Source organism: Rhamphochromis sp. 'chilingali' (assembly GCF_963969265.1).
Source record: "Rhamphochromis sp. 'chilingali' genome assembly, chromosome: 2".
NCBI classification, from domain to species: Eukaryota; Metazoa; Chordata; class Actinopteri; order Cichliformes; family Cichlidae; genus Rhamphochromis; species Rhamphochromis sp. 'chilingali'.
Window position 1 is genome coordinate 37,349,388 of NC_137930.1, and position 144,179 is coordinate 37,493,566.

Below are 144,179 nucleotides of genomic sequence, written 5' to 3' on the forward strand. Positions count from 1 at the left end.
GTGTATCAGTATAAGCGTGTGCCAGAAACACACCACAGAATTTATAGTCTTAGCTTATTTGCAAAGGCCCGTGGCCTTTAAAATACATGAAACTCAACCACAAACACAGAGGTAGTACAACACACAGTCTGCACAATACAGCTCACAACTGAACAACAGCAAAGTTGGCAAGTCACAAGAAAACCATTGAATAGAGAGCAGCAGATCATCCATAATTGCATTGCTCAGAGTTTCAGGTGTAAATGATCTCAGTCAAAATCCAGACAAACAGCGGTTTGCCGAAATGGGGATTTACATAGAGCCCTTTATACTCCTCACTGGTTGCTCATCATGTTTCTGAGTACAGTCATCTTAAGGGTAACTAAGCACCTGAGGAGCCTGATCATGTGATAATTTGCATACCCTGCATCCTATTTAAAGCATTAAATTTTGGCTCCTGAGCTTAGCTGTGCAGTATGATTCTCAATGGCATAGATGAAGTTGCTTGAAACATTCCTTAGAGATTTTGCTCCATATTAACATCATAGCAACCACTAATGCAAATCTCCCATTTCACACCATCCCGAGGGTGCTCAGTGGACTGCGATGGTTACTGTGGAGACCACTTGAGTACAATGAGTAAATGGTCTGGTTCTTATATAGCGCTTTTCTACTCTTCTGAGCACTCAAAGCACTTTACACAACTTGTGCATTCACCCAAGCACATTTTTCCTAGGTGCTTTCTAACTGACATTCACACACATTCATACTCCGATGAATGCATCGGAGAGCAATGTCGGGTTAGTATCTTGCCCAAGGATATTTGGCATGCAGACTAGGGGAAGCCAGGAATCGAACCACCAACCTTCCAATCAGTAGATGACCTGCTCTACCACCTGAGCTACAGCCACCCTGTCAGTTTGCTGTCATGTTCAAAAAAAATAGTTACAAATGATCTGACCTTTATGACATAGTGTAATCCTGGTTGAAGCAGCCATCAGACAGTACACAGTACTTTATGACCACAGTGCACTGTGGTCTGTAACAATACTCAGGCAGGCTGTGGTGCTTAAATGATGCTCAGTTGGTATGAAGAGGCCCAAAGTGTTCCCCACCACCATTACAGGGTGACCGTGGCTCAGGGGGTTGGGAATCGCATCTGTAACTGGAAGGTCGCCGGTTCGATCCCTGGGCTCTCTGTCCTGGTCATTGTGTCCTTGGGCAAGACACTTTACCCTACTTGCCTACTGGTGTTGGCCAGAGGGGCCGATGGCGCGATATGGCAGCCTCGCTTCTGTCAGTCTGCCCCAGGGCAGCTGTGGCTACAACTGTAGCTTGCCTCCACCAGTGTGTGAATGAATAGTGGTATTGTAAAGCGCTTTGGGTGCCTAGAAAAGCGCTATATAAATCCAATCCATTATTATTATTATCAACAAGCTGAACTGTTGATACAAGTTGTTTACACCAAATTGTGACTCTCTTCTGCTGCTGTAGCCACCTGCTTCAAGGTTCAGTGTGATGTGCATTTAGAGATGCTCTTCTGCATACCTTGGTTATAACAAGTGGTTATTTGAGCTACTGTTGTATTCCTATGAGGTCAAAGCCGTCCGTAAAACCTATTCTGAGATTGATATGTGAGGAAAATCCCAGTAGATCAGCAGTTTCTGTAATATTCAGACCAGCTGGTCTGGCAGCAACAACTATTCCATGTTCAGAGTCACTTAAATCACCTTTTTTGCCTATTCTGATGCTCAATTTGAACTGCAACATGCCTAAATGCAGCTCTGTGGCTGATGTTAGAGTCCTAATCTATGCTTTTTTTACACATGACCTTTGAATTTCTTTATTTCCAGATAAAGAGTGGGGTAATGACAGATTAAAAATCAAGATAAAGGCTAATCGATCAGGAAATAAGTGACTAATCATCCAAGATTTAATTTGAAGAAGTTTAACATAAGTTTTAATATAAGAATGAGCGTTATCAAAAAATAAACGAAAAAGAGGCTATGGTTAGAACTGGAGGATCAATTGCTGGAGTAAAATAAAAAGTATATGTAAAAGGACATGGGTACAGTGTCCATTTATCCAACATCAAATGCAATAAATCACAATAAGAAGGCACACCGCGTTGTAAGCACGTGGATGATTTTATTTACAATATTTTCTTGTGCAGCTGCCTTGTCCCATTACAGCACACTGCTCTCCTGTTAGACCCCAGCATCCTACTGAAGCAGGGAAGGCGTGACCAGGTAATGGAGAACAGCTGTGTGGGTCAGCCTGCTCTAACACCACACCCTGAACTAGCTGCTCCACCCCTTCCCCTAGAGCTGAGCTACAAACCACACCCCACCACAGTGGGTCCATATAGTAGAATAAACAACCATGACAAATATACCAGTTAAGGTTAATTTACCCATAAGTTCCATTCCAAACAGTTCAACAGGCTCAGTTGCCTATCTGGGGGAAGAGGACAGTGTTGCATTACTATTAATGTATTTGAAAACTGTTCCAAGTGTTTAAGTGTTTGATTTCCTTCTATTGGAATAGATCTTTTTTCCTCAATTCACCTCAATCCACTAATGTTGACACTGAGCTCTCAGCTTATCTCTTGATTGCAAACCTTTCCCTGCTGACTGTCTGGTCAGAATAGCAGATTTGTTTAAACTCAAGAAGATCCCACAAAGTTTCTGGAGAACCCCTAGCCACTTATCTAAGAGTTAGTGCAACGTGACTGTATCACCAAATGTCTGGAAATCTAATTGTACTTTACAAAGCTTCACTTGTCCTCACTTTTACATTTTAGAGATGCCTTTTTGAATGAGAGTGGTTGCTGATCAATGGGCATGAGAATTTGCATAATTATGATGAATAAACTGACTTCTCAGCCCATTGTTCCTTCAGTGGGCTGGTTTCAGTCATTATGCAAATCTCCAAAAGTTGATTCTGTTCATCTGGACGTAGCGTTTTGTGGGAGAAACGTTTCGTCACTCATCCAAGTGACTTCTTCGGTCTCAGCTGACTGCAGGTTTCCCCAATCTTATAAACAGTACATTTGCATAATGACTGAAACCAGCCCACTGAAGGAACAAAGGGCTTGACAGCTAAAGCAATGCTAAGATTTACACGGAAACGATCAGCGGACATCGTTAAAGTACTATTGGTCTACATTCTTCTTCTATGGTAGCAGCCTGGGCAGAGTAACAGCCAACTTTAAACTGCGCCATCTGTTGGCACAAATTACAATACAAAACATTATTGCGACAACACGTTTTTTGGGGAAAATAACAGAGATTGAAACTTTATTGATAATTTGTCCAAGTTGAAAAATGCCCTCCTCCAAAAATATCGTGTGACAACCTCATTGCCTTACAGAATTATGACGTCACACACATGTAGAATCTTACCACCATTCTGATCCTTTGATCCTTTGATCCAAAAACCTATAAATAGCGGTGAAGAGCAACGACTTTTAGTCCGTTTCTCGCAGCATTGATGTGTGCAGCATTGAACCGTTCGCCAGAAAAGCCTTTTGAAATATTTGGATCCTTTGCAATTCTAACTGTATCCAGACCCAACATGTCTCAAACAAATCCAAAGGGACAAGAAGTTGACCCCTACACTCTTCCCTGGGATGAGCCACTAGACTCTTCCCTTTCCTCTCTTCCTTGGTGTGACCAAGTGGAACTAGAGGAAAAGCGTTTGGAAGAAATGGAGGATGAAGCGCTCAGAAACACAGAGAAGATGAAGTTCTTGATGGAGGAAAATGAGCAAAAGAGCGCTCAACTAAAAAAGTTGTCATGCCAGCTTCAAGAAAAGGAAGCTATTATTGAGGAGAAACAACAAGATCTCCATGACATGGACAAAAAGAACCAGGAGCTCCAAGGAAAGCTTGATGAAGCCCTGCAACAAAATAAAAAACTTGTCCAAGAGAAGAAACAAGACGCCACGAAGAAGAGAGGGCTGCACAGCAATCTCCAAGAAATGGAGCTAATGTACAGTGTATACAAAAAAAAGCTTGATCACACACTGCAAGAAAATGAAAAGCTTCTGCAAGAGAAAAGGCAACAGGAGTTAAAAGAGAGAGAAATGCATTCCAAGCTTCAGAGTATCAAGCAACACAATGAAAGCTTGCAAGGAAAGCTTCATGAAGCTCTGCAACAAAATAGAAAACTCCTCCAAGAGAAGAAAGAAGATGGCATGAAGAAGAGAGGGCTGCACTCCAATCTCCGAGACATGGAGCTAATGTACAGTGTTGACAAAAAAAGGCTTGATCGCACAGAGCAAGCAAATGAGAAGCTCCTCGAAGAGAAAAGGGAACAAGAAATCAAACAAAAAGAAATGGATTCCAATCTGCAGAGCATCAAGCAACAAAATGAAAGCTTGCAAGGAAAGCTTGATGAAGCTCTGCGACAAAATAAAGAAATCCTTCAAGAGAAAGAGCAGCTGGACAGAAAGCAGGGAGACATGGAGTGCCAACTCCAGCTCATGGAGGGAAACGACAGGATGCTGCAGGTAAAGTTGGATGAGACACTGCACAAATATCAAGACCTGCTTCAAGAGAGAGAACAGCTGGTCAGTAAGCAGCGAGAAGAAAAACTTCTTCTCCGGGAGTTTGAGAAGAAAAACCTAAACCTGCAAGAACTTTACAACAAAATGAAGTTCAAAGCATCTGAGCTGGAAGGAGAAAATGAAAAACTACAAAAACAGGAGGCAACATCTAAAGTGCTGAAAGAAAGGTTGGAAGAAAAACAAGCCGAAAAAGAAGAAGTGGTGAAAAAATGCAACAAGCTGCAGAAGCAAAACACTGAAAAAATCGAGGAGCTGGTCCTCATCCTCGAGAAAAAGCAGAAAAAGAAAAAACGCTTCTTCTGGAGGAAGAACACTCCTTCTTTCACTACTGCCAATGTCACCTCTTCTTCCCCCACCTCTATTCCAGCTTAATTCCCCCCCCCCCCTTAACTACTAACACCTCTCCCATCTCCCCCATCTCCCTCCCCTCTCTTCACAGTCACCCCCCAACCAGTCCCGACAGTTGACTGCCCCCTCTAGAGCCTGGTTCTGTCATAGGTTTCTTCCTTTAAAGGGAGTTTTTCCTATCCACTGTCGCCTCGTGCTTGCTCAGAGGGGATTGTTGGGGTTTTCTCTCCTCTCTCCCTTTACATCCCACCCACCCCCACCTTTTCTTTTTTCTTAATAATTGAACAATAAAAACAATTGGCCGCTAATTAAATGTGTCAAATCAATGTCTTTATTCAAGAATACAAGAAATGGGTAATAGCTGCATGTGTGTTTGTGTGTGTGCATAATATGCATACTTTACGTGTTGGATCCAAATCCCACAAGGAATTAAATAAAACAAGAAGACAAACAAAAACAAATATTTCTCTCCCTTCCCAGGTCAGGAATCAGGATGAGGAAGAAATGAGGTCAGATCAGTGCAGGTTTTTGCACTACTGACATAAAGTTTCTGCTGATTAAAAAAAAAGTATGTCGATATTTCTGAAATACATTTGCAAACAAATAACTTTGACAACTTGTGTTTTTTCATAAAAGAAAAATCAGAGAGCAGAGCTGGTAAAACAGCTTAGCTCCGCAGGTTACAGGAGATCAGATGCCAAATACTTTTCATGACAGTCTTCGTTATTGCATAAATCTCCCCTTTTATCATTGATCAGTAAATCACTGCATATACATTCATCTAACCGTTATAATTTCATGAGGAAAGATTCTCAGATGACTGAATGGCGGTTTTAGTAAATGTTGAACTTTATTGTGATTTCTATTTTTAGAATCAATAGCACACATTTTGATTTAGTTTTGCAAGCTGCTGATTTCACACAGATCCACTGCCCAAACGTGCCTTTGAGTTTTTCATCATTTAACAAGAATAGGCTCAGGCAATCATTGTGTAATTAGGCTTTGGGAAGGTCTGGGGACAGGTATGATGGTGGTGGTTTTAAAGCACTGTGGCACAACCGCTTGACTCAGGGAGATGTTAAAGATGCCTGCTAGGACATCAGTCAGCTGGTCAGCACGGGCTCTGAGCACGCGTCCAGGTATATTGTCTGGTCCAGCAGCTTTGTGTGGGTTGACTTTAGTGAGAGTCCTTCTCACACTGGCCGTGGACAGGGACAGCACTTGGTTGTCTGGCAAGGGGGTGGCCCTCTATAGTCCGTCTTGCGTCCCATTTAAACAAGTGCGTGTTCACACTGCCCCTGGATGTCCTGGCCTCTGAGGTTAAGGTGTACGGCTCCTGGTTGTCAACTGACCAATTTATCATGGCAAAGCCTGTGGTGGACAAAAGATAAGAGGCTGATGATAAAAATGATGCATGCACGCCTTATGACCTACAGCATGTGCAGTTAACACAGCTAAATGGCTGTGAAATTGTAAAATTACTTTTGAAATAAAGCTATTCAAAGTCAATTAACTGTGACTATAATAATAGCAATGTTAGCCAGCAAACAACGTTAGCACTAATTAAAATAAGCTGCTAGGTGATGTTACTGTTTCAAGTTCTCTCATTGTTTGACATGTAGGGCAGATATTTTGGTGACACTGAGATTAGCCAGACACTAAACAGCAGTGTAATATCAACGCTAGATTAGATGTTTTCTAATCCGATAAAATGACATTATTCCTGTTTATAGAAGATGTTTGTCGTCTGTTTGTTTGACTGACAGGAACAGGAAATAGTGGTTGGAAATTACTGTTGGTGTTACATGAGGGTAAAGAAGGGCTTTAAGCACCTGGGTAAAAACTGGACCCATGATGAAACACTACAACAAGTACAACATATTCTCCAGTTTTAATATGTGACCATACTGTGCAGACTGCTGATGAGTTACACGGTTACATTTCATTAATCATTGTTAAACTAAAGTGGTAAGCAGTTACTTTATCCTTTCACTTAAAATTTCCAGGAAAAACACGACCTTGGCTACTTTTGTGCTTACATTTGATCTATGCTGGGTCACTACTTTTGCACTATAATGCTGCTGCTGACACCTTGGTTCACACTGACAATTAGAAAAAAGCTGATAGGAAAAGAAGGATGGAAAATGCCTGGAATTTAGTTACACTTGCAAATACTGCTTCCTCCAAACTGCAAGCATCAATAAAATGTTACAGTATTGTTTTCTATATCTGTGCATATATCCTTATTGGTAGTTTTCTCGAAATAGAAGATCTTCATTTAAAAAAAAAAAAATCTCTGATAACATTGCTGAAGCTAGCGCCCACCCCTACTGCACGTACTGCAAATATAAAACTGATATATACTTACATCATGAAGCAGTTGATGTCTGGTTTCTGACAAATACAGTAAAGAGGTGCGTTCTCCCCCTCCATACCAGTGTTCTCAGGCACTGGTACATGGTCAGTGTCAGACACTTCACTGTCCTACAACATACCACATAGGACCACATTAGAAATGACATGTATGTAGACATGCTAATTATACCTGGCTAAATGGATGCAGTAACAAAATGTTACTTAACTACTCTAGTTATTAGTTTCCAGATGTGTGCAGTTGCTCCAGTCTTACTGACAGTATACTGTTTCAAACACCAGTGCCAACATTTTATTTTTTAAATCTTAGTATGATTCTGCACCAAGACTTGTGGCCTGTTGCTCAGTAACTTATTGTCTGACTACATTAACTACAGTTCATAAACATCATTCATTTTCTCCTACTTATTTTATTCAGGTTGTATTCCAGCTGTCATAGGGCAAAAGTACACCCTGGACAGGTCGCCAGTCTGTTGGAGGGTTATTAGAGAGACTCAGACAACCACTCACACCAACAGCCAACTAACCTAACCCCGCGCATGTCTTTGGAGTTCAACACCAGACTGGCCGAATCACAGATAAGCAGGGTGTCTGTGCTGCAGAGCACAGCTGTGTCAGAGACTCTCGACATCAATGTAGCGTTAAGGATGCGGAGCGATGGGTGCACTAACGTAATGAAATTATGAGAGTGATCGTCATTGTCTCTATGCTGTTGCGCTCTTATTCGTATTACTGAAACCATATATCTATTCTAGCTCACCCTAAAACTGTGGAGAAAATTGATCTGTTAATAAACGTGGTCAATTATTTGGGAATGTTCTGGCAAGAACGTCGCATTCTTCCGGTGGGGAAACTAATCATAATAATAATAATAATAATAATAATAATAATAATAATAATGACAACAATAATAAATATAATCACCGGTAAAGTCAGTTAGCGAACACTACTGGCATGTAATGCCAATGACGACCATTTCACAAACTGTCGAAAATGCTCAAAATGTTGTCGGCACCAAAAGTGAAGGGCTGACAGTTGTGTTTATATACGAACCGTAAGCGCTAATGTTGGTTATCATCAGCTAAAGCGAGGAAGTTTGACACTTGCAGAGGCAGTGAACACAGAGAGAGCTTAAAAACGCATTGTGGGGTTTTTTAGTCTTTGCTTCGTTGCTTTGGGATTTTTTTTTATTTTTTTTTTTGCATTAAGACGTTGCCCACAAAATTACAGATATAACGGTGATTTAGCTGCTCGTTGGATAAACCCATGGACCTTAGAAAAGATCAACACTACTCGGATGTAAGCACCCGTGTATAACACAATAGGCAAAATTACGCTTGCTAACCTTTCCACATCACAGGCTTCACATTAAATAAACATTTTTTCAAATACTCACCATGATCTGAGACCGTTTAAATATTTTGTTACTCTGAAAATATGGCAGTATGAAGCTAAACCTTTAGCTTGACGGCTAAAGCAATGCTAAGATTTCCACGGAAACGATCAGCGGACATCGTTAAAGTACTATTGGTCTACATTCTTCTTCTATGGTAGCAGCCTGGGCAGAGTAACAGCCAACTTTAAACTGCGCCATCTGTTGGCACAAATTACAATAGAAAACATTATTGCGACAACACGTTTTTGGGGAAAATAACAGAGATTGAAACTTTATTGATAATTTGTCCAAGTTGAAAAATGCCCTCCTCCAAAAATATCGTGTGACAACCTCATTGCCTTACAGAATTATGACGTCACACACATGTAGAATCTTACCACCATTCTGATCCTTTGATCCTTTGATCCAAAAACCTATAAATAGCGGTGAAGAGCAACGACTTTTAGTCCGTTTCTCGCAGCATTGATGTGTGCAGCATTGAACCGTTCGCCAAAAAAGCCTTTTGAAATATTTGGATCCTTTGCAATTCTAACTGTATCCAGACCCAAGATGTCTCAAACAAATCCAAAGGGACAAGAAGTTGACCCCTACACTCTTCCCTGGGATGAGCCACTAGACTCTTCCCTTTCCTCTCTTCCTTGGTGTGACCAAGTGGAACTAGAGGAAAAGCGTTTGGAAGAAATGGAGGATGAAGCGCTCAGAAACACAGAGAAGATGAAGTTCTTGATGGAGGAAAATGAGCAAAAGAGCGCTCAACTAAAAAAGTTGTCATGCCAGCTTCAAGAAAAGGAAGCTATTATTGAGGAGAAACAACAAGATCTCCATGACATGGACAAAAAGAACCAGGAGCTCCAAGGAAAGCTTGATGAAGCCCTGCAACAAAATAAAAAACTTGTCCAAGAGAAGAAACAAGACGCCACGAAGAAGAGAGGGCTGCACAGCAATCTCCAAGAAATGGAGCTAATGTACAGTGTATACAAAAAAAAGCTTGATCACACACTGCAAGAAAATGAAAAGCTTCTGCAAGAGAAAAGGCAACAGGAGTTAAAAGAGAGAGAAATGCATTCCAAGCTTCAGAGTATCAAGCAACACAATGAAAGCTTGCAAGGAAAGCTTCATGAAGCTCTGCAACAAAATAGAAAACTCCTCCAAGAGAAGAAAGAAGATGGCATGAAGAAGAGAGGGCTGCACTCCAATCTCCGAGACATGGAGCTAATGTACAGTGTTGACAAAAAAAGGCTTGATCGCACAGAGCAAGCAAATGAGAAGCTCCTCAAAGAGAAAAGGGAACAAGAAATCAAACAAAAAGAAATGGATTCCAATCTGCAGAGCATCAAGCAACAAAATGAAAGCTTGCAAGGAAAGCTTGATGAAGCTCTGCGACAAAATAAAGAAATCCTTCAAGAGAAAGAGCAGCTGGACAGAAAGCAGGGAGACATGGAGTGCCAACTCCAGCTCATGGAGGGAAACGACAGGATGCTGCAGGTAAAGTTGGATGAGACACTGCACAAATATCAAGACCTGCTTCAAGAAAGAGAACAGCTGGTCAGTAAGCAGCGAGAAGAAAAACTTCTTCTCCAGGAGTTTGAGAAGAAAAAACAAAACCTGCAAGAACTTTACAACAAAATGAAGTTCAAAGCATCTGAGCTGGAAGGAGAAAATGAAAAACTACAAAAACAGGAGGCAACATCTAAAGTGCTGAAAGAAAGGTTGGAAGAAAAACAAGCCGAAAAAGAAGAAGTGGTGAAAAAATGCAACAAGCTGCAGAAGCAAAACACTGAAAAAATCGAGGAGCTGGTCCTCATCCTCGAGAAAAAGCAGAAAAAGAAAAAACGCTTCTTCTGGAGGAAGAACACTCCTTCTTTCACTACTGCCAATGTCACCTCTTCTTCCCCCACCTCTATTCCAGCTTAATTCCCCCCCCCCCCCCCCTTAACTACTAACACCTCTCCCATCTCCCCCATCTCCCTCCCCTCTCTTCACAGTCACCCCCCAACCAGTCCCGACAGTTGACTGCCCCCTCTAGAGCCTGGTTCTGTCATAGGTTTCTTCCTTTAAAGGGAGTTTTTCCTATCCACTGTCGCCTCGTGCTTGCTCAGAGGGGATTGTTGGGGTTTTCTCTCCTCTCTCCCTTTACATCCCACCCACCCCCACCTTTTCTTTTTTCTTAATAATTGAACAATAAAAACAATTGGCCGCTAATTAAATGTGTCAAATCAATGTCTTTATTCAAGAATACAAGAAATGGGTAATAGCTGCATGTGTGTTTGTGTGTGTGCATAATATGCATACTTTACATGTTGGATCCAAATCCCACAAGGAATTAAATAAAACAAGAAGACAAACAAAAACAAATATTTCTCTCCCTTCCCAGGTCAGGAATCAGGATGAGGAAGAAATGAGGTCAGATCAGTGCAGGTTTTTGCACTACTGACATAAAGTTTCTGCTGATTAAAAAAAAGTATGTCGATATTTCTGAAATACATTTGCAAACAAATAACTTTGACAACTTGTGTTTTTTCATAAAAGAAAAATCAGAGAGCAGAGCTGGTAAAACAGCTTAGCTCCGCAGGTTACAGGAGATCAGATGCCAAATACTTTTCATGACAGTCTTCGTTATTGCATAAATCTCCCCTTTTATCATTGATCAGTAAATCACTGCATATACATTCATCTAACCGTTATAATTTCATGAGGAAAGATTCTCAGATGACTGAATGGCGGTTTTAGTAAATGTTGAACTTTATTGTGATTTCTATTTTTAGAATCAATAGCACACATTTTGATTTAGTTTTGCAAGCTGCTGATTTCACACAGATCCACTGCCCAAACGTGCCTTTGAGTTTTTCATCATTTAACAAGAATAGGCTCAGGCAATCATTGTGTAATTAGGCTTTGGGAAGGTCTGGGGACAGGTATGATGGTGGTGGTTTTAAAGCACTGTGGCACAACCGCTTGACTCAGGGAGATGTTAAAGATGCCTGCTAGGACATCAGTCAGCTGGTCAGCACGGGCTCTGAGCACGCGTCCAGGTATATTGTCTGGTCCAGCAGCTTTGTGTGGGTTGACTTTAGTGAGAGTCCTTCTCACACTGGCCGTGGACAGGGACAGCACTTGGTTGTCTGGCAAGGGGGTGGCCCTCTATAGTCCGTCTTGCGTCCCATTTAAACAAGTGCGTGTTCACACTGCCCCTGGATGTCCTGGCCTCTGAGGTTAAGGTGTACGGCTCCTGGTTGTCAACTGACCAATTTATCATGGCAAAGCCTGTGGTGGACAAAAGATAAGAGGCTGATGATAAAAATGATCCATGCACGCCTTATGACCTACAGCATGTGCAGTTAACACAGCTAAATGGCTGTGAAATTGTAAAATTACTTTTGAAATAAAGCTATTCAAAGTCAATTAACTGTGACTATAATAATAGCAATGTTAGCCAGCAAACACAACGTTAGCACTAATTAAAATAAGCTGCTAGGTGATGTTACTGTTTCAAGTTCTCTCATTGTTTGACATGTAGGGCAGATATTTTGGTGACACTGAGATTAGCCAGACACTAAACAGCAGTGTAATATCAACGCTAGATTAGATGTTTTCTAATCCGATAAAATGACATTATTCCTGTTTATAGAAGATGTTTGTCGTCTGTTTGTTTGACTGACAGGAACAGGAAATAGTGGTTGGAAATTACTGTTGGTGTTACATGAGGGTAAAGAAGGGCTTTAAGCACCTGGGTAAAAACTGGACCCATGATGAAACACTACAACAAGTACAACATATTCTCCAGTTTTAATATGTGACCATACTGTGCAGACTGCTGATGAGTTACACGGTTACATTTCATTAATCATTGTTAAACTAAAGTGGTAAGCAGTTACTTTATCCTTTCACTTAAAATTTCCAGGAAAAACACGACCTTGGCTACTTTTGTGCTTACATTTGATCTATGCTGGGTCACTACTTTTGCACTATAATGCTGCTGCTGACACCTTGGTTCACACTGACAATTAGAAAAAAGCTGATAGGAAAAGAAGGATGGAAAATGCCTGGAATTTAGTTACACTTGCAAATACTGCTTCCTCCAAACTGCAAGCATCAATAAAATGTTACAGTATTGTTTTCTATATCTGTGCATATATCCTTATTGGTAGTTTTCTCGAAATAGAAGATCTTCATTTAAAAAAAAAAAATCTCTGATAACATTGCTGAAGCTAGCGCCCACCCCTACTGCACGTACTGCAAATATAAAACTGATATATACTTACATCATGAAGCAGTTGATGTCTGGTTTCTGACAAATACAGTAAAGAGGTGCGTTCTCCCCCTCCATACCAGTGTTCTCAGGCACTGGTACATGGTCAGTGTCAGACACTTCACTGTCCTACAACATACCACATAGGACCACATTAGAAATGACATGTATGTAGACATGCTAATTATACCTGGCTAAATGGATGCAGTAACAAAATGTTACTTAACTACTCTAGTTATTAGTTTCCAGATGTGTGCAGTTGCTCCAGTCTTACTGACAGTATACTGTTTCAAACACCAGTGCCAACATTTTATTTTTTAAATCTTAGTATGATTCTGCACCAAGACTTGTGGCCTGTTGCTCGGTAACTTATTGTCTGACTACATTAACTACAGTTCATAAACATCATTCATTTTCTCCTACTTATTTTATTCAGGTTGTATTCCAGCTGTCATAGGGCAAAAGTACACCCTGGACAGGTCGCCAGTCTGTTGGAGGGTTATTAGAGAGACTCAGACAACCACTCACACCAACAGCCAACTAACCTAACCCCGCGCATGTCTTTGGAGTTCAACACCAGACTGGCCGAATCACAGATAAGCAGGGTGTCTGTGCTGCAGAGCACAGCTGTGTCAGAGACTCTCGACATCAATGTAGCGTTAAGGATGCGGAGCGATGGGTGCACTAACGTAATGAAATTATGAGAGTGATCGTCATTGTCTCTATGCTGTTGCGCTCTTATTCGTATTACTGAAACCATATATCTATTCTAGCTCACCCTAAAACTGTGGAGAAAATTGATCTGTTAATAAACGTGGTCAATTATTTGGGAATGTTCTGGCAAGAACGTCGCATTCTTCCGGTGGGGAAACTAATCATAATAATAATAATAATAATAATAATAATAATAATAATAATAATAATGACAACAATAATAAATATAATCACCGGTAAAGTCAGTTAGCGAACACTACTGGCATGTAATGCCAATGACGACCATTTCACAAACTGTCGAAAATGCTCAAAATGTTGTCGGCACCAAAAGTGAAGGGCTGACAGTTGTGTTTATATACGAACCGTAAGCGCTAATGTTGGTTAGCATCAGCTAAAGCGAGGAAGTTTGACACTTGCAGAGGCAGTGAACGCAGAGAGAGCTTAAAAACGCATTGTGTGGTTTTTTAGTCTTTGCTTCGTTGCTTTGGGATATTTTTTTTTTTTTTTTGCATTAAGACGTTGCCCACAAAATTACAGATATAACGGTGATTTAGCTGCTCGTTGGATAAACCCATGGACCTTAGAAAAGATCAACACTACTCGGATGTAAGCACCCGTGTATAACACAATAGGCAAAATTACGCTTGCTAACCTTTCCACATCACAGGCTTCACATTAAATAAACATTTTTTTCAAATACTCACCATGATCTGAGACCGTTTAAATATTTTGTTACTCTGAAAATATGGCAGTATGAAGCTAAACCTTTAGCTTGACGGCTAAAGCAATGCTAAGATTTCCACGGAAACGATCAGCGGACATCGTTAAAGTACTATTGGTCTACATTCTTCTTCTATGGTAGCAGCCTGGGCAGAGTAACAGCCAACTTTAAACTGCGCCATCTGTTGGCACAAATTACAATAGAAAACATTATTGCGACAACACGTTTTTGGGGAAAATAACAGAGATTGAAACTTTATTGATAATTTGTCCAAGTTGAAAAATGCCCTCCTCCAAAAATATCATGTGACAACCTCATTGCCTTACAGAATTATGACGTCACACACATGTAGAATCTTACCACCATTCTGATCCTTTGATCCTTTGATCCAAAAACCTATAAATAGCGGTGAAGAGCAACGACTTTTAGTCCGTTTCTCGCAGCATTGATGTGTGCAGCATTGAACCGTTCGCCAAAAAAGCCTTTTGAAATATTTGGATCCTTTGCAATTCTAACTGTATCCAGACCCAACATGTCTCAAACAAATCCAAAGGGACAAGAAGTTGACCCCTACACTCTTCCCTGGGATGAGCCACTAGACTCTTCCCTTTCCTCTCTTCCTTGGTGTGACCAAGTGGAACTAGAGGAAAAGCGTTTGGAAGAAATGGAGGATGAAGCGCTCAGAAACACAGAGAAGATGAAGTTCTTGATGGAGGAAAATGAGCAAAAGAGCGCTCAACTAAAAAAGTTGTCATGCCAGCTTCAAGAAAAGGAAGCTATTATTGAGGAGAAACAACAAGATCTCCATGACATGGACAAAAAGAACCAGGAGCTCCAAGGAAAGCTTGATGAAGCCCTGCAACAAAATAAAAAACTTGTCCAAGAGAAGAAACAAGACGCCACGAAGAAGAGAGGGCTGCACAGCAATCTCCAAGAAATGGAGCTAATGTACAGTGTATACAAAAAAAAGCTTGATCACACACTGCAAGAAAATGAAAAGCTTCTGCAAGAGAAAAGGCAACAGGAGTTAAAAGAGAGAGAAATGCATTCCAAGCTTCAGAGTATCAAGCAACACAATGAAAGCTTGCAAGGAAAGCTTCATGAAGCTCTGCAACAAAATAGAAAACTCCTCCAAGAGAAGAAAGAAGATGGCATGAAGAAGAGAGGGCTGCACTCCAATCTCCGAGACATGGAGCTAATGTACAGTGTTGACAAAAAAAGGCTTGATCGCACAGAGCAAGCAAATGAGAAGCTCCTCAAAGAGAAAAGGGAACAAGAAATCAAACAAAAAGAAATGGATTCCAATCTGCAGAGCATCAAGCAACAAAATGAAAGCTTGCAAGGAAAGCTTGATGAAGCTCTGCGACAAAATAAAGAAATCCTTCAAGAGAAAGAGCAGCTGGACAGAAAGCAGGGAGACATGGAGTGCCAACTCCAGCTCATGGAGGGAAACGACAGGATGCTGCAGGTAAAGTTGGATGAGACACTGCACAAATATCAAGACCTGCTTCAAGAGAGAGAACAGCTGGTCAGTAAGCAGCGAGAAGAAAAACTTCTTCTCCGGGAGTTTGAGAAGAAAAACCTAAACCTGCAAGAACTTTACAACAAAATGAAGTTCAAAGCATCTGAGCTGGAAGGAGAAAATGAAAAACTACAAAAACAGGAGGCAACATCTAAAGTGCTGAAAGAAAGGTTGGAAGAAAAACAAGCCGAAAAAGAAGAAGTGGTGAAAAAATGCAACAAGCTGCAGAAGCAAAACACTGAAAAAATCGAGGAGCTGGTCCTCATCCTCGAGAAAAAGCAGAAAAAGAAAAAACGCTTCTTCTGGAGGAAGAACACTCCTTCTTTCACTACTGCCAATGTCACCTCTTCTTCCCCCACCTCTATTCCAGCTTAATTCCCCCCCCCCCCCCCCCCCCCCTTAACTACTAACACCTCTCCCATCTCCCCCATCTCCCTCCCCTCTCTTCACAGTCACCCCCCAACCAGTCCCGACAGTTGACTGCCCCCTCTAGAGCCTGGTTCTGTCATAGGTTTCTTCCTTTAAAGGGAGTTTTTCCTATCCACTGTCGCCTCGTGCTTGCTCAGAGGGGATTGTTGGGGTTTTCTCTCCTCTCTCCCTTTACATCCCACCCACCCCCACCTTTTCTTTTTTCTTAATAATTGAACAATAAAAACAATTGGCCGCTAATTAAATGTGTCAAATCAATGTCTTTATTCAAGAATACAAGAAATGGGTAATAGCTGCATGTGTGTTTGTGTGTGTGCATAATATGCATACTTTACGTGTTGGATCCAAATCCCACAAGGAATTAAATAAAACAAGAAGACAAACAAAAACAAATATTTCTCTCCCTTCCCAGGTCAGGAATCAGGATGAGGAAGAAATGAGGTCAGATCAGTGCAGGTTTTTGCACTACTGACATAAAGTTTCTGCTGATTAAAAAAAGTATGTCGATATTTCTGAAATACATTTGCAAACAAATAACTTTGACAACTTGTGTTTTTTCATAAAAGAAAAATCAGAGAGCAGAGCTGGTAAAACAGCTTAGCTCCGCAGGTTACAGGAGATCAGATGCCAAATACTTTTCATGACAGTCTTCGTTATTGCATAAATCTCCCCTTTTATCATTGATCAGTAAATCACTGCATATACATTCATCTAACCGTTATAATTTCATGAGGAAAGATTCTCAGATGACTGAATGGCGGTTTTAGTAAATGTTGAACTTTATTGTGATTTCTATTTTTAGAATCAATAGCACACATTTTGATTTAGTTTTGCAAGCTGCTGATTTCACACAGATCCACTGCCCAAACGTGCCTTTGAGTTTTTCATCATTTAACAAGAATAGGCTCAGGCAATCATTGTGTAATTAGGCTTTGGGAAGGTCTGGGGACAGGTATGATGGTGGTGGTTTTAAAGCACTGTGGCACAACCGCTTGACTCAGGGAGATGTTAAAGATGCCTGCTAGGACATCAGTCAGCTGGTCAGCACGGGCTCTGAGCACGCGTCCAGGTATATTGTCTGGTCCAGCAGCTTTGTGTGGGTTGACTTTAGTGAGAGTCCTTCTCACACTGGCCGTGGACAGGGACAGCACTTGGTTGTCTGGCAAGGGGGTGGCCCTCTATAGTCCGTCTTGCGTCCCATTTAAACAAGTGCGTGTTCACACTGCCCCTGGATGTCCTGGCCTCTGAGGTTAAGGTGTACGGCTCCTGGTTGTCAACTGACCAATTTATCATGGCAAAGCCTGTGGTGGACAAAAGATAAGAGGCTGATGATAAAAATGATCCATGCACGCCTTATGACCTACAGCATGTGCAGTTAACACAGCTAAATGGCTGTGAAATTGTAAAATTACTTTTGAAATAAAGCTATTCAAAGTCAATTAACTGTGACTATAATAATAGCAATGTTAGCCAGCAAACACAACGTTAGCACTAATTAAAATAAGCTGCTAGGTGATGTTACTGTTTCAAGTTCTCTCATTGTTTGACATGTAGGGCAGATATTTTGGTGACACTGAGATTAGCCAGACACTAAACAGCAGTGTAATATCAACGCTAGATTAGATGTTTTCTAATCCGATAAAATGACATTATTCCTGTTTATAGAAGATGTTTGTCGTCTGTTTGTTTGACTGACAGGAACAGGAAATAGTGGTTGGAAATTACTGTTGGTGTTACATGAGGGTAAAGAAGGGCTTTAAGCACCTGGGTAAAAACTGGACCCATGATGAAACACTACAACAAGTACAACATATTCTCCAGTTTTAATATGTGACCATACTGTGCAGACTGCTGATGAGTTACACGGTTACATTTCATTAATCATTGTTAAACTAAAGTGGTAAGCAGTTACTTTATCCTTTCACTTAAAATTTCCAGGAAAAACACGACCTTGGCTACTTTTGTGCTTACATTTGATCTATGCTGGGTCACTACTTTTGCACTATAATGCTGCTGCTGACACCTTGGTTCACACTGACAATTAGAAAAAAGCTGATAGGAAAAGAAGGATGGAAAATGCCTGGAATTTAGTTACACTTGCAAATACTGCTTCCTCCAAACTGCAAGCATCAATAAAATGTTACAGTATTGTTTTCTATATCTGTGCATATATCCTTATTGGTAGTTTTCTCGAAATAGAAGATCTTCATTTAAAAAAAAAAAAATCTCTGATAACATTGCTGAAGCTAGCGCCCACCCCTACTGCACGTACTGCAAATATAAAACTGATATATACTTACATCATGAAGCAGTTGATGTCTGGTTTCTGACAAATACAGTAAAGAGGTGCGTTCTCCCCCTCCATACCAGTGTTCTCAGGCACTGGTACATGGTCAGTGTCAGACACTTCACTGTCCTACAACATACCACATAGGACCACATTAGAAATGACATGTATGTAGACATGCTAATTATACCTGGCTAAATGGATGCAGTAACAAAATGTTACTTAACTACTCTAGTTATTAGTTTCCAGATGTGTGCAGTTGCTCCAGTCTTACTGACAGTATACTGTTTCAAACACCAGTGCCAACATTTTATTTTTTAAATCTTAGTATGATTCTGCACCAAGACTTGTGGCCTGTTGCTCAGTAACTTATTGTCTGACTACATTAACTACAGTTCATAAACATCATTCATTTTCTCCTACTTATTTTATTCAGGTTGTATTCCAGCTGTCATAGGGCAAAAGTACACCCTGGACAGGTCGCCAGTCTGTTGGAGGGTTATTAGAGAGACTCAGACAACCACTCACACCAACAGCCAACTAACCTAACCCCGCGCATGTCTTTGGAGTTCAACACCAGACTGGCCGAATCACAGATAAGCAGGGTGTCTGTGCTGCAGAGCACAGCTGTGTCAGAGACTCTTGACATCAATGTAGCGTTAAGGATGCGGAGCGATGGGTGCACTAACGTAATGAAATTATGAGAGTGATCGTCATTGTCTCTATGCTGTTGCGCTCTTATTCGTATTACTGAAACCATATATCTATTCTAGCTCACCCTAAAACTGTGGAGAAAATTGATCTGTTAATAAACGTGGTCAATTATTTGGGAATGTTCTGGCAAGAACGTCGCATTCTTCCGGTGGGGAAACTAATCATAATACATAATAATTATAATAATAATAATAATAATAATAATGACAACAATAATAAATATAATCACCGGTAAAGTCAGTTAGCGAACACTACTGGCATGTAATGCCAATGACGACCATTTCACAAACTGTCGAAAATGCTCAAAATGTTGTCGGCACCAAAAGTGAAGGGCTGACAGTTGTGTTTATATACGAACCGTAAGCGCTAATGTTGGTTAGCATCAGCTAAAACGAGGAAGTTTGACACTTGCAGAGGCAGTGAACGCAGAGAGAGCTTAAAAACGCATTGTGTGGTTTTTTAGTCTTTGCTTCGTTGCTTTGGGATATTTTTTTTTTTTTTTTGCATTAAGACGTTGCCCACAAAATTACAGATATAACGGTGATTTAGCTGCTCGTTGGATAAACCCATGGACCTTAGAAAAGATCAACACTACTCGGATGTAAGCACCCGTGTATAACACAATAGGCAAAATTACGCTTGCTAACCTTTCCACATCACAGGCTTCACATTAAATAAACATTTTTTCAAATACTCACCATGATCTGAGACCGTTTAAATATTTTGTTACTCTGAAAATATGGCAGTATGAAGCTAAACCTTTAGCTTGACGGCTAAAGCAATGCTAAGATTTCCACGGAAACGATCAGCGGACATCGTTAAAGTACTATTGGTCTACATTCTTCTTCTATGGTAGCAGCCTGGGCAGAGTAACAGCCAACTTTAAACTGCGCCATCTGTTGGCACAAATTACAATAGAAAACATTATTGCGACAACACGTTTTTGGGGAAAATAACAGAGATTGAAACTTTATTGATAATTTGTCCAAGTTGAAAAATGCCCTCCTCCAAAAATATCGTGTGACAACCTCATTGCCTTACAGAATTATGACGTCACACACATGTAGAATCTTACCACCATTCTGATCCTTTGATCCTTTGATCCAAAAACCTATAAATAGCGGTGAAGAGCAACGACTTTTAGTCCGTTTCTCGCAGCATTGATGTGTGCAGCATTGAACCGTTCGCCAGAAAAGCCTTTTGAAATATTTGGATCCTTTGCAATTCTAACTGTATCCAGACCCAACATGTCTCAAACAAATCCAAAGGGACAAGAAGTTGACCCCTACACTCTTCCCTGGGATGAGCCACTAGACTCTTCCCTTTCCTCTCTTCCTTGGTGTGACCAAGTGGAACTAGAGGAAAAGCGTTTGGAAGAAATGGAGGATGAAGCGCTCAGAAACACAGAGAAGATGAAGTTCTTGATGGAGGAAAATGAGCAAAAGAGCGCTCAACTAAAAAAGTTGTCATGCCAGCTTCAAGAAAAGGAAGCTATTATTGAGGAGAAACAACAAGATCTCCATGACATGGACAAAAAGAACCAGGAGCTCCAAGGAAAGCTTGATGAAGCCCTGCAACAAAATAAAAAACTTGTCCAAGAGAAGAAACAAGACGCCACGAAGAAGAGAGGGCTGCACAGCAATCTCCAAGAAATGGAGCTAATGTACAGTGTATACAAAAAAAAGCTTGATCACACACTGCAAGAAAATGAAAAGCTTCTGCAAGAGAAAAGGCAACAGGAGTTAAAAGAGAGAGAAATGCATTCCAAGCTTCAGAGTATCAAGCAACACAATGAAAGCTTGCAAGGAAAGCTTCATGAAGCTCTGCAACAAAATAGAAAACTCCTCCAAGAGAAGAAAGAAGATGGCATGAAGAAGAGAGGGCTGCACTCCAATCTCCGAGACATGGAGCTAATGTACAGTGTTGACAAAAAAAGGCTTGATCGCACAGAGCAAGCAAATGAGAAGCTCCTCGAAGAGAAAAGGGAACAAGAAATCAAACAAAAAGAAATGGATTCCAATCTGCAGAGCATCAAGCAACAAAATGAAAGCTTGCAAGGAAAGCTTGATGAAGCTCTGCGACAAAATAAAGAAATCCTTCAAGAGAAAGAGCAGCTGGACAGAAAGCAGGGAGACATGGAGTGCCAACTCCAGCTCATGGAGGGAAACGACAGGATGCTGCAGGTAAAGTTGGATGAGACACTGCACAAATATCAAGACCTGCTTCAAGAGAGAGAACAGCTGGTCAGTAAGCAGCGAGAAGAAAAACTTCTTCTCCAGGAGTTTGAGAAGAAAAACCTAAACCTGCAAGAACTTTACAACAAAATGAAGTTCAAAGCATCTGAGCTGGAAGGAGAAAATGAAAAACTACAAAAACAGGAGGCAACATCTAAAGTGCTGAAAGAAAGGTTGGAAGAAAAACAAGCCGAAAAAGAAGAAGTGGTGAAAAAATGCAACAAGCTGCAGAAGCAAAACACTGAAAAAATCGAGGAGCTGGTCCTCATCCTCGAGAAAAAGCAGAAAAAGAAAAAACGCTTCTTCTGGAGGAAGAACACTCCTTCTTTCACTACTGCCAATGTCACCTCTTCTTCCCCCACCTCTATTCCAGCTTAATTCCCCCCCCCCCCCCCCCCTTAACTACTAACACCTCTCCCATCTCCCCCATCTCCCTCCCCTCTCTTCACAGTCACCCCCCAACCAGTCCCGACAGTTGACTGCCCCCTCTAGAGCCTGGTTCTGTCATAGGTTTCTTCCTTTAAAGGGAGTTTTTCCTATCCACTGTCGCCTCGTGCTTGCTCAGAGGGGATTGTTGGGGTTTTCTCTCCTCTCTCCCTTTACATCCCACCCACCCCCACCTTTTCTTTTTTCTTAATAATTGAACAATAAAAACAATTGGCCGCTAATTAAATGTGTCAAATCAATGTCTTTATTCAAGAATACAAGAAATGGGTAATAGCTGCATGTGTGTTTGTGTGTGTGCATAATATGCATACTTTACGTGTTGGATCCAAATCCCACAAGTAATTAAATAAAACAAGAAGACAAACAAAAACAAATATTTCTCTCCCTTCCCAGGTCAGGAATCAGGATGAGGAAGAAATGAGGTCAGATCAGTGCAGGTTTTTGCACTACTGACATAAAGTTTCTGCTGATTAAAAAAAAGTATGTCGATATTTCTGAAATACATTTGCAAACAAATAACTTTGACAACTTGTGTTTTTTCATAAAAGAAAAATCAGAGAGCAGAGCTGGTAAAACAGCTTAGCTCCGCAGGTTACAGGAGATCAGATGCCAAATACTTTTCATGACAGTCTTCGTTATTGCATAAATCTCCCCTTTTATCATTGATCAGTAAATCACTGCATATACATTCATCTAACCATTATAATTTCATGAGGAAAGATTCTCAGATGACTGAATGGCGGTTTTAGTAAATGTTGAACTTTATTGTGATTTCTATTTTTAGAATCAATAGCACACATTTTGATTTAGTTTTGCAAGCTGCTGATTTCACACAGATCCACTGCCCAAACGTGCCTTTGAGTTTTTCATCATTTAACAAGAATAGGCTCAGGCAATCATTGTGTAATTAGGCTTTGGGAAGGTCTGGGGACAGGTATGATGGTGGTGGTTTTAAAGCACTGTGGCACAACCGCTTGACTCAGGGAGATGTTAAAGATGCCTGCTAGGACATCAGTCAGCTGGTCAGCACGGGCTCTGAGCACGCGTCCAGGTATATTGTCTGGTCCAGCAGCTTTGTGTGGGTTGACTTTAGTGAGAGTCCTTCTCACACTGGCCGTGGACAGGGACAGCACTTGGTTGTCTGGCAAGGGGGTGGCCCTCTATAGTCCGTCTTGCGTCCCATTTAAACAAATGCGTGTTCACACTGCCCCTGGATGTCCTGGCCTCTGAGGTTAAGGTGTACGGCTCCTGGTTGTCAACTGACCAATTTATCATGGCAAAGCCTGTGGTGGACAAAAGATAAGAGGCTGATGATAAAAATGATCCATGCACGCCTTATGACCTACAGCATGTGCAGTTAACACAGCTAAATGGCTGTGAAATTGTAAAATTACTTTTGAAATAAAGCTATTCAAAGTCAATTAACTGTGACTATAATAATAGCAATGTTAGCCAGCAAACACAACGTTAGCACTAATTAAAATAAGCTGCTAGGTGATGTTACTGTTTCAAGTTCTCTCATTGTTTGACATGTAGGGCAGATATTTTGGTGACACTGAGATTAGCCAGACACTAAACAGCAGTGTAATATCAACGCTAGATTAGATGTTTTCTAATCCGATAAAATGACATTATTCCTGTTTATAGAAGATGTTTGTCGTCTGTTTGTTTGACTGACAGGAACAGGAAATAGTGGTTGGAAATTACTGTTGGTGTTACATGAGGGTAAAGAAGGGCTTTAAGCACCTGGGTAAAAACTGGACCCATGATGAAACACTACAACAAGTACAACATATTCTCCAGTTTTAATATGTGACTCCTTCTTTCACTACTTCCAATGTCACCTCTTCTTCCCCCACCTCTATTTCAGCTTAATTCCCCCCCCCCCCTTAACTACTAACACCTCTCCCATCTCCCCCATCTCCCTCCCCTCTCTTCACAGTCACCCCCCAACCAGTCCTGACAGTTGACTGCCCCCTCTAGAGCCTGGTTCTGTCATAGGTTTCTTCCTTTAAGGGTAACTTGCATTAGGAAATCTCTGAGCTGAGGAGGAGAAACACTGAGCTGGAGCAGCTCTCTCACACAGAGGACCCCACCCAGTTTCTACACAACTACACCTTGCTGTCAAGTCTCAGTGAAGCTCCCGACTCAGCCAGCATCAATATTCATCCTGAGAGGTACACCGAGGATGTGACGGCAGCTGTGTCAGAGACCAGAGACAAACTACAGGACATCCCCAGTGAGGAATGGACAAAAACCTCTCTGAGAGGAACTGAATGGGATGTCTTACTGTCACAGACAGAGCCCATGACCAGAGATGAATTCTTAAATTATAAATGTCAGAACACATTCAATCTAAACACAACACACCAGCGTATTGAATGTGTCCAGAGCTTAAAAGTAGAAAATAGTTCTACTTAAGGTGAAAGGTATCAAGATCACCCAGACAGATTCACTGACTGAAAATCTGGCTTTCTGTTCATAAAATTACATTTATGAATGTGGAACCATGGGCACATGGTAGCATTAAATAATTAAAAAAAATTATAGCATCAAATGCGGAAGCATCTTTGCCCCCAATGATTATAGCAAACAATTAAAATATTCATAGACTAAGAAGCAAAATAAGAAAAACTATTATCAACCACAAGAGTCTTCTTTGATTTCAGTCCCCGTTGCTGATTGGTCGCATTGTTATGGCACATAAGTTGACTGACGCGGTATTCCACCAATTGGATTTGCTTGACGTCTCCACTCTCGCCAATCAGCGCCTGGGAAATGAAAACACACTTGAGTCTCCTCCCTCTTCCCTTCAGTGTGTGTGAGAGCAGGCTGTAGCAGGGCTGATGCAAAGTTGCATGTAACCGGTTAGCAGTGAATACCGGTCGTCGGCTTTGGAGGTTAAATTCCATATTCTTTAAATATAAAACTAGCGAGTTTTAGCGGGCTGCTGCTGCAGTAACAGAGCTGAAATGGCGACGGAGATAACGAAAGACGTGGAACAGATCTCAGTAGGTAAGGAAGGAGAGTGAGCTAGCTGGTTAGCTAGCTCCCACAGACATGTGTGGCTTTAATATTGCATCAGTTGCAGAGATGTTAGCAGTTAGCCTGCTGTGTAACGCCGATTTCTGATTCTGTCAGGTCTCTGGAATGATATGAGCTAATATGTGGCATGATCACGCATCGATCGGCCCTTCTTACCGCTGCAGAACCAATGAAAGTCATTATACAAACGAAAACATTAGCAAGGATATGCTAACATTTAGCCACGGCAGCTGTCAGTTTGCAGTGGAGAAGCAAAAGGAGGCTGCGGCAGACCTGGATTTGAATATCTCACCGTCTTTTATTTAATTGATCAAACCAATATCTAACCCGTGACTGTATTTCAGTCTGTTTTAATCAAGCAGAAAACTGAAGGTACTTTCGGTTTCATTTTAGGGTGTCACTATGATAGAATTCACACATATGTGGTGTAAATATACAGCAGATTTTTACACATTACATGTAAAGTTCGTGTATCGATAAAAAGCGTGACATTCTTAGTTTTTACCATTGCCTATTGTTACCCTGATAGCTGACTATTTTACATGTCACAGATATGATGCAATCTTGCTGATCACATTGCTCAGTGGTATATAGTACGTGTGAAAGGTACTGCATCTCCAAATTCTTCACCAGGACTAAATTCGAATACAGTTTTATTTATATAGCGCCAGTCACCTCATTAGCTTTATATTACAATATTAAAGAGGGAACCCCAAGGGTCACACGGTCACTTATGAGGATGTACTCACTTTTAAAAGGAACCAGAATAAATGAGAGATGGTGCAAGATGACCTGATCCCATAAGCTTGAACAAGTAAAGTTTGAAGCCTGAACTTAAAAGTACAGAGGGTGTCTGCCTCTTTGTCTGACATTCTTTAGCTATCAGGAAGATCTCCTGTGTAGGAGCCGGTTGCTGAAGGCTCTGTCTCTGATTCCTCTTTTGGAAACTCTGAGTCTGAGAACAATGTTCTCTACTAGGATAATTTGGTACTTTGAGGTCTGAGATATGGTGGGGCCTGATTTTGCAAGACTTTATATATGAGGGGCAGAAGTTTAAATTCAATTCTCATATAAGAGGGCGCTAACGTGGGAGAAATGTGATGTCTCCTTCTTGTCCTTGTTAGTACCGATGTGTGGAAGTATTTTAAATGTGTTTTTCTCACAGCATTTTAATTCTCTTGAGTGACGAGTAAGCCCTGCCTTGAACGCAGGTAAAATCTGAGTGCCAGAAACTTAAGAGATTGCACATATTGAGAAAATACTGAGCCGACTGTGCTGGTGTTTCTCAGGTGAGCTGTATGTGTCAGATAAATGTGGCAGCGACCAAGACGGAGATGGCACGGAGCAGAAACCCTTCAAAACTCCTCTCAAGGTAACTTGTTTGTTTACTTCAGATGTGCACGGGTAAAAATGCTTCAGGCTGCATGGATTGTGGGATGTCTGTCAGCACCTCACTGTGTCTTTGGATCTTCACAGGCTCTGTTGTTTGCTGGAAAGGAGCCGTTCCCCACCATCTTTGTAGAGTCCCAGAAGGAGGGAGAGGTTGGTTATATTTATAGATGATCACTTTAACAAGGATAGAAATCCAATCTTTACCATTTTGAACCCAACTTTGCAAGTTTTATTCCAGTACCAGCTGCAGCACCTGTTTTTACTAACTGTTATTAATGACTGATTCAGTTTATTTTCCTCCTCGTCTCCCTCAGCGCTGGGCGGTGATCTCTAAGACACAGATGAAGAACGCAAAGAAGGCTTTTAACCGCGAGCAGATAAAGAACGATGCCAAAGAAAAGAAGGAGGTTTGTGTCTAACCTCGAGATGTTTCCTACAATCAGTGGGTCACACAAAACATTCTACAGATTCAATCGTTTTGTGCTTTTCTCTTCATTATGGCTCCGCTGTGTTTGTCGTAAAGGCCGAGGACAACGAGAGGAGAGAGAAGAACCTGGAGGAAGCCAAGAAGATCGTCATTAAGAACGATCCCAGTCTGCCTGAGGCTGAAGCAGTCAGTCTTTCTTATTTTACCTGTATTTTGGCTCCTGCTCCTGTTAGAAAGTTTGGTTTTAAGTCTGATTGAACTTGAACACAGAAGTTAGCAAAAAACAGTCCAAAGAACAGCAGCTCTGAATGCAGCCTCATTTCCAGCTCCATCTTTTTAGTGTTAGACTCAGAGTAGCTTTGCATGATTCACAGTTCAAAGTAAACAGCTTGTTTCGTTTCTATCTGAAATCACTGAATGACTGCATTATGCTTGATTTATGTTTACATTTAATTTGAAATATAAGGCCTGAGCTTTTGGTTGCTTGCAGATTTATAAACCTCCTTATTGGGAACCGTTTTATGAGAATTAATTGTTGTAAAAGAATATATATGAGAAAAAATAAGAACAGCCCTCTTAACCTGTTCCTTAAAGTTTCACTTTTTGGTTCTTTACATTCATTTTTAATATTTTGCAGCGGATGCAGCGTTTCTGAATAAAAGTCACATACAGTTTAAAAACAAAGAAAGTAGATTAAGCTGAAAGTAACTGGCTTTGTGTAGATAGAAAACAGTTCACAGACGACATTCCTGAACCAGAATGGTTTGTGTGGAGCGATAAGCTTTGGCTGGTTTGCTGCTGTTTGAATTGAGCAGCTGAAACACAGAAGTTTGTTTTAAACCCCAAACTAGCTGAACAATCAATAGAAATATAAATATGTCTCCAAAGTCTGAATCATTTCACTGATTCTTCTTCTTCCTGGTGATGATTTAAAGATGATTGTTGTCTTTATTTCAGGTTAAAATCCATCGTCTCCAAGAAAAGAGAGGCCAGAGGGTCAAAGTGTTTGGATGGGTTCACCGCCTCAGGAGGCAGGGTGAGGAAACAGTCGATCCATTCAGTATTTACTCATTCTCATTTCAATTTAAGATTCCAAAGTCAGAGAATTCAAAACTGATTTGTTGCTTGTTATTCATTTATAATACGGACAGCTGCATTAAAGGCTTAAACGAGGATATTTCTGAATTATTTTGCATTTAAGAATAATGTCAAAATGACAAACTTGAAATGAAAAGATTAATTTGTAAGTTTAAGATTCTTTACTGACTGTGAAAAGAGAGAAATGAGTAAGATTCAGTTTTTAAGATTGAGCCAAATTAAGTTTTTTAAGAGGATAGAAATAATTAAAATGTTACTTTGAGTCAACATATGTGTATTATTATGTTTTTTTGCTTTTTATTTTGTCTCCTCCAGGGAAGAACCTGATGTTCCTTGTGCTGAGAGATGGCACCGGTTTCCTCCAGTGTGTCCTCTCCGATCAGCTGGTAAAGCTTCATAAACCCCCATTTTTAACCTTTCTACACTGTGAGCTACATGTTATGGTTAAAAATTAAATGTTCATGTCCTGTCACGGCCAAAAGTTTGGCACCGGTGTGGTTTTTCACAATCTTTGCTGCTTCTGTCTTTATTCACAGTGTTTCTGTGTTGTTGTGCAGAGTGATCAGAAACATATTCACAAGCTGCAAAGAGCTCCCTGGGATTAAAAAGTTGTTTGTTTGTTTTTTTGGGGAGGATAAACGTTTAACTGCCGCTCCTAAAACATTTGGCCGTGAATGTAGTTCAAGACATTTCTTTTTATCCTCTACCACCAGGCCTAAGCAGAGAATCAAAGATTTAACAAAATCGGTGGGAGTGATTCATTTGAAGTTGGTGCTTTAAAAAGAAGCTGTTTAATTTCTGAAGTTGATTCTGAGTGCGACTCTCTGTTGTTCTTGTCTTTAGTGCCAGTGCTACAACGGCTTGGTTTTGTCCACAGAGAGCACGGTGGCTATTTATGGGACCGTCACTGCAGTTCCTGAAGGAAAGCAGGTAAACTCACCTGCTGCAGAAACCTGCTCTGCCTGTGCATGCTCACAGGAAACTAGGTCACCCAGAGCAACATGTTTACATGCCCCACAGTTCTTCCTGGAATCATCCTAACAAGAAATCACCGCATGACTGAAAGTGTATTTCAGTAATGAGATTTGAGTTTCTGTTATTTTTATCAGTGTACAGTAAATATGTTGTGTTAAACTAATAGTTGAACAGAACAGAAAACTTTGTCTTCTGCTAAAGTCTGAACCATGACTGAGGAACAACCTGAACAATCTAGTAAACCGTCTGTTTCCACTGATGAGCCTCCTCAGCCGTTACAGATGCTCTGCAGATGCAGGACGGAGATGTTCAGTGAGTTCTCCTCGTCTTCTTTTCTCAGGCGCCCGGAGGCCACGAGCTGCACGGCGACTACTGGGAGCTGGTTGGCTTAGCTCCAGCGGGCGGGGCCGACAACCTACTGAACGAGGAGTCGGACGTGGACGTCCAGCTGAACAACCGACACATGCTGATCAGAGGAGAGAACGTCTCCAAGATCCTCCGAGTCCGATCCACAGTCACACAGTGCTTCAGGGACCACTTCTTCAGCTGTGGGTACTACGAGGTGAAGCACAGATTTATTGTGGATGCCAAAATGTGGTGGGGTTGGGTTTGTTTTGTTTTTGCTTCTTCACCTCTAACAAGGAAAGAAACCCCCAAACCTGATGACCTCACTTTTAGTCAGTGACACTCTGTGCCTCTGTCACAGGTTGAGAGTAGTTTTGCAGATTAGGAATCAGATCCACCTGAACTGAAAAGCTCCTTAGTCACGTCAAGTCGATGCTGCTGGCCAGATGCAAGATAAATAGCTTTTTTCCAGTCTTCTTAAAGCAGCTGCTTGAGTGTAGCTGGTCACATATTCCACCTGCAAATATCTGTCTGTGGCCTAAGTTTGTAGTTTTTAGCTGATTGTCTTATCTGGGACCTATTGAAGGATTTAGCCTCTATCAGATAAGAGCCTGGTACTACATCTTCTTATCAAATCCAAATGCATTCAAATCACTTCTTCAGTTTGTTTATTTGATTACAGATATTTTAGTCATAAAAGTGCAGTTTAATAGTACAGAGAAGTCTCACTCGACAGCTGCTCGCTCAGAAATAAAGTCGGTAATAACTACAAACCGTTATGGTTGTTTTATTTTATCCTGCTTTGTGATTGGCCCGTTTCTCCTTTATTCTGAAAAATATGCAGCAGCAGTAAGTTTGAGGGTTGAGTGTGAAAAGGAGCAGACAGCTCGGCATCAGACTGAGGATCGCTTTGCTCTACAATAATCGTTAATTTATTTTTCCGGTGTAGATCACTCCTCCGACTCTGGTGCAGACTCAGGTGGAGGGCGGCTCCACGCTCTTTAACCTCAATTACTTTGGCGAGCAGGCGTACCTGACGCAGTCCTCTCAGCTCTACCTGGAGACCTGCATACCTGCCCTGGGCGACACCTTCTGTATCGCCCAGTCGTATCGGGCCGAGCAGTCTCGCACTCGCAGACATCTTTCTGAGTGAGTCGCCACGTTACAGCTTAAAAGCCTTTCTGCAAAGATCTATCATTTACTTACAGTGTTTTTATTATTGTCCTCCATGGTCAGATACACTCACATCGAGGCGGAGTGTCCCTTCATTACATTTGAGGACCTGCTGAACAGACTTGAGGACCTGGTGTGTGACGTGGTGGACCGAGTGCTCAAATCTCCCGCCGCAGAGCTGCTCTACGACATCAACCCTGTACGTGACGAGCGACAGTTTTGTGCTCCTGCGTCATTTTTCTAACTATTCTGGAGCATTTGACCTCATAACATTCACGTGTGGTAGTAAAGTTGATATTTTGTTTGGTGACTATGGCTTTTCCAGAACTTCAAACCCCCGAAGAGGCCGTTCAAGAGGATGAACTACAGCGAAGCCATCGAGTGGCTCAGAGAGCATGACGTCAAGAAGGACGACGGCACCTACTACGAGTTCGGAGAGGTGACGGTTGAACACAGCACATCATTCAGCTGCTCAGCTCATCTTATAAAGTCCCCAAAACGTCTGATATCAAAAAAAAATTAATCAAACATATTCCAAACAATTCAAATTCATGAGTGCATACAATCCATTAAACATTCATCAATGTTTTATTAAGTTTTAAAACAGTCCCCTCGATTAAAATGTTAAAAATTTTCCAAAAACACCCACATCTTCATTCCTTAAAGTATTATTCACACCAGCTCCTCTGAACGTCTAAGCCGGCCTACACTTGTGACAGACAAACAGGAAAGTGATCTTCAAAGATCCTGTCAGTAGCAGAGAGCTGCGGTTTTCAGAGACGCCTGTAGAGGGCACTATTGTACAACTTGTTAAAAAGCTCAGCTGTCAAACTTTGGTCTTTTCAGATGTTCTGCAATCATTTACAATTTATAAATACGGTTTTCTCCTACCTGAAGAGTTTTTTATTTTGAATATTCATGAAGTCTTTCTTTGATTCTCTCTCTTTCTTTGACTTGCCTGTTGTGTCGATATTTCTCCCTCTGTCAGGACATCCCCGAGGCTCCAGAGAGGCTGATGACCGACACCATCAACGAGACCATCCTGCTCTGTCGTTTCCCGGCCGAGATCAAGTCTTTCTACATGCAGCGCTGCACCGAGGACAAACGCCTCACCGAGTCGGTACGAACCTCACAGATCCAGCTGCGGTGTGGCTGAAGCCTGGTTAGAGAGCGGGGAGGTCATGTCCTTCACTAAAAGTACAGTTTCTGTGTGAAGAGGAGCATGAGCTCTTCACTTCAACCTGAGCATTAAGTAGGTAAAAAGGTAAAGACTTAAAGTATAAGTAAGTTGGTGATGAGTGAGTTAAAGGCTCGGCAGGAGAGTGTGAGTGACCTGTGGTGTGAGAGACGAGGTGTAGAGCTTCACTAAAGCAGGTCATCTGTGACTAAAAACAATGTTTTATCTTAAAAATAAAGGCAGGACAGCAGAACGGCAGTTGTGATACAGCGGCATGTCAGGAAACAACCAGCGGCCTTATTAAGATATGATCTGATATATTCATTAAACACAGTAAAGGTTCAAAGTTCTTTATTTGTCACATGCATAGTTATACAAGTATAACACACAGTGGTCTGTCTCTGTTTTACCAAAAACAAAAAACGTGAGTTACCTGGATCCCTCGAGTATCGTATGTTTGTCTGTGCTGCAGGTCGACGTGTTGATGCCAAATGTTGGTGAGATCGTGGGAGGGTCGATGCGTATCTGGGACGCTGAAGAGCTGCTGGAGGGATACAAGAGGGAGGGAATCGACCCGACTCCATACTACTGGTACACAGACCAGGTAAATGAACACTGGTTTGACCTCAGATGTTTTGTGCACCTCACTACATCTTTACTTTGTGCAGTTAAACGACTCACGTGGCAGTTAGTTTGTAACGTTAGCTTGAATAAGGTTATCAAACATGCGCTAGTCGACGTTGGCCAGAAGAAAGACAGTTCAGGACTTGGGGACCAAATCCTTGTTCAGCTTTATCATTAGATAACAGTGGTTCTCTTATGGCTGATGCAGTGGCTTCCAAACTTTTTGTCTCCGAGGACCACCAAACAGGAAGTCAAGATTTTAAGGCCCACCTGGAATGAGCCCTAACGTTTGGCTTTATTGCATCACTGCATGTGTGTAGTTGTTGGTAGCTGTGTGTTTCAACAGGCTTCTGTGTGTGTTTCAGAGGAAGTATGGCACGTGTCCTCACGGCGGTTATGGTCTGGGTCTGGAGCGTTTCCTCACCTGGCTGCTGAACAGACACCACATCAGAGACGTCTGCCTGTACCCGCGATTCATCCAGCGCTGCCGACCCTGAGCACTCACACGCCCACACACACACACACACACACACACACACACACACATGCAGTCAGTACACCCGCATGTGGCAGCGCACATTAAATGAAACCGAATCCATAGTTTGCCCGTGTAGCTTTCATTTCTGAAATCTGAAGAGTTTAAAACTTCACCATGCAACTCCTCAGAAACAAAGTCGGACGCCAGCTGTGCTTCGCCTCTAACCTTCACAGCTTCCTCCTGTGACTTCAAAAGTGCATCTGATCATGTTCAGTGTCTGATTATTAAACCAGAAATAAACAGTTGTTTCCTGTAAGTATCTGCTTCTGAATGTTGCAAAATATTAGCTCAGTCCACCTTAAATTCTTTGTTTTTCTTCGGGAAATTTGGCTTTAAACATTGAACCTGCAGCCACGACATTTACTAAAATAAGTCAGCCTTAAGAATATTTCAGGTGCTCCTGAACAGAAAGCTGAAAAATATGAATCGAAGAATAAAACAAATCCACTTTATTCCTGAGACTCATCGGTGCGTCCGTCCTCCTGAAGTCTGGACTCAGGAGAAATTCACAGCCTCAGCATTGCTTCTCCTGCACGTGGTCCTGGGAACATTTTCTCAAAACTGTTCGTCATTGGTGGTTTAGAAGTGTGACATACTGTACGTGTTGGCCTCAGGGGGTCTTATTGTGTTTCTGTTCTGCCTCTTCATCTGAAATAAATAAACTCTTACTCGATCAACTGAAGTTAAATAAAAATGTGATTCAGACGTGGCTGCTTTGGGCTTGTGTCCTTTTTTTTTTTTCTCCTTTTAACCGTAACAAAACCTTAATTATTTAACCTAACAAACACTACAGGACATTTTAATGAAAGATATTTTATATTAACTATTTTTACTAAGTTCACACAACGTCTGGCCCCATGTCATGCTCATCATCTTGCGAAAATCTGTGCCTTTTGTTGCTGCTCCACATGCTACAACACCGCCCCTACAAAGTTCCAACAAAGCAACACTTTAAGATGCCGTTTTTGCTCCTTCCAGGCCGGATACTTTGACAAAATCCTCGTAGACATTTCATCAGATCAGCTTGGTTTTTGGTCGGATCAGTCTAAAGATCACAGTGATGCTATATTGCAAAGCGTTTGAGTTCATGTTGGAGGGCATGTCCATGGCCCTATTTATCTTATGTCAACCTTAGGACTGATGTTTTTGCACCAACTTTCTTTTGATTGGCTGCTCCTCACAAAACAGAAGGAAATTGCAGCGCTGCAGTTCCACTTATGACCACTAGAGGCTGAGATAATCCAACACTTGCTTATAAAGACTTTGAAGCGAAAGAACCCAAATGGCGACAGGTTGCGTCTGTGAGAACTTCCCCATCTGGCAGCTTTTGTTTCTTTCTTTGTGTTTCTGCTTAATTTAACTTCCTCTTCTTGTAAAAATGTTTTTAAGGAAGAAGGAAACATTATGCAAACTGGAGAAACTGGTATTATTTAATAGGAATGTGGGCCATTCAAACGAGATTCTGATTCAAGGAAATAGTTTTTTGAGCTCTTTAGTAAGGCCTGATGCTGTTTAAAACACACTTCTATAGCATTTTAATCCCTTATTTAATTAGTTTGATTACCGGGAGGTTGTTAGGCAAATGTTTGTAGACGCTTTAAAAAACCCCATCAAAACACATGTTCTGACAGAGCAAAGCAGTCGTAACAGGCTGTTTATGATCAGCATGGTAAGCCTTTGGCCACTTTTGCACCAGAAAGTGCAGCATAAAATACACAGCAGGTCAATGAACATGTGAAATGTTAATTATGAATAACTCATAATTAAATGCAGAGGGGCGTAATAGTGGGGATCAGGTTGGATCAGCTGCAGTGTCAGGTGATCAGGTGTGTCACAATTATAGAGCACATTGTGTGTTTCGCTTTTTCTGTTTAAATTAACGTTTCTCTTCTTGTTTCCAGCTCTGATTAAACTCTGATACTTTATCTCCTAACACATGTCTCTTAACACGCCGCCTGTGGGCGTGACCAGCACGGCCGTGGGCGGGGTCCTTTAACGTTAAGATGACGCCACACTGAGATAACGATTCTACGTTAAGCACGCCACGGTAACAAAGCAACAGACCGGAAATTGACTCAAGCTATTTCTATAATAAAAGCACGTGTTCTTTTTCTTTTCTTTTTCTCAGTTTAAAGCAAAAACAAAATAGATATCGAGCAAAGGGCTTGTACAATGCAGCTTACAATCCGTTTCTATATATAATTTTACTGTCATAAATACAATGAGAAATGTGAAATATATGTTCAGTTTAATTTATTCAATTATTTTTTGTATACTTACCTTCTTAAATCCCAAATAGTTGTAATTAGAGTAAAATAGTTCACTAATCTCTGGAACTGACATGGTTTTCTATAATTTGTGTAATCTTTTGTATGACCTTGTATTTTTCTTTTTTTCTTCCTTTTATAAATTTTGTTGTTATTTATTTATGTATTTACTTACAATAAAAAAAAGCTTCAGTTTTACTGTTTTTGTTGTTTTGTTTTAGTTTTGATTGATTTTATTTTATGTTGTGTTTCATTGTCTTTATTCTAGATTGTCTTTTATTATTTATTTTGGCTTTTTTTTCGTTGAACGTTGAGGGAAAAATATTGCTGAGAAGATTTAATTACAAATAATAAAATGCATTGACCAAAGACTAATACTACATGCTTGAATAGGAATGTAAAAAATAAAAATCCGACTTTAGGGGACAAAAAAACCTAAATGTCCTATGTTGTAATACCACTTCCAGTTCGGAAGTGCCTGATAAATATCCTTCATAGTGTAATCATTAAAAAATATAATAGTGACATCCTCTTATGAGGAAATTATCCAGGACACATATTTTAGTTTTTAAAGCGTTTAAATATATTTTAAGAAGATATACAGGTGAAATCTAATGAAAAAGATGACATTACATCAATGCAGTTTTTGTAACGTTTAGCTCGTGTTAGATTTTGTTTCGAAACTCTAAACCGGAAGTTGTTTTTCATTAGCTGTTATAACTCTTAACGGAAGTCCTTGCAGGCAGCCGGCGGTAGCTGAAGGAATCTGGCTGTGGTGTCGGATAGTACCGTGAGTTACTGTGGATCCAGCAGCAGAGAGTCTCAGCATCCAGCCTTAATCTTAGCAGGCGCGGAGACGTTTTTTGCGTCAGTGAAAGCGAACATGATGGCAGCCCTGGGCAGCGCCGGTCGTTCGATCCAATGTGAGTGTGATTGCGCCGCCAAGTTAACCTGAAGAGAAAACTTCCAAGTTTTACTGGTTTTCTGAGGATTTAATGTCAGGGCATAAACAGCATCACAGCGCTTATTTTACACAGTTTACAGTCACTGAATTATTTTATTTTTATTTGCCAGAAACTCAACAGCACGCTTCTGACATTGACATCAATATTTTGTAAATGTAAAGTTAGCTCAGGGGATAGCATAACAACTTCCTGGCCGGATGTGCCCCTCGCTTTTAACAACCTCCTTTATTTTGCCATATTACTGACTTTTTTTTTTTTTACCGTCACCGTCGTCTTTTTTGGAATACATCGAACCCAGGTTTTGTGTATAATACCCATGCGGTTAGGCGGAAAGGCTAAAATTATCTGAATGTGTTACCATGCTTGCTCTCTTATTTTGTAAACGTTGGTGTTTCTGCGGCTCATTTCCACAAGCTTGACGCGGCAGAGCTGCGTCCCTTTAGGTTGCCGTGCGAACGTGAGCGTTACATAAGGGATTTATCCCATGCCTAGGCTGCATTTGGTGAGCGTCAGGTGGCCTGAAACTATCGCCAGTGTGCACATACACTTCGCATTTTAGCGCCGGGAGGAAGAAAGAAAGACTCGAAGTTACACAATTGCAGCTCTGTGAACTTGCGTAACCTCAGCGAGCCCCCTGGCGGTGCGGCGCGGTACTGCTGGGAGCGGTTATGAAAGTGAAGCCGGCTGAACGCATCGGTTAGACTGTATAGTTATTATCATTATTATTAGAATAATAAAGTTTATTTCCACGACAGCTTTCAAGAAGTTCTTTCAAAGTGTTTCCCAGGATATTTGAAAAAAAGGGGCAACGATCTAAAGAAGAGAATGCACGCAGTTAAAACGGCAATAACAGTTTAAAAGCTCATTCATGACTTCAGCTTCATAATCCATAAATAAATCTGTAACAGATCCACTAATCTGAGACCACTTTAGGATTTATGGGTACTTTTAAAAAGTTTAAAGTAAACTCTGTATCTGCCAGGAAGCTGGTGTTAAGTTCACTCTTGCCCAGCAGCTGGGGTTTGAGGCCTGAGTGGGTTAGGAAATTATAACAGTCCAAACATGATGAGATGAAGCAAACAAATCTTTATTTATATAGACTGTTTCATCCCAGGTGGGGGCAAAATTGCCTCATTCATACTCTATGAACAGATTTATAACTGATTCAGACCATGCATGTGCACAGATGATAATGAATGAAGGCCATAACTTAAACGCACACATCTATCATTATTTTTTTTGTGTGTTTAATATTTTGTTTTTCAATAAACCCCCAAAATGCCCAGAATGACAATGAAATTTTAAAAAAGGCAATTAAATTACACGTTAAGACCAGAAAGACCAAAAAATCGTCAGCTTGAATCCAGCTGTGATTTTGTGTGAGCGCTTACATTTTATCTGCATTTCTATGCTCATATCAGTGCCCATTTATCTGCACAAAGCCTGAACCAGTGCAGCCATGACAGATTTAAAAAGGAGCCAAAATGCAACGGTAAAATGTTGTTGTTGTTATTATTATTATTATTATTATGTACTATTTTAATCCATAAGCAAAATAGAAATTAAGATTGTTATTACAGCTATAACTGTAGTTTCACAGTACTTCTTTGGAGAGTAGCATTGGCTGTGTTACCTCTGTGATTTTTCTGGAAGAGAGACTTTTGAGTTTAATGTAACAACAGATTTGCCTTCTCTTCACCTTAAAACTGATCCATGGTTGAACTCTACACTCATTACAAACTGATCGTTACGCTCACTCACTGATTCTTGAGCTAATAAAATCATCTAATTGTTGTTCCGATGAATCGCACTGTTTCTTGTTCTTCAGTTGCCAGGAGCAGCTTGAGTCTGAGTTTGAGACGACGCTCCACTGCTGCAGCCGCCGCCTACGCCCAGACTCCAGAGACGCAGGAAAACAGGTCACACACGCCACACTCGATTTCATGTCTTAGCGAGGACATCTAATTGAAATAATGCTTTACCTAGCTGCTTATCCTTACCCTAAATATCAAAAATGAATACCTACCCTTAAGCCTTTGCCTAAACCTAACCATAACCTAATTGTATCCCTGACACTAAAACCACATTTTGAGTCTCAAAAATGCCTTCAAACTTGTGGGGACCGGGACCACAAGGGCTGTTGGTCCCCACTAGTGATGTGCGATACCACTGATTTCCTTTCTGATCCGATACCAAGTAAAAGTCAGGGTGGTATCGACGATACTGATCCGATACCGATACTCTGTACAAAAACGTAATGTTTCATTGTATTTCATAATACAATATATAATTGTATTATGTAATTGTAATAATATAGCTTCATAATGATTACAGGACATCAGACTACTTGTTCTTTTTGCTTAATAATGTAGAATTATCATGTAGAAATAAAAAACCTGAAGTTGTGCCCTATTTGAACATGTTGAGAGACAGACGTCTCTCAGGGAGTCCTGAGAGACGTCTGTCTCGCCCTAGCAGCACCTGTCCCTCTCCTCCTCTTCAGTTCGCCTCAACATAAGCTCGTCATATTCTGTGATGTGATTTACTCTCAGGTGTTTGACGAGGTTAGTGGTGTTGCCACAACACGTCACTGTCTTGCCACATGTATCGCAAACCGCGCCTCGGCCGTTTGTGGAGGTAAAATACGTGCACACATGACTCCATTTATGCTCAGCCATTGTTGTGAGTGCGCACGCCAGGGGCTGGACACATTTATACAGCTGTGTTTTGCACATGACTATGAAAGGCGTAAGAGGAAATAGTTCCTTCCAATTTAGACAATCCGAATGATATAGTTTCTTTCCACTTTGTTCCTGTTAATGAAAAACTACAAATTTACCCCAAAGTACTAAAATATCGATATTTTAATATGAGAATTGATTCTAGAACATAAATGACTGGTATCAGAAGAATCGATATTTCAATATCGATCCGCACACCACTAGTACCCACAAGTATAGTAAACTTCCAATTTTTGGTCCCCACAAAGATGTTTATACCCGGCGTCCACAAACACACACACACACACACACACACACACACACACACACACACACAAAATATGAAATAGGTGTAAATGGCTAAAGGGGTCTCTAAACACAGAGTCAGTGCCAGAGGTGGGTGGATCAATCCAAGTATTGGTATTAGATCGATACTAGCCCGATAGATTCGTACTTTCTATCATCTATGTTAAGTTTGCTTTAGCTGCTCTCCTATTGATTGATTTATTCCTTTTATTTCAGAAGCAAAGTCTAATAAAACCGCTCCACACCAGTGTGCAGGGCTGTATACACAAAGATTCCTGACCTTGTCTAAAAAAACAAAAAACACGTTTCACAAAGCATCTTGAGTCTAAAAGAAGGTGAAAGCCTGTCAGGAGTGAGGAGGGGAGAAGACGTCCTGTAATGATTAAAGAACAAATAATGGTGGATTTCCTTTCATCTTCTGTGAAATCGTTTCTCCTGGTCTGACCTGCTGGGGTTCATTAGAAATGACAGGGACTGTTTTCACCAGTTTGTCGACATCTTCTCACACAGGACCCGCCTCACGCCTCTTTATAAAATTCTGTCCTCCTCGAGCTGACAGTTAAGCTATATTTATGAATGCGACAGCAGATTATTGGAGTTCAAAGCTCACTGAAGGGTTTAAAACCTTAGCAGTGAAACATGTTTCTCGGAGCTGCTACGGCTGTAAGGCCTGCAGTGATGTAGCGTCAGAGGATGGAAAAGCAGCAGGCAGATAATTCCTGCTGAGCTTTGCCCACATTGGTCTACAGCATAAATGCTTTTATGCAGTTTTTTGTGCATAAATACATTGGCGTCTCCTCCAAGCAGGTTTTCTTCTGTTAGGGGAAATGTTTACCCTTCACTACCAATTTTCATAACTGGACTTTCATTTATTAAAGCATAAAATGCATTTTTGTTAATGAGAAGTGGGCATAAACATCAGAACTTGTTGTATGTGAGGAAAGAAAGATAAATGACCTTTATTAACTCTAGTAGAGCAGGGCGATATGACCAAAAACATTTATCATGATATACATTTGAAAATTTGCAATAACGATATAACTGACGACATAATTGACACTAGACAAAATACTTTACAACTCCACAACTTTTATCAGTGCAAAAACCCATCAATGTATTTTCACTTAAACAAGCAGCTGTTTTTTTTGTGCATTAAAGTTATATAAAAATGTAACAGTGCAAAATCCTTGCTGACAGTTTAACCAAAAGACATTTCCAGTGGAAACTGGCCGACAGATCCTCAGCATAACCATGTATAATATCCACAAAACTTGAAGAGGTTATACACACACAATATGGTAATATTATGTTGAAGCACAGTACGTATCACTCCGCGAGGCTCCTGCCTACGATAGCCGTACTGCTCCAACAATCCATCAAGCGGTGCGGGTTCGTAGCTTAGCAAAGTCGTACTGAAACATTTGACAGATTTTCGAGCGCCGTGTACGACATAAAATCGTTTCGAGGTCAGTAAACAAAACCAGAATTCATACATAAGGCACACGGGATTATAAGGGGACCTGTTGAGTTTCAGAAAAATCAAAGGATTGATTTTAAGTGTGCCGTATTTTCCAAACAACACGGTAATAACGACGGCCTGCTAGCATGCTCTACCAAAAATAGTGCTTTGTTGTGTATTTGACGGACGAAAGCTAAATCAGTTCCACACCACTGAAGTTGGAGCATTTTTACAAACCAATTCTGATTCATCCGTTTCATTCAACGATCTGTTTTCGCTCTTCTCATTCTGCGTCGCCGCCATGTGCTTATGTAAACATAGGCACTGCGCATGCGCGTTTTACCCATATTCTATCGCGATATTTCATTTTCCTATCGTTGCCCAAAATTACACCAGTATTACCGTGAACGGTATGATATAGTACAGCCCTAAACTCTAGATCAGATTTGTTAATTTGCAATTGATTAACATTAAAATACAGACTGCTGAATGACCTGACTTTGTACTTTGTGGGGTGTAAACGCATTGAAGCACTGAGTCTGGTTTAGATCCTGTTTGGCTCAACTTTTCATTATTTATTCCAATAATTTATGCCTTTTGTTCTTAAACGATTAAATTTACCTAACAGAAGCTCCCCCTTGAAATATCTTCCCAGTCCCCCTGGCTTCCATCCATAATTTTTCTGACCTAGATTTGGCCTAGTGCACAGTTTCTACACAGTGTCACATCTTTTAGGGGTGTTAGATGTGAATTATTGATCGTGACTCTCTCCTGTCTGCAGGAAGCCGAAGACGGGGATCCTGATGCTGAACATGGGAGGACCCGAGAAGCTAGAAGATGTTCACGACTTCTTGTTACGCCTCTTCATGGACACAGACCTGATGAAACTCCCAGTACAGAAGTACGCACACAGAGATCACGCTGCCTTAAATGCAAGGAATTATTTGCAAATGTGAACACAAAATATAGTGACGCAAACAGCTGACCTTAGAGTTGAGGTGGTCGGTGTTTAACAGCTGGGATCTCGGTTTCCCAGCGCTCGCTCCATGCATTTAGCCCGTAATGTGAACTCTCCGGTGGACAGGATGTAAACAGGATATAAAGCTCTGATAAGAGGTCCTTCCTTCAAACAGTCCTCTGTCATCATTATTTCAGCAGGGCTTTGTGGGGATCTAGTGGATTATGTTATGCTCTCGTGCTTTTCTGAAACTCCCCAGATGTTTTCTGTTTAGATTATGTGATGAATTAAAAGCAACTGCTTTATTTTTGGGTTTACACATATGTAAGCACACACAGTGGGGGCGGGCGGTTTGAGGAAGTTTGTTGGGTGACGGCTCTGTGCTGTGTCCGTATTTCATAACGTCCCACTGAAAAGAAAAATCTTTGTGGTTTTTAGCAGCACTGATCCTTTTTAAAGCAGGCGTGACTGACCCAAGATCACACACTTTGACTTCAAAGATTGCTCCACCTCAATATGAATGTTTTATGAGCCACTTATTGACTTTATTTAGACCTCGGGCGGTCCCGACCCCGAGGGAATGAAGCGCTATAGCGAAAGTCTGGATATTTGGGTGCAAATGTGTCCTGTGACTTAACCAAGGACGTCATTCCAAACCAGCAGTTTGATCTGAACTGAGTTCACTCTGTGAAGAGCTTTCCAGAAATTAAGACCCGCTTAATGCATCCAGTTCAGGGTCTTGGGGTGGGGCTGTCACAGGATAAGATGCGGGGTACACCCTGGACAGCTCACCAGTCTGCTGAAGGGCCTCGTGCATGGTTTTGGGCTGTGGGAGGAAGCTGGGGTACCCATACAGAAGGACCCATGCTGTGAGGTGATGGGGTTGGCCACTGCACCACCGTGCTGCCCTGCACATAAATGCACATAATGCAACTTTCTGTACAGTTTTGGAACATTTTTAAAACATTGAAGAAATGTCAAAGTCGAACTGTAACTGAAACACAAATGACTAAACGCATTTGTCTGTCAGTCGGCTGACCTCGGTTGGACCTCGGGGGTTAAGCCTTTCTTACACTTGAATCTGTTTGACTGTAAAGTAGAGAGATTCCCATCAGCCACTGCTCCTCTTTGTTTGCTGCTAACATGCCGGCTTAGGATGGTGAGCATTTCAGCATGCTAACATTAGCAGGGGGTCAAATGACAGCTGTGTCTAAGTATAACCTCACAGAGCAGAGCTCCCTCCCTTTAACTTCTATTTCACCCAGAAGTGAAGCTCTTTGTGTGAAGAATCTCCTTTTATTTATTTATTTATTTATTTATTTATTTATTTATTTTTAAGTGTCATGATTGTAATCTCTGCTCTGTGTAAGAAAACAACACGAGTGTCCGTCTCCATGTTGTCCAGCACTGAGACAAACCATCCTCAGAAGCTGGACAGAATAATACTGACCTGCTAGGGGGTCGTGTTGTGCATGTTTTGTATAATTTTAGACCGTTTTGTGTTTCTGTTTTATTGTTTGGCCTTTTAAAATGCTCAAATATGACGGCACAAACTCCTTGTAACCCTGCACCAGTGCTCAGTAAGGTCTGTTTGTTCATCCATGCAGCATCTGCTCGTTGGACTACAACAGCATTTCATGATGTAACAGGATGAATCCAACTAGACCTGACAATAGAAATGTTAAAATAATAAATTCCTGCCATCATTGTGTACTTGGTGGTCACTTTACCTTTCCTGCTTCTGGCCATTTTGAGCAGAGTTGTCTGACAGGTTTCCCTGGGGTGGGAAACACAAAAACGGTGCAAACGTTAGTGCTTCTTGCTTCTCGCTGCAGAAAGTCCATGCTGGAAACTCTAAACTAGATTTATTGTCTGGTGTTTGGTGACGCTTGTGGACATGAATCTCACCTCCGTGTCCATGGAAACTGCACATCTTACTGACAATGTTAATAATGAACCTTGACCCTTTAAAGCTCCAGAAATCACACGTTATAGTGCTGTTACAGGTCATTTGCTTTTCTTCTTCTTCGTTGCTGCGCAATAATTCACTGTAACTGCAGCTGTGCGATCTGCCTCCCGCTCTGCAGTAAACTCGGCCCATTCATCGCCAAGCGGCGCACACCGAAGATCCAGGAGCAGTACAGCAAGATCGGAGGAGGCTCGCCCATCAAACACTGGACGTCCATGCAGGGGGAGGGCATGGTGAAGCTGCTGGACGAGATGAGCCCTGAGACGGGTGAGGATGCCTCACAGAGGCCTCCGCTCCTCCTCAAATCTGACAGCTTACATGGAGTTAAAGTCATGTTTGGAGGCAGTTTGTGTGCTTTTATTGAGATTATGGTTTGCTTGGCTGTTGTTGGCAAAGTGTGTGTGAAATGGAGATAGTAAGACAGCGAAGGAGTGTCTCCTCACACGCCTGCAGCACACCTCACTGATAACACAGCAGCAATCTGAAAGCTGACCAGATCTGTTAGAATTTGGTCTAAAAGCACGATAATCTTCATAAAAACCTCCCTTTAAGCTCCTGAAATGTTATTTTTATTTGAAGATTTCAATTAAACTGCATATCCTGCATATTCAAACTGTAATGTTGCCAGTGAGTTTCTCCCGTGCTGTCTGGTCATTGGCTGTTTCTTCTCTCTGCGCAGCTCCTCACAAGTTCTACATCGGCTTCCGGTACGTTCACCCGCTGACGGAGGAAGCCATTGAGGAGATGGAGAAAGAGGGAGTGGAGAGAGCTGTGGCCTTCACGCAGTATCCTCAGTACAGCTGCTCCACCACAGGTGACACAAGCAGGAAATGATGTCTGTTAAATGTAGAGAACATGTAAAAGGAACAATCAGAAGATTACTCAGACGTTTGTGTCCGTTAATGCCGCCACACCCAGGGTGCTGTCTGCTCTGCGAGCTCCTGATAAATACACTCTGTTCTCTCCAGACTAAATCACACTCAGCATGTTCTCAGACTGTTCCAAGAACGCCCAGCTCACACGTGAGGCAGGCACACTCTTCAAACCCACAATCCATCCATGAATCGGTGCCCACAGACTGTTTTTGGGTTACAAAATATGCATCTGAGGAAGAAACTTTGAGGAAATTTATTGATTAGTGATTGGCAGCAGCAGAGAGATTTTATTCCTGTGTAATGAAGTATTTCTCAATGTGTTTTCTTTTGCTCACAGGCAGCAGTCTGAACGCCATCTACCGTTACTACAGCAACAGAGCTGACAGGCCGAAAATGCGCTGGAGTGTCATCGACCGTTGGCCCACACACCCTCTGTTGGTGGAGGTTAGAGACACACGCACTCATTTTCATATCTTAGTGAGGACATCTAATTGGCATAATGCTTTCCTTAGCCGCTTACCCTAACCCTTATGATTAGGCTAATTCTAACCCTGACACTACAACCACATTTTATGCTGCAAAACTGCCTTCAAACTTGTTGGGACGGGCATTTGGTACAGTGGAGGCCAATTTCTGTCCTCACAAAGATGTCTAAACATGTGTGTACACACATGCAAAGTAAAACAAACTAGTACTGATGTACACGATTCTGCCAAAAGTATTCACTCATCTGCCTTCACATCCATATGAACTTGAGTAACATCCCGTTCTTAATCCATAGGGCTTAATATGATTTTTGACCCACCGTTTGTAAAGGCTTCAGCTCTCCTGGGAAAGCTTTCCATAAGGTTTGGGAGTGTTCATGAGAGTTTTTGACCAGTTTTCCACATGTGCACATGTGAGGTCAGACACTGATGTTGGGTTGGGCGAGATGGCCGGCTTGGAGTCTTTGCTCTAATTCATCCTAGAGGGTTTGAGGTCAGGACTCTGTGCAGAAAGGAATTCAGTGAGCTCCTGAGAGCGACCCATTCTTTCACAGATGTTTGTAGAAGCAGTCTGCATGCCCAGGGGTGCCTTTTATTTTATTTTATTTTTTTTTTATTTATTTATTTTTAAATAAATAAATACACCTGTGGCAGTGGGAGAGATTGGTATATTTGATTGGGTGAGTGAATGCTTTTGGTAATATAGTGTGTAAGAAAACAGAGTCAGTCAGTAAGTCACCACGCAGCTAAATGACCAGAAAGCAGTTGTGGTGGGTGATCATGGCAGCTTTTTGTCCTGACTGTGTTTTATCAGCTGAGGTAAATTTCACTAGCTGTGTTTATAATACACCCTAAGTGTGTGTGTCTGTGTCCAGTGTTTTGCAGAACATATCAGAAATGAACTGCTGAAGTTCCCAGAAGATAAGAGAGATGATGTTGTCATTCTGTTCTCGGCACACTCACTCCCCATGGCTGTAAGTATGAAAAACTACTATCAGTACTGCTCTAGCCTCAAAGTAACATGCTAATAAAATACTCAAGTTTCACTCACCAGAACTGGACCACAGACTTCTCTAAGCTCTGTACTGCATAACACTCATTATATTTCTCAGATAATTCAAGTAAAAGGCTTAAAAGGGTCATAAAATCGAGTGAAGTGACTCCAGCTTGCAGCAGCTGTCGGTATCACACCCATCACCCCAACTTTTAAACTTTAATACATTTGAAGGGGTGGATTATAAAAATGAGAACAGGTTTTTGTCACCAGACTGTAAAGTTTGGCATTTGCTGTCACAGTTTCTGGGGACTGACTCTTGGAAAGGAACGAATGAAGCCAGAGTGGGGTCTGGTCCTTATTACTGATGACACTGATCAGATGGTACTGACACTGACACTCTTATAAAAACTGATGTGCTTTCCACAAATTACTACTAAAATTTACTGATATTTCTCAGTATAGGCATTTCCTTTCACAATGGAGTAGTAGTATTTATCTCTAGAAAACAAAACCCACTTCATCTTCATTTTCTTTTCGTGTAAAGAAGTACACTTTAAAAACTATTCCGATTTGTTACCTGACGGTTCATCAAAACAGATGAAAAACCTGAAATATCTCAACAGAAATCAGTGCAAATTCAGTTTGTCTTTGCTGTTAGGAAGCCTATAAAACTGTTTTCTGCTGCTTAATTGGTTAGTTTGACAGCACATCTTTGGCATCTATATCCAACATGTCACCAGCAGTTCAGTGTAACTACTCACACTTTAAATCCAGGAAAGTCCCAAACTCTGCGATAGGCCAAGCTTCTCAGATGAGAGATCTGATTTCCTCGTGCCTTGTTAGCTTTCTTTGAACCATGCCATTAGGCAACAGAAGGTTTTTGTCCAGCTGAAGTACTTTCTTCCAGCACATTATTCAGGAACTGCTTAATGTGTTAATGTTGCTTAGCGCCGTGCTGTTGTGTGCCCTGTGCTGCAGGTTGTAAACAGAGGTGACCCGTATCCTCAGGAGGTGGGAGCCACAGTTCAGAGGGTCATTGAAAGACTGGGTCACTGTAACCCCTACAGACTGGTGTGGCAGTCCAGGGTGAGTAAACATCACTCGCTACGTAATTGAATAAACCAGCAGCACCACCTAGTGGTGACAGTGTGCTGTAATAATCAGGTAACGCTGCATACTCAACACTGATCACACATCAGTTTGTAATGCTTATCAATATGGTTTAAATTCACTGAGCGTATGCTTTGCTGTTTTTCACACAACTTTCATTGTCAAAATGCTTTTTTTGTTTGTTTGTTTGTTTTGTTTATTTATTTACTTTTTGGCATTATTTCACCCTGAGCCTGACTTTAAAAAGACAAAAACGCACATAGCGACATGGTCACCACAGGCCAAAGAAAGTCTGTGACATTCAGCGACTGAGTAATGATGGATTAAGTGACCACTAGTGATGCAGAGTGGGCAGGTTCCAAGTAAGGGGGGCATCAACACAAGAAACAATTTGCTCATCACTTTTAACTTTGCAGCTGCCTGGTTGTTGCTAAGGGACGTTCCAGACTCCAGTTGCCTAGGTAACCCTCTATTTTATTTGCCACACCATCAAAATACAGATAAGAGCATCCTTTGCTCTCATAGGTAGTCGCTCCATTCGCCTAAAAGTTCAGTAAAGTTTAACTTGGGATTTTCTATGGGAAATACTCAATGTCACCTAGGCAACCGGAGCCTAGACTGTCCCCTATGTCACCATCGGTGACAAAATGCTTTACTTCCTACATGAGCAGGAGCCCATCTGGTCACCGTAGGTAAGAATAGATTTGGGCAGTGCTCACATTCCTGGCAAATGTGTTCAGTTTTTCTTTAGTTCTGCAGACAGACTCTTCCAATCCAGCTTTACCTTCTTATTATACTTACATGCAGCTAAACTATTAATATTATTTAGACCTGGCCGGCCTGCTTTTGTGTTTTGTGTTGCCACAAGATGGAGCCACTTGTCTGACTAATATTTTTGCTATTTCAGAGTAGAAGCCCTCAAAGCTCCTCAGTGCTCAGGTCACAGGGCCTGGCAGCTTACATAATTCACAAATGATAAAAATTTCACAGTGGAAGAGGACTCTGAGCTGTCACTGGCTACCTGTAGGGCAGAATGAATAACCCAACAGGGTGAAAATGCACAGTATGTGGTACATACAGTAACACAGGGTACCAGAGATAGCCTTCCTGCAAGAAGATCATGGTATCAGTTTTATTTATTTTATATTTAATGGGATTTCAAGAAAGGTCACAGGGTCGTTTGCGTCCTCACTGAACCAGGAACACCTTAAACCACCTTGGACACGTCATCCATCTATAGAACTTAAGTCAGCCATGTCCTGTGTGTGGTCTCTCAGGTGGGGCCCATGCCGTGGCTCGGTCCCCAGACAGACGAGGTGATCAAAGGTCTGTGTGAGCGAGGGAAGAAGAACCTGCTGCTGGTGCCCATTGCCTTCACTTCGGACCACATAGAGACCTTACACGAGCTGGACATCGAGTACAGACAAGTGCTGGGAGAAGAGGTGAGAGGGGAAAAAAGCAGTGTTTATATACATTTCCTCAGTTTTATGTAAAAATTAACCGGTACATAAATACTGATTTAAAAGAACAGAATAAATCTGCAGCAGCCTTTGGAGAAATAAACTGAAGCAGGCAGAAAGTCAATTACCCAGACCTGCTCTTTCTCTAAAGTCCTTAGAAAGATTCATTAAATAGGGGAAACGTATTTATGCATTTGTGATCTACAATTAGGGCTAAGGTCTTTGTACTGGTTGTTTTGGTTAGCTAAAGTGTGTGTATGTGTGTGAGGTTTGTTTCCAGCAGCCCAGTGCCCTCTGTCTGTCTGAAGGCACCAGTAAAATGGCCACCAATCAATGTGACTGGTGCCATAAAGATACACATTCTTATACCCATGAGGAACCATCGAAATCGTTTCTAAACTTGAACCTGAAGAAACACATCTGTCTTCCAGTCCCAAGTTTTGAGGTCTGAAATGCTAAAAAAAAAAACAAACCATACTCCACCAAAAATGTGTAACACCTCTACACACCTGATGTATTAAATTCCTCGTGTTTGGATTAATTTACTCCAAAACAAGACTGTCGCATTAACTGAGCGTTTACTACCTTTTTTCTGTGTGAGTCTAAATTGTTGGTAGATATGTGCAGTTCCAGTTTTTCCCAGTGGGCTGGAGAATATCATGACGATCATTTTAACTGATGTGTTGTGGTCGTGAATCACATATGAGCTGTGGCAGTGACTGCATTTTCTCTTTGGGTCTATTGAGTTTCTAAAGCTCAAAAGCCAAACGAATGACTGCATAAAGCTATAAAATGGAGTAAAGCAGCAAATGCTGACCTTTTAAGTCCACAATCAAGAGACTCTTTGGTGTTCTGACTCCACGTTCAGAACAGAAACTCAGACAGGAGCAAAGGAATGAGGAAAAGGGGGGGGGAGGGTTTGTCCCCTAATTTTGCAGTTTTCTAAGATGTTATGAACATTTGTGATGTGTTGTTATTTTTCTTTCCAGTGTGGGGTGGAGAACATCAGGAGGGCCGAGTCATTGAATGGGAACCCTCTCTTTATGAAGGTACCTGTCACACTGTCACACACTAACCTGACCCATGTTTGCAGAACAAAGATTTTCTTTAAAAGAAATGCAGATGCCTAACATGAAGTGCCACGCTGGTTTTTAAAGTCATGTTTTGATCCCTTGCGTTGAGCATTTTGGCTCTAATGTCATATGCAAGTGTTGCATATATCTCAGAAACGGAGTTGTTAACCACCGACTGCCCTTTATACAGTCCTTTTTACTTAAAATATGACCATAATTGACAAAATGAGCATCATCATCAATCAAATAACAGTTAAAATGAGCAACTTGGACAATAAACCCATCAAGAAACTCTTCACTGAGGTCACAGATCAAGTGAGAAGTAGGGTCGTTTTTCCCATAGACTTCTATGTAGTTGCGGCTCTATTTTATAACCAAAGGAGTTGCCCTCTGCTGGTCATTGGAAAGAATGCAGATCCAGCTTGCATATATATTCGTAAAACAATATGAAGACTGACAACGGGTAATTATTAAAAGGTGCAAATAAATGTGGAAAAATGTTCAACCCCTTAATACAAAAGAATAAGTGTGAGTTTTCAATTGGTAGATAAATTTTCACTCATGTTCCCAGACTGTAAAATATTCAGATTTCTTTTCAAACTTGCAAACTTACAGCTCTGTCATCAAACCTTTTCTCTATTAATGCCAGCAGAAAGGACGAGTAAAGTAAATGACAACAGTATATGTACAGTAGAAGAAGAAACGAGCAAAGATAAAGTTGAGGTATGCTGCAATGTTCCCGTGGGGCATGTTCATGTCATATGACATTTCTTTCCTGTCGTAGGTGAAACCTTTTCGTTGGCACCATAGAGCTTTTTACCACATAACATATATAAGAAGTTAGTTCTCACAGTAAAACTTCTGAATCTGAATGAGGTGGATGTGATTTAACCTTCTAGGCGAACTGCATAAAATGATGAAACCTGTCATTTCCATTCCCACTAGGTGGCGCTCTAAGCAAAGATTATCATGTACATGTGTTCCAAGGCAGGACTTCTATCTATGAACTTTGGGGCAGATTGGGCGATCCAGGTTTTGAGCTGCAGCAACTTTTTGTGTTTTACTGTTTCATGACGAATCATTGAAATTTGCCCTGGCACCATGGAAACGCTCTTTAGCAAAAACGCAAAGAAGAATTCATTAAAGTACACTGCCTGGAAATTGCTAAAACTGGACCAAAGTTGCATTGTAAATTAAAAATGGGGACCTTCCTGTTGTGTTCAGGGTATGGCTCTCATAGGTGTTTTTATACCTTTTGGGATGACACACATGTGAGCCAAATTTCATACATTTACATAAAACAAGCGGCTGTTTCGTTTGACTTTGCAGGCAAGACCCATAAAACCATATTTAAGTATGAAATCTGTAAGGGGGTCAAAAGAAGAGATGGTCCTGTGAAGTAGCTGCAGCCATGAGATGGTGAATGAATGAGTGAATGCCTCCTTGTGTCCTTCGTTCTATCCTTTATCTCTTTCCTTCTCCATTGTCACTATTTTTCCTTCCATCCCTCCTTCCTTTCCTCTCTCACCTCCCTCTCTCCCTTCATCCTCAACCCTGAAACCCTTCTCACAACAGGCAACTCCTCCAGCTGTATCGTGTGTGTTTGTGCGTGCGTGTGCACAGGGTTTATTAAAGGAAAGGGGCAGATCAATGGGAACCTTTAGAGCTGACTACAGTAGAACTGAACCGCCCGGCTGGCTGGCTGGTCAGGCCCGCCGTGCTCAGAGACCCCTTGCCAAGTGTGTGTGTGTGTGTGTGTGTGTGTGTGTGTGTGTGTGTGTGTGTGTGTGTGTGTGTGTGTGTGTGTGTGAGAATCAATATCCAGAGGATGATTAGTTGGTAGTTACTGAAGGATGGTTTCCTTGGTGTGGTTTTTAGTTTCTCAGTGAGCTGCTGCCGTCTGCAAGTAGCAGCAGCTAGAAAATACAGAAAAATGCATTCATCAGGATTTTTACTGCACACTCTGGCTGGTGTTGAAGCTTCATTTAAAAAAAAAAAAAAAAAAAAAAAAAGTTCCCCTCAAAATTACTACACCTAACAACTTTTTAAAGCAATTTCAGAGTTGCAAAAAATGTCACCTGTAAGACTAAAATTACAACAGTTCAGGTAAAGTTTTGGAGCGCTCCTGTCATCCTGTATGTTTGGTGTAAGGGGATCTTAAGACAAAATTTGCACTTCAGCAGTTGAATGAACTATCATGTGACTATTGTAACACCCACCAATAGGTGCACTCGCTCCAGTCTAGTGCATTAGCTGAAGTTGTAGTTCATGTTCACTGTGTTTGTAACCTTGTTGAGTAAATGTTCATTTGCTCACAGATGTGGTCAGACACATCCACTCATCGTGGGCATGAATGTCGTGGTAATTCTGTGCTTTTAATGATATCTTTGAGCGGTTCTTTTTCCAGAGTGGAATAATTGTACAGCCTACATCTTTAATGACTATTTATTAAAAAAAACAAAACAAAACACTACAAGTTGGTACACAACTTCATTCATTTATTGTTTTTTCTCAGTTTCAAACACACATTAATTATGTATGCAGGTAGCAGCTCTGCCAGTTGCTTTTGGTCACATATCCTGCCAGAGGCTTGTTGATGGATACCATTTGTCTTGGCAGAATTGGTAGCTTATTTAACTTGGTCTCCTGGTGCAGATCTGGCTTTAAGCATAATCCACAAATTTTTCAATACGGTTGAGGTCGGGGATTCGGAAAGGCTATTCCAAAGGCTTAATGTTTGCCTGCTATTTTAAAACTAGTTTTGATATGCGTTTTTGATCATTGTCTTATTGGACCAACCACTTGTGTCCAAAGTTCTACTGTCTTACTGATTTGACAATTTTGGAGGTAGTCCTCCTCCTTCTTTATTCCAGGCCTATTAACGGGAAGTTAATATGCCTTGACCTTATCAACTTGAAATACTGCAGAACCTATAGCACAACATTAAAAGATTTAAGTGTACATGTATATTTGAGCCTGTGTGGATTAAAGAAAAGGATTAAAAGTTCTTGTTTGTCTATTTATTTTCTATTTAATGTCTTTCTAAGACATTAAAGATGTATGCTGTACAATCCTGTTTAAAACAAACACAGTGAAAAGGATTCTTATTGGCTTTTTACCCACAAAGGTTTCAATTCTGATTATAGTAACCACCACCATTGCTTCAGTGCTGTGTTCTTTATGCCTTTTAAAGCTTAATATATATTTGCTTTGCCGGGTTACAGCATTAGTTACAGCGTAGGGTTTCAGAAAGGTTTGCAGATATGTGCCCAATGTAGAAGTTATACTTAAGATGGCCTACTTTCTTTTAGCCTTTAAAATTAAAATGCTGACTCCAGCCATCTGTTTACTGGTTATATGGAGCCCTAATCTGTGAGGCACAGTTTGAACATACTTGTCTGACTGCTGATATTCATTTATCTCGTTCAGGCCTTGGCAGACCTGGTCCAGTCCCACTTGAAGTCCAACGAGCCATGTTCCCGTCAACTGACCCTGCGCTGTCCGCTGTGCACCAACCCCACCTGCGGAGAGGCGAAATCCTTCTTCGCCAACCAGAAGCTCTCATAGAAACTCAAGACACACATTCTGATGCAGCAGGGCTACCTGTGGAGGAACTCGAGGCCTTCTTCTAAAAAGCTTCATTCAAACGCACAAGCCCACACCACCTCTCCAACAAGAGTGTCAGTTAACCAGGAAATGCCACCAAGAAAGGACCAAATGGTTTCTGCAAATGTATTCCCACACACACATTTACTTTAGGTTTTGGTCTTTAGATGGGACTAATATCTGCCTTTCAAAACCTCTTTATGCTACTTAAATTCATCATTTTATTTCACCAGAGAGGTTAAACCGTCAACAGATACCATTTGGTCAAAGCTTGTGTAGATTAGAGAACTGGGACATCACATGACAGGAAAAAATTGCACTAAAAACTGCATTTCCCCTTACTCACATTCCATTTGCTTTGCGCCTGCAAACTTCCATCAGAGACCCCATTTTCTTGCCTCTTCGCTGGTGCTAAATGACTAACAGTCGGCCATGATGACACAACACGCACCCAAAGGGTTCTGGGCTGTCTGGCCATTTCCTTCGCCCTTCATCTCACCTGCTGCTTCACGCCATTGTCTCTCCAGGTGGTAGCCCCGCCCATCCTGTTGTAACTCCTGCAATTTGATTGGAGGAGGTTGGATCCTGTGTGATAGGAGGGTACTGGCGGGCTTAAGAGAGAAAAAGAGGTTCATATTTAAATTAAATAAAACTAAATGAATTCTTGTGATGATCCTTCATCTGCTCTAATTTCATAAATGAACCCCAGTGAAGCTGGGAAACTAGAGTCACACACTGACCCTGTGAGTGTCATAAGCAAGCTAGAAAAATACGTTGCTTCTGTTTTCCTGCTGAGGGAAAAACGGAAACCAAAACAAGTCAAAAAGCGATGAGGGATAATCGAACTGTTCACATCTTGAGCTGTCCGTATCGGTAAAGGTCCAGCCTGTGAGTTAGGGGTTGTGTGCAGCTATTTATTTTGAGAGCGATTGGCCCAGTGACGTGACCAGGAGATGAAACAGTAGCTGCATACTTTTTTTATTTTTATTTTTTTCAAATAAAGTAAAATGAATGTAATGAAGAGACCAGTCAGAAATGTGACTTAAAATTGTAGCTTAACAAGGAAGAAGTTACCATAAAATTGTGAAACTATATCAGTGAAGCTGCTCATGAACCCTCCATGAGGAAAAACAAAGAGGGAACAGACGTTACTGGTTTTTATAGTAGCAGTACTGTTTTCACAAATTGAATAACAGCCACCAACATCATCAAGCTTAAAAATATCTGGAAAAGGGGGGGGGGGGAATGACATTGTCTGTATCTGTACACCTGAAACTGAAGCTAAACCTAATCTCTTTAAAGATGAGGAAAGTAAGAAGGAAAAACAAGCAATTAAAAAGAAAAACTAAGTGATCAACACGAGATATCCTCACATCTGTTAAAGGTTTTAAAGGCTCGTACAGCTATAAGGCCGAACCGATTTGGTTTCAATGGGTGTAACAATTCTGAAAAGACTAAAATCATCATATTAATGCTGCTTACTCCCATTTTTCTATTGGGCATCACCAACTTAGAGTTTTTTGTTGCTGTTATGGTTTCTCTTGTGAGCCAGTAGATCAGTACTAGTTGAATAGTTTAAATCTTCTTTATCAGTATAGGTGCTGAGTCGGTGTCAATTCCATCACTCTCTAACCAGAGCCAACGTCAGAAAATGTCTTTATTCTTTAAAGTATCCCATCCTTTGGGGCATGATAAGAACTGGCTTCAGTTTGGAAGGACTGAACAAAATGTAGATGAGTGCAGAGAAGTAGCTCGAAAATGACATTTGTCAGGTGTTTAACTGCAGTTTACCTCTGACTGCTGTCTGCATATAGAAACAATTCATCCTGATATTATTGTATCCAATTTAACCAGTGATTAGTCTGAATTAAAGAATTCTATAATTGATTTCAGTGTGGGTTGATAAAACTCCAGATGTCGTCTCAGTGACTGCTGGTTTGATTCCACCTGACTTCCTGTTGTCTTGGAAATGTCCGGGATTTGGGAAGTGATGTTTGATAGTGATGTGTCGGTCGCGAACGAAATGGCTCTTAGAGCCGGATCTTTGACGTGAACGACGCGAGCCGGCTCCTTATCGCGAGCCGTGGAGTTTTTTTCTTTTCTTTCTTTCTCTCACCCTCTCTCTCGCACATTTTTTCCGCTTCACTCGCACGCGAGCCTTGTGCTTTGTGCTTTGTGCTGGGCAGAGAGGGGAGGGGCGGTAGTTATACTCGCAGTAGCACAGGAACAGAGCGGGAGGGAGAGAGAAAGAGAGCCAGGGACAACAACGTCAACTGTATTCAGTTGTGGATGATAAAGGATTCAGAAAGTTTATTCATGCAGGCCCATAAGATAGAGGATATGCATCTTATTTTTATTTATATTTAATTGTGTTGTGCTTTCCAGTGTTTTGTTTTGTTTCACTTTAAATTGGTTTAAAAGGAAAAAGCTGAACATTCATATAGTTAAAAGAAGCACGTACAAAACACAACAGAAGTGCTCCAGGATGCTAGGCACAGTGTTGAGCTTTTGTTACCTGGTGGCTACACAAGCCAGCAAGTACCAACGACTTGATTTGGTGTGTGGTAGTAACAGGTAAATGAACTTTTTTTTTTTTTTTTAATTATTTGAATATATATGAGTGCTTGTGTATAAATACACAAACAATACACACATGCTTTCAATTGTGTAATTTAAGTGATCGAGGTAGCTCTGTTTTGAAGTTCAGTTAACGCTAGGAATGTGTTTTGGAGTTTGTACGTGTTTTGTCTCTTGGGGCCAGCACATATATTTATATATAAACATATATAAATAAAACCACCAAGCAACAAAACAACCTGAAGAGCCGGTTGGGAGCCGAAAGAGCCGGCTCTTTTTAGTGAGCCGAGCTGAAAGAGCCGGTTCTCTAAAAAGAGCTGGAAATCCCATCACTAATGTTTGACCTCTGACCCTGTTCCTCCTTTACTGGTTTTGTTCTGTTATGCAGTGATAATGTGCCTTTTTTACACTGGCTGACTAAAAATACTGGACTTGTGCTGTGTATGTAAATTATATGCGTGCTTAACCAAAATGCTGACAGGAGAACTCCATCCTGAAATCTGAATTTGCGTGTTTCTGCTGTGGTCAGTGCCATTTATTTAAAAATACATTAAAAATAAAATCTAACCATAATATCCAGAAAGTAGTTAAACTGCTGGGGCTTTACTGCACATGTTTCAGTAATGACCAGTCTCTTTAAGGGTCTCCTCTCCCTAAAACTCCACTTTCTTCTGTTTGGCCACTTTCTGGAAGCTTGCTTTTTTGTGTGTGTGCTATTTGGAACTATGACCATGTGTAAATTTTGCAACACTGTATCATTGTGTCAAAAACAGGGAAGAGCTACAGATATGTAACATTTAAAAAGTAGCAAGTACAGGATATTTACATAGTTTAGAAATGATATGAAAAACTGAAGGCTTGAACCTGTTTGTAGAAGCTAATGGAGCTCGAAATCAGCCTTTTCATGGTGCAGGTCATTCTCATATTTTTGCCAATGCTTGCAAAAAGTTTCTAAGATATTTTTGCTCCTACATTTTTCTGCTTCGACTGTACAACACAGACAGAAATGCACTATACAACGTGTACTCATCCGATACCAGACGTGTTAGTGTGCTTCCACATTCTTTTTTGTGTGTGTGAGAGTGAAATGCGTGAAGTATTACTCAGTCTCAGTGACTCCTTTTTAATGTCAGCATCCATAAGCTGTCTAAAGTGGTTTGTCATTATTATTGTGACCCATGATGTGGGCTTTCAAAACTGCTTTGCAAAGGATTAAAGGAGTGTCTCACTGCTTATGTGCAACTAAAAGACAAAGTTGACCTTCATTAAAACCCTGCTAACAATGGGAAAAGGTCACAGCAGAAAGACATTCTCAGGGTGTGTGTATCCTAACTTATTTTCAATGATCCTCAGTGTGTCCGCTTGGACAGCTGGTGTGACTGTGCGTGCGTTCAGCTGAAATTTTGCAGTTTGATTTGTACAAGCAAACGCACTCTAGATTTCTTGCACCTCCTGTGTGCTTGTTGTAGTTTGGATTTTTTTTAATTGATTTATTTTCTTTGTTCCAGAGCACATAAACCACCTGTCTCTACTGTTGTATCATGTTTTTTGGACATGTACATGAGAGGACATGGTATTAACAGTGCAGTTACAGACGACAGCAAGTCTTCCTTCAAAATAAAATACAGTAATGTGAGAAAAAAAAAGTAGTCATTTCTTATTATTTCAAATCTGTTGTCACGATTATCATTTGTCACTAAATAAAGGGTGAGATTTGCATGCACCAACCATTTTATTAGGCACACCTGTTTAGATATTTGTTAATGAGCAGTTAATCATCCAAATGCCAGCAGCTCAGTGCTGTTCATACTATGATCGTAGAGCATGTGTGTGTTCTCTATCACTCTAGACGAGTAAACCAATCATGATAAAACTTTGCATAAACACTGCAAGTCCCAACCTCTATATTCCATATCTATCTATCTATATATACAGGGAGTGCAGAATTATTAGGCAAGTTGTATTTTTGAGGAATAATTTTATTATTGAACAACAACCATGTTCTCAATGAACCCAAAAAAACTCATTAATATCTGTGTGTGCAGGTGACTATTACTGTGCATAATTATTAGGCAACTTAACAAAAAACAAATATATACCCATTTCAATTATTTATTTTTACCAGTGAAACCAATATAACATCTCCACATTCACAAATATACATTTCTGACATTCAAAAACAAAACCAAAACAAATCAGCGACCAATATAGCCACCTTTCTTTGCAAGGACACTCAAAAGCCTGCCATCCATGGATTCTGTCAGTGTTTTGATCTGTTCACCATCAACATTGCGTGCAGCAGCAACCACAGCCTCCCAGACACTGTTCAGAGAGGTGTACTGTTTTCCCTCCTTGTAAATCTCACATGTGATGAAGGACCACAGGTTCTCAATGGGGTTCAGATCAGGTGAACAAGGAGGCCATGTCATTAGTTTTTCTTCTTTTATACCCTTTCTTGCCAGCCACGCTGTGGAGTACTTGGACACGTGTGATGGAGCATTGTCCTGCATGAAAATCAAGACTCACTCTCATTTCATCAGTCCATAAAACCTTAGAAAAACCAGTCTTGAGATATTTCTTGGCCCAGTCTTGACGTTTCAGCTTGTGTGTCTTGTTCAGTGGTGGTCGTCTTTCAGCCTTTCTTACCTTGGCCATGTCTCTGAGTATTGCACACCTTGTGCTTTTGGGCACTCCAGTGATGTTGCAGCTCTGAAATATGGCCAAACTGGTGGCAAGTGGCATCTTGGCAGCTGCACGCTTGACTTTTCTCAGTTCATGGGCAGTTATTTTGCGCCTTGGTTTTTCCACACGCTTCTTGCAACCCTGTTGACTATTTTGAGTGAAACGCTTGATTGTTCGATGATCACGCTTCAGAAGCTTTTGAGACTTTTGAGACTGCTGCATCCCTCTGCAAGATATCTCACTATTTTTGACTTTTCTGAGCCTGTCAAGTCCTTCTTTTGACCCATTTTGCCAAAGGAAAGGACGTTGCCTAATAATTATGCACACCTGATATAGGGTGTTGATGTCATTAGACCACACCCCTTCTCATTACAGAGATGCACATCACCTAATATGCTTAACTGGTAGTAGGCTTTCGAGCCTATACAGCTTGGATTAAGACAACATGCATGAAGAGGATGATGTGGACAAAATACTCATTTGCCTAATAATTCTGCACTCCCTGTGTGTGTGTGTGTGTGTGTGTGTGTGTGTGTGTGTGTATATATATATATATATATATATATATATATATATATATATATATATATATATATATATATATATATATATATTTATTAGGGGTGCAACGATACACAAAACTCACGGTTCGGTACTTTGGTGTCACGGTTCGATATTTTTTCGATACAAAAAAAGTTCATGCCTTTTTAATTTGTCATTTATTAAAATTATAAATATATATTTTAACTCAAAAGTATAGTTTTTAAATTTAATGTTGCTGAAACAACAAAGTCGGAGTAAATGTGCAGTCATATTCGTTGTGTTCCCACTAGTGCTATCAGCGTTAATTCTCGTTGAAATGCCGTTAAAGCCACAACACGACAAATCTCCGTTAACGAGCTACCGCAGATCGCCCTGTGTGTGGGGCTGGACCGCCAACACCTTAACAAGCTAACTGCGCTAACACACTAGTTCCCACCAATGTAATTGAGCATTGCGTGGCGCATCCCACATACTGTTTTACTTTAGTCCGTGACGCGCTTACCTTCAGGGTCATACGTCACATGAAGACCAAAATAGTTCTAAACGCCAGATCTGAATGAAGGTGGGAGAGGTTCAATTTGCCATGTTGCAAGGAGAGCTTAACTTCTGTCTGCTAGCTTGCCCTGCGCTCAGTGAATCTGCATTCGACTACTCCGCCTAGGCTGCACTGTCGATCGCAGATCCACTGAGCGCTCAACACAGACAGCATCGTCAGAAGGAAAGTTGATAAAATATATTAAAAACTTTGTATTGTTCATCCATATGTGTATTGAACGGTTCAATATCGATACGAGTATCGTTGCATATGATTATATGATTAATGGTGAATGGACTGGTTCTTGTACAGTGCCTGAACACTCAAAGCACTCGATACAACTTGCCTCATTTACCCTTCACATTGGAGCAGCCAGTTATCTTTACATCTTGAAACATCTCCCTCTGTATAATCTGTGAACCTCTCAGCTTCTACGCTGAGAAAAAACAACTTGATCATACTGTTGTGTCCTCACCTGTGCGCAGACACCAAATCTGAGAGGTGCATGACTGGCTGAAACTCCACCAAAGCAGCAACAGCATTCATGAGAGTGAGAATGGCAAGTATAATGGGCTCCTTGCACAGCTAAGCCAGGTGTAACAGTATCCAAACAGGTGAGATATAAAAAAGACTCCAAAACATGAAGGTCACTGGGGCTTTATGCTGCTTTCCATTTGAAGTTAAAAGTTGAAAATCCTGAGTTTCCAGTCAGGATTTACAGTTCGAATTCCGACTTTAGAAAGTTTCAGAAGGCACACCAACCCAAGGCATCTATGCTGTGGCTGTTGTGTATTTGTATTTGGATAAAGCTCTATCAGGGCACATTAAAAATATCAATCCAATAACCTCAAAAGAAAAAAAAAGGGGGGGGGGAATAAAAGTAGCGTTAAAATTGGCTTCTTGTTATTTGGTTAGTTTTGGACAAATGTAGGTGATTCGAGACACTTTTGAAGTTTTGTTGCTTGAGGTTTTTTTTGTTGCTGTTTAAGGCTAATATAGCACGGTCTAACACACCACCAGGATTTGATTTCCTTTATTCCTCCTCTGTTTTCCTTTCTTCTTTCACTCATCTCGTCTTTTCTCCTTAATTGTCCTTTTAATCCTCAGCCTATTTCTCTTTATCTTCCCTTTATTCTTCTTTCTTTCCTTCCCTCTCTATTTATGTCTTCATAGTCGTCACCTTTTTCTGAGTTTCCATTCATTTTGCTTTCTCCTCCACGTTCATCTCTGCCTCGGAAAACATTCCTTTCACTTGCCTGCTTTCAGTTCCTCTTTTTCCCCTTTCTCCCACATCTTCCTCACTTCCTCTCCCATCTGTCTTTCTCTTATCTTCCACTTCATTCCTTTCCTCCTCTTTCCCGTCTCGCCCTCTCGCTCATTTCTCTTCATTTGTGCTTCATCTTTTTCTGCTTTTACCCCCTCACCTGTTTTCTCCTCCTGTCATCCCATAATTTTCTCCCCTCTTCCTCTCCTCTGTCCCCCTTACTGCTCTTTACCCCTCCCCCGTTTTCTCTGTCCCATCTTTTCCAATCGTTTGTCCTCCCTCCTTTCCTCTTGCACACCCCCCTCTTCCCCCAGTTTTCCGTGCTTTTCCAATCTTTTCCTCATCTTCACTGTTCCTCCCCCCTTCCTCTCCTGCACCGTTCATTCCTATCTCGTCTCCCTCCGCCTCCTTCCTTCGTTTTTCCCAGCAGTCCCCTGCGGTGTTGCAATCACCTCTGCTGCTGTTGATTAAGCTGAGAGAGATTGGCTGTCCACGACCCAATAACCCCTGAGGACGGCCGGCTGAGCGACCAACCCCCCCCCCCCCCCCCCCCCCTCCTCCCTGCATCTGAGCCAGCAACTATCTTTCATTTCATTTTCTTCGCTCTCCCCTTTTTCCTCATCGTACTTCATCCCATGTTTTCTTTTTCTCCTTGTTCTATTTTATCTCCACTTCTTCTTTTAATTTACTCCTCATTTAGCTCCTATTTTTTCTTCCTGTCTTCCTCTCTTGACCACTGTCCAAAAAATCTGTCCTGTCCTGTTCTGTTTCCTTCATTCCTCTTCTTCATTCCTCTCCTTTCCAGCATCTGTTTTTATTTATTTCAGTTACCTTCTCTCCTTGTGCTCCACCCCTCGCTAGCATTTTCTTTGATTTTTTCTTTTTTCCTTTTCTCTTTTCTTAATTGTCTCAGTTTTGTCAAACTTGTCAGCTAAACAAGTGTCAGGAGGTTTGGTGCAGATGTTTACTGAGACTCTGATCCTGTTTGGATTGTCGTATCCATTCTGAACTTAATTAAATTAAATTGAATCTTTATCCTGACAAAAAAAAGCAGCTACCATAGAATAATATTTATTTTTTTTTAAATCCCTCAAACTAAAACAAGTTCTCAAATCCATCCATCTTTTTCCGCTTTTTCCGGGGCGGGTCGCGGGGGCAGCAGCCTAAGCAGAGAAGCCCAGACCTCCCTCTCCCCAGCCACCTCCTCTAGCTTATCTGGGGGAACACCAAGGCGTTCCCAGCCAGCCGAGAGATATAATCTCTCCAGCGTGTCCTGGGTCTGTCCCAGGGCCTCCTCCCGGTGGGACATGCCCGGAACACCTCACCCAGGAGGCATCCTTGTCAGATGCCCGAACCACCTCAGCTAGCTCCTTTCGATGTGGAGCAGCAGCGGCTCTATTCTGGGCCCCTCTGGCTGAACTTCTCACCCTATCTCTAAGGGAGAGGCCAGCCACCCTTCGGAGGAAGCTCATTTCCGGCGCTTGTATCCACGATCTTGTTCTTTCGGTCACTACCCACAGCTCGTGGTCATAGGTGAGGGTAGGGACGTAGATCGACCGGTATCGGTCGGTGACAAAGGGCAGCCCTGGCAGACACAGCCCGAAAAGGGGACATGGGCCCACCACCCGCAGGAGGCGGGTGCATTGCGTGCCGGACGGCGGCCAGGAGCGGAGGGCCTGGCGGACTGATCCCCGGCTACCAAGACTGGAAACTGAACCCATTTAATCTATTTCTGTATTTTTCCTCAGATGTGTACTTCTCATTACTTACACTGTAAAAATGTCAAAAACTACTCAGAGCATCGTTAAAATCTCCTCCCACTAAATATGGCCAATAGTTTAGGAAGGCTACTTACTTGAAACACTCGCTGCCTTCATGTCTTTTGAAAACCAGCTCGCATTTCTACAGGTTGGAGATTTGAACATAACGAAACAGAAGTTTTCCGCCCCCTCATCGGCACCCACATTAGAGGGAGCATTTTCAGGATTTGTTTTAAATGAGGCGGTGCAGGCAGGCCACATGAAATCAGAATATTTGATCAGAAGTTTTACAGAAATGTTACAGCTTTGTCTTTTCTCAGGACAGGCTTTTCATACTTTAGGTGGTCGTTAGGTGGAGCCCTGCTCAGTTCTACCTGCATTCATTCCACCAATCACCCCGCTGTATTTGAGCACTAGCTTAAAGCTCAGAGCTCAAATCATTGTTGCCCTTGTGGTGTTAAGCAGGTTTAGGGAGGTTTGATTCTGTCAGTTTTTGATGTTGCTTTTTAAATTTGCCTCCTTGAAAATCTTGAAAACAACCCCCCTCCGCTCACCTGCAAACATCTCCTTCTCTGGACAAAACTGTCTCTCCACCACTCCTCGGCCTGACTCCTCTCAGCAAACTGTAAAAGGAAAACCAAGTAAAGACTCTAAACTGCACACTGAAGCATTAATGGCATTAAACATCCCCACCACTTCACACTAACCTGTCTGCTCCTCTCTGGCATTCATAAATTCCTCGTCCTGCTTCTGAAAACAGACTTACCTGGTTTCACTTACTGGCTCAAAATACTGGCTCCAGCTCCTGAAAATGGTGATCGGTCTCTGAGTGCTGCTTCTGATACTATGAGACAAGTACATTAAAACGGTACTTGAGTAGATGTACTGCTGATTGGTATCACTAGTCCTCTCCTTGCTTTCATCCAATGCTGTTGTCCAGAATAGAATGAACAATAATTCAGTATTTCTGCATCATTCAGCACTGGAAGGTGTTGATTTCATATCACAAGTGACTGACATCCACGAGAGGACACGCAATGCAAACATTCATCATGGATCACTGACACTCCATTCTTCAGATTTTTCTTCTTTATTTCCTTCAACAATCTGACTTTGATTTATTCCATCTCTATCTGTCTCTGATGGTTTCTGTCATTTCAACATCCAAATTGTCCTTTCATCTCAAAATCTTTGCACTTAATTTTGCAACGGTGGGTTGGAGGAGCGGCTCAGTACTAAAGGTGTAGGTGTGTGTATTTTTGTGTGTGCACGCGCTGTGGTGACTGCAGGCTGCTAGTAATTGAAAAGCCAGGACGCCAGCGCCCGGAACCCCGTGACCTCCTATTGAGGAGAACGACCATTGATTTCTGCAGAGCAAGAGAGAGAAGGACGGAGCGAGGTATGAGGTAAAATGAAATTAGAGAAATAAAATTGGGAGAGGATAGAGGTAAAAGAACGAAGGGCGAAAGGAGAGGAGGAGAAAGATGGAAGGTTGAAGAGAAAGTGAGCATAAGAGGAAACCAGAGAGAGAACTGGGGAAGCAGAGAATAAAAAACAAAGAAAATAGAAAGAAAATTTAGTAAATTCTGCACAGTCTCTCAGAGGAATAAAGAGCTCGCCTTGTATAAATTTCTCCACTGAATGACAGAATCAAGTGATAATCAAGGGGCAAACACCTAAAAATTGCAGTTCTTCTTGTGGTCACTTGAGGTTGTTATTAATAGTTAAACACTACAGTCTTAATTCCTGCTCTTCTGTGCAGGTCCGACTATTCAGATCAGCTTCTGTATATAAAGATGTGCGTGAGTCTGCTGATGAATTATTTTCTGTGCTCTCATTTTAAAGCAGAACCAAAATGGCAAAGCCAGGTCAGGTGACGTTGTTTGGGAACGGCGTGGTGGTCGATATCAGCCGGGCTGCACCGAGCTCAGCATAGTTTACAGGCTATTTGATTCCCTTTCTCCTGCATGCTGCCTGTTTACACTCATTGTGGAGGTGTATTGGCTCCTGTCCACTGGCATTAGCAATGTCAGCCTAGTCCAGCAAACACCCTTCTACCACGCAGCCTGCAGCACAAAGTCCTCGTACTTCAGCCTGAGTGGAAACCAGCACCACGCAGGAATCTGCTGGACTGTTAATGTGAATTTAGCACAAAGCAGTGACACAAAAATCTTAAAATCAAGCTGTTCATTGTACAGCAGTTTCCAGTGAGTTGCTCTTCGGTTTCCCACGCTTTGTTCTCCTTATCAGGCATCTGACCCACAGGTAATAGAAAGACAATGTCACCAGATTAACAGCTACACAATGGGCCACTGTTTCCCTGGCAACAGAGGTAGGAAGGCGAGCAGGAGGTTTGGGACGGAGTGATTAAGAGAGCGGGAGGAGGGGTTAAAGGGGAGAAGTGACGAGGTGGATTGATGAGAGGAGATGGATGCTGGAATGATTACAGTGAGAGAAAACAGAGCAGAGTGACACTGAGAAGAAAAGAATGAAGAGAGAAGAGATGTAGAATCAGACGGAAGAGGCGGTAGAGTCATTACAGACACAGAAAGAAATAAATAGATGGGGTCGTGGAGTGGTTAAAAAGAAAAGAGGCAAGGTGAGAGGTAGAGGGGACCAATCTAACAAAAGAAAATGCGGGACAAGATGAAACTTTAAACACGTCTGTAAGGAAACTGAGGAAAAAGATCAAATTAAAGATGCTTTGCCAGGACTTTACTGCAGCTACCTTCGGTCTATGCTTGTTTGTGGGTCTTCATGGATTCAGTTTTTATATTTAATAAATGAAAAGCTGTTCCATCAGGTGACTGACTGTTTTGGACATTGAACAACATCCCATTTCTTTGCCTTGAGAACCTCTTGGGTTGCTTTTGAACTGTGACGCTCTGTCCAATCAGTTTTGAAGCTTTCCCTGAATCCTGAGAAAAGACCAATGCCCTGAACTCTTCACAGTTCATGTCCTGCTACTTCCATCAGCAATCACATCATCAGTAAACACTAGATCCGGATCCGCTGGCAGACCTTTATGCCCACGTAATGCTGCCTCCACCATGTCTGACAGATGTTGTACTCTAACCTCTTTTCTGTCTCTTCCCATCAGGATTAACTTTTTGGGAAAAGTTAATCTTGATTTCATCTGTCCAAAGAATTGTTTTCCCAGAACTGTGCAGCTCTCTCTACTTAGGAGGTAGGCTGTGGTTTGCAGTTTTCTGTAAACCTTCTGTATTTACATTTGTAAAGATCTTGAGCCCTTGAGAGCGCTCTTGACTTTGTTAGATGTTGTGATGTTATTTTCCCATGGAAATAATTCAGTCATCGCACACTTAGTTGTCTTTTTTTGGTCTTACAGCTTGTATGGTGTCGCTGAGCTGGTCAGTGCGTTCCTTCTTCATAGGAAATAACTAGATTGTTGGTTTGGCCACACCAAAAGCTTTTTTTCTTTGAACCAAAGTAAAGCTAATGATGGCCTTCTTCACTTTCACAAGCAGCTCTTTGGACCTCATTTTGAGAGTTTCAGTGAGCAGTTACCAAATAAAGTTCGACACTTAAACTCCAGATTATTTATTTGCTTAATCTGTCAGGGAACAGGACTCACCTGACCACTGGTCACTTTCAAACCTCTAAAAAGGACTCCAATTACTACTTTGTTGAAACCCATTAATCAAAGCTGAAAGCCTACACTTCAATCACATTTTGATTTTTGATTTTAATTTTGATTGAGAAACTAAAGTCACTGCACACTTGTTTGGTTTTGACTTGACAATCCCATGGTAGCTGCACCCTCAAACAAACCCCACTTTATCTTCTAGTTAAAGCATTCCCAAATTCAAGTTTCTTTCAGCACACTTTGGTATCTGAAAACCTTCTGCTGCTTACCCAGACCACTACACCTCTGCTGAATGCAGAAGATTAAGGTGTCTTCTGGTCCCACACAAGTTGGGTGATTTGAACTCCTAAACAATATGACTTCTCCAAATCAAGTGGCAACCAAAACTATCTCTAATGTCTCAGTTAGCCTCCAGACTCCCATTTTAAAATGCCCCTCTTTAAATAAAACCCTTTGGAGCCTGCTGTATAAAAAAAATAAAACACCTTTGGTCTCTGTAGGTAGTTTCCCTCCTCTCTTCAGTTTGGGCTGTTGGAGCACTTTTAATGCAGCTGCCAAATAACGTGGCCCGCTGTGTTATACTGACCATACAAGAAATTTGATTCAGTGTTAGTAAGTGAAATTCTAATATTTCATTAGTCTGCTAGCAGCAGTGTTGGGGAGTAACGGAATACATGTACCGGTATTACATATTTAAAATACAAAATATGAGTAACTGTATTCTATTACAGTTACTGTTTAAAAAGGTGGTATTCAGAATACAGTTACTTTGATGAAATAAATTACACGGCGGTATTTTCCTGTTTCATATGTTCGGCTATGTCCTCTCTATTTTTGGTCATTCCACGCCGGTGGAAACCCAAACAAAACACGCATTAAGAGGCTCTAATGCCTGTGTCTCAATCTTGTGGCCCGCATAATGACATGAAGAAATATGTTTTAAAATGATTATTCAAAAAATTATTTAATATGAAGGCAACAGGCAGAATGCTACAGGCATCGCCCTAAAGAATGTAGCCTCATGGGCAGTGTAGTCCGTGCTGCAGGGAGAATGGACTGCCATACCCGTTATGTTTCTGTGAGCGCGAGGAGGGAGAAAAAGGAGAGTGGAAAAGTACGAGCTGTCATCGAGCAGAAACGGGAGCTGGAAGCATGTAAATATAATAATAACCACTGCAGCCAAGAAGAGTGCCTGACGAGCCCAGTTGTAAGTAAGCTATTAAGACTCGACTGTACACCGTGTACACACGGAATAGTTTTCTATACGAGATCGCTGCAAAAAGTGCAGCCTTACCTAATTTCCACCCTACTGTTACTCAAAAATCTAGTTTGTATTGGTATGACAAGTAACTTTTAGTAATAGTAATAAATCACACAGCAGTAGTACATTCATGTAGTTGTAAAAAGCTAAAAAGCATGATATATTAAGTAATCCAAAGTATTCAGAATACGTTACTCTCACTGAGTAACGTAACACATTACAAAATATGTTTTGGGGCATGTATTCTGTAATCTGTAGTGGAATACATTTAACCTTCCCAACACTGGCTAGCAGTAATTAGCAAGTATGTTTCTTTGGGTGATATATAGTTCATGGGTGTAAATACTTGGGTACTTACATTAGCAAATTCTTACTAACTGCGATAGTTAATATTAACTGATTATTTATGGTCATTTTACGCCTAAAACAAAAACAAACAACAAAAACCAAAATGGTAACTTTAAACCTTAAAGACCAAAACCAGAGGGTGACATTAGTGACCACATTTGTTAACCAGTTTATATTTAAAACACACCACCTCATTATATATTGTCGAACTTTCTATAAACGTTTAAACCTTGAGAAGTAAACTGAGTATATGAATCTGCAGTTTCCCATCATTGTACTTTTTATTATAAACAAAATAACAGAAGAATCAGTTGTACATGGATAAGACCATTGTGATTTCTTTATTGATTTTTTTTTCTTCTTTTATACATAGAGTGGAACAACAATTATTCTCCAAATATCTTCTTCATGTTTGATCATCATTTTTATTCCACACCACAAGTTTGCAGTCACTTCACTTTTTCTGTTCCGACCAAATGTCAAAAATAAAAATGCCTCATTTGATTTTTAATTACAGTATGACAAATATGACAAATTAAAAATTAAAAATAAAGAAAATTAAATTAAAATTTAAAATTAAATTAAATAAGTAAAAAAAAAAGGTTAAGAAGCAAAAACAAAAGGATTAAAATATTGTTCAGGGGGATGTTTTGGCGCGTAAGCATGGAAAAATGTATTTTTGAAAGGAAGCTACATTAATTATTCTCCCCTGCAGTGTCCGTGGTAACTAAAAACATGGACAGGTTGTGATTTTATCCACGTACTGACTTCATGAGTCTGCCTCTTTAACCTTTGACCCCATTTTGTTGATGCTGCTGATGTTAAAACCATAGGTTCTGACTGGATTTCTATATGCACAAAAGAAATGCAGCTAAATGCACATATACAAATTTTATGTCATTGGTTTCATTATTTCACTTGTGCAGGTTAATGTTTCGTACACATACGTTATTAGAAAATTAATAACTTAGCGGACTTGTAAAGTTCTGATTCTTAAGAATTTTCAACTTAACTCTGGGGTTTATAGCACAAAAATAACATTCAGGATTTAGCATATTAATTTACATCACACACTTAATCAACAGACAAATGAAACAAAGAAAACATATACTCAACAAGGACCAAAAAAAAGAAAAAAGGGTTTTCCAAAGTCAGACTGTTAATTTTCAGGTGATAGATGCCATTTTCTGACTAGTTTCTCTAAGTTAGAGTAACACTTTGACCACGTTCACAAAACACTAGCCTTAAGTGAGCTTAAAGATTTTTTTTTCCTCACTGAAACACTGAAGTAACTTTTGTTTAATTTTCATTTTAGTTATTGAGTTATGAGGGGCCATTTGTATCAAGATTCTCATCACTTAAAATGTTCTTTTCCTTTGGATACTGAAATAACTCAAATTTGATCAACTGTCCATTTGTTCTTTGGCTCTTTTTGTTCATAAATAGCCTTTAAAAATGAATTAAATCTTGAGTTTCTCCTAAACATCCCTCTTATAAATGGTCAGAGCATGAGATACATGAACAATTTCTTAAAGCTTTGCTGCTTAGTGGTTTCAAGTTCACGTCCAGCAATATTCAAACCAAGCAAAAAACAAAACAAAAACAGAATACTACTTTGATTATTGTTTGATTTCAGTCAAAACCGTTTCTACGTCAAAGGCATCACATTTACTTTAACGATCACAGGAAGGGCCAGCTTCTAAATTGTATGATAAATTTTCCTTTAAACTATCAGTACTCTGATAATCCCTTCTCACTGTGGGTGCTGATGCTTCAATACTCCAAATGGAAACAAGTTATCAGGTTAAACATCAGGAGGTCAAAGGTGTGCCAATGCGAGATGCAACACAAGGGTCTGTGTGTACAGCATATAGTCATGAAAATGAATCAAGAAGATGACAACAAGAAGATGGTTAATAATAAGACTCACAATGCATTACATGGCTAGCTAATTATACTCATGCATAAAATCTGGGCTATAGAACTGCTGTATGGGTTATGTAATGTGATGCTAGCATTACGGCACTGGTAAGGAAAGAAACCAAAACTAAAAATGTAAAAGAAGTACATGAAAGCAGCCGTTATTATTCTGGGCTGAAACATGTAGATTGTGACATCATTCCAACAATGTTCCCAATCCCAAAAATATCCATACGAGGGGACAAAAACCCCCTTTAAAAGAGCCAAAAAATAAGATTTAAAATGATGTGTCCTTCAATCCTTGGCAGATGGGATAGACGGAGAACAGCAATACATCAACAAGAAAGAGCATAGAAGAAGACAAGCATTTTTAATTTTTGGTTTTAGCGCACCTTTTTAGCTATCACAAAAAAGAAATCACAAATTAAAAATGTATAAAGCTTTTTCCCCACATTTGTTTTATTTTAAAGTCACAGTTACCAAAAAAAGAAAGAAGAGCAAGTGAATAATTTATGACATACGCTATAATAACATCATCCTAACACTAGTGTCTATGAGGTATATCTGCAACAGTTTGGTAAAGAGAGCACGGTCTGCGCACAACGCTCATAAGTTTGTCTCCATGTTTAGTTTTATTTTTAAAGCTTTGCGACCATTTAAAAAGAGAAGAAGAAACAGAAAAGAGGAAAACAAAGAGCTAATTTTCCACCAGATCTGGTTGAGTATTGTGGTTTCTGTCTTGCTCAAGATTGCAAAATTTTCATTTCAAGAACAAGATCTACAATTGAAACCAAAAATGGAGTCAACATTAGAGAATCTGCACAGCTTTTGCTGTGTGAAATGACTTTAAAATTCCATCAGATTTGCACACTGGAGTTACTTTCACAAATAATAAAACTAATGCAACAATTGTGAAATATTTTTGGTTGTACTGAAAATCTTTCTTTTCTCATCACTTTATTTACTTAAAATTTTATGTCTCGTTGGCTTCAGTGCACAAAGATATTCCATATTTCCCTGTGAAAATTCCAGGTCACTTGAAATTATGTGTATTATAAAACATTTATTTTTGACTTTCTGTATACATAGAAAGCCAAGAATTAAAAAAAATTAATTTATTTCAAGGATGTCATGAAGTAACTGGAGAAATTGAGAAAATTAGTTTGTTAGCATATTACATTAAACTGAGAAAGAAAAGCAAAGACCAAAAATGCAAATTGTTTGTGTCTTTGGCCAAGATGCCAAACATTTCATTCATCACTGTCAAAGTTTGACAATTGGAATCATCAGTCATGGTAAAATGGTAAGTAAACTTGAAGCAAGCAATGATTAATCATGACATTAATTTTTGTACATTAGACGCTGAATAAAGCCACAATGAAAATGATGAATTTTGTGGTATCTAAGAAACTGCTTTGTAGCATAATCATAGAAATATCTAATAAGATTTTATCTGTTTTAAAAAATTACATTTTTAACATTGTAACAGAATACATAGGCTTTTTGTTCTACCACATTATGGAAAAACTGTTCATTCTTTTACTGTACAAGCAAAATCCTTGCAAAACTGGGATTTGCCTTCTTGTGATCTACACAAATATTTGTACTGATTTGCAAAGTCTGGAACTCATAAAGCAAACTTATATTGTTTGTAAAACATAAGAGTTTTATTTTTGTGGCTTTCCATATCTATGGAGGGTCAAAATCTACTTATCTTTGTGTTGGTTCCTGGTTGGACCAACATGCATTAATTGTGAAGACAGGTTTCTTGCCTTTTAGAGTATTGCTTGTAATAAACAAAATACAATCTGATTGGCCATCCTGTTCCAGTATGCATTAAACTTACAGTAGATGATTATAGCATTAAGTATTTTGTTTTTTCTTTTAACAAAAACAAGGAAAAATGGCAGAAAAAAAGTTTTTATGTCTCTTTGGCTTTCCACATTTACAAAAGGACAAGAGGTCAAACTTTTCATTAATGTCTCTGTTAATTCTAGCAAATATGACATTGACATCTTTCAGTCAGTTAAAACAGGCACAACATCAACCAGATCATCCTGTGAAAGCCCAGCTGGGAAAAGACAAAGAACAGGGAAGGAATAGTACGTAGAAGAGGAAACCTTTGGTATTTAATGTATTTCTTCGCTTTCATTACACTGCAAAGCACCACAGAGCAGTGAAGACACTCAGTGGTGGCATCCACACTGAGGTTTTTCTTATTTCATGGGAACAGGACATTTAAAGCACATCAACAGATCTAGATTTTGCTTTGGTTCAAAAAAGGCACTCATCCAAAGTTATCTCATACTTTGCAACAAAAGCGCTCTGTTTGTTTTCAAAGCATCCTGGTTTGGAAAAGCAAAGTGTATTTTATTTAGTATTTAAATAGTATTTAAGCAATTTTCTACAATGTTTTACTATGACCCTGATGAAGGCCAAAAGCCGAAACGCATCGGTCAATTATTAAAGTTGTTCATCTTCCCTCAAGTGTTGCTGGAGTTCCTGCATTGTGAATTCTTTCATCCTCTCCATGCACCTTGGAAGTAGGTGAAGTTGTGCCAGAAATTTTTGCTGCGATAAATATAAAAGGTCCCATTAAGACTATAAATGTAGAGCCATCACAAGTTCCAACTCAGCCTAGTTTTCAATGCTAATTACCAAGTATTTTTTTGTTTAAGTAAAATTAGTCTAACTGGCTTTTATCACCATCATAATGGACATGATTGAGTCATTTTGACACATCCTGGAAGTAGTTCATTTGGCTTCTTCCTGCTCAAACACAGTACTGATGATGAATAAACATGACGTGGGTGTCTGAACAGAAAACATCTCATACACAAGGTGTTGGGACTTGTTTAAAGGGCTATTTTTTTCACTCTTGTATAATTTTTGGTAATTTTTACTTTTGTGTCTTAAAGTAAAGGCCTTACTTCATATGTCATACAGTCAAGTTTAGTTGAAACGGGCCTTAGCAAAGTCCAATTTTAGCTCAGTGACTCTTAATATTAATGTTGCAGTAGATTAATTAGAAAAGACAAACACTATCAGTTAAGTTTTAGCTTCGTTTATTATTTTTTCCTTATTTTTAGGCCAATTAACCAGAATATGAGTAGAGGAACTGTACAAAATCAGACTTTTTTTATATTATCACATCACATTGAATTTTTACATTTTTTAAGACGTTACTCATAGTTTAAGTGACATTGAGGCCCTTTTATTTACCAGCAGTTAATTTACCAACTACATTCAGCTGTAAAATATTTATAACAGATGCTAATTTTTTTTTACATTAAATCATGGGGCTGTTTTTGATCTTCAGTTGAGTGTATTTCTGAATTTGGAATCCAAACTCCGAAGCTCATCGCATGAAATGTTCAAATGACTTAGTTGAAGTCATTTGAACATTAATACCCCTACAACTGATAAAGCCCTGATATTCTGCATATAGCCCGAGCCTACACAAAGTCTGCCTTTTCACCTTCTTTGCACTTTTTGAAGATAAGAGGCCAAGTGGAGCTAAAAGAGAAACATGTAAATGTGAGAAAGAGAAAGTAAGAATAAGAGAGACAAGAAAATGTAGAATCTGTGGGATTATTAAACAGAACAGAAAGTACAAAAGCATGGAGCTGAGCGCAGACCGTACCGAAGAGGAAACAAATCTTTGGTTTCTTTGGTTTCATCAACACGATTAAAAGGACAAATGGAAAGTCAGTGAGGTAGCCTCTCTGGTTCTCACTATTGAAATAGAAAGTTTTTTTTTCTTTTTACACACAACAGACAAAGTCAGTCTTGGAAGCAGCTAGCTTTAAGGGACTCCTCATTTTTCCTTTGTAATAAGTGAAACAAGTTGGTGTGTTGGCATTCACGCAGTCATACACATTGAAATCCTGATACCAGCAGTTATTTCACATCCTGTTTATAGTGCCTGGGCAAGGACACGGTTTAAGTTTGTAGAGGACATGCTTGAGAATATGGTTTGATTTCTTGAGAAAAAAAAATCAATTTTTGGCAGCAAAATACTTATATACTGTGTATAAAAGATGGATGTAACCTTTGATCTTAGCCTGGAAAGTGAAGCCAGTGTATAACTGTCTTAAACATACTTTCTTTATAATAGTCAGCAGAGGTTGCTGCTCTGGTTGCAAAAAGAAGTCAAGTTACATTTACGTCCATAAGAAAAGGACCCCATTTCTCACAGTATTTGCAACCATGGTAAAAAAAAAAAAGCCCCAAACCTTTCTGATAAGTTTATGGTCTTAGTTTAAGTCTTCTTAAAGATATAACAATGTTACTTTTTATAAATTATGGTCGCATTTAAAGCAAAAGAGACAAGAGACTGACCTACTTTTCACATGTGATGTTTTGCTTCATAAAAACAAGATGGTAACAACCAAAAAGTGAGGCTTTAAAATGTGGTTACACCCATGTTTTATATACAATATACAGGTGCCCTATAAAACAAATATCTCGTAAACATCTGACATTATGTCCTACAGCTGTAAAAGTAAATTAAAATTTTTCTTTATTTAGTCCATTTCTTATAAATTATTTTTGTTTTGCTGAATTAAAAATGTGACAAATATACCTTAAAAAAGTCACTACCTCAAATATGCTTTTGAAGAAGTGTACATGTGGTTATATGAATACGAGCTTTACCAGGGTGTGAGCTGCGTGGATGTAAACACACACAGTTTATTGGCCTCTCAAGGACTCCAGTTATCTTTGGCGAGTCAGTTCATATCAACATGTGGCCCTTCACTTCACCTGATCAAGTGTCACTAGAACACCAGTCTCAAATTCATTGCTTGTTCAACAATGGTCAGCAGGATGCAAACAAATTAACAAAATTAAGCACAAAAATCACAGGGAAGAAAAGGGAAACAGATGCAGTGCTCATCATTCGGTAGGCTAATATTTGTCATAAAGAGATTGTTTTCATTACAAAAAATTAAAAAATAATTACCAGGACAAAAACAAAACAAACAAACAAACAAAAAATAAATTAGCTAAAGAGTGAGAGCAAGTGTTCACATTCAGAAGTACGCAAGTCTAATCTGACATTTCTACATTGTTCTGTCATTAAGTCTAAACATTCATAACACAACATCTCATTTGCTTTAAAGTAAAGCTAGCTAAGAATAAATTAACAGGCCTGGCAAATGCACTGCATCTTTGATGCACCTAACATTCTTAAATACTCATAAATATTCATCAAAAAACAATTACATCTAATTAAATAACATAAAATTATTAATAAGTACAAAACTAGCGTGTTCTAAAACACCTCATAAATAAATACAGCATCGAACAGAAAGGAAAAGAAAAATACAGTGTAAACTTTGGCAAAGCTAATCATCAAGGGTAAAAGGGTTAAGAGGGAGATTTGGCAACAAAAATGTGTTCGCTTAAATTAATTCACAATTAAAAATATAAATTACATTAAATAAAAAAATCGCATATTGCAAAAACACACAAAAAAAAAACCCTAAGAAGGAATACAGTAGTAGTAAATTTGGCAAATAATTTTTAAGTACTTAAAAACAAGCAATGAAAACCTCTTTGGGACTGTTTTTGGTTTCATACCCTTCCTATTTCATTTTCATTTATCTTTTGTTAGTTTGGCAGGTTTAGCCTGTATTAAATCCAGACGAACTGCAACTAGGAATGGAAAATGGCCACCACCCCCTGAACTGTAAGTCACGCCCCCTCCTTGGGCGCTGTTAGCAGGACGGGACAGCCAGGTGGGTGGAGGATTTCTTTGGACTAGAAGCTTTACATACAGAAAGACAGAGAGAAAACTAAGGATAAAGCTATTTGACCGATATTTTAGCAGTTTCTCTCAGCAGATGTCGACTTGGTCTTTTTTGGTTTGGTTTTATTTATTGTTGTTGTATTCACGGAGCAGCAGCATAGTTCTTCCCCCCAAGGAACAAGCTAACATGAGCTTTCTTTGCTACAGAAAGGGGATTTTTAGGTTTCTCCTACAGCATGGCAAGTTGGGCTACAATTTTTACAGAAACCTTCTATCCAACTTTAAAAACTTTTTAACCCTAGCCAGCCGTGCTTTAGTCCGTCAGCTGAAATTCACTTCAGGGTTACAGTAATTATTGTTATATACTGTATGATAGAATAGATTATTGTACAGGTTTGTAAGTGGTCCAAATCTGATCTTAAACAGCATGCAGCTTTTTCTTCTTTAACAGATTTTTAGCTGGGTTTGGGTTGAAAAGCACAAAGTCAGACTTGGCATAAAATAAACTGATTGAAAAGTGACAGTGTGCTACTGTTAGTACAGCAAAAAATCTTTGGTATGCACTGTACAGTTCAAATAGCACTACCGCTGTCATTCTTTCCATAGCAGGAAGTGTGCTAGACAACAGCAACTAGCTAGAATATTTAAACTGGGTGCAAGCATCACAACTAGCTGATGTTGTTTCTTAATGCTAATTCACCAAGCTCAAATATGTTGTCCTATTGGAGTTGGAGGTAGACATTGACCTGTGTGAAAAGCTAAAAGGGAGAAACTTTTGAATTTTCCAAATACTCAAGTAGTTCTCCCTCGGTGTGCAGCAGAAGATTGTTTTTATGTGTGGTGTGGTCTGGTGGTAAAGTTTGCAGGTAATGATGGCTACATTGATGCCATGCTGAAGGAACAACCAATAAAAGTAAAAGCTGTAAGTTTGGGGTAAATGATCCACAGAAAAATAAAATTAGCTTTTTGCAAGCTCATGACCTTAAAAGCTTAGAAGTAGCTAGCTAGCTAGCTTACAATCAAACTAGGTTAATTGAAAGAGACATGTTGGGTAAGTTTGTTAGCTAACTGCATAAAGGAAATGCTACTAGTTTTAAAATCAAATGATAAACAAGGCTTTGGGATGGCCTTTATGCTAACTTCCAGAACAGCTTAAAACTATCTGATAAGCTAGCTAGATAGCTTGCAATCCAAGTAAAGTTTTCAAAAGAAAAATGTTGGCTAAGGTTGTTGGTTTTAATAAAGCTAAATGATTGCTGAAAATCCAAATTGTTTTAAAATACAAGCTAGATCAGCTAATATAAGAATCCAGAATAGTGTATAAGCCAGCTAGCTAACTCGTAATCAAAGTGAGTTCTTTGAATGAAACACGTTGACTGAATTTGTTGGTTTTAATAAAATTAGACTGAAGGTAATACTACTTGCTTTAAAGTCAACCAATGAACAAGTTGAATTAGCCTTTAAGCTAACCTTTAATGTTTAATGTATAACAGGTGATCAACAATAATAATAAAAAACAACAACACACCACTATCAACAGTACATATGCTGCAGGTATGTTCATGCTGGTTAACAAAATGGGTATTTTATTTGGGGGGGGAGAACTGCTACTGGAGTTAACGGTGAATCTTTGGTTTGTTAGCTGATGAGGTTTCTGTTGTTCTTTTAACCTTTTTTTTACTTTGAAAAACTGCATAGGCACACGTTAAAGACACTCTTCAACCGTGAGAAACACATTAATGTTCTGCCTTTTTTTGGGTGGATCGAAGGGAAGAAAATGGTCAACGGTGTCCTCCGTTCGTTCCTTCCCTCCTTCTCATGTGGTTTTACCCTTTTTCAGTCCCCAACTTGCTTCCCCTTAAAGATTGCCTGACTTAATATCAGGCAGAACAAAGCTACTTCTCCATTCTCGTGGTGTCATCCTTCATGTCCTCCCTTGTCATCGTTGTCCTCCATCCTCGACGTTGTCGGTGCCACTCTTTTTTTCTTTTTGTTTTTTTCTTTTTTTTGGTAATAATTCTCTTCCATCATCAGTTTTTCCCATTTGTTGGAACAGTTAGGTGCAGAAAAAAAGTTTTCTTTGGTTTCGATTTGTCAATAAATAGAAAAAGTCTTAAGTGTCCTTTTTTTTTTTTTTTTTAATGTTAAATCGTTCTTAAAGCCTTTGGCTTGCCTCTAACCAGGCCAAGACTCAGCCTGGGGTTTCTAAGGAGCAGGGGCTGCTGACTGGCGCGTTTCCTTTGGTTTGGTTTCCTTTCTTTTTTTGGTTTGATAGCTTGAGTGAAAGATGATTGATGAAGTGACTGCAAATGGTAAAGGCTGCCAAAACTGAGCTGGAGGTGATGGTGCTTGAGGTTTTGTGGGTTTGTTAGTATTTACATCATGCGTAAAGGCTGTAAAGTGTGACAGTAAAACCTTCAAATCAATGGGTATTGGAGGATTTGGTAGCTATGGATGCTTGGACACAAGGACAGTCACAAATATGGGCAGAAGAGTCTAGTTTTTGTGTCACAGCCCATCTGTCTGTTGACTGTCCATCCCTTTTACCAAGCATCCAACTTTCCTACACTGCAAACAAACTACATTTTTGAGTGTTGTCCTCAAACTTGCATTGCATTAGAGCTGATCTTTTCAAGTTGACATTTGCTTTATCTTAATAAATCAGCACAGTTTGATGTACACATTTATCAAAGATCATTTGTTTGCAGCAAATGCTCTTTTCCAACCCACTGACCCTCTGGAAGAGACAGACTAACCAGGCATCGTCTTTAGATTGTCCTCTTTAACTATTACAAAGGCCCTGATTCGCCTGGACAGTTTGTCCTTCTTGGGCTCAGATGGTTAACTGGTTCTGCGGATGTGTTGATGCAGTGGGAGGTTTTGGTTTGCTTACCTGTGGTAGCAGTGAGGGCAGATCAAAGCTTTCCAAAAAGCATCTTGGCTTAAAACTGGATTTATACCAAAAAATTTTCAATCCAGAACATTCTTTATTCTTAAAAAAAGTTAAAGTTTTGGTTTCAATATTTTTTGTGGTTGACTAAAAAAGAGCGGTAGAAATCACTCTCAACATAACGTAGCCTTGTTTTCCCAATAATTGTGCTTTTTTTTCACAAATTTTGACTTAAGGGTCCAAAGAAACCAATGTAGGAGCATTTTTGTGGCATCTTTCCGATTTAAACTGGGGATAATGTCAAGATTATAAACCTAAATGTCACCTGCTTAGTGTTTGTTCAATAAGAAATTAACTCTAGTGCAACAGAATAGATGCAACTAGATGGTGAGAAAAGGCGGCTGGCCGGCCGATGCTTATTTAATGCCAAGATGTTTGCAGGGTTCTTGCGGATGACTAATTTAAAGCCCAGAACTTCTTGACATTTTTTATTGTCTTAGATTTAATGTTAATAATATTGAACTATTATCCCCATCCTACTTTTAGTTCACCACCTTGAGGATCACAGATTTTGGTCACATGGTTATAAATTTCAGCTCTAGTCTGACTTTCATTGGTTTGAAAACCTCGTTTTTCTTTGCAAACCAAGGTGGTATTAATGCTAAGATGCTTTGTGGAGTGTGCTGCCCTAATGGATGCGTTTATGGTAACAGAAGTGATGGGTAGGTGAAGCAAGGGTAAACTGGAGCTTAGCTTTGGTTTGGCTGTGAATTCAGGGAAGTGATTGGGAAATGACTCTTTAAATTTGTGTGTGTGTCTGAAATCAGTTTGTGTGTCTGCATGTTTGTTTGTACATTCGTACAGTACATTATGTGACAACAGACGCTGAATGGATTTCAGCCACTGTTTAAAAAAAATGGCATCCTGAGTTTCCTAAGATGTGATGACCACTCGGCTTGGCAGAGAGCCCCGGTTCTATTGCAAAGAAAATGTGCTTCAAGATTGTGCTCACGTACATCATATATATTCATATATTATACAGTAATACTCCATCAAACGCTAAATATGCTGAGAAAGCTTGTAGTTGGCTCAAATTATGAAGAAGTTGCATGTGCCTTGGTGAGTATTTGTGTGTGTGTGTGTGTGTGTGTTTGTGCTTGCATATTTTGCCATTTCCTAACTTAAAAAGAAAAAAAAATCCTCACGTTCCCCTTTAAAGAGCCAAATCTTTACATGTTTTATCCAAAAAGCTATGGAAATTTTGTCATTTTATAAACAAGAGTTGGTTATTGATCACATGCATTTAAGGGATCGGCTTCCTATTTTCACATTAAAATTTGTATAGAACATGTTAGAAATCAACTCCTCAGTTGTGATAAAAACAGAGACTGCACAGCCAAAAAATCTTCCTGAATAATATATAAAAGACTCTTTGAGCTATTAAAAGCTGAATCTGAATTTTGAGGGGTACGATTTGGAAATTTACAAGAAAAAAGGCTAAATTAACTAGATTTTTAGTGTGAAATTTACAGGAAATATACCACAAAAAAAAAAACCCCTCAAAATCTTTAAGGAAGAAAAGAACATCAAGAATTGTATAACAAATAAGAAATCCTGAAATGAATGAGGAAAAACTCTAAACTTTTTTAAAGATTGAAGTCATAACCTACAGCTAAAATTGTGAGATTTTTATTGTAAATTTTTTAGACTTTTTTTTTCTCCTGAAAATGCTGTTGTATATCAGATAAACTGATACATTTTTATCAGCAGAATACTGAGCTGGAGTAACTATTAATGTTATTTTGAATAAAACTGTCCAGATATCCTGTGAAGAAAAAGAACTACCTTCTGTTTTCAAGATAAATAACAAACTTTGATTGTGCAGTTTCTGAAACCCAGCTTCTAAATTAGGATTCTTTCGTGAACTGATGTGTCGGCTTTGGACATTTGAGATTAGAAATACCACAAAATTTCCACACAACTCCTGCTTATCTCCGAGCTTCTATCACATTCTGTGGTCTTAAAGCTTTCCTTGCATTCCTGTTTGGTTGGTTTCTAGCTTATATTGCATAATAGAAAACACGCATCGTCTTCTCGTCTTTGGTATTTGGGCTAGCGTGTCAGCTTATTGTCCAAAAGGAGACATCAGCAGTGAACGTCAGTGAGGTTTGAATGCACTAAAGATTAATTTACCCTTCAGCTTCTTAATGGATGTATGATGAATTTGCAAAAGGCGGTTTGGCTAAAACAAGTCGTGGCAGTGAGCAGCCCCTCTCTCAGTTTGTCACTCTTGACAAAAGCAAAAAAAACCCCAAAACAAAACCAGACAAACAAAAAGAGTAAAAAGTTTGGTTTTCCTCCACGCTTCAACTGGACGAAACCTCAACCCGCACCCTCCATCCCTCCCCAAAACTCCCACCCCCTCCCTGACTCCCCATTCCCCTCCTCGCTCTCTATTATCACGCTTTGGTACAAGTGCTTGACGCTGAAGATTGGCCGCCAGGGCTGGCTCCGTCGTCTGTCCATTTGTCCAGGCTCCGGCGGCGGGCGTTCATGAAGAAGTTGCTAACGGTGGTGAGTTCGAGGCCCAGCTGCTGCGAGATAGTGAGCTGCATCTCTTTGGACGGCCGCTTGTTCTCCTTGAAGATGGCCAGCAGGGTGCGCCGCTGCAAGTCGGTAAAGACCAGCCGCGACTTCTTTGGCGTATTGTTGCGGTCCTTCGACGTGTCCTGTTCCTTTCTCTTGCACGCTGCAAAGCAAGTGTGAGAGGGTGGGGGAAAGAAAAAATAAGAGGGGAAAAATAGAAAAGTGTTATTGTTTGCATTTGAACAACAGTTAAATATTGGAGGGGGATCTTGCAGTGTCCCTCACACGAAACACAAACAGAAGGTCTTGTTTACAGATGCTCATGTTCCTGTGTTGATCTGATCTGTGTACCTTCTGTCTCGCCATGTTTTCCATTGTGCCACCGGGCTGAACTTTACTTACTTGGCTCATGCTGTGATGTTTCACTGATTAGAAAACACAGGAGTTGCATGATCGTTTGGTATCTAAGTGTGCTTTAACCTCTAGCCTACTTGGTTCATTTCCTGATGGATTTGGTTGTATAGACTGTGGTAAAATCTGGCAATCAAGCTTTATTTGTGTAAAGTGAACAACCAGAGTAAGACTGCACTGAACTTTGAATTCTCATCTGTTGAATTATGACAGATATACTCTTATGTGTGATTTTGTTTAATACCATCAGGACTGTGTACTGTGTTTGCTTTACTTGCCACCTTGCTGTGAGTGTTTCTTCCAACCTCTGATTATGTTAAGATGGTGTACTTGTTTTTTCTGTGCACCTTTTTCCAAAAAGAAAAAAAACCTTTAGTTTTGCATCTGCCTGCCTAAAGCACATCATGTAATGCTCAAAAAGTGACCTTTAATATTTGAAGTCACTCATTCTTATTCTCATGTCTGCTTTAAACTTTAAGGATCCTAACTTAGTGAAGTGGCCTGGCAATATCTTCTTACAGTCACAGTAACAGCTAGTAGGATTCTCTAAATAGTAAGGAAAGTTACTCCAGTGCTTTCTTTTTTACTTCCTTTAGCAGAAGATACACTGGAGCATCCTTAATGAGAGGAAAGCAGACATTTATTTTCCATAATTCAAAAGGAAGCACTATCTGACTTGTTTCTGCCACTGAAAAAACAAACAGTTGAGTTATTACATTTGAGTAACTCTAATGTAATAACTCAAAAATTAACTCAAAATCAAGAAAATAACTTGAAATTTTGAGTTATTAAGTTGAACTTTTGAGATAATAACCCCAAATGGTGACTTCTGGTTGCCAAAAAATGTTATTTTCAGTGGAAGAAACAAGCTTCTATGTGATGTTTTTCCAGCAAGTTGAAGGTAGGCTGACCTGTGCTAAGTCTACCACACCTGTCCCCAATTAGCCAATCAGCCCTTCTAATACATACACAGCCCTCCAGTCTTTCTCCTCCTGCTTGCTCGACTTTCTTGCCACTTTTTGTTCTTGTTGCAGTTCAGCAGCTCTTTGTGATTTTCTGGTTTTGTTGTTTTTTTTATTCGTGTATGACCTTTAAAGCTGTTTGTTTTTAACCTGATGCCTGCTCCTTTCCTGTAAGTGTTTGTTTTCGCTGACTGCCTACGTGTACAACCTCAGCCTGAATCAAAGATTTGGATTATTGTGGGCTGGAGCTGTCTCCTTTATCTTGGTGTAGAGCTGCATTTTAGCCCGATACTTGCATTGACCCTCTCTGACTAGATCAGAGTGCCGAGGGATCACCATTTTCCATCATGAAGTAACTGTAGTTTTCCTGTCACTGATTAACACCTGAAATGTGTCTGCTGCTGTATAGCAGCCAGAGAGGGCAGAGGAGGAGGATGAGGAGGTCTGTGTGTTTGATTTGATTACCTCCCTGAATTAAGTATGCACGAGTCAGAGCTGATCAATACGAATCAGGTTAAGGACTCAATTCAGTCACAAAACTATTATGTAAGGGGAAACTATCCTCTCTGTAAACACACACACAGAGTGACATCCCTCTCCCAGCTTTGTATCTCAGCATTTAGCGACCTGACAAGATTAAATTAATTAAGGACAGCACCTTTATTTGTTTCCCTGTCTCATTACAGGAACAGATGGATTTAAAAATGCACCGTTCCCCCAGATATTACCTTTTAAGCTCAGAACTGGCCTTTAAGGAGTGACTAGTCCTATAAACACAATCAGTCCTTGTACCATAACGACAGCTTTGTTTTTTTTACTTGGTCTGAGAGACATTTTTCTGTTGGTTCTGACCATTCATGACCCTGAAATATTGTACATGAGTAAAACAAACACCAATTAAAGAATCTGACTAAGAAAGGAATTGGTGATTTTTGCTGGCTAAAACCTCGTTGCGGAGCATTTATACAGGTTCTGGTATTTTTGGAAACACTTTTTTGGACTTTTCTAGGAAAAACTGCCTTAACTTTGAAATATGTTCCCCCTTTGAGTTGAATTTCAGGAGGTGCCTTTCAAAAAGGCGTCTGGAGATAAGTGTGAATGTCTTTGTGTCTGTGCTGTTAATCATGTGGGGAGAGATTCCTCTTCCTTTGTTCTCGCTGTCAGGAGTCTTGTGGTTGTAGTTAAAGTGTATCACTGACAGGTGGCACTGTTGATCTCTGAAAATGAAGGCAGCTGTTACCAAAAAAACCAAAAAACCAGCATTGAGAAAATATATTCATCCTCAGAGATAGAAAGGGGAGAGTCAGAGAGTCATCTCAGAATCATCATGACTGTAGAGAAGAGATATGTACAACAAATATCAATAATTATATTTTAAATCACAACTAATGACTTTATTCTGTACCTGCTCTGCATGTTGAGCCTTTTAACCTGTTTCCTATATATTCCTAATTATTTAACTATTTTTTTTAACAGTGCATTTATTTCCTATGTTTTCTTAGGACTCCTTTTATATTTTCAAATTAGATTTTAAAGATTGTTGGTTATTAATATGAAGGTAATTAGAGGGCTTAAAATCTGCCACAGGTTTGTTAATTCAAAGTTTAAACTAGAGGCAAATGTTGGACTTTGGACACGACTATTTACTGGATGATCTTTGTGATAAAATATTTAACTGTGAGCTAACAGACTGAGGGAGGTACACCACTCTTCATACTTCTTATTAACAGCTTTCATTGCTACCTGTTTCTAATACTGCTGCTGTAGTTTACCCCCGGCTTTACACTCGCTTTAATAGGCGTGAAACAATGTTCTCGACTTTGAGAAATAATATTTCATATTTTGTGTGTGAATTTGAAAGCATGCACAGCTTCAGTTCTACTGAAAGGCTGAGAAGATGGAAAAATGAAATCTTAAGCGATATGAAATGGTTAGAATCAGCTTTTTATCAGGAATATGTGACCCCTGCTCAGCACATAATCCCTATAACTGTTGTTTTTATGTGTTTCTAAAGTTGATTTCAGAATAAAATGTCACAAAAGAAATATTTACTAAAACATTTAAATTCAAGTCCGAGGCATTCAGAGTCCTGCAGCGGTCAAAGCCACCACAGACTGAAGTTTCAGCATCATACACTCCCAGATGGAAAGCCTTTTAGTAGGCTGTACACATACTCTTGAAAAAAATTTAGATGATCCGCGTGAAATTTTCAGAGCTGCAACCAAATCAATTTTACACCACTTCAAGTGCCGCAGCCTAAAGATATCGTAGCATCATCATTGGGAAAGCTGCACCAGTTCAGCCCAGTGAAGCAAAGTGTGGCATGTTTGATGCAAGTGTTTTTGTGAGCTTTGAGACCTCTATATCATCAGTGTTAAATAATCTATGGATGTAGCAAAAATCATACAAATTATAAAAATGTATTTTAAAATGTTAAAATTTAATTTCTTTTTTTTTCTTTGTATAAACTCCAGTTTCTAAAAGGAATTTTTTTGCATTTCAGTGTTAACATCTGTGACACAGAACAAATTCTTTTTATATTATGGGACTCATTTTATATTAAGTTCACTCAACAGTGAAACTATCCTTTCTGTCAGTTTATCTACAATTTAAATCCTGATATTCCTTAATGTATGCAAAAGAATCACAAATTCAACAATAAGTCTCAGTTTTTCTGCGTGATGAATAAATGCTGCTGTAGTAAATGAAACAAATCTGTCAGAATGACTATTTAGGCTTAAATTGTAAGAAATAAATGTATAAAATTATAGGAAAGCTCTATTATGTCATTGCCTAAACTTATGTAATTATAAAACCAAGTTTTGTTAATTCACAGAACTCAATGTAAAACAGAGAAATTTAAAATATTAAAAAATAGGAACTTACTTGTCATTCAATTGTTTATATATTGCTCAATTACTTTTCAGTCACAGGGCAGGTTTTTATTAATAGGAAAAGATACAAAACCTTTGGAAAATCCACTTAAAAGTCCCCTCCACATTTTCCAAACCTGTCCAGTGGGCCAGGTCGGAGTCTTTGCTGGGTCGATTTTGTCCCATAAGCCTTATGTTTCACATCTGTGATGTAGAGGAACAGTAATACCCATTGGTACCCTGGATGGTTAGATCTGTGTTCTGATAATTCACTGAGCTGTTTGGCCATGGAAAAACCCCAACATGGTGCACGTTTTTTATGCAGATGTTAATCTTAGAGCGTTTCTCATCTATGTCGTTCAGCAGTCGGTGATCCTGCTCTGTAACTTTATGTGCTCTGCCACTTCTTGGGGTTCCTAAACACTTTACAATAATCCCGCTCACAGCTGATCGTGGAATATCTAGGCTGGAATGACTTGTTGCAACTGTGGCATCCACTTGAACTCAATGAAACTGTATGTTTGTAAAGGCAGTATGCATGGCTAGGTACTCGCTTTTATACACCTATAGAGGTGTGGTCTAATATTTTTTATCTGCCAGGCTTTGTTAAAGATGCTCCATTTAAAGTAGTTTGCCATGCTGTAAATAGATTTTAAATGTGCTCTCTCTGACTTTCTCGCTTCCTGCTTACTGTAGCTAAATTAAAAGCAGATCAGCAGCAGTTCACCCCACACAAGTTTTTTTTTTAACTTAAAAAAAGTGCAGACACATCTACGTATAAAAAAAGGGAGCAATCAAACACAACCACCCCTCTTCCCTCCCGTTCCCCACACACACCCACACACACACGAACACACGACATTCAATGGAAGCACGCTTGGGTGGTTCATTCAGCCTTTTTTTTTCTGCCCGCGCCCTCTTCTGTTCGAGGTTACAGTAAGGATCAAACACACAATTATATTATTCAAAAGGGGTTTACCGGTTTGAGGAGGGGTGAGAGTAAAGGTGGGGTGAGGGGGTGGGTGTTCTTTAAAGGTAAGGGCTGAATCAATGGGATCAATAAGGCAGGGCCCCTCTGCCTTTCATTAGCTTTCTCAGCCACTCTAGACATCCGAGTGTTGCTAAATGTGTCTCTAACTGCACACGAGATCAGCAGAAAGTACTGAGAATCACTCCTGTTTTTTTCTCTCTGAATCAGCTGTCATGTTATTTTTACATCATCTGAGTAATCATCACTGAAATCTCAATTAAAGCATTTCCAGCACAATATTTACTCTCATAGTCATCTATGTAGTCACAAGTTAGCCTTAAATAGAGCTAAGGCTTTTATTGTCTAACCATTATCTAAAGTCTTTGATCTGCACTGCAAATTTTCCACTTTTATACTAAATTGCAACATTTATAAAAAATGATTAAGTCATCCAATAACAGTTTACTTTTGTTGTTGAATTGTTGCTAGAGAGCACACCAGAGACGTTATAATCCTGATTCTAATGGAAAACTTCAGTCTACCTGGGGATGAACTTTTTCTAGTTTCTGAGATGGGTGATACATCTTCAATACTTCAGTATGGCTATTAAAAGTAATTTGGCGAACTGAACCAAGACTGTGTTTCACAGCTAACTCAGTTCTATTAAAGCAGACATAGGTCATTAAGGGTTGGCCAGTTACTATGATCCATTTTATGTGAAATCAAAAACATGTTTCAGAGTAAAGGAACAGAGAATATTTTTTTTGCTAAGCTGCAAACTCTGGGTGCAGTTTCTCTAGTGAGCAGTTGAGGCTCACTCCAAAAGTGTGTCAGTTTCCACAAAGTCTTTACAGCAGTGATAAACATCTTTACAGACTGCTACAGAAATGGCTTTTATCTCGATAAACAGACTTTATTGCTATTTGGAGTTTGCACAAGTACTTCATGTTGGTGGTCGATTGGTCTAAATTTTTAGACCAAGTGGGTAAAAGGATCAACTAGTCGCGTGCCACACCTTCACCTCTGAAAGGCAATCTGTCTCCAACAATTGTGGTTACATTCAGAGTGACCACTGTCATTCTCAGACAGACTAATGAAGGTTTTACAAATAGTTGCCATCTAATTGCTAAATGGAGACAAATTGCCAACACGCCAACAAATCAGTCTGAATCAGTCTGCAGTAATGAGCACGACTTCCGACAAGTCTCTGCAATAGGAGACTTGACTCTACCACCTATGCCATTTTGTTGTTAAATCGCTATACTGCTGCAATTATGTCAGTATTTGTGGATGAACTTCTGTTTCAGATCTATCAGGTTCTGGCTGGACTCTCTGGCTGGATGTAGTTAAACAGAATTTCTTTGCATGTAGAAGGCAACAGATTTGTAATTTTCTAATTTCACACAGTTTTATTGCAAACAGATCGCATGTAATTGCTCACTTGGCCCAATTCACCCACCACTGATGGCAGGCCGACACAGGCTTATTGTCATCTTGTAGCCATCTTGATGCACCAAAGTCACTTTGCAGGCGACACCTGACTGCGAGTGGTCTCAGGCTGCAGTCTGCTCTCATTGTTTTTCCGAGTGTGACTAACATTAAAGAACAGTATAATTAGTAATATTAAACACACAATATTATAATAGACTATAAAAAATTGCTGAATTATTGTACATATACATTAAAATGCATATGTTACCACCTTTCTAGTGGGAACTACAAAGAGCTCTTTGTACGAAGAGACATGGAAGGTCAGGTAGTAGACATGGCTACAGTTACTTTGCTTCTTTCTTTGAATCAGCTGAAATATTAGTAACAAAAACCAACAGAACCAGTGAGCTGGTGGGAATAACATATCAAGGTGCACAACCTGAGTCAGTGAAGAGCTAAAAACCACCAGCTTTACCTAGCATGGGCTCTGAGATGCTCATTAATTGCTTGGATAAGTGAAGACTTTGACCGTGCAATGCCAGATCGAAACCGCACTACATTCACTAATAATACATGATGAGAATCTGCACAAAACAAAGGATGGAGCACCGCTGTTGCAGAAGAAAGGGCCACAATCCAGCTGACAGTCCCTCACTTTAACACACATTTAAGAGCACTTCACTGAAGTTAATTATTAACCAATTCTGAAGAAGGCTGATATAAAAACTGATCTTATGTATCTGAATCGCAGGTCAAACACAGATGTTGTGCACATCTGTGCTGAACTGTTTAAAAACACAATCAGCTTCTCTCTCCCACCTCAGCTCATGAGGTCAAGTCTTCCAATATGGCAGCTGAGAGGCACTACTCCACCTTAAAGCCCTTTCTCTTTTCATTTTTGAATGGGGGGGGGGGGTGTTGAGTCAAGTACAGAGCCTCAAGAGCTGGTAACACTCACAGCAAACTCATCAGTGTATCATACAGACGCTTTAAGAGTCAAGGGCCAATAAATGTCAATAGAAACGTCAAGTTGATGTTTTATTGAAGCAGCGATTCGAAGTGAAAACACAGATATGGAGCTCAGATATAAGTGGAAACTGAGTGGAAAAAGAGGGGTGCAAGAAAAAGTTAGGAAACACAGAAAGGAGGAATGGATTATCAAAGATGAGGAGAACGTGACATAATAACCAAAAACAGGAGGGCTTCATTTTCAAACAACATCTGTTAGTCTAGGTTAGTCTGTGTACTGGGTCTCTACTTGCTGTTTTTGTGAGCCTCCTGTCTCCCATGTCTTGCATTTAGCTTTACATTCCTTCCCTATATTCTGTTCACCTGTCGCTCATTTTTCCCCAGTTGTGTTCATATATCAACCTTTGAGTGTTAGGAGTGGCTGTGTGGAGACAGGAATAGGACCCAAGGTGCAGACTCCGGAGACAGTCGTGAACTCAAAACAGCTTTAATGTAAAACTCAAAATATAACATAACTGGAAGAAAAAAAATCAAAATAAACTTAAACCAGCGGACTGACAGAACACACAACTAGGTAAACGGTAGATCGCGACACAGACACAGAGAAACACAGGGCTTAAATACACAGAGGGAGCAATCAGGGAATGGGTAACAGGAGGGAAACACAGCTGGGGCAAATCAGGCCTAACGAGACAAGGGGAAGTGAAACCAGATACATTAACATCAGACATGGACTTTCAAAGTAAAACAGGAAACACATAACACAGACTGAACCAAAGACACAGACTCACATGCAGGCACTACAACAGAGGGAACAGAGACGTGGGACCAGGGCAGACACAGACACTGACTGGACACGGGGATATAGCGGACAGGGGAGACAGCAACTAAGGATTACACAGAGACAACCCATAAGACATAACTCTAACAAAGAAACCAAAGCATAGAAATGATAAATAATATATAAACTCAAAACCCTGGGTCAACGACCCAGGCATCCTAACAGTACCCTCCCCTAAAGGGCTGGCTCCCAGACAGCCCAAACCGAAACACCAAAACAAAAAAAACAACCCAACCAGGGTGGGCGGCGGTGGAAACAGGATGAAGGGCTCGAAACAAACCAAACAAGGAGTCAGAAACCAAAAAAGAAAAGTGCAAACACCGGAGCCCGGAAAGCAACATAACAAAACACAGGCTCACGACAGGCGCAGGCGGCCAGGAAAAACAGGTCACACAAAGTTCAGGGGGCCGGCCCGGAGGCTGACGACCCAAGAGCCCAGAAAAGCGTTCAGGGGGCCTGCCGGACGGGAGGCACCGACGGCGACCGAGCAGGTCAGGAGGCCGGCCGGGCGGGAGGCACCGGCGGCGACGTAGCTCAGGGGGCCTTCCATGACGGCGGCGTAGCTCAGGGGGCCTTCCATGACGGCGGCATAGTCCAGGGGGCCGTCCATGACAGCAACGACGTCCGGTCATCAGCCTGGAAAGCGGCCGAACAGGACGTGCAGGACGAGCAGGCCGGACAGGACGAGACGGCATGGGAACCTCAGGCGCAGACGAAGCTGAACACTCGGAGGCTGGACCAGGCGGAGCTGCAGAGGCTGAGGCTGGACCAGGCGAGGGCGTGGGAGCCGCAGATGGTGGCGCTGCAGGCGAGGCAGGCTGCTGGACAGGCCCCTCGGACCCTCCGGCGGAGACAGGAGGCTGGACGGGCCCCCCGGACCCTCCGGCGGAGACAGGAGGCTGAACAAATAGGTGAGCTAATGTTTGAGCTATGGATAGAAGCTTAAGTTGTATTGACTGTTGTAACGATGGTAGTAATGGTGGGTGAGGTGGTGGATGAGCACCAAGCTGAGCTATGTCTTCCGAGCCTACGGAAAAATGCTGGACGGGCTCACCTGAGCCTCCAGCAAGGACAGAAACCGGTGCAGGGGCCTGCTGGGCAGTAGCCGCTCCCACCCGCGGAATAGGCACGGGCGCAGAGACTAGCGGAGCCTCAGCTGGCCTGGAAACTGGAGCAGGGACAAACTGGGCCCTAGCCCCCCCTCACCCGAGGAACTGATACAGGTGCAGGAGATGGCTGGACCGCAGCTGCCCTGGGCGGAGGAGCACCGGAAGGCAAAGGAGCAGGCTCACTGAAAACTGGCTCATCAAAAATAGGTGACGACCCTTTCCCACCACGTTTAACAGTCTGTACAGCCCTAGGTTTAGCAGTGTTCACAGTCTCAGAAAAAACAGACTCGGCAAACTCAGGTTTTAATTTGTTCCCACCCCAACGAGCAGACCTTGAACTAAAAATCTCAGACGAATGCTTATTGTGATGAACTAGCGCGGGAAGATTCAAACCAAAACTGGCCTCCCAATCCAAATCCTCGTCGAGAAAAGAAATCCCAAAAGTGTCTGAGGTGAGTTCATAGTCTTTACTGTTTAACGGCTCTGGTGGCGTTTGGAAAGTGTAGTCCTTTTGACTCACCACCGGAGGTTGCTCCGAAGTGTCCTTATGACGGCGACGTGAGCGCCGTTTCCTTTGGGCAGAGGTAGCTGGCGGTGTGAGCAACTGAGCCTCTGGTGCACAGAACGGTGACGCTGAGGCCGGAGCGTGAGCGCCTGAAGCTACATGGAGGACTCCCAACTGAAGCGGCCGCATCTTGAGTGCCAGCGGAGCAACAGGTGGAGACTTCTGGCAGCTCCGGGGACCGCCGAGAGCCAGCCGAGTGCCATGGAAAATGCGCCCAACGTCAGAGGTAAGCCATGGCTTCCAGCGGAGTTCCTCCTCCAGCTGGGCAAAGGCTGCTCGGCGTCGCTCCTGAAGTTCAATGTCTGCTGGGTCCATAGTATGGTCGCGATCTTCTGTTATGAGTGGCTGTGTGGAGACAGGAATAGGACCCAAGGTGCAGACTCCGGAGACAGTCGTGAACTCAAAACAGCTTTAATGTAAAACTCAAAATATAACATAACTGGAAAAAAAATCAAAATAAACTTAAACCAGCGGACTAACAGAACACACAACTAGGTAAACGGTAGATCGCGACTCAGACACAGAGAAACACAGGGCTTAAATACACAGAGGGAGCAATCAGGGAATGAGTAACAGGAGGGAAACACAGCTGGGGCAAATCAGGCCTAAGGAGACAAGGGGAAGTGAAACCAGATACATTAACATCAGACATGGACTTTCAAAGTAAAACAGGAAACACATAACACAGACTGAACCAAAGACACAGACTCACATGCAGGCACTACAACAGAGGGAACAGAGACGTGGGACCAGGGCAGACACAGACACTGACTGGACACGGGGATATAGCGGACAGGGGAGACAGCAACTAAGGATTACACAGAGACAACCCATAAGACATAACTCTAACAAAGAAACCAAAGCATAGAAATGATAAATAATATATAAACTCAAAACCCTGGGTCAACGACCCAGGCATCCTAACATTGAGTCCTGCATTTGGGTCCTAAACCTGCACTTCATGACAATTTTGTGTTCTGTGTATTGCTCTTTGCAAGTTTTTAAATTGTAATTTTAAGGACTTTAGTTTTGCATTTGTTATAGATGCATATTGTTTAGTTTTTGTAACTTTTTTTCATGATCTTCATTATTATTATTAATAATATTATTATTACTACTGCTACTACATAATAATAATACAATAACATAAACTCAAAAGTAAATGAACTAAGGGGGAAAGAATTGTTTCCAATGCGTGAACATCCACAAACCAGGGACCAAACCAAAATTGTTAGTGTGAATATATTATTACTATGTTGTGCAGGAAAAGTTAAATCATGCATGCACATTCACCCTTTTTCTGAGTTCAAATACGTTATGGAAATGTTTTTTAAAAATGAACATCTGAAAATGTGTGCAGTTTCAAGACAGTTGCTTCACATGTGGTGAGAACTTACAGGTTGAAGTGGAAATACATTAAACCTTCTAAAGCCCAGATTTTTCTTTCACATCTTTAAGAATTAAAAAACACGGTCTAGCTCTAAAACCAAGTTTAACTTTCCCTTCATTTTCCCTCCTGCGTTGTACGATGCTATAGGAATGAAGCTTATTATAAAGAGTAAAAGTTTGAAGGGAGGAAGTGAGCGAGCCAGCGAGCATTGGTTTCATCTTACAGACGGGGAGAGGGGAGCTCAGCAGAGTCATTACAGACTGTTTTCATCTCCACCACAGAGATAGATCACAGCCTGGCAGCTCCTCCGTGACAGCCTCGGTCTCCACAGTGCCATGCAGGAGTCCAGCTGCTGATGGACGCCAATTCCCACTTTGCAATACATAAAGGGAATGGACGAGTCGCTCACAAAATAGTGACAAATTCCTGTCGGACGGTGTGATGGCTCAGAAATATAGTGGTCTGAATGACAGTGGATAAAACGGGGCACAGTTCAGGGACAGGGCTGAGTTTTAGATCACCAGTATTAGAAGTGCTTAGAGATGAATGCACAATCCCTTTCTTCTACTCGTAAAAACAAAAAATAGGAAAACTATAAGCCAGAATAATAAAAAGCACTAATACATGTGTTCAACATAAATAAAGGATACAGATTACCTGTGACATGAAACCACATGCTTATTGGCTAAAAACCCTTCAATCACAAGTCAACAACTACTGACTGCGTGGGCTTCACAGTCAGACCCCGAACAGAAACTTCATCATCACCATCTTGTTTTTTGCAACCAAGACGGTGACGATGGAAACATAAAGCAGGACTTTAGAAACCAAAGTGATCTTTTATACTGGCTACAATCAGTCCTCACAGACTCCAGTGTTAAAATGTTCAAATTTACATCATAAATAAACATGTTTAGAGACTGCTACAAACATCCGATTTGGTCTTCATGGACAGTTTACCCTGTCATAATAACCATCTGAAGGTTGAACTCTTTTGGAACTGACATTAAGGCTTCAGTTTTTGTGAAATTGTTATATTTTACTAATGTGCTACTACTTACTTTGAACTAATGAGCAAGTATCTGTTCCTGTGCTGTAAACACCATAAAAGATGGACATAGCCTCAAGATGAACATCTTCATCACTTGCATCTTGGTGTTTTGAAACGGGACGTCACAAACACAGACTCAGATTTAACTGAGGACATAAACTCAGAAGGAAGGTGTTTACTGGGATCAGACCTAATGGCTGTTCTTCCCAGAAACTTCTATAGTCTAAAGGAAGACAGAAGACAGAATGCCAAAAGTTGATTTGGGTTATTTAAACTGTTTTACATGATTTGTTGGCCTATAATCTGCCAAACGTGTCAGTCATGAATTATATCGATTCATTTTCAGCCAGAAAGAAAATTCCTATCAAAAGATAGAAGTTGCAATCAGCTTTTGGCACAGTGACTTTTAGAGATATGGTCTCGAGGAAAGCAGAAATTGCAGCAAATATAACATTACAGTTATGTAACGAAATCTTAAGTGACCAAAAAGGACTGGATTTATTATAATGTAGGTACAAAAATGCAGAGTCATAAAGATACTTGTAAAACAAGTTAGTTATTTAATACATAACCCCTTCATAAATAATGTTGATTAAAGTCTGTTTACCAATATAACCAAAAATATCACACATAAAAACATAAAGAAACACTGAAAATTACTTTCTGGCACAAAACCTGGAAGCTAAATCCATCTTTTTATACAGCCTACAGCTATCATCCAGTCAAACTGTCAATGTAGAACTGTGCCCTCTCGTCCAAAGATGATCACTGCTGCCTCCAAGAAGAAAAAAATAAAACAACATGGGCCAAAATGGTCAAAATGTTGACACAGACAACTCAAATCAATCCTTCAGCATTCAGTCAAGCAGCTGTCATTAAACCTGCAATGCTCTTAAACTTTTGGGAGTAAGAGTAATGTAAGAAGTCAGGGTAGCTTATGTATATTTAACATTTGGAACTGGCAAATTTAAAGACTCAATCTCTCACTTTCACTTGCCACACCTGGCTAGCAAACATTTCACGGTGAATTCCAGTGATAAAAGGTAGTTAGCAGCCCTAAGATCAAAGCACACTGCAACATGATTGGAGGCTTTTTGCTAACTTAATGCAGAAGTTTTTCCAGGTACCACAGTGGTGTCTGCTTGCATGGTGCAGAGAGATGAATTGTGGGAATTGACCCCACACACAGGCTACAGAGATAAACTTGAATTCAGTCCTCCTAACAAACCAACAGCACGATGGCAATGACGCTACGCCTGGGTAGAGGGCCGATTAGTTAATAAGCTGGACGCCATGAATAAAAAAACACACCAGAGATCAACAAAGCACAGAAGCTCAAACAATGGCTTTAACACAGAAATGAAGCGAGGGTCATGTCACCACCAGATATTTACTGGAATGTGCAAAAATGTTTGTATGCTTATAAACTTCACAGTTAACACATGTCAGACAATTGATATGAGTGAGAGGCCCTCAAATCACTCTGTGTCAGGGTTCAGTACGTATTACTTACATAGTTTCACAGTAAACAGGTCACACTGATCACCAAAGCATATTGATCACAGGCCATTGTTTCCTGTGTGAAACCACCTCTGTATTAAAATCAATGATTCTGACTAAACTGCAGCTGCCATTTTACTTCTCCTCTGTCTGAGACGGAGGCAGATGGAAGGAAAAAGAGGAAGACTGAGAAAAAAAGAAACCGAGACGCAGACGGAGAGAGTTTGAGGATCAATACAGCTGAATATAAAGCCACAGATGTCTGTCGGGCCTTTGCAGACAGACAGCCTTCATTCAGCAAGAAACAAAAAAGGATTTCTTGCACAAAAGGAAGTTCCTCTCTCTCTCTTTCTTTCCCTGCCTTTCTTTGCATCTGTGTGTGTAGATTTTGTGCCATCTTCTGTTTTCTGTTCATCGTTATTTCATCTTTTGTCCTCTTTCTGTCCGATCCATCATTTCCCCCCCTCTTTTGTCTCCATTATCTTTTTAACTATCTTCTCCCTTGTCCTCCCTTCTTCTTCTCCATCTCTCCTCTTCCTTCCTGTCTCCTCACCGCTGCCTCTCTGTCATTTCCCCGCACCTTCTCCTCCTCCTACCTTACTGTTTCTCTCTCCTCCTTTTCCACGTCTTCCTTCTCGCTCTCCGTCACTCTGTGATTCTTTATTCTTTTTTTTTTTATTGCACCATTACCACTTAAGCTCTGATATCCATTACACAAAGGGCATATAAGTGCAGGGTAAGTAGTAAAGTCGCCCTTCAACACACACTTCCAGGCTTGTGTGTGGCGCCATGTTTTGGACGCTTCGACACTCCGTCATGGGCCGACCAGGCCGAGCGTTGTTTGGGTTCAGTCGTTAATCAGCTGTGATGCTGTTAATGTGGGCGAACCTGGCGCGGTGTCACACGCCCCTACACTGCAATAACCGTGACTGCTAACTGTCATTTAGTGCTGTCTGCTTATCTCAGTACTATAACTGTAATCTGCTGCTATGTGCTCAAGGTTTATGTCTTTATTTTATTACTTTTCTGCTAAAACGTGCAGTGACAAAATCCAGTTGACTAAATCTTACTTCATTTTAAAAAAACTAACAAAAACAAACACTTCTAACTGAACCTTTAAAAGGTACTTGTTGTATGTCATTTGTCTTTTTAATACAAATACAGACACAAAATGACCTCTGCTCCTACAGACATCTACAGCAAACCAGCCCTCAGCTCTGAGTTCTGTAAACACAGCTTAAATGTTCATCTCAAGACCTCAAAACAGAACTTCACAAATCGATGGCTGATATTGGTAGTTACATTCAATCATTACAAACACGTCCTTATTTACAGTGGTGGGCTGCTGAATGAAAAGACCTCGGAAAAACCTAAAAAGAACCCCACACACACACACACACACACACACACACACACGGACTGATATAATAATGTAGAACCAGGTCTCCGGCAGCCATATGTGTGTGTAATGTGTAAGACAGAAGCTAAAGCACAGCATGTCAGCCTGGCAATCATACTTGATGCATCATATCTCAGCACTCAGAAACAGGACTGTAGCACTTAGCAATGAGTACTCTACTACTGTATAACACTGTGTGTGTGTGTGTGTGTGTGTGTGTGTGTGTGTGTGTGTGTGTGTGTGTGTGTGTGTGTGTGTGTGTGGTCATGCTTAATGCACCATGGTGCTTTCCTGCTTCCGTTTTAAGAAAATAACCGGAAATGGAGACACAGACTAAAGCCTCTTTGTGCTTCTTTCTCACACAGACACACACTCGAGAGCATGAGTGAGACTGTAACAGTTTATCCTCTGATGTCTCCTTTAAAAATACAGTGTATGTCAGTAAGTCAGCTGAGAAATAAAGAGCACTCACTCTGTTAGACTCTAAACCAGACAAATCCTTGTTACCTTCATCTCCTTTGATCTTACACTATATCTTTTTTTGTATTGTGTCTATAAAGGCATGTAGATGTGTCTGTCTAAAATACACAGAACATGTTGACAAGGAACAGGTTTCCCTGACCAATCGCTTTTGGCAAATAAAAAAAGAAATGCCATAGCCAAACTGCAATCACCTGACAACTCCTTAGCTTTTTACAAAAAGCATTTGCCTTCATATATGGACTGTAAGAAATAACTGGGAAACACAACAGGAAATCTTGGCTGGGAGATGTGTTATCTGTATATCTGCTGCCTCTGTGCCTTTTAGCTGAAACACTGGCTATCACCCACAGAGGCTAATTCATCATATGACAGGCGATGGGTTCCCACATTGCTTATGTTGTGACCCAAAGCCCAAAACTCAGAGAAACATTAATCCCAAAGAAGCTATAAATCAGAATAGGAGGACCTCCTATAATTATTGTCAGCTGCCCGTACTCTTCCTGCTGATGCAGTTGAACCAGTCTCGTTATACTGAAATGCCTGAAGTGAATCCTAAGACTCGGCTGTGTTTATGAAACTGTTAATCTTCAAATACTACAGTGTTCTAACAAGCCTGCAAACCACCTGGAGACGCAAGCATCATCAGACAAAACAGCATGAAATTATGCCACAGGATGTAATGCATTGGGTTCAGGCTTTACTTTACTGAGGCTTTACTTTGGCCTGTGATATGATCAAGTTCTTTAAAGTTAATTATTCCATCCGTGTTCAGTCTTGGTGTGTCAGAAGGGTTTCCACATGTACAGACTGATCTGTTTCATGAGTGATGTACCGAGGAACAAAGAGAGTCTGAGAGAGAGAGAGAAAGAGTATTCAGAGTACGTAATCACTGAATCAGTGTGTGTGCAAAGATGGTTTATCAGTGTGTAATCTGTATGTCCACACAGTCTGTGGTGACATCACCGGACAAAGGTCTCTCTGCCCGCCCGCCCGCACACACATAAACGCACACACACACATTAATGTATCTCTACTTGTTTACCAGGACAAACGGGCTGCCCAATCACAGAAACTGGTGACTCAGTGATGTCATTGAGCTGATGAGGAAATGGCCTCAGAGGAGTTTGATGTCATCCACCTTCATCACTCACCCTCTGTCTTGCTTTGTGCCGCCTTCTCTAATTTTTCATTTTCTCTCATTCACTTGCTTCCCGTCCTCTCTAGTTCCGTCCGTGCAGGAGCTAAGGAAACTTTGTTCAAATTCATGCTTAAATAAACATGATGACAATCATCTGAGTACATTACAAATCTGTGTTTTTATAGATATGTTTCCAATCACTTGGTATGTTTGCAATGAACAGGGTGAACCCAACTGCAGAGCCTCGCAGCTCTATGAGGCAGGAGGATGCAAAAAATACTATAAAGAGGAAAAATATAGTATGAAAAAAGAAAAAATATAGAAAGTCTACCAGAAAAAGGGAGACTGAAGGGACTACAGAGGACAACCTGACAAAGGTTGAACGCAATATAAATATCCAGAACCAAGGAGGGATAATAAGGCGCACGTGAATGACATCTTTATCTGCTGACTCAGACACTGGGCATTATCCACAGAGAACTTAACACAGACCAAGGGAGAAAATATTGGTGAATACCGACACCTAAGAGATGCACAGATGAACTATTGCTAGACCTCCAGTCTGTACACGATTCGGCTCAAACTGCCTAAAATGTACAACCTGATATCACTGCTGTTAAGTCTTCAGGTTCTGATCTGTTTGACAAATTGTTCTCTTATATCCTGAACAATATTTTATACATTGTGGATTCACTCAGACCAGCCATAAAAATAAAACCAATAATCCTGTTACTATGTTAGATCCTCATATTCACGGACCTAACATAGCATAGCATCTTTATTAATAGGTTACTTGTAATGCTAAGAAACCAGGCAATTTTAAACCAATGACTCCATGTTAGCATCCTTCCCGTTTACATCAAATATTATGAGAATTGTAGTGGCAAAAAAGTCACATTCATCCAAAGTTAAAAACAACATAAACCAAGGACATTCGCTTTTTTCCACCAAGATTTACAATACACACATAATAAATTATATCCCTGTATAAATGATTAAAAACCCATGCATTCAAAGGGTTTAAATATAACAAAGTAAATAAAAGTTAATAAGAGCAAGAAAAAAATTACATTAAAACATCCTTCCAAGAGAAAGAATGAAAATGTTGAGAGAAAACACCCACTAACCTTTAACCTGCTGAATATTGACACTGAGGATGAGTCAGAGAGAAGCTCTGTTTGGACATTACACACACACACACACAGTAATAGGTGATGAGTTAACTGATCTCTCAGTACCTCTTTCTTATCAGCAATGTTTTTTGGAGGCCTGAAGTCATCGCCGCTCTGTCTCACAGCACAACGGTCCAACAGAGAGCAAACACGAGCAGAAAGATAATAGTCTCTGATCAATAGATTGTATTGTAATCGCTGATTGATCAAAAGAAGGTTGGTCAACTATAAACGCACATCCTGGCAAACCGCTCACCGCTATGTTTGTCTCCAAACGATCAGTGGCGAGCGATTTGAGTTGATCAGGTTTCCTGCTTTGAGAGATGCAGATGCAGCTCACTTACGTTTAGTCTGAAAATGTATTTTTAAAATTGTATTTAGATTTAAATATCTGATCTAATATGGCTTAATCTTGATCAAAAAGTTTAATATTTATTAACCAAATCAAATCAATCAGTAATCTGCTTCCTTACTTATTTGTACCTTTATTTCCCGTGTTTATCTTTGGCTTTTTTCTCTGACAAGCTCCTGCCCGCTCTCTCCTGCTAAACCTGTCTCCATTAAAGGTTGTAATATCTACAATTGGATCCCATCCATCCAATATGAAACATAATCCAATAACAGACAGATTCAGCTAAATGAATCCAGTTATGTGGCCCAATCAAATAGAGGAGGATTCCCTTCAAACCCATCTGTCTGATACACATCAATCTGGGTGCTTTTAATGCTTTTACCACCAAACTGAGCGGAGGTGAGCACAGAAGAAAAATAAGAACAATCTGACCTTCAACACTGGCTTTCTTTTCTCTGTAAATTTGGCTTTGATTTGGACTTTGTCACCACAAATGATAAGAATAAAAGGTCAGCAAAACAAAAAGTACAAGCTCTGTAGGTGAGATAAAGAAAAGGCCATTACTGCAAGAAGAAACCATGAAGTAGAAAACAACAAGATTCAACAAAAGAGGAAATTTGGCTTCATGCATACATTAGAACAAAGAGAAATTAGGCAGTCATGGCCCATGTTTATTTTTAAATGTCTGTAGTTTTCCCTTTTCACAGGTTTTCTCCTGTGTTGAATTGTGGTTTTTAAACCCTCATCTTTATTTCCTGAACAGTTAAGGTGAGTAATTGTTCCCACCTGTGTCTCATTTCCCAATAACGCTTTGTAAACAGGTTCTCTTGTGTTTTGCTGTTACTGCCCTGTTCAACTGCTTGTGCTTATTTTCTGTGATCATGAAAACTGTCTTGCCTGCGCGTGTGTGTATGTACAATTATATACATGTTATCTATATATTTTTTCTGTGTTTATGTCCTTGTTTTTGACCTGCAAAGTGATTACTGTACCACATGCTGTACAATTTCTAATGTAAAAGCTGTGCTATCAAGACATGCATAGTGGTTTGCAAATGGTTATGAGATGAGAATCAATACTGCAAAAATCATCCCCTAAACAACACAACATTTTTCACTGGTGTATTAAACTGGTAGAATGGTAGTCCACGTGGCTTTAAATACAAAAATAAAACTATTGTTGCTAACAGTTTTCCACGAAAAACAACTTAAAATATAAGGAGTTTTTTCTTTAAAGGGGAAAAAAGAGTTAAATGTTTGAACTTTAAATGTAAAACCTGATTCCATTTAAATCCATTATTTCCAAAAGACTAGATAATTTTATGCTATTGATGTGCAGTGACCTTTGCATAAAGACAAGCATATAACATAAAATAAAACCAGAGTGGTTGCCAGTGAGGATCACATCTCTCTCTCTCTTTTAAAGAGTATTAAAATATTAATATAACAATAAAAATCACAGCTGAAATATATAAGACTTGAGCACTGTATGACATGGTTAACTCTCAATATCTAAAAGGGGGTTTAAATATTTAAAAATAAAAGTCGTGTTTCGAAAATGACATAGAGTCCAATGGTTTTGAATCAAGCCCAGAGACAATAGTGAACTGTGGCCACAAGACATTGGTAATTTATAGAAAAAATGCAAACAGCCAATATAATATAATATAAGCAGAACAATCGCTTGCACTTCGCTGGTTTTAACTGATGCCTATTTTTAGATTTCACTGGGCAAGCACTGCCTCTTTGCTTGCCCTGAACTTGGAATTCCCATGTGCTTGGTCACAGGTATAGGCCATCAAACTCCCTGGTTTCTCTGTCTTTTGCATGTGTACACCTCAGTTATTCCCTATTCCCTCAGTGCCTCACAACTGGTGTTTTATCAGAGTGACAACTCTACACTTGTTTATTATGCCAGTCAATACCAGCTGTAGGAGCATTTTTTTTGCTAAACATCCCTAGCATGCTCCCATAGGTGGGAATATGGACAACAGCTTTCATATTGTGTTTTACAACATGATATGTTGCCTACAATAACACCTGTATCATGTCACAGCGATTCTATGATACAAGTAAACATCAAAATGCATTTTCAGCCTTAAAGTATCTGATATTGACTGGAAAATGCTTTTCATATGTTATGATGCTGATTATAACGTTGTTTAATGCAAGTCTGGTCCTCTCTTCCTTTTCCTCCTTCCACAAGGGGAACTACTCCATTCTCCCTAATAAATCATACTGTTATGTAATAAAAATATTAAGATCTAAAATTTGACCTAAAACAGTCCTCCAAGTGGGGTGGACCCCTGGGCCCATCTCTAGAATATTCATTGACTAATCTGGCCAAAAAGAGGCAAAAACCAAGAATATGTCAGTAAAACTGACTAGCTCACTATTTTAATTGTCACATTTTCCCCCTGTGAGTTTCTTCCTGTCACATATTTCATTTGCTTTCCCTTCATTCATGTTATAAGTGCCACCATGTGGAATTTCAATAGCAAATTTCCTGCACATGAACATGCAGAAGAGTACTGACATTCAAACAGGCTCTGGATGCATGAAGGTAAACAGTCCATGTGGAGCATTAAACAGGGAAAGCATTTACTAAAACACAACCTTGAAACCAAAAACTAATGTCACTGGTGAGTCTAACTGGTGAGGGAATCGGTTTAGAGCAGCTACATCCTTACGTACAGAGATATTGATATATTTGGCTTCAGCGTATCAATAACATATTGCAAGGGAAATCGAAACAATATATACTCATATCAATATTTGGTCCAAAGTCAGTGAATGTCACTAAAGCAATGAAAGTGAAACATGCTGTTCTCATATCAAATATTCACAGAAGACTAAAGAAAACAGTCAATGTAAATGTCTCCAAACACCAGAAAAAGAAACTGGTTTCAGCAAAACCAAGTGCAAAACCATTTTAGCCACATTCTCCAGCACGAACCAGCACACAAATAAAGTAATTCCTGTACTGTGATTCAGATTCTTATTGTAATCGTTATGTAGTGAGCCATTGGCTCCAGAAGGCTCTTTGCTGAGTTGCATGTATGCCTTTCACATAAGTAGTTTGCTGCGTCTACTATTGCACATTAAAGTGTCCAGGTTGTTGTTATTGTTTTGCAGCAGGAGACATTCAGATAAAGTCTCTCTCTCTCTCTCTCTCTCTCTCTCTCTCTCTCTCTCTCTCTCTCTCTCTCTCTCTCTCTCTCTCTCTATTGTATGCTGTCAGCTCTCTCGGCCTACAACCCCCTCCCCCATCTCTTCCAGGAACCGGTCTGGATCAGGTTCCTGCAGATCAATGGAGATCTCGGTCCACACCGTTTACGTTATCGTTGCCAGTATTAATGCTCTTTTAATCTGCTCGGGATTACAGCCATCGATCCACGTCATCCATCCACGCACACGGCCAAGCCCGAACTGCAGCTGCTTTACACACAACAACACACACACACACACACATTTCAGAGGAAAACAGCAGAGGAGAAAACAACAGCATGAGCAGAGGCTGGAGCAGGAAGGACAACAAACAAGAATGTGCCTCAGCTTCCTTGTTTGTGTCCGATCTCAGTATCTGACCATCAGAGCATTGATCGGTTATAGATACACATCAGCACATTTGCATAACTGTCAGCTGAAGCAGCAAACTGAAATATCACAGACTGACAAGAAAAATGAAAACTTTAAAATGAGTTTGGTGCATTCTGATGTATAAATTGTGCTTGAGCAGTAAGTGGGTGGAAGTAAAATGAGTTGAAAATGTTTCAAACTGTGACTATTTAAAAACTGAAAGATATTAAAAATCTGAATTTAAGCTTAATAGTCCTGTGTCTCATGCCTATTTTTGGTGTTTAAAAAAATCCATGTTTACACACTGACACAGTTTTTCCTGTAATAAATTAATGTTTTTACTCTAAGCTAAATTAATCAGCCTGTCATCAGATGTTCTTGTGCACCAGGATTCTTCTTCTACTTCTTCTCATCTTGATATAAACATTAAGCATAGAAACCATTACCAAGAAATTCAAGTTAAATTATAATAATTATAATTAATTCTATTCAGCAAATAATCTATAAATTATCTATACATATTTTGATGCTGTGTTTTTTCTTGGCAAATTAAGCATGTAAAATTTAAAACTGCATAATAATAATAAAGAAAAGGGCTCAGTGGCTACCAGAGTATGAAAGTAAAACTGTTAATTGAGAACGAGCAAATCACCAGAAGATCAATGTGAAGCAATGAAAACACTTCAACTCAGGCTCATGTGATGAGCACAGTTGTTATTAAAGATAAATTTTCAGATTTCCAAATGCAGTCTGGAGTAAGGGAATGACTGAGTTAGGTGATAATAAAATAGACATCTAAAGGTTTTTGTTGTGCGTTTATGTTCCTTTTTTCCTTAAACACTGTGTTTTCACAGTAAACCCTGCCTGCAGCCTGACAGGTTTGTCCTGCCTGTCGTTGCTCATTACGCCTCTGGACAGACTTATTTCAGCCAGGCAGTGACACCAATACTAATGAAGCTGAGGGAGGAAGGGTGAACAGGATGGAGGAAACAAAGAGAAAAAGAAAATTAGGAAGAAAACATACAAACCCCACAAAGATAACTACAGTAAAGTAACAGAAAATGTCATCAATGGGATCGGTCTATTCAAAGGTGCTGCTTCATGTGTGGATCAATAAATGAATCCTAACAACCACTAAAATAGCACAAACCAAATAAGGCCTCACATCCTGCACCTCCTCCAGTCTACTTCTGACCTAAACTGCTGCGGGGCCTCACTATTGATTGGATAACGTCAGCAAACACATTCTGCAATCTCCTGAAAAACCCCTTGAGATATATAATGTGGTTAAAAAATAAATCCAACAGCAGCCAACAAGGACAAAAATAGTTGAAATTAATCACAAATGCTGTTCTACGTGTCACAATCATTAGATGTTTCCCATATTTTTAGTCTGTTACTGGAAGCAGTTCATTCCCAATTATACGTGTATAAACATTTTGTTTAATTGTAACTTCAAGGATTAATAGAATCTACTGCATTGTCTTTACACATCACGACCAAATTGCAGGCTTTTACATACCAGTCACTAAAATATTGACCTCCTTTTAACTGTAGCCTTTCCATTATTCTAGAAATATCCATGATGAGGACCTTTGGCCATGAAAACATACTTCATGATAGATTTAATAGATTTACTATTATTATTATTATTCTCTTGAAATAGGTTCTAGGTTACCACATGAATTGGAAGATAACTAATTGGCTTCTTTTGAATATAGCTGTAGGAAACATGCAGGGGGTGACTTGTTTCCTATGTAGACAGGTATCATTTAAACTGGAAAAATGGCTTTAAACTGCAATGTCTGACTGTTTTTTGTTCATTTTACAGTGTTGCGAAGCTTTTTTATATGGAAACCCAAGTAACTGGAACAGTGCATAGATAAGCTAACTTAACTGTTGGTGCTTAGAACCTGCAGAGGGGATCAAATAAAATCCTGTAATTGTAATCCACAAAGCTACTGGTCCGGACGGGATTCCCGGCCGCGTCCTCAGGTCATGCGCGGCTCAGCTGGCTGGAGTGTTCACGCACATCTTCAACCTTTCCCTCTCTCTGTCTGTAGTCCCAGCCTGCTTCAAAATGGCCACCATCGTCCCTGTACCCAAATCCTCCACCATCTCCTCATTGAACGACTGGCGACCTGTAGCCCTGACCCCCATCGTAAGCAAATGCTTCGAGAAGCTGGTCAGGGACTTCATCTGCTCTGCACTACCCGACTCACTGGACCCTCTACAGTTTGCATACCGCCACAACAGGTCCACTGATGATGCCATAGCCCTGACACTACACACTGCCCTGTCACACCTGGAGAAGAGAGACACGTATGTGAGGATGCTGTTTGTAGATTACAGCTCAGCATTCAATACCATCGTTCCCTCGAAGCTGGACAGGAAACTGCAGGATCTAGGACTGAGCAGCTCCCTCTGCAGCTGGATCCTTAGCTTCCTGTCTGACAGACGCCAGGTGGTCAGACTGGGCAGCATCACCTCATCCCCCATCACACTGAACACTGGTGCTCCACAGGGGTGTGTACTGAGCCCTCTCCTGTACTCACTCTACACCTACGACTGCACAGCCACTAACAGCTCCAACATCATTGTGAAGTTTGCGGACGACACTACAGTGGTGGGTCTTATCACCAACGGTGATGAGACGGCTTACAGGGAGGAGGTCAGCGCCCTGACCCACTGGTGTCAAGACAACCATCTCACCCTCAACGTCGCAAAGACAAAGGAGTTGATAGTGGACTTCCGGAGGTGCAGAGAAGTACACACCCCCATCACCATCAACGGCGCTGCTGTGGAGAGAGTGAGCAGCTTCCGGTTCCTTGGCGTACATCTGGCTGAGGATCTTACGTGGTCAGTACACACAAACAAAACAGTGAAGAAGGCACAGCAGCGCCTCTTCTTTCTCAGGAGACTGAAAAGATTCGGCATGAGCCCCCGCATCCTCAGGACCTTCTATCACTGTGCCATTGAGAGCATCCTCACTGGATGCATCACCACCTGGTATGGCAACAGCACCGCCTACAACTGCAAAGCTCTCCAGCGAGTAGTGCGGTGCTCTGTACGGATAATTGGAGGTGAGCTTCCCTCCCTCCAAGACATCTACAGGAAGCGCTGCCTGAGGAAAGCGGGGAGGATCATCAAGGACTCCAGTCACCCCAGCCATAAACTGTTCAGACTGCTTCCATCAGGAAGGAGGTTCTGCAGCATCCGGTCCCGTACCAGCAGACTGAGAGACAGCTTTTTCCATCAGGCCATCAGACTGCTGAACACGTCATAGACACCTCAGCTTCACTACTGGAACTTCAACATTATGCACTCCACACTGTATATAAATGCCACTTGTTTTGCACATATTCAACTCTGTATATTTTATATATTTTATTATTATTATTATTATTATTATTTTATTTTATTTTTTTACTATTTAATTTGTAAAAATGTGTATACACACACACACACACACACACACACGTAGGAAAATATTTAGTATACACATCCAGAAATGCATACACTATTATATATTGTACATATATTTATTAGTTTCAGGTTGGCCATTCTTGTATTTTGCTCGTTTGTGTTGTTGTGTTTGCACATCTCTGTTGCTTGTGGGGCTCGCACACAAGAATTTCACTCGCATGTGCTGTGCCAGTGTGCCTGCACATGTGATGTGACAATAAAAAGTGATTTGATTTGAAAATCCTGTAATTGTAATCCACTGGCAGAAGCCAGAGTTCGCTCATGCTAGTTCCCGAGTTATTTTCTCCCAGACTACAGCAGCTCTATACTATTACACACTACTGAGCTCTTTATGAGGTTTTTGAGCTTAAAGCAGACCTGTTAACGGAGTAAGTCTTATTCATAAGGTTGAAAGAGGCAAATTTCCAAATGAATGGTAAGAAATTAAGACTGGCATGCTATAAATTAATACTATAGGGCCAAAGACATTGCATACTACTTTTTCCATAATGTATCTCAATAATACATTTCATTGAACCTAATGTCAGAGTAGAGTAGTTTTTAACTATACTGAAATATAAGATATTATCACCAATAAATAGCAAATTTTCATAGCTAGGCTAATCTTTATGAAAAGAAAGCTAATTTGGCCTTTTGAGCATGATTCAGGATTGTTTTCTCGTCCTTGCTGCAGCTCCGACTGTCCACTGTGCATTCTCTGAGCACTCGGCCTCAGTGAGTTCATGGTCCAGGTGTCACATTTGATATGACCGTCCTAATAAAGAGGCGACAGGACCATTTTCTCCCCTGAACCCGAGCCACTCAAGCAGCCCCAGCAATGCTTCTACTGCCCCAGCAACACCAGTGCACCATAATTGGTGTGGACAGTCTTAACGAAAAATCTCTACACCACTCTTCTGATATTCTTATTGGGAACGGTGAAGGTTGGAAAGAGTCTGTAAAAGGAGATCGGTGCTCTGCTAAATGAATATAGTGCAGCCAGAGCCTCTAGAGTCATAATTTTTTGATTATCTGAACCTTACAAAACATACAAACGAGTTGTGAGTTTTCGTAATTTTAGACACAAAAGCAAGCTAATTATTACAAAAATGCACAGGCACAACCAAAAAAAACATTGAAAATCAGGAGTGACCAACAAATGCAGACTTTGTCATACTTACAAACACAGTTAGTGTTTGGCCTCGGCATTGAATGTCGCTGCAGTTGGTGTATTAAGACACCAAAGTCAAAGATCACCTTTTGGATATCTCTGACATGGGACCAGGTTGGTTTAGACACAAAAAGGAGGAGCTCAAGTGAAGGTGGGTTGTAAAGTGGCTTGCAGATGTGGAGCAACAGCAGCCAGGTTGCTTAAAGCATCTTAGATATCATGCCTTACATGAGACTTGTCAACTCTGTGCATAAAGAGAATCAACTGATATGAATCAATTTAATTCAATTTAGTTTTAGTTTTATAGCCTTAAATCACAACAACAGTCACCTCAAAGTGCCTTACATTGTAACATAAAGAGCCTACAGTAACAGGCTTTATTAAGCATTGATTTAGACTGCTTCATCCAAAACACAGCATCTACACTGCCCACCATGAAAATAGTGTGCATTATCAGCATAATGTCATCACCAGCTTTTTGTGTCGTAGAGATAAAGAGCTCCTTCTTTCTACCTTCACAACCTGAAAATGTATATATTTTCAGTCTTGTAGTGTTCAGAATCATCATCGACCATATATAAGAGTTTGATGTAGCCACTGTGATGTTGTGAAACCTCAATCTCGTGGTTTTTGCCATCACCAACTTGATGTTTTGAAACCAAACGTGATGAGCGATAAGACTAAGAAATCAAGGGATTGCTCGAAGGCTAGCAGCTTGTCAGTTACACAGTAATCAATAAGTAACAAGTTGTACTCAGTACATCTATAAACCAGTGACTGAACCCATACCCTCATCAGGACAGTGTTTGCTCAGCTCATAGAGGAGCTGAGGGTTTTTCCACAATCTTCTTTAAAACCAGAAGAGTTGACCATTAAAACAAATGTAGGTTTAAGACACATCTGCATGAACTTCACTTTTCAGACCCAGAAGGTACAGCCATCTATTACGGAAAGACCCATCAGACCTGCTGGAGACACAGAAGTCTGCATTCACTTCCCAAAACCTGAAGACAGACTTTGTCACGTCTCACTTTCCAGCCACCGAAAACTGCTATCGACAGCACGAGACAGAGATAACAGCATCTGTCAAAGCTTCTCACACCGACACACAAACAAACATCACAAGTCTCCTCTTAGCAGCCTGAAATCCATTATTACAGATCGATGGCAGTCTGTGAATATGCAGGAGGTCAGAACAAAAACCCCGAAAACGGACACAAGCTGTATTCCCACAGTCTGAAATTGTAAGACTACGCACACACACACACACACACACACACACACACACACACACACACACACACACACACACACACACACACACACACACACACACACACACACACACACAGACAGTAACTGCTGGTAATCTGTGTCATAAAGCAGAGTCCGACTCATTAATAATGCACCCTGTCTGCTCGCAGCAGGATGCATAAAATGGAAAATATTTAGGTTCAGTCACTCAGATTTTCAGCACAATTTGACTCTGAGTGGATTCATTCTCTTCTGGAAACATTAAGGTAATCCCTGGTGATCATATTCTGTATTTTATTTTCCGCTAAAACAACCAAGCCAACAATGACTGTATCCTATTGATAAATAGACTGTGCTATCTAGAAATTAGTTTCCCTTTCTACCTAATTTCCTGTTTTCTGAGATGCTTTTAATGTGAAAAACTCCATAGGAAACAACTTCACAGTGCAAAAGAGATGCAATATGAATACATGTTGAATTTGTGGTATGTAAAAGGAGAAAAGAGGGATCATTGTTGTATCATTACATGCACATTACTCTGAATAAACCATGTGAATAGCGGTTCGTTGATTCAACACCAATTTGCCCATCATTTTCCTGTCATCCATAATTCAGTCGCAGTCACGGGCGGACTCTGTCCTCCATCCAAACAATGGACTCCTCCTCCTCCTCCTCTCTTCCTCTCTCCCTCTCTCCCTCTTCCTCCCTCCCTCCATTTTGCCTGGTTAACCCGGCTGTGAGGTGAAGAAGAAGTGAAGTGAGCAGACCGAGGCGGGTCACGCTGAGATTCCCATCAATAATTCATCGGGCCGCTGCTGCCTCTGCTCTTGTGTTCAATTCCCCTGACGATCACATAATACCTCCACCCCCAAAAGAGAGAGAAGAGGATGGAGCGAGAAAGAGGTCCAGGGGACGAGAAAATGGTGAAAGAAACAGATTCAAAATGAGGGAGAGGATGAGGAGGAGGCATCGAAAGAAACGAAGTAAAATATTTAAACAAGCACATTTGTTTTCTTTTAATATATTGTCAGTGTGCAAGTTTATATTGTTTCTTTAAATTTCAGAATTAGGATTTGTATGTGACTTCTCTTTAAACTGCCGTTGCAAAATGTACTTGCCTTTATAGTATGTGGACACAAAGATACTAGCACATCTGATGAAGAGCAAATCCAAAGGCTCTAAAATGTTGGAAATTGCCTTTTTTTTGTTCTGCCAGACAAAAGTGACTGATTCATCTGTCCTGACAATTACTTTTCAAGTGGAGACAGAGGTTAATAGGAACACATGACTTGGTTATTAAGATTTATTTATTATTCCAACCAAAAAAAGGTCCTGGTGGTTGATTTTCCATCCACCAACTGAAACAAAACCTGCTAAGGGTTTTTCGTGAATATAATGATTTTTGTCACCACCCAAAAATCCAAACCTGTGATTTTTAAATATTTTTTTGTGGGTTCTGGGTTCAATTTACACCAGCGTGAAATAAATACTTGTTTATTACATGACTGAGAACAGGGAAATGTACAGACTCTTTGCCTTAATCCAACCCACACAGGCCTCTTTAAAGGCAGGAACTGTTTTCTTATATGAACATGTACAAGTACAGGAACTGGGGCGTCCAGTTACACTGTCAGTGTAACAATGGTTAGAATTTTAGTTAATATTATTTTGAAAAAGTAAGGAGAAATTGTGACGTACAATGATTCATACAAGCTACTTAAGTGTCTCAAGAATACTTAATCTTAGTCCAAAACAGCAAACTCACTGCTTTTATTATTTTGTCTAATGTTTTTGACCACTCAAAATTCTTTACACAAAGCCACAGTCACTTATTCTGGCACTTATCCTACCAGACACTGGGAGGAATTTGGGGTTTCAGCATCTTACACAAGAACACTTCAAAATGCAGGCCAGAGAAACTAGGCTCTTTTTTTTTCTATTTCTATTGGTTATTGAGCCACTCTACATCCTGAACCACAGCCAACACCAGACCTTAGCTCTCTCCTGCTGTACACAGAAACCCATCTGAAGCCCATTTACAGCTCAGTATCTCAGTTCCTTTCGTTGTGTGTGAAGAAAGCTTTAATAGTGCAATCAATTCAATTTTCAATTCATTTGAATTTTATTTACATAGTGGCAAATCACAAACAGTTCAAGGCACTTATTACTGTAAGGTAAATAATACAAAGACAGATCACACAAAACGCAAAGCTAAAAATTATAGACAAACTCGGAACAATAAGAGTGATACGTACAGAGAGTTATTCATGTTTGCTGGACTTAAAATGTTTACATTTTGGCAAAAGATTTGCTTCACACTAGGTTCTGAAAAAACTTTCTCCAATAATTTGCAATGCAGGACAAGCGTATGATCACTGAGTTGGGTTCACATTTGCAGAATTGTAGGCTGATTCACGCTACTGGTTATTCTCTTCCTCATCACATTAGCGATTAGGGACAAGTACTTAGAGCTTTCCAGTGCAAATGTATCCATAGACATAGCACAAGGAAAAACTTTGTGGGCACTGGATCTGTGAAGTCTGTATCATTGACTTCCTTGTCACCGACTTTTCCAAACTGACCTAAGTGTATGTGCTGAACATTAACCGTCATCATTTGAATTTCTCTACCTACTTCTATGCAGCATGTAATACTTGTCTAACATCAAATATATATAAAGCATTACTGAAATTCTGCTTTCTATATCCATCCATCTATCCATCCATTTGCTTCCACTTATCCAGGGCCAGGGATACTTAAACACCTCCACTTGGAGCACTAACTCATCCGTGACCCAGACTGGGTAATCCGCTCTTTTCCGACTGAAGACCTCGCCCTCAGACTTGGAGGTGCTGATTTTCATTCCCCCTCACTTCACAAACCACTCCAGTGCAAGCTGGAGGCCACCACCTGATGAAGACAAGAGAACCACATCATCTCTGAAAAGCGAGACCGCCCAAGTGGAAGCCATCCACTACTTGGCTATGCCTAGAAATTCTGTCCATAAAAATTCTGAACAGAATCGGTGAAAAAAGGCAGCCCTGGTGGAGTCCAACCCCCCCGGGAATGAGCCTGACTTATTGCTGGCTATGCGGACCAGGCTCTTGCAGCGGCATACACTTTCCCCAGGAGACTGAAGAGTGTGATCCTCCTGGAGCACACCGTCTGGTTCCCCTTCTTAAAGATGGGGAACCAACACCGCGGTCTTCCAATCCAGAGGTACCCCACCTTATCTCCACACAACACTGAGGATGAACCTCATCCACTCCCATGGCCCTTCCACCAAGGAGTTGTTTAACTGCCTCAGTGACCTCACCCCTGGTGATGGACGATTCATCCCCTTCATCCCCAGATTCTGCTTCCTCTATTTTAAGATGTAGAGAAGTTGCTTGATGGTTTGTCAGAATCTCCTCGAGGCAGTCCAAAAGTCTCTCCAACTGGCCTCTCCGAACTCCTCCTACAACTGAGTGCCGGGTGGCGGCCAGACACGGAGACCCTGGCGGACAGAGCCCCAGCTGCCAAGACTAGTGGTTGGGACATGCTTTTTAAAATTAGAAAAAAATGATAATGCTTTGTTTTTCCATGCCCACAGTCTCACAATAATTTCCTGCAAAAGACCCTGAACAAAAATATGTTTATAGACTGAAAAGCATTCAACCCTCATTTATTACTGAAAACTTTAGTTTCCAAACTTTAGCTGATGGTTGGTTGTCGAGAAATAAATACAAAAAATAAGCAAATAAGTGGACTGAATGAGATGAAAGTGTATCAACTTCCTTCTGTAGTTTTCCTACAGTTTCTTCCGACCTGCGTATTTTTTCCCCAGAAATATAATATGGATCATATTCAGAATTTACGGACAAAGGCATTACTAAGACATTTCTAGACAGAGTCTGAGATGATAGGGAGAGTAAAGAAATTGAAATATATGCTTAAAATAACCACATAATTATTATTGTCCTTCATTGCTGTGACTGTAAAGACCATTATGATGGAGAATTTAGCTACCAGATAAACCTGTCTCCAAGCTCTCAATTCTTTTCTTTTCCCCGTGCATGCTGCTCCTCCCTCTCCTCTCTGCTCATCTCAGGGTCAAGGGAATATTTGCTCCATCTATTGTCTGAGTGTTGCAGCTCTGACCTTTGACCCCACCTCTATTGGTTGCTTGTAGCGTTGCTGATCTAAGGATTGCACCTCCCTGTTTCTGCGGTAATTTTAAAATCACCGTAGAGGCGAGAGAGAACAATGGAAAGAGCAAAAGAGCAACACCTGGCCAACACTCAAATAAAGAAACAAAATATTGACCCATTCTCTGAGAAACCACAGGATGCCAATTACACATCAAGAATCAAACAGAATTTATATTTAAAATCAAGGCATCAACATGTAGCATCTCCAAAGCTGATTTACATTATACGGAGAGCGCTTTTCTATAGCCTAGCTTAGCCCAAAGAGCAGACGTCGCAGCCAAGTCAAACCATGATGTTTAGACTTTGTGTAAAACTACCATTGCTTTCGTGTGCACAAGAAATGTAAGAAACAAAACAGGAGCTGGAAACAAAACAAGGTCAATAGATAACAGCAATTTAAAAAATGATGGCGCTGGATGAGCCACAAACCCCAGTTTCCTGAGTGAAAGTCCAGTGTGGGCCGAGGCCAAAAGAATTTTATAGCCTTTGTTGTTGTCTCGTACATTTTATTCTGTGAACCAGCTTCATAGCTATTACATAATATTTATAGTAAGCCTATTGCCAGAGGAGGAAACTACTGGCTTAGCAAAAGAGAGAGAAAAAAAAACACTTTTCCACTTTTACTTTTACAGTACTATTATGTCATCAGTTCTAATGTACTACAGTTTCCTACTTTAAACTGATTTACAGTAGAGAAGAATAACAGCAGTATCTGTATATTTTCCCACACTCTTTATGGTAATATACTGCGTAAAAGGTTGTGCAGTATCTTACACATACTACAGTTGTTTAGATAAATGACAGTATGTTATCATAGGTTTCTCATTATACAGCCATTTAAATTACATGAATTCCAGTGTAGCTTTTGACAACTGCTTTAGACAACAAAGACACTAATAAACAGAAAACTTAATTACCTTTTACTCTATAAATCAGACATTGTACACTTAGTTAACTACCTAAATAAAAAAAGGATTATATTATATTTCTCAATGTTTAGAATTAAATAAGAAGAATCTTTAGCATTGGTATAATAAACTGCAGGCTTTGCAAAGATTTGAAGTTAAAAAAAGACCGAGAGTGTGAGATATGCAGTTTAATCCTAGGGAAAGCAGATGAGTGCAGCTCACTCAGACAGAGGTATAACTGTGAGGCTGTCCTGTGACATTTTACAACACACAGGGGAGCACAGATCACATGAACACTCCCCTGCTCTCTTCCAGCTCCAACCTTCACCCACTCTCTCCTGTCATTTTCTATTAACCTGTATCGTCAAATACCAGCATCGAAAATCAAAGAACCCCTAATGAAATTACAGTCAAATCCTGCAGAGATAATCTCATCCACATCAGCAATCTACAGACAAATCCAGCCTGCTTAAATACTGATTTCCAATCGAATGTTAAAGAATCAGCGCTCCATGTTGGGCTGATGTCACGCATTGTTATAGTCAAGACCTTTTCTGTCTCTGCAAAACTCAGAAGGATACTGAACTGGTTGCATCATATTACAAAGTACATCATAGGATGTGTCAGATGAAACCACGGCAGATCTGAAGGTTTAAGAATAAGATAAAATCTTCTTAAACTCTTAATAAAAACCCTGCAAAAACACTGACATTCACAAGGTATAAAAAGGGTTATCACAGCGATAAAATAAGAGAGGACATAAGTTCAAAAAATGCTGTTACGATGTTATTATTAGTAGGAAAAACAACAGAAGATATATAGTTTTAGGAAAATGTAGGAACACCTTTACATTGACATATTACTAATAAACAAGCTGTTTGTTTTAATTAACTGCGTACTCATTTGAATTTCTCAAGTGCAATTGTTTTTGTTATTTGGATAAATCTTTTAATAATATTTTGTTATATGACTGCATTGTATAGATGAATAAATACATTTTTAATTTCAAATTTGACCCAATCATTCATCAGTTGTATATTTTTGCCTCATTTATTTTGATTTGTGTTCTTATTTGGTAGATTTTTTTCTTGACATAAAGTGTTTTTTTTTTTAAATCTCTTATCTCATTACAGCAACAATAATTAAACCTAATTAAAATATTATGATAATATGAGTATTATAAGAAAGCTGTAATGATATAAATTGAAAGACATATGCGCTGTATGATAACAAACATATTTATTAGATTAGACCATATCTATTATATTTTTGGATAAATAGAGTTTATTAAAAAGGAAAAAAAATAAATGAATGAAAAACTGAAGAGACGCACACACATGACAAATGCACATATCCAGGAGTGAAAGGGATCAATTTCAATTTACTTAATTTCACCCACAAAATCCAATATCAATATCCTATATTCATGGAAAGTCCTGGAAATGTATATAAACAAAAGAAAACCCATAAAACAGCCATGCTGAAGACTTATTGTTGGATATTACACCGACTCTATAAAAGCAGCTAGATATAACATTTAAAAATGTACTAATCTATAAACACATTAAGCCGGTGAAAACGATTTAATGTATTTATCTGTGACTTAAAGAAATGTATAAAATGATTATTTGAATGCTGTATGCTATCATCTTAGTGTCACTGTATGCGCTTATAATCATGCAGGTTTTAGAGGGTTCATTAGTCTGTGTGGGAGATTTTACAAACTCATAATGAAGCATGTAAATGTGCAACTTATCAAAACGTTATAGTTTTTATTACTTTTATAATGAACATTTTCAATTTACAGTGATTATTTACGGAAATGATGAATAAAAAATAAAATACAAAAGGTAAGAATTCCTTATCATGATCATTTTAATACAAAGATTTTAATTTAATACTACTTCCATGTAAATCTGCATTTGTTCTCTGGTATCATGTATGTACTTTTGTTTGTTTAGAGCTACTGAAATCAAGAGCATAATTAAAATGAAAAAGATAGTGATCCCCTAAAACAGAGCATTTACCAGATTTCTTTATTTAGACTAATTCAGTGCTGATTATTTCTCCTATGAAGGCAGCTGGGATTAATTAACTTGAGTCAACCAATAAAACTGAAGTGGATTTCAGCGGATAGCAAAATACAGGCAGACATTGTTCCTGAGAATCTTTTTTAAGCTTTTAAAGATTATAATATTCCCAAGTATCCCAAACTCTACAAAGTCTATTCGTCAGAAATCCTGCGACTGAATGTTTCACAAATCTGTCACTTTGCTGCTCCACATGTCACTCTTTTTATTTGAAAGTGAAAGCCACGTGCCTCCCAAATTTAAAAACAAGGTATATGGGGTTTTTTTAAAATTAAAAATACAAATTAAAATACAAATTGATGCATTTTGAAAACTATTTATTATTTAAACTTGAAACATAAAAAGTTGATGTTTAATGGTTTACCTAAGCAGTACAGTGAAAATACTACTACTACTACTAATAATAATAATAATAATATCTTTGTTGGGGCTGCCACACAGTTTTTACATCCATTTCATTCATATTTCCTCTTCTTTCTTACTTTTTAATCTCATGTTTATTTTTTTCTTTGGAATTTTGCATAAATAAAAACAATGTAAAAGCATATTTACACAGAGTGAGGCACTGACACTACATATATAAATTAAGCTTATAGATTTAACACAACAAGGGTGAATGCACCACTGAAAATATGCAGGTTATAGCTTAAATATGCAATAATTACAAACTTCACACATCAGGTAACTATAAATACCGTTTCGCTTAAGCCAGGACACCATGACGATAAAGTATGCTTAGTGTAAATGTAATAATTTGTAATATTTTGGATTGTCTTTGTGTTTTCTCAGCTTTTGAATAGTTATAATTTTGCATATATAAAAAAAATGTGAAGGCACCTTTCCTGTACCTAAAATATCTCGGCACAGAGTTTTGGCTTTCCTTCCAAAGGAAAATCAGCAGTTTTATGATTAAAGAAAAACATTTTTAATCTGTGTTTTTAACAGGGCATAATTTACTGAAGTTTGAATTCATGTTTGTTTAACAATGGTCAGAAATAAGAAGAAAATACAAAGATTTCTATCCGGTGAGGTAACACACACTTTTTGCCTTTATGTATATGCGAAGCATTTGTACTTACAGTATCTGCATATTTAAAACTTCAAAATGAGTTTTGAAGCCACAAGAAACCCTGGCATATATTTTTAAAACAAACAAAAAGAGAATAATTTTAACGATTTAAAGTCTTATGGTAAACCAGATAAATATAAACACTCATCATTTATGCTTTTAATGGGACATAATGAAAGTAAAGACAATTTTAACAATATGGGATCTTGTTTAACTTATATAAAAACAGCAAAAGTCATACGTGTGAATGACTGTGCAAAAAAAAAGTAATTTTGAATCACTCACGGTGCATAAATCATGCAGTTTATAGCAAAAAAAAAAAAAAAAATGCAGCCCTAATGAAAAACACATTTTTTTTCAGATTAACATGAAAAAAATCATTTTTAATGTGATTTAAATAAACTGGCCTCTCTTTGTTTTTTCTGTTTTTGCATGTAAAAACAATATAAAGGCATATTCGTATCGTGGGAGACACTAAAAAAAAGTTTAATAAAAAAGCTGAAATGATGTGGAGCTATAATTTACTCCCAGCAAGCAAGCTATGAAGTATGCAGGCATTAAGATGTGGACGTGCAGTGGGTAGTTTAAAGTCGTATTCTAAACCACGTAAATACAAATACTGCTGTCACTTGTGCTGCGCTTTACATTTTAACATGAAAATAAAGAACCTTTGATATAATTTAAGACTCTAAAATTACTACATATTCAAAGAAAATGTCTCTGTTGTGATATATAGATGACCAAATCCCAATAGAAACATTAAACGTTTATCACATCTTGGTGTGAAATTAAATGCAAGCCTTTCCATGACCTGACCTTTAAAAAGGGGGAACTGGCCTGTTTTAGTGCTGCTCCGGCAGACAATAGAGGCTGGGACAGGGAACAGGTTCCTCACTAGAGGGGGCACCAGACCCACCGATTCTGCAGACCTTCGTGTGTTTATGTCACAGCTTTCTGATCGCTTGAAGCTCCACACAATCAAAAACAGATCCTCCTGAACGCCCCCATCACACTTCTCCACCCAAATGCTAATGCAATCGCAATGCAATAAGCATTTAAGGAGCTAATGACAGTAAAAACACCAGCATTATAAGAATGTTCAGCCCTGAGAATATATATTTACACCCGCGGATGCACATTAACAACCACAAATTATACCAAAAATATTGTGCGATGTTTAGCAGGTTTTTATTGTTGTTTTATTTTCTTGGAATTTTAAATATATTTATTATTAATCTGGGTGTTATTTAAAGCAGAATAACTAGTAGATTTTTTGTGTTAGTGCAGCGTTTTCCTCGCTGCCATGGAGGGACTGGAAACTGAAAGAGGAGGATTGTTGGAGGGAAATCCCATGACCTTGTCATTTCCCATCGATCCTTTTGTGTTATTGATCAATAATGGTAATCATAGCACCGGTGAGTCTAAATAAATCCCATTCACCTAAATTGGAGTGGCGCGTGAGGAGCCACGAGGAGTGAGAAAGAGAGAGAAACCAACCAAAATAAAGCCAGCAAGAAGATTAAAAGTCAGCTAGTGATAAATGCTGAGGAATCATTTGAGGATATTTTGTTTTAATGTGGAGGATTTCTCCTTTTTCTTCTCGCTGTGGCACAAAAACAAATCAAAGCAAAGCAGCAGCAGCAGCAGCTCAGGTTGTTTTCCTCTCTTACCTGCCAGTCTGAGCGCGGACATTCTCTGAAACTCGGGCTCCTGCAGCCACTTCCACATCCTCCTGAAGGTCTCCCGGCCTGACTTTAGTTTACTCCAGGGTTTGGGGTTCCTCAGCAGGTCCGACAGGGTCCCCTGGGAGCGGCACAGCACCCTCTGGGCGAAGATGGCCTGGGGGATGCTGTACCTCTTGAGCTCCGCCGTGATCCTCTGCGCAACCTCCTTAGTGTTGATTTCTTCCAGCTGTCCCGAGCTGTTCCCCCCCTGCGTCCCCGAGGAGGAGGGCGTTCTTTCCCGGGTGGAAGCCAACACGGGCCCGTGGGATGGAGACTGGAGGTGGGGGTGAGAGTGGGGGTGGTGGCCCGCCGAGGAAACGACCGGGTGTCCCGGGTGGTGCATTCCGTTCAGGTGCGGCATCATCCCGCCAGCCGGAGCGCCGAGGCCTCGGTGCTGGTGGTGGTGGTCCCCTCTGGCCAGCATAGAGGCTGTGTGGTCGAAGTTCAGCATCTTGTCGTGGCTCCCGTGCGTCGTGGTGCCGTAATTGTGGAGACCCTGTTGGGTGTTGTGGATGGAGCCAAGGCCGTTGCCCAGCACCGGGGAGAGGTTCTGACCCATCCCGGACATGTGGTCCTTGTGGTAGGGGCTGTAAATGTTGTTCATCCCCGGCAGTCCCCGCTCGTCGCGCATCAGGGTGAAGCTCCCGCTCACGTTCCCGGAGAGCCGCTGGTGGTGGTGGTGGTGGTGATGGTGGTGGTGGAACTTGTCGGACACGGTGGAGATGGGGGGCAGCGGCTGCAGCGGGGTGAGCGTGGTGTAGGTGCCGCTCATCCCCATCCCGGGAGAGGAGGTGTCGCAGGGAACGCTCATGGCGTGGTGCAGCGGCAGGGACAGCTCCGGCCGGTACTCCCCGCTGCCGTCAAGAATCGTGGCCATGCCGGACACCATGGCCGAGCGGGAGGACGCGGCGGCGGCGGCAGCCAGGTCCTGGTGTATCCGCAGGGTGGACGCCGCCGCAGCCGCAGCCGCCGCTCCGGGTCCCGACGAGCCTCCGCGGCCGTGGTGCGGGCTGTGGCCGCTCATCAGCTCCGCATCAGGGGCCACGGAGCTCACCGCCACCCCGCCATGCAGGCTGCCGATGCCGTCCATTGTCATGTCCGTGTTCATGGCGTAAGCGTCCAGGTCCTTGGCCAGGCATCTATAGGCGTTAGTGTAGGCAGTCTTCATTCATCTGTCCTCTCAGTCCATCAGGTCGAGCAGAATTATCTCTCCTTCTTCTCCTCCTTTCTCTCGCCGCTTCTCCCGTGATGCGCCGGGATGGGTCAGTAGCCGTGTCCCCGTGTTTCCTCCACTCCCTCGGTGTGTTTCCCCCCCGGTCCTCCTTAAGGCCTCTCCAGCTCGCTCTCTTTGTAAAAAGTGTTTTATCTCGATCATACGGGCCTGTGCGGTGGCTCCCCCATATCCAGCCCTCTCCTCCTCCTGTGTTGCTCTGCTCCTCGGACGGGAGCTGTCCACGGTCCCCTAGCCGACCTCTCAACCCAACCTGCTGGGTGAGGAGGCGGAGGGGGAGAGGCGAACTCGTATACGGGGTGACTGACGGTGGAAGAGATCAATTAGAGGGACGGAGAGGACTGTGGGGGCGTGGTTGACTGAAAGACAGGCCAATCAGCGTTAATGATTGCAGCTGTGGGCGGGATCACCGCTGTTATGATATCGGTCTAAAGAAGACTTCATACATATTTTTATGTACTAGTTTAACATTTTTGATTAAAAAATAAAGACCAGTCCCCTGCCATTTTCTGTGCTTATTTTAATTATCTATTTATTTATTTTCTTTTATTAAAGTTATTGAGATATTTTACTCAATGAACTTTATACACCACATTTTACTGTATTTTAGTCTGATTTCCACGTTTTGATCTTCTTACGTTGTGATACTCAGCTTTTACATAGCATTTTGCTGTATATCATACAATTGTTTTAAAATGATCGCGCTAGTGGGCTTCTTAATATTATATATTCAGTTCTTTATATAATATTTAATTGTATTTAATGAGCTGTTTTACTCTATTTAGCTTTAGTTCTTTTTAAATGATAATTTATAGCATTTTACTTTAAATGTTATTGAATTACACTAATCTTTTTGCATGGCCTATTGAGATATTTTATTTTGATTTTTACTCGTTAAGCTCCTTACTTTACTATATTGAGCTGTTTATATGATATTTGATTAAATTTGTTGAGCCATTTTACTTTATGGAGCCAAATTAGAGGTTTTTTTTACCAACTGTCTTATTTTCTTTAATCTCATAACTACTTATTGAGCTCTTATTATAATAAATAAACTTTTTTGCTTTGCATGTCACTTATTTACCTTCTTCAGATTTTTGGTTTTGTCATATCCTGTTTCATTTAAGCTTTTTTTTTAATTATAGATTTTCTTTCGTGTTTTGGCTGCTGTACCGTTATTTGCTTTTTCCCAGCTTCTGGCATAAAGAATATATTTATGTTGTTTTCTTATCTAATTTTTTTTAAATATATTTTAAAGATGTCACCAAGAACATTTATGACATGTCTCCTCCTGAATTTATGGTATTGCAGTATTGTCTGTCTGTATATTACTCCCACAAACTGTGATAAATTAATTCTGAAATTGTAAAGACTGTGCTGTACTTGTGCAGTGCAAGGCTTAAAGGTCATTATTGACATTGGGAAGGAGTCTGTCTGTTCTGGGACTTTCTGTCATGTTACACGGCCTTCCGTGGCACATCTTGTCCAGTTTTAAAGACACCACCATGAAAAAGTCCTTCATATTCAAATTAAATTTTTATTGTTAACTTAACTGACAGCCTGATCTACTGGCGACACAACCAGAATATAGTGAGACCTATTCCAACCAAAATTTGAAATATAAGGCTTTACAAGATTTAATTGTTCCTTCTAAACAAATCTGTTTAATTATTTATGTCATATAGGGCTTTACATTAGACATATAAATAATTTAATACACATGACTGAATAAACTAGAAATAAGGAAAGGAAAGAGTTTCTTTAAAAAAAATAAATAAATAAAGAGGTGTTGAAAATAATACAGAAAGCTTGCTCCATAGTTTGCCAAAATTACAAGTGCTAACATAAATGTGGTGTAAAATCATTATATGGATTTCTGAGTGTGAGCATAACAGCTAAGAAACATTTCCACTGATATGAATGTGAACTGAGCCTTTAAGGCCAGTTTGGCTGAAGGTGTTCAGCATTAAGTGTGCAGATTCCCTAAATCACTTCTTCATCCTGCGGACATTCGTCTTGGCGCCTTCCTGCGAGTGAAACCCAAAAAACAAAGACTTTAATCTGTGCGTCCTTTGTAACAAACCAAGGATGCTGTGTTTTCTCCTCAGCTCCTGCAACAAAAGATGCAATTTGCCCACAGGGATCATTAAAATTTGATCTCATCTCAGCTCTCATCGCATCACCTGCTGTCTCTGACTGTTCACCGTCAGTGTGGGGACAGGCAATAACACATGACAAAAACGTGAAGCACAGAGGAAGTGAGCCTTTATGCTTGTCTGATATTAAACAAGTGATGTTTTTGCAAAATACCACATGATCGTAACACTGTTTAATCTCAGCAGTCTTTTTGCAACTTTTTGATGCTGATATCTGAACGGACTGCAACAAAATGTAAAACAAAAATACCTATAATTGAGACTCACCATGTATATTATATTTATTATCATTAAAAACTACCAGGTTAGTTTTAGCCAATAAATATAATAGATTAAGTTTGAACGAAAGTCATGGTTTGGGTTAAAATGAGTTTTTCCAACTTTTCCTCCGTCGCCATGGTGATGCACCCCCTCTGAAGAGTCCAAAATCTAGGTATTTCATGCACTGAATATAAATATTCCATGTTCCAATTACCACTTTTTACAACCGAGAATCGGATTGTGAAGGCCTCCATTTCTGAATGCTACTTTATCCAAATTGCAGCAGATCCCTACAGGCTCTCCTGAGGGTGGTACGCCCATAGGAGGGCTGGCCCACAGAGACCAATGAGTCACACAGACGAAGGCCTGGCCAAAAGGCCCTCACCAATTAGCTCCTCCCTCAGGCTTAACTCCAGGGAGGTTCCCCTGGTAACCCAGAGCCCTGGCTGGGCAAGGTAACATGGACTACTGTTGTTCTCTTCAAAGTGGTCTTCTGAATCTCACATAGTCCTTTCCCCTCATCCTGGACCATTTTACCTTTGGAGACCACACAAGGAGAAAACTGGTGCTGAAGGACAACACAGCTCCTGGGATCATTCAGGCACACAAACCTTTCCGCCATACTAAAGTGGCATTTCATTGGACCATGGACTCTGAGAGGAGCCGGTACTCCTGCAAAAGGAGCCAGAGCTTGAGGGGTTTTGGGCATGTCCAACCTGGAGGAGCTCTCAAGGCTGACCCAGGACACAACACAGAGATCATGTCAACATGTACACAGCATAAGTTATCAGTCCCTAAATGCAGTATCAGCACCTTCAGCAATTCTAGAGCTAGTCACCATGCAGGATATAAAAGACATACTGACTGACTAATAGAAGATTTTCATTAACTTCAAACTATCTAAAACGCATTTGTGAAAGTAATTTGACCCATCACCCTAAAAACATGTACTTTACACAGTTATAGCAGAACAGGGCAGTTTAGCCAGCTAACTCAACTCAGCGCTGAGGTTCTGCAGACATGTGACCGCTAACCACATGACATTTACTTATTGGCCACTTTGGATGTGTCACAATGTCATCACAACTTTTACTTTGATGGCAAACCTTCTCCAGTTCCAGTGTTCGTTGTACTTTTTCAAGTTTTATTACCACGTGGCTAATAATTAAGGACTGTTTGCTGACAACCATGAAAAACCACAGGCAACGTTCTTTCCAGTGAGAACCAGAAACCTCCAGGAACCGCTGCTAATCAGTCAGTCAATGCACATCTTTCCCCAGAAACCAGTGGTTGTCCAGCATGGCTGACAAATATGGAACAATCTGCAAGTAATCTCACTTGAATTACCTCAATACAGGAAATCTAATGGTTTGAAGAAAGAATTGACAGAAAGAAAAAGAATGGGGAAGTATTACAACAAAACATTACATGCTTTAATATTAAATGAGACCAGAAGTGTCTTAGACAAGGCATCCCCACCAAAGTCAATACTTTATTTTCTAACTTTAAAGAAAATTATCTCAAACCAAACCAGATCTTTATGACTTTTTCCTCCACCTCTCCACCAAAATTCAGTTGGGTAATAATGAACCTATGTACCTCATTTAACTGGTAGATGAATATTGTGGGTGTTAGTGCAGCTGGACTGTAGTTTGATGCTGGTTGGATAGATGTTTGCAGCCGTGTAGCTCACAGTGTTGAGCGCTGGCTGGTGCAGCGTAAATGATGTGGTGGTGTGTCGGGACGTTATCGACAGACTCCGGGTGGAGTGATGAGCGTGGGAGCTGCACTGAGAGAGCATTATAGCCCGTAGCCAGTTCACTTTACAATTCATTACACTCCCAAGGACAAATGACTGCTAAATAACTCTGTCTGCCTCTCTGTCTCTGTGCCCTCTCCAACTGATCACTGCTATTGTTAGATAACAAGAAAAAAAACATGCAGTTATTTTAGATCCAGTCAGTAAAAGATCTGCTTTTTATGGCTATTTCTGTGGCTTCATGAATCTTCATGAATCTCATCAGTGCAACATTTTTTAAAGTAAGGTTTTGGATGGTGAGAGTGCTGATTGTTGGAGAATAGCTGCTTGGTGGAGCATTGCTAATCACTATTTTAGCTTTACTTTGGCTTTGAGAGAGAAATATCCAGCCTGTTCTCATTCTTGTGTCATGGATGGAGCTGAACAGGTAGAATGATTTTTAACACCGGCTGCTAAACAAAAATATCCACCTTTTTATTTCTCACATATACGATCGGACATTTAATCTATGCTAACACCGGTCGTTTTTCTCACAGGGCAAAAAAGACATTAGCATTGTTCTAATCAGCCTGCTAAGGAATTACAGTACTGTGCAAAAGTCTTGAGCCACCCCTTAGTTTCTGTACATTTTGCCAGGAAAATGAGAAAAGCAACAGTAGCGTTTGTTCAGTTAAAGTAAGCTTGAAAGTCTGCATTTGGCAAGACAACCTTTGTTCTTCAACACAGTCTGAACTCTCTCAGGTGAGCATTCTTCTAATTTTTTAAAGTAGTCTTCAAGAATAGTTCTTCAGGCTTCTTGAGTTACATTCAAGAGGACATTTTTAAGGACATGATTTTCAGACACTGCTCATCTGTTGTAGAGATCTTTTATCTTTTTTGTAAGCCTGGCACTTCTTTGCCTCCTCCACTTGTCCAGTTGATAAAGTAGCCACAACTGGAGGCCCAAAGAAGAAGTGGGAGGACTAAAAAAAAAAAAAACTATATCCAGCAGATGAAAATCACATCTTTAAGAAATAAGAAAAATCCAGCAAAGACCTGACTTTCTGAATGTCCTGAAGACGACTTAGTAAAATTATAGGAAAGCTTCCATGAGTAAGTTCAGATTTTGTTGAAGTATAAAGGTGGTCATCTCAGATATTGACTTTCAAACTCATGAAATAGCAAAATGGATTTTAAAAAAGGGATAGCTAAAGACTTTTGCACAGTTTTGTGTATAATAGAAACATAATCTAAAACAACCTGCAGAATAATCCAAATAAAAACAGACGTGGTAAAGTGTAGGAAACAAAATTTGTGTCACTGCCAAGACTTTTGCTCATGACTGCAGCTATACGAGACGGCAGGAAGATGTCGTACTTAAAGTAAATAAATAATAGTAAATGTAAGAAGGAAGTGTTTGTGTACACACTGTGAAATGTCTTTAATAGACACTTTTGATATTTCTAGTAGGGAATTATAATCACTCAACAATATTCTCAACGTAAACAATTATACTCAGAGCGTTTGTGATGACTATATATATGACTTTGTAAACATTCAGCACTAAAACAATATTACTAGTTGTTTCTATTCTCAGTGTATCTGGATAAATGACCAGGATTTGCTTCCACTTACAAAAAAGTCAAAGTAAAAGTTAAAGCTACTCTAAACAGTTTTTTAAAACATGATTACTTATTTTCTTCTTTTTTGGGTTTTTTTTTTGGTTCTCTTTAGTGGACTATGGTAATTATATAAATTACATTTATTTAGTATTATTGGAAGTTTTATTCCCCACAAATATATATATACAATATTTTCTTTCCTAAAACCAAAGTTTATTTCTTGCAGGTTCAGCTCTCCGACTGGGTAAAAGTCTCCCTCAATTATTCTGTATGTTTTATATTTTTTCAGCTGAGGGCCCGTAAAATACAGATTTTGAGAATTCACTGATGAGAAGGAGGATGAACCACAGAAGAAAAGGTGGTGGATGAGACAGAGAATGGCGAGAGGAGCAGTAGGAGGAGGAGCAGGATGGGTAGTTGGGCAGATGTTGCTTTGTTTAAAGACTGTTGTGTAATTAAGGCCAGAAGAACAGAAGCCTGACCCATTTTCTCCTTTTGATCAGTTGTCAGAGACTCTGCAGGAGGTCTGCTGAGGGATAACCTGTCCGTCTGTCTGTCTGTCTCTTCTTGAAACTTTCAGCTGCCTTGCTGAGGAAACACTGCAAGAGAAGCAAACTGTTTATGTTTTATGCTCCACTTGATATTTTTAACTGCACGGAGAGGAAGAAAAACAACAGAGAAAGGTGGCATGCCGAGCAGGATGAGCAAGCGAAGAAGAAGATGAAGAGCAGGAAGAAAGAGGTGAGGTAATAAGGGAGTTTGGGGTCGGTCAAGGAGATTGAGGAGAGAGGAGCAGCTGTAGGCTGAGGTGGTGGTGATGGTGGGTTGAGGGGGAGGGAGGGAAGTGACCGAATTTGGAGTCAATGTGGGGGCGTAAACAAAACAAATCACTTCCCAGCAAAACTTTAAGCTCCGCCCCTTCTGAAAAAGTTCATATCAAAATTTCCGAAACATGCATGAACTTTTATAAATGACTGGCTGACACTCAAATACCAACATTTTGTCTTAAAACCAGTAAACCTGTATTTTCCTCCAATAGCTCCAGCTCCCATGAGACGTGTACGTGAATCATCTCAGAGGGGTACACTGTTGGCAAACATTAGCTAAAATAAATAAATACAAATATTTAGTAATTAATAAAATCAGTAATTAAAAGATCCATGTGGTGTAATTCTGGCTGTCAGTCAATCTGTCAGTTGTTTTCTGAGAAACAGTTTAACACCTCTGTTGTACTAGAACACCAACCCACTGGAGACTGATATTTTAACAATTCCCAGATATGAAGTTTAATTATTAGTCTCAGTAATGTCCTTAAAGAACTGCGCACTGTACTCTTAAATAATAGTTGTTCACCGTTTGATGATGCGACACCATAAAGAACTATTTTGTGCAGGCGAATGATACACATTTTTTTATTCCTTACAATTTGAGTCCACAAATAACAAAAACAGAAAGAAACATGTACCAAATACTATAATAGGGACAATCATAGATACACCAGTGACCCAACCAGTTGCAGCAGATGGCCCCGCCCCTCCCTGAGCCTGGTTCTGCTGGAGGTTTCTTCCTGTTAAAAGGGAGTTTTTCCTTCCCACTGTCACCGAAGTGCCTGCTCACAGGGGATCATTTAATTGTTGGGTTTTTCTTTGTATGTATTATTGTAGGGTCTACCTTACAATTTAAGTGCCTTGAGGCTGTTGTGATTTAGGGCTGTAGAAATAAAATTTACTTGAATTGAATTGAACTGAATTAAAAAGCATTATCAATAAAGTAAGAAAAAAGTAAAAGCATATCATTTCTGTGTGAATCTGGTCCTCACCAAAGAACAACATTTTATCATCAGAAATATAGAGTTCATTATTTCAAAGGCTCAGGAAAAACAAGCATTGCAAAAGTTTAAAAAAAGTTTAAAAAGAAAAACAAGAGAAGGAAAGTCACGGTTTTATTTTCAGTCATTTCTTTAATACTTGTTTTGTATTCCAGTGAATGATGGACTGAGAGCACATTAAGTAATTTCCAATGAAATTATTTAACATAAAAAATACTGAGCAATTAATTTACTGACTATAATTTTTTTTTCATATACAAACTGCAGTGCTGCTGACTTGTTTTTCATTTATTACATTTTTTTTACATCACCACAACGTTAAATCTTACATTATTTAATAACAGTTATGTGATTGTATTCAGTTGCATGTTACATTATATAGAATTACAACTACATTACTTTACCTTCACAATGATAATAATACATTTTCTGTGATGTTTTACTGCATGTAAATGTTTTGTACATTTGGAGCACATTTTTGCTTCTATACACTAAGAAGACATCTTTCTGCAAACTCGAGGAGCTCTTTAGATCACTGACCTGTCAGTGTTGCGCCTTTGGTGTCCCTGTACATCAGCACACACAAATCCCTCAGTGATGACGCATTTAGTTATGAACTTATCTGGCAGAGAAATTACTACCTAAAGCAGCAACTTACTGAATGCTCTTTGCATGTAAAACAGAACATCCATACATTTATTTTATAAGGAAAACAGTCAATTTTAGGTCTGGTGGTCGTCACTGTTCCAGAGACTCTTTTTCTTATTACTTTTATCAGAAAGCACTCTGATGTTTTATCAGAGAAACCTGATCTTCATCCTGTTATTAAATTAAACACACTACAGATTTATAGAGGCTTTAACACATCATTGCAAATGCTTGACAGACTCAGTTGGCATCTTCTTGATAAAAGACTAATTCACGGTGCAATTTGTGTAAAGGCTGGGAAAACACAGCAGGTTCCTCTGCCGTGTTTCCTGGTGAGTTTTAGTGGCTACGGCTGGTTGTAAAATGTGAATGAAGCTGAAAAAAAAGGAAAAAAAGCTGCAGGATGATCTGGATGCTTCCTCCTGCTTCCTCCTCTCTCTCGCTTCCTCTCTCTCTGTGTCCCGGGCCATCTGCTGTGCACAGAGCAGTAGTATTGATCTGCAGCTTTGTGCTGGAGACCACATGCTAATCTATAGTGTTAGTGACAAACACTGCTCCGCTTTGCCTCGCATCTGTCCCACTGACTCTCTCTCTCTCTCTCTCTCTCTTCTCTCAGTATAACTAGTGTCATCCTCCCTCTCCCTCTCTCCCTATCTCCCTCTAAATGAGCCAGCAGTTTTTAAACGGGGGTCCATCTGTCCGGCTGTAAACTCTTCCTCCTCCTCCTCCTCCTGCTGCAGTGGTTGGTTGCTGGTGAGTCCTGAGTCGGTAGGCTTGTGTTTTGGTGTTTCATGGCAGCCATCTTTGGTGTTGCATGTAAGACCTGATGACGAGCGGAAGCAGAGGTAATAGAGACATGCTGTTGTACATATGTGCTGCATATAAATAGATGTGTGTTTATTTTAAAAACAGGGATATTTCAAATTAACATTTCTCTATTTACAGGCATATAAAGGATTTTTGCTCATGTATGCTCTCTTAAAACAAGCAATGATTTCATACAAAGATTTACATAAGTGCATACATGCATACAGATAAATAAGAAACTATTACAGTTTTTTCTGATTGCTTAAGCACATTTTTTGTAACTATTGGCTAATTTTGCAAAACTCTTCACACAAATAAGAAAACCTGTCACCCAATAATCAAAACATTGTAGTTCTCTTGCAAAAGCAAACACAGCTGGATTAACTCTTCACACCTTCGTAAAAATGGTGTTTCCGTATCAAACAGTACACACAAGCCATCATCTACTAAGCACACAATGCGCCAACTGCACACTGATGGTATGAATACAAAACACATCTGGCTTTTGCTTTCTCTGTGCACAAGGTAGGCTATGTCAGTTTGAGCTCATACTTCTGTCATAGATCCATAAGCATAGAGGGATCCAAACTTCAAGTACTGGTGTTTATTCAAACACATCAAAACAAACACAAGTGGTTATTTCCAAGTATAGGATTATTTGCAATCGCCATAATGACTATATGGGTTACTTGGTCTGCAGTGAACATGCTTCCTCTGCCCCAGCATCTGGTCATCTAGCAATTCTGTAAAGTAACAATTTCAGTATTTTTACATCAATGGTATTGGTGTGTTTCTCATTGGCATATGGCAGTGCTACAAATCTTTGTGCGAAGTGACTGTACTAACCGATTCTTATTTCAAGATGTCCTTATGGTGCTTGCTACAGTGTAGCGGCTCGAGTTAGGCTGGACCCGTTGGCCAGCTACCCTCAGGGTCATTCCACGGTTGATTACATGGTCCACTATTGTAGCTCTGATGTCATCAGCAATTCTATTTCTTACTCTTCCTACCCTTCCTCTCCCCCCTCCTCATCTTCCTCTCCCCCTTCCTCGTCTTCCTCTTGCTCCTCCTTGTCCTTGTCGTCCTCTTCATCCTACTTCTTCACCTCCACGTCTTCTTCCTCGGCCTCCTCTACTTCTCACTCTTTCTGCTCCCTCCATTGTACTCCGCACACACAGCTTACCTGTATTATAGTGCTTAGGCTGATTGCAAAGTGAACTGATTATCTAAAAAAGTTTTCACATGTGAAAGTGTGCCAGACAGTTGGCAAATTAGTGTTAATGATAGCCATACATGTGTATACTTTTGCTAGGAGTGTGTTGGAAATTTGGTAATTGAGTGTTGTGCAGTGAATTGTGCCTACAGTTTTGCAAAGTGTGTGTTACAAAATTGCAAACTGAGTGCAAAGCAGTTTTTGTGCTTTTAGTTTTGCAAACTCAGTGAGTGGTTTTGCTATAAGTCTGAATAGTTTTAGAGATTGTGCTACAGGAATCACAGTTAGGGTTTAAGCATTCAGAAAAAACTGTAAATGTAAACCTAAATGTATACAAACCAATAAAGTGGCACTTTTAAGACACAAAGATTCAGCTGTTTACAGATTGTCATGTATATAAATGGATTAATGGAAATATACAGAGAGAATACGTCTAGAAAAGATACACAGGAAGAACTGTAGAGCTTGAAGCAAAATGTAAAGACTCAGATATTTCTGATGTAAGTTTAGAGATTTACTGAAACAATGTGAAGGTTGATATGCATAAAACAGATTAAAGCAGATTATAGGAGATTTGAATTAATTGTTGGTTGATAAAAGTGTTACACAGTACACAGTATAACATTTAACAGTAGTAACATGTTTAAAAGTAAGATTTTGTAGAAATATATACAGCATATGCAATTTAAAATTAAAGGCACACACAATCAATATAATATGTAACAATTTGTGTAGCTGATGACATTTTGTCAGGTGATTTGCATTTAAATTCATAATATAGAAGAGGCATAGACAAACATACACAGTATTTGCATATTTATATGATTATAAAAATACAATTTCTGCCATAAGTCCAATTCATAATTAAATGTGCATAAAAAGACACTAGGATAGTATCACCACAGATACATCCATAATTTGTGTAACTGATGACATTTATTTAATTGTTTTGCAATAAATTGGATGTTTATATGAGTATTTATATCCAAAAAGTTGAAATATGAACAAGTTTAAAATGAAAAATAACCACAATATAGACATTAAAACCAATACAATTTGCATAAATGTATCAATACGTAAAAAGACTATGCATAGATTTTTATGCTTAGACCTATTGTTGAACTTCACAGCATCCTTGCTCTCAGCATTTGTATTTATAGTGCAGTGATACAGCCTATTTTATGCTTCATGCATTGTATTTTTAGTTTTTCTGAATTGCTAAAACACATTTCCTAAAATCTCATCTCTTTGTCTCAAAACACTAAACACAAACTCCAAAATTCAAGCTACACACGCAAAACCTTTGACTTGTCTCGCAAAACCAAACATTTGACCCAAAACTATTTTAACTTAACTCAAAATCAAGCACTACTGTCAAAAACCACACAAAACCAGCCAATGTGCAAACACAACTTAGCAACGATTACACACTACAGAAATAAATACAAAACACTGTGAGATAGTGGAAAATACAGTTTTTTACAGTCGCTAACAAGCGCCTATCCATACTTCAGATACCTTTTCTAAACTCTTAACACAGACCCACACCTACAAAACACAATTGGCCAAATGGATAATATCCTTCCCAAAAATACACTTTGTTAAATATATACTAACTCCTCATTTCAAAATTAGAACACATCGTTCTCTGCACACACTAACTGTACAAAAACACTATAAATCTGACTCAAAATGAAATTAGTCTGTCAAAGAATAACACTTGTTTTCACCTCACAAGGTACATGCAGTCAATCAAAGTACACCAGGTTTCAAAATACTGGCTATCATTGACATTACAAAAACTGCATAGACTTTTATGTTTCAGTTTCACAGGTATTTGCATGCGAAACATGCAATCCACCATATTGACACCAGAAATGTCTTGGTTGGTAACTGTATGTCCACATGTACAGTAATGTTCACATTCAAAAGCATTCCAGTAAAAAGCAAACAAGTTTTTGTTTCTTTACTGTTTACCACAGGAGGTACAGTAGAAACACGGTATGATAGGACAGAGAAAGTTTTACAGTATTGCTTACAGTGAACAAAATATCCATGAAACACACAAGAGCATTCTGAACAAAAAAACAACAGCAAAAAGCCAAGATAAAAAGGGGGGGAGGGGGAGGGGGGCTATAAAAAGGCAAAAGATTTGCATCTAATCTCTGCGATCTTCAGGGTTAGGCCACATGTTTTCATCAACATCACATCTGATGTTATCCAAGTCGATGCACCTGGGATAAAACCGCCTGGTATGTCGGATCCACCGACATATCATTGCAGAAGCAGAGGTTTTTATACTGTATCTAAGGTTTGGGATATTGTTTTTGCTATTGTGGGATGTTGTGTGTTAACATTCGTAGATACTACAAAAACAGTTCATGATTTTGCTGGGAGGTATAACTTGTCTGTTAAGAAAATGTAAGCATTGTGGAAATGTGTTCACTGACTGCATATTGGGTGAACACGACATGAAATGTGTGACTGGTATGGCCACAACAGACCGATGCTGTGCTAATTGTGTTTAGAGTTTTGCAAATGTGACAACTGTTTGGACAAACGCTTGTTAGCGACTGTAAAAAACTGTAATATGTATTTATTCATTCATTTATACTTGTACTCACATTTTAACAAAAAAGAACAGCAGCAAAAACAAGATATATATATATGCATACATATTCTATATTTTTACAGCATAATCAGATTATTTAATCTGCCTCAGCATCAAGCCTCTGTGCTGGGTCAGGCCACAGGACTTCATCCACATCACATGTTATGGTCTCCCTTGCAAGGCAACGAGGAAAGAATCCTTTAGCATATCGAATCCAGCCCTAGCAAGATTCCAGTCCTATCTCACCACATGCTCCATTCAATGCTTGAAGTAGATTTTCCTTTGTGTAAGGGTTTCGGTCGTACACTTTCCATCACCATGCTGAGAAAAACTCCTCGATAGGGTTCAAAAAGGGAGAGTATGGTGGAAGAAACACATTGATAAAATGCTGCTCATTGTGAAATTGCGTATTCTTGGACCATGGTGAAAGCTCGCATTGTCCCAAATGAAATGGGATGCTCTGCCTACTCGCGATCTCTCTACTCAAGCAAAGCATCCAGGAATCTAACTAGAAGTTCGGTGTTATATGGCCCAACAGTAACATGACTGTGGAGAACCCCATAGCTGCTGATGGCAGCACAGATAGTTACATTTCCACCACGCTGACCAGGCAGTTCAATAATGGCACGTTGACCTATGACATTGCAACCTTTTCTTCTCCTTTTTGCTAGATTCAAAATGTATGTTGTCTTCTGCTGCATTTCATGCAGACAAATTGCATTATGCATGTGGCCGTCTTTCAATTCTAAACAAAATACCATTTTGTTATAAGTATACATAGCACATGTATAGATTATACTATTTCATTTACAGAACTAAAATTAGTTTGTTGTGTAAAGAGAATCTTTGAGCTTGACTCAATGGTTAGGCCTCATGAACACATCTTCATGGATGAAGCTGTATTCAATCTAGCAAAAAGCAGAAGAAGAGGTTACAATATGTGTTTTCAATTTGTGTGTTACAGTTTTTTCTAAATGCTTAAACCCTAACTGTGATTCCTGTAGCACAATCTCTAAAACTATTCAGACTTATAGCAAAACCACTCACTGAGTTTGCAAAACTAAAAGCACAAAAACTGCTTTGCACTCAGTTTGCAATTTTGTAACACACACTTTGCAAAACTGTAGGCACAATTCACTGCACAACACTCAATTACCAAATTTCCAACACACTCCTAGCAAAAGTATACACATGTATGGCTATCATTAACACTAACTTGCCAACTGTCTGGCACACTTTCACATGTGAAAACTTTTTTAGATAATTAGTTCACTTTGCAATCAGCCTAAGCACTATACAGTTTTTCTCAGTCGCTTTGGTGCGTTTCTCAGATCAGAATTGAAATTCTCATAACTATTAGTTCAACCTCCACAACACTCAGTCATTTGTGCACATCATAGTAGCAATTTCTCCTCTCTCTGAACAAACTGCAAATGATTTTGGACATGAATCAGTTGCTTCCATACATTTCCCTGCTGCTTTCTGACATTTCCATTTGCTTATGTCATGTCAGTCAAAAGTAATCATACCTATGGATGCTGAATAGTCGTTCCCAATAAAACTAATAGTCATACATCCATTGCTTGAGTCATCACACACAAAATTGTTGAACTAGTTATCACATGCCAAATATTGGCCATCTGTCAAGCAAATCCTATACCTTTCTGTATCATTGTTCCTGGAAATGTCTCCGAAATTGAACAATTGATCTCGGGTGAATTACAGCTGTCACTCATGAGGAGGCGTGTGAAAGTTTAGTTGTAACCAATGACAAACAACTTGTTCACTGTCAATTATGGATGAATCCTGTGAATCCCCAATTGGCAAGCATATATAAACTGCGCAGGAGCTAGTGTGTACCATTTCTACACTTCTGTGACACAAAATGGAAGGTCAGCACCGTGGAAGAGGGGTGAGGATGCGGGGAGGAAGGGGAAGAGGGAGAAGAGGCAGATATAGGCGGATTCCTAATGAAATAAGGGCTACAATTGTGGACCATGTTGTCAATCACGGCCTCACCATGGAGGAGGCTGGTCGAAGGGTGCAACCCAATATTGGAAGAACTACTGTCAGTTCAATCATTCAAACATTCCGTAGGGAAAACAGGTATGCAAACAGTAATACACTGTACTGTACTGTGCCATCTCAGACACATCACATGTTACTGTACTGTATTTGCAATTTCACAAAAAGTTTACTCTGCACCACATAGGATTGTAAGACAACCTCGCGGAGGCGGAAGAGGGCCCCTTTTTACCCCACAGCAAGAAGAAGCCATTTGTGCAATGGTCATTGCAAACAATGCAATAAAGCTGAGAGACATACAAAGCGCTGTCATAGAGAATTACACGGTATTTGGCAATATTGAATCTGTTTCAATTTCAACAATTGACAGAGTACTCAAGAAAAATGAAATCCACATGAGCAAATGGCCCTGCTAGCAGCCATGGATGCAGCATGTGACGACATCACAGCAGGGTCCTGCAGAGGATGGATTCGCCACTCCAGGAGATACTTTCCTCGCTGCATTGCGAGGGATAACATCTGTTGTGATGTAGATGAAAATATGTGGCCAGACAGACAGGAACGTCTGGATGTGCCAGAATGATTTACTGTACTGTTACATGTGCTGTTTATTGTTCACATTAGTGCACAGCTCTACCAAATGGGTGATTTTATGTTTACATGTATTCTACAGTGCACAAGTGACTGTAGCATATTTTTCTTTTGCACAATTCTGTAGGATTACAAACACTTCTACACAATGGAAATGTGAAACGTACGTATTCAGTGTCTCAGTTACTCCCAAGACTCCCATAACATCTACAGTGACTTTACTGCACATTTCAGATGGCTGTACAGGTAGGCCATAGTGCTGTCGTCAGCATTTTCAGGTGTCACCAATTGTTTTTGCAATGGGAAACACTGAAATTATAAACTGTCATAGTGGAAACATGACAATGCCATTTGACTATCTTGTTCATAAAGATGGTGTCAAGACTTTTCATTTTGATGGCACTGACAGTTTCATTGACATAGATACTTGCTTTTGAGGTATGGATAATCAATTCTGTGCATGTGACGTGCTTTTGCAGGCTATCCACTAGGTTTTGCAGTTTGCACTAATTGTTTTGGGAAATGCACTAACTGCTGTGCAAATGTTAATGGTGTTCTGAGAAACGCACCAAAGCGACTGAGAAAAACTGTAATACAGGTAAGCTGTGTGTGCGGAGTACAATGGAGGGAGCAGAAAGAGTGAGAAGAAGAGGAGGCCGAAGAAGAGGACGTGGAGGTGAAGAAGTAGGATGAAGAGGACGACAAGGACAAGGAGGAGCAAGAGGAAGACGAGGAGGAGGGAGAGGAAGATGAGGAGGGGGGAGAGGAAGGGTAGGAAGAGTAAGAAATAGAATTGCTGATGACATCAGAGCTACAATAGTGGACCATGTAATCAACCGTGGAATGACCCTGAGGGTAGCTGGCCAACGGGTCCAGCCTAACTCGAGCCGCTACACTGTAGCAAGTACCATAAGGACATCTTGAAATGAGAATCGGTTAGTACAGTCACTTTGCACAAAGATTTGTAGCACTGCCATATGCCAATGAGAAACACACCAATACCATTGATGTAAAAATACTGAAATTGTTACTTGACAGAATTGCTAGGTGACCAGATGCTGGGGCAGAGGAAGCATGTTCACTGCAGACCAAGTAACCCATAGAGTCATTATGGCGATTGCAAATAATCCTATACTTGGAAATGAACACTTGTGTTTGTTTTGATGTACTTGAAGTTTGGATCCCTCTATGCTTATGGATCTATGACAGAAGTATGAGCTCAAACTGACATAGCCTACCTTGTGCACAGAGAAAGCAAAAGCCAGATGTGTTTTGTATTCATACCATCAGTGTGCAGTTGGCGCATTGTGTGCTTAGTAGATGATGGCTTGTGTGTACTGTTTGATACGGAAACACCATTTTTACGAAGGTGTGAAGAGTTAATCTAGCTGTGTTTGCTTTTGCAAGAGAACTACAATGTTTTGATGATTGGGTGACAGGTTTTCTTATTTGTGTGAAGAGTTTTGCAAAATTAGCCAATAGTTACAAAAAATGTGCTTAAGCAATCAGAAAAAACTGTAATCATGAAAACAGTGTGTTAGTTGTGTTTCACTTCTGTAGCCTGTGTGCATCGTTCTGGGTACAAGTGCACCACACTGCTAAATGTGTGTTGTGTTTGAGAATGTGCTTAGAGTTTTGGTAAATGGGAGATTCAGATTTGCAAATGGTGTCCTAACCAGATGAATAGTGTTTACAGTTTTTACCGAATGCCTAAACACTAACTGTGAATCCTGTAGCACAATTTCTAAAACTAGTCAGACTTATAGCAAAACCACTCACTGAGTTTGCAAAACTAAAAGCACAAAAACTGCTTTGCACTCAGTTTGCAATTTTGTAACACACACTTTGCAAAACTGTAGGCACAATTCACTGCACAACACTCAATTTCCAAATTTCCAACACAGCAAAAGTATACACATGTATGGCTATCATTAACACTAATTTGCCAACTGTCTGGCACACTTTCACATGTGAAAACTTTTTTAGATAATTAGTTCACTTTGCAATCAGCCTAAGCACTATAATACAGGTAAGCTGTGTGTGCGGAGTACAATGGAGGGAGCAGAAAGAGTGAGAAGAAGAGGAGGCCGAGGAAGAGGACGTGGAGGTGAAGGAGTAGGATGAAGAGGACGTCAAGGACAAGGAGGAGCAAGAGGAAGACGAGGAGGGGGCAGAGGAAGCATGACAGAAGTATGAGTTCAAACTGACATAGCCTACCTTGTGCACAGGGAAGGCAAAAGCCAGATGTGTTTTGTATTCATACCATCAGTGTGCAGTTGGCGCATTGTGTGCTTAGTAGATGATGGCTTGTGTGTACTGTTTGATACGGAAACACCATTTTTACGAAGGTGTGAAGAGTTAATCTAGCTGTGTTTGCTTTTGCAAGAGAACTACAATGTTTGGATAATTGGGTGACAGGTTTTCTTATTTGTGTGAAGAGTTTTGCAAAATTAGCCAATAGTTACATAAAATGTGCTTAAGCAATCAGAAAAAACTGTAAGATTTTGGCAACTGTGGGATTGATTTGATGAAAGAGTTTTCATAGTTAACAGTTTAGTTTTTACAATGGAATTTAGTGTTTCAGCAATTCAGAAAAACTGTAATTTTGCATGGCTGCAAATATAATAATAATAATAATAATAATAATAATAATAATAATAATAATAATAATAATAATAATAATAATAATAATAATAATAATAATAATAATACATTTTATTTATAGGCACCTTGTACAACAAATTTAAAAAAAAAAAGATTAAAAAAACAAGTATGAAATATAAAAGCTAAACAAGGTAAAAATAGGAATCATGATGAAGGATGTGCAGCTTTTGCAGATATTTTGAGTTAGTATTGAAAAAATGAAACAAACAGCTAATTTAGAGTTATGTCAATAATATATAATAATTATAATAATAATATAGATCTATACATGTACAAAGATCATATATGGACAAACATGTAATGATAAAACAGAATATTTTAATGAGAAAATATGAATGTATGAAGCTAACATAAATATAATGAATATATCTATGGACACACAATACATTCTGAAAAATCCTTTTTTTCCTAATTTCTTTATAGATATATAGAAATGTAGGCATGCAAGGTTGTATGAGATCTATAAAATACTGATGTTTTTAACATGATATTTGCAGTAATCTGCTAAGATCATTTATAAAGACAAGAGAAGAGATGGCTTAATTATGGTTAAATGTCTACATTATGAAGTGATTTATAGATGCAAAATCTGCAGCACAAGTCCGCGTCTTTATGGAGAGAAGACTCCGTCCCTGGCTGCCTGTATAACAGCATTGATAAATGTTTTAGAGGCTTTAACTTTCTGCTGTAAAGAAAAAAAAAGAGCTTTCTGTGTGTGTTCTGGGAATAAAAATTCGAGCAAACTTCAAATATCTTCCTTCTTTTTTTCTCCCATCTTCCCCCTTCTCTTCTCCTCATCCCTTTTCTCTTCCTCCTTTATTCTCCTCAAGCCTTTTCAAACTTTCGGGACCTGCTGCCTCTTTTGTTGCGGCTCTGTTGGCCATGAAATCAGTCTTTGATGGGAACACAATGGCCGCGTGCAGAGCCGGCCCGCTGTATTCAAATGTGACCGCACGCCATTGTTGCTGCATTTCCAGCTCTAAATAAACACTCCCTTAACAGCCTTTTATCTCATGCTTTTATGAATTTCTATATTAGCTGTTGGGCATTCTTGAACTGCTGCTAAACTCCAGCCGAGTGCAACAAATCGGCCGTTTAAAAACTTGACACTGATGGTCAGGGTTGGACCGACGCGCCTCGCAGTTTTAACTGGTAAAAAACATGTTATAATGAAGTCAGCCTTGTTTTTAGAAAACAAAAAAAGAAGCAAATGAGCAAACTTTCATACATAAAAGATGCTGGATTCATTATTTTTTAATGGAGAAGGGCAACGCATATAAACAAGTATTTCTATAAATGTATCACTGTTAGCGAGCTAATTATCTCTTGCAGGCAAATGGCGGGAGGTTCTTTAAAAATTAAAGTGGGAAAAACACAAAACAAGACACCGAAATATCATCAAATTGTGTGCAGAGGCGTGAAGGAGCAACAATATAATGAAAACATCCACTGTCCATGAAAAACAAAGACAAGAACAATAAAACTGCAACTATGCCAGCCTCACGTGATGTGTAACATTAAAGGAAAACAGTGACTCAGATAAAAGTATGAAGTATAAGAAATATAAAATATAACAATAGTAAACAAGATATTCCCCAAGGGACAATTAAAGAGGGTGTGAATGCATCAGCAGCAGTGCAGTAACGGACAGAAAGTGTAAAAATACAAAAAAGATTGCCTCTCCATGTCGTCAATGTTTGTTTTTGTTTTTTTTTAATGGACTGGTTGCCTTTGTTTTGCAGCTACAGCACCATGCTGTCATGCAACATCAGCAACACGCTAAAAAGATCAGAGCTGCCATTAACCACTCTTTATGTAAACATGCGGATATAAAAAAAAAATGCATAAAGGTAAGGAGCTTCATCTTGTATCACTATATGACGACATGTTTTAAAGGTAAAATGATTAACAGACATATACATTAAACCCATGCATAGCACTCTTACACTATACACTCTTAAATGAATATTAGAAAACATTACAGCTTGGAAAGTAAAGCACACAAATGCAGGAATTCAACCAACACAAAGCCAAAGAATCTTTATCAGGTCATGTGATGAGTCCACTACAAAGTCCAAAACGGGGTAAACAGAAATACAAATCTTCACAGGGAGAACGAGGAGCAGACCGAGGCGTTTCCACACATAACAAACCCAATAATTAAACCTGCACTACGACATGAAGTGAAAGCTCAAAATCCCAGCGCGCATGAAAATCAAATCTTCAAACAATGAGCAGAAACAAAGTGAGAACTTAGAATCACGATAAAGCTGAACAGAAAAAAAGCCCTGAGAACACAGAGTGCAAAACTCCAAAGAATCCACACTTCACTCTAAGACCAAAATTCCTTTACAGAAGATTCAACAATATACCCAAGGATCAAATTCACCACACACCCAAAAATCTAAACTTTACAGTTTAGACAAAACCCCACTGAGCGTGACAACAGAATTTTGTTGTTTCAAGGGGTAAACACAAGGGTGAGGGTGTTTATTAGTTTTTCCCGTAAATGTGAAGACTCGAGAGAAACATTTTAAAGGTGAAATATTTGAATCTGTAAAGTTCTTTAACTCTTTTGAATTAAATTAAGTGAATTTATGTTTTTTTTATAGTATTTACCATCTTTCTAGTATTTATATATAGTACAGACTGCCTTGAAAAAAATGATGTATGTTACTTGTGTGAGTATTATAGTGCTCAGTATTTTTAAACAAGGGGACGAGGTAAAGTAGACAGGAAGTAAGTTGATAAGTTGGTAAATTATATTTTCTGCTTATTTCTATTTAAATTTTAAAATTAGTTTTCAAAAATGTGCACTCACAGTAAAGATAACATAACCTCAGTCTTCACACATTTTACAATAATTAACTTCCATGCTGTTATTCTATCATCTGCAACTCATAACATACATTTGAAAATGTACGAATCATAAAGTTTTAATAGCGCTGCTGCTCAGATAAGACAGGAAACAAAGAGGACACAAATCAAACAAAATGAAATATTATTAACTCGTCTTGTCTTTAGTTAAATATTGAGCAAGTAGATATTTTTACATTTTTTAACCTGCACATGGAAAAGGAAGAAATATAGTATTTTTCATAATTATTAATGCACTTATCATTTCTACTCATTAACTAGGTTTTATACACACACACACACACACACACACACACACACATATTTGTGTGTGTTTAGGCAAACATCAGAGGGAACATGGCCACAGGCCGCGACAGCTCATGCTAATTCAGATCAATATTGGTGATGAACTTCCATGTGAGCTCAGTTTCCTCTCGGTGATCTGAGGGCAGCTTTACTTCTCAACTCTGCACTTTGGTTCACACTGCATGACCTGGTGTGTGTGTGTGTGTGTGTGTGTGTGTGTGTGTGTGTGTGTGTGTGTGTGTGTGTGTGTGTGTGTGTGTGTGTGTGTGTGTGTGTGTGTGTGTGTAGTATAATGCAGTACACAATGTATAAACAGTCTTGCAATCAAGGTTGTTTTTGTTGAGTAAAGTGTTGTTTACATTTTATAATTTACACGTTTCTTTTTTCACTCTGAAGAGAAGATGAACTTGATTTTAACCTAAAGTTAAACAAAATGTTTTGCAGTGCGTTTCATCTGTGCTTTCTCTGGTTTTGCTGACAGTGCACAGTTTGACAAACAACACGTTACTGTGTTGGCCTAATGGGGGGAAAATTATTTGTTTTATTAGTTCAATTATTTGAAATAATAAAATTAAAAAAGATTTTGGCAGGCACAGTAAGTATTTTCTGTTTGAGATTTGCTTTTGTTTAAAAGGTTTTAAACAAATTTCTGTGATAAAGACTGTGATGTTTTGATTACCAGCTTTAATAAATCTTTAGTTTAAAAACAGAAAATGTGACCTTTTTTTATGTGCAGTGTTTTAGAAGACCCTGTTTTTGAATACCCCCACATGTGTATTAATTTCAAAGCCAGACCAAGTTTTTAAAGTTTGGTATTTGGAGCCTTGTGCCATTGCGATGCAGCGTCTGAATGTTCCTGCAGCAGGGCTCGTTTCACAGAAATGTTGTCATTTTTGATTCTGGACTGATATGTTCTTTTTGTCCATATTGTACTTACTGTAGAAGTCAAAACCAAGAAATATATTCTGAAAAAATTGGAACCTTAATTTTTCAATTTCTTCCATTTACGTCTTTTTCCTTTTATCTTTATCCAGCATTTTATTTCATTTTATTTTATTTTATTTTATCGTTATTTGTGTCTGTGTCATTACAGTTACATCAAAAACAATAAATCAGAACTGGACACCAGATTAGATCCTAGGACTAAAAGCTTAATTGTTCCTGGATTCTGGGTTTATGTTGTGTTTGATTCTTCTTTCATATTATTGAGTTTTGGTTTCAGAGGTCTGCACTATGAGGCAGGAATTGGGCTTATCCTGGTAAAGGGTAAGGGATTCACTGGGTACATCGCTACGTTAAATTATGCTGCAAACCTAACCTGCTTCAGCAGAGACCGACGCTGTCACTGCCTACTGACAAATCAGTTCTCTGGAAAACAGCATCACCATTCCAGGAAAATCCTTCAGATCTCTGTGTGTGGACAGTAGGAGGGTCTAAAGTCTTTGTGTTTCCTTCATAAGCATCGATCATGAATAGAAATTCTTAGATAAAACTTGATTCCTTAGTATTTTTTTTCTGAAAACTGCAATTTTATAACAGTTTCATTGTGCTATATGCACTAGCACCATTGTTGCTAGTGTCAGTATTGTCTGTTGTCTATTCTGTTAAACTGAGAGCAAAGAAATAGCCCAATTCCTTGTATGTGACATATACCTGGTCAATAAAGCTGATTCTGATTCTGATGTCTGTCTAAATCTATTTGTACTTGTTGACCTTATAGCAAATTTGCATATAGACTAAGCCTAAGACTAAAGTCTGATATAGACTTGTGCCAATGATGTATCCTATGTAAGTGTCCCCATGTTTCTAATGCAATGCCAGCCGAGATTAAAATTAAAATCCATCCATTCATAAAATCCTGGGATTTTTTCCTCCTGCTCTTTATAATGGTTAGTTTTTTGATGTCGTTGTTTTTCATACATTCTCATCCATTTCGCCAGTTTCTGAAATCTCCCTCCAGAAATCTGCTGACATTTTTTAGGCCTTCTATTTACACTACAATCATCGTACTTTATACTGAGGTGATGATTGTTATTCTCTCACTGATTACTGCAAAAACTACAGTGAAAAGGTAGCCGGAAATGCAGGAGGAATCGACGATGCTGAACTGGCCATTGTGGGAGGGTCACGTGTATTTACATGACACACAGGACACCAAAATAAATAGACATAAACACATAATTTTACACAAAATACATGCTAACTAAGAAGTGCAACATTACAAAAGTAAGTAAAAAATTGGACTTCCAAGCAATAACCTGCCTTATAAACCAGCTGTAACACCATTATAAAGACAGAGGGCACACACACACATTTTAAATGCCAAAAATAATTTTAAATAATTCACAAAGATTTTCCCCCTTCTTATCTTTTTTGTCAATAAAATGGCTCATTTTCCAAAATCTGAGCATCTGAAGCTGATTTCTGCAGAGTATCAGGTTTAGTTAGAGACTCGCCCATTAACTACAGGACTGAAATAGGGGGAGGGCTCTTCCTCCTCCTCCTCCTCTCCTTCCTGCATGATTATTTAATGTCCTCTGGCATGTTGCTCTTTTAATCATAGCATTTGATTTATTGATTTCCACTCGTCAAGAAGACGGTTGAGCATCTCTGAGTATTCACAACACTGATCAAAGAGAGGAGAAATAAGGGAAAGAAGAGCCGAGTTTAATATTTCACGAATCGACACGTTTGAATTGGAGACGACAGCTGAAAAAAAAATCATCTGAGGATTTCAAGACTAATATTTACAAGATATATATATATATATATATATATATATATATATATATATATATATATATAT

General features: G+C 39.9%; 3 protein-coding genes and 4 long non-coding RNA genes across 10 annotated transcripts; 2 read left to right on the plus strand and 5 right to left on the minus strand.

The window, feature by feature from the left end:
- Nucleotides 1-5,204: 5,204 nt before the first annotated feature.
- On the minus strand, nucleotides 5,205-8,890 carry LOC308392317. Its single transcript, XR_013970793.1, has 3 exons — nucleotides 8,666-8,890; nucleotides 7,265-7,380; nucleotides 5,205-6,267 (listed from the first exon to the last, which is right to left on the minus strand). It is a non-coding gene; the product is annotated as an uncharacterized lncRNA (long non-coding RNA).
- Nucleotides 8,891-10,867: 1,977 nt separating this feature from the next.
- On the minus strand, nucleotides 10,868-14,520 carry LOC308391878. 2 transcript variants are annotated; one of them, XR_013970712.1, is made up of 3 exons: nucleotides 14,333-14,520; nucleotides 12,928-13,043; nucleotides 10,868-11,929 (listed from the first exon to the last, which is right to left on the minus strand). It is a non-coding gene; the product is annotated as an uncharacterized lncRNA (long non-coding RNA). The 2 variants fall into 2 exon arrangements; XR_013970713.1 differs by lacking the exon at nucleotides 14,333-14,520 and having other exon boundaries at nucleotides 12,928-14,300.
- Nucleotides 14,521-16,540: 2,020 nt separating this feature from the next.
- On the minus strand, nucleotides 16,541-20,224 carry LOC308391851. Its single transcript, XR_013970707.1, has 3 exons — nucleotides 20,000-20,224; nucleotides 18,601-18,716; nucleotides 16,541-17,601 (listed from the first exon to the last, which is right to left on the minus strand). It is a non-coding gene; the product is annotated as an uncharacterized lncRNA (long non-coding RNA).
- A 1,992-nt stretch (nucleotides 20,225-22,216) lies between these two features.
- On the minus strand, nucleotides 22,217-26,296 carry LOC308391090. Its single transcript, XR_013970566.1, has 3 exons — nucleotides 25,777-26,296; nucleotides 24,628-24,753; nucleotides 22,217-23,265 (listed from the first exon to the last, which is right to left on the minus strand). It is a non-coding gene; the product is annotated as an uncharacterized lncRNA (long non-coding RNA).
- nars1 (asparaginyl-tRNA synthetase 1) lies at nucleotides 24,790-33,485 on the plus strand. Its single transcript, XM_080873538.1, has 15 exons — nucleotides 24,790-24,997; nucleotides 26,317-26,399; nucleotides 26,504-26,569; nucleotides 26,734-26,826; nucleotides 26,943-27,032; nucleotides 27,804-27,882; nucleotides 28,260-28,330; nucleotides 28,788-28,874; nucleotides 29,260-29,481; nucleotides 30,214-30,413; nucleotides 30,501-30,636; nucleotides 30,763-30,876; nucleotides 31,426-31,557; nucleotides 32,087-32,218; nucleotides 32,604-33,485. The coding sequence occupies exons 1-15, from the start codon at nucleotides 24,955-24,957 to the stop codon at nucleotides 32,733-32,735; spliced, it is 1,680 nt and encodes a 559-aa protein (XP_080729664.1). The 5' UTR covers nucleotides 24,790-24,954; the 3' UTR covers nucleotides 32,736-33,485.
- Nucleotides 33,486-35,773: 2,288 nt separating this feature from the next.
- On the plus strand, nucleotides 35,774-57,234 carry fech (ferrochelatase). The gene is made up of 11 exons (XM_080861901.1): nucleotides 35,774-35,966; nucleotides 37,837-37,927; nucleotides 41,275-41,394; nucleotides 43,539-43,687; nucleotides 44,100-44,234; nucleotides 44,633-44,739; nucleotides 45,656-45,754; nucleotides 46,756-46,863; nucleotides 48,165-48,329; nucleotides 49,337-49,396; nucleotides 52,850-57,234. Exons 1-11 carry the CDS (start codon nucleotides 35,927-35,929, stop codon nucleotides 52,985-52,987), a joined length of 1,212 nt encoding a protein of 403 aa, XP_080718027.1. The 5' UTR covers nucleotides 35,774-35,926; the 3' UTR covers nucleotides 52,988-57,234.
- Nucleotides 57,235-75,088: 17,854 nt separating this feature from the next.
- Nucleotides 75,089-120,337, minus strand: onecut2 (one cut homeobox 2). Of its 3 annotated transcripts, none has more exons than XM_080874130.1 (2): nucleotides 118,763-120,335; nucleotides 75,089-80,914 (listed from the first exon to the last, which is right to left on the minus strand). In XM_080874130.1, the coding sequence occupies exons 1-2, from the start codon at nucleotides 119,982-119,984 to the stop codon at nucleotides 80,625-80,627; spliced, it is 1,512 nt and encodes a 503-aa protein (XP_080730256.1). In that variant the 5' UTR covers nucleotides 119,985-120,335; the 3' UTR covers nucleotides 75,089-80,624. The 3 variants fall into 3 exon arrangements, with proteins under 3 accessions (XP_080730256.1, XP_080730257.1, XP_080730258.1); XM_080874131.1 differs by lacking the exon at nucleotides 75,089-80,914 and adding an exon at nucleotides 88,849-91,227 and having other exon boundaries at nucleotides 118,763-120,337; XM_080874132.1 differs by lacking the exon at nucleotides 75,089-80,914 and adding an exon at nucleotides 110,977-111,745 and having other exon boundaries at nucleotides 118,763-120,337.
- Between the last annotated feature and the right edge of the window lie 23,842 nt (nucleotides 120,338-144,179).

Excerpts from the sequence above, each read along its gene's own strand:
- fech (XM_080861901.1), top strand. The coding sequence starts at position 35,927 with ATGATGGCAGCCCTGGGCAGCGCCGGTCGTTCGATCCAAT. Across the intron at positions 41,395-43,538 it reads ATGAAACTCCCAGTACAGAA|TAAACTCGGCCCATTCATCG; the intron begins GTACGCACACAG and ends CCCGCTCTGCAG. Across the intron at positions 45,755-46,755 it reads CACACTCACTCCCCATGGCT|GTTGTAAACAGAGGTGACCC; the intron begins GTAAGTATGAAA and ends CCTGTGCTGCAG.
- onecut2 (XM_080874130.1), bottom strand. The coding sequence starts at position 119,984 with ATGAAGACTGCCTACACTAACGCCTATAGATGCCTGGCCAAGGACCTG. Across the intron at positions 80,915-118,762 it reads GTCCGCGCTCAGACTGGCAG|CGTGCAAGAGAAAGGAACAG; the intron begins GTAAGAGAGGAA and ends CTTGCTTTGCAG.
- nars1 (XM_080873538.1), top strand. The coding sequence starts at position 24,955 with ATGGCGACGGAGATAACGAAAGACGTGGAACAGATCTCAGTAG. Across the intron at positions 26,827-26,942 it reads ATGCCAAAGAAAAGAAGGAG|GCCGAGGACAACGAGAGGAG; the intron begins GTTTGTGTCTAA and ends TTTGTCGTAAAG. Across the intron at positions 27,033-27,803 it reads GTCTGCCTGAGGCTGAAGCA|GTTAAAATCCATCGTCTCCA; the intron begins GTCAGTCTTTCT and ends TCTTTATTTCAG.